Source organism: Pelodiscus sinensis, chromosome 20, assembly GCF_052426305.1.
Source record: "Pelodiscus sinensis isolate ZL-2025 chromosome 20, ASM5242630v1, whole genome shotgun sequence".
In the NCBI taxonomy this organism is placed as follows: domain Eukaryota; kingdom Metazoa; phylum Chordata; order Testudines; family Trionychidae; genus Pelodiscus; species Pelodiscus sinensis.
In genome coordinates this window covers 17,982,396-18,123,573 of record NC_143071.1, presented here as the reverse complement: position 1 = coordinate 18,123,573, position 141,178 = coordinate 17,982,396, and the positions used below count along the sequence as shown (strand labels likewise).

The 141,178-nt window shown below is 48.9% G+C and overlaps 3 protein-coding genes and 2 non-coding genes across 7 annotated transcripts; 2 read left to right on the top strand and 3 right to left on the bottom strand.

Annotated features, from left to right (window-relative positions):
* Positions 1 to 3,063: 3,063 nt before the first annotated feature.
* TRNAR-UCG (transfer RNA arginine (anticodon UCG)) lies at positions 3,064 to 3,136 on the bottom strand. The gene has a single exon. It is a non-coding gene; the product is annotated as a tRNA-Arg (tRNA).
* A 1,249-nt stretch (positions 3,137 to 4,385) lies between these two features.
* On the top strand, positions 4,386 to 4,458 carry TRNAR-CCU (transfer RNA arginine (anticodon CCU)). The gene has a single exon. It is a non-coding gene; the product is annotated as a tRNA-Arg (tRNA).
* A 7,055-nt stretch (positions 4,459 to 11,513) lies between these two features.
* Positions 11,514 to 18,122, bottom strand: MRPL58 (mitochondrial ribosomal protein L58). Of its 2 annotated transcripts, none has more exons than XM_075903703.2 (6): positions 17,877 to 18,122; positions 16,181 to 16,217; positions 14,980 to 15,039; positions 13,576 to 13,658; positions 12,520 to 12,769; positions 11,514 to 11,769 (listed from the first exon to the last, which is right to left on the bottom strand). In XM_075903703.2, the coding sequence occupies exons 1-6, from the start codon at positions 18,060 to 18,062 to the stop codon at positions 11,756 to 11,758; spliced, it is 630 nt and encodes a 209-aa protein (XP_075759818.1). In that variant the 5' UTR covers positions 18,063 to 18,122; the 3' UTR covers positions 11,514 to 11,755. The 2 variants fall into 2 exon arrangements, with proteins under 2 accessions (XP_075759818.1, XP_006136470.2); XM_006136408.5 differs by having other exon boundaries at positions 12,600 to 12,769; positions 17,877 to 18,108.
* A 13,768-nt stretch (positions 18,123 to 31,890) lies between these two features.
* CDR2L (cerebellar degeneration related protein 2 like) lies at positions 31,891 to 66,420 on the bottom strand. The gene is made up of 5 exons (XM_006136407.5): positions 65,808 to 66,420; positions 40,832 to 40,944; positions 39,722 to 39,870; positions 38,219 to 38,383; positions 31,891 to 35,199 (listed from the first exon to the last, which is right to left on the bottom strand). Exons 1-5 carry the CDS (start codon positions 65,884 to 65,886, stop codon positions 34,314 to 34,316), a joined length of 1,392 nt encoding a protein of 463 aa, XP_006136469.2. The 5' UTR covers positions 65,887 to 66,420; the 3' UTR covers positions 31,891 to 34,313.
* Positions 66,421 to 76,470: 10,050 nt separating this feature from the next.
* On the top strand, positions 76,471 to 140,895 carry HID1 (HID1 domain containing). 2 transcript variants are annotated; one of them, XM_075903704.2, is made up of 19 exons: positions 76,471 to 76,781; positions 91,873 to 92,022; positions 94,518 to 94,688; positions 99,545 to 99,658; positions 110,809 to 110,915; positions 112,502 to 112,618; positions 114,110 to 114,332; positions 115,063 to 115,119; positions 115,221 to 115,361; positions 116,359 to 116,449; positions 117,563 to 117,714; positions 119,375 to 119,453; positions 120,576 to 120,740; positions 124,425 to 124,652; positions 125,172 to 125,338; positions 132,286 to 132,366; positions 133,243 to 133,334; positions 133,807 to 133,965; positions 138,551 to 140,895. In XM_075903704.2, the coding sequence occupies exons 1-19, from the start codon at positions 76,716 to 76,718 to the stop codon at positions 138,612 to 138,614; spliced, it is 2,424 nt and encodes an 807-aa protein (XP_075759819.1). In that variant the 5' UTR covers positions 76,471 to 76,715; the 3' UTR covers positions 138,615 to 140,895. The 2 variants fall into 2 exon arrangements, with proteins under 2 accessions (XP_075759819.1, XP_075759820.1); XM_075903705.2 differs by having other exon boundaries at positions 76,472 to 76,781; positions 125,172 to 125,305.
* The last annotated feature ends 283 nt before the right edge of the window (positions 140,896 to 141,178 follow it).

Sequence of the window (141,178 nt, the reverse complement as noted above, 5' to 3'; positions counted from 1 at the left end):
TGTCAGAGGCTGGAGATGGATGGCATGAGACAAATCACTTGATCATTGTCTTTGGTCCACCCCCTCAGGGGCACCTGGTGCTGGCTACTGTCGGCAGATAGGCTACTGGGCTAGATGACCTTTGGTCTGACCCAGTACGGCCATTCTTATGTTCTTATTGGGGGGTAGTAATAGGGGCACACACAGCTGTGGGGAGCAGGGACACAACTCCTGGAGGCTGTAGAAAACTGAAGGATGCTGTTATAGGGGAGGAGAGTACACACACAATCCCTGCAAGGAGGGAATTGGGGGGCTACAGAAAACCCCTGAAATAGAAGGTGATAAGAGAGTAGTATATAGTGGTCCTGTGGGGGAAATGGAGGGATGTACAAGGGACTATGTGTGCAAAGAGCTCAGCCTATAGAAATGATAGACTCCCCCCAGTAATTGTGTGTGTATGTCTATATGTCAAACTCTTGCCTGTACATGGAACAAGTTCTGCTTTAAAAATGAGAAAGGATGTAACCTTCAGAAACCATGTAGAGTGCACTGAGAGCATTACAAGTCCTCATGACTGGGTCTCCAATCTCCCTTCAAGGAGAAGGCTAGTGGTTTGTTTCTGTGAAACACTCTTATTTAATTAATACAAAAGCAATGCCAATAAGAACAGAACATAGAGGAAAAAATAGAGAGTAGTTTATCCCTGTAAGGCATATGGGATAATTTGCTGACTATATCTACTACATCTTGGCATGTAGCGAATAAAAATATTCTGTTTTTTGTGTGTGCAAAATAATTACTTTTCCATATAGTTTTATTTATTGTTCCTGGAACCAATAAATTGGCTAAAGGATGCCTTAAATATATTTCATTTAGAATATGCTCCAATCTAATTAAACTGATAATATGAAGCAGTTTAAAGCACTGGGCTTTTACAATAATAAAACCAACATTTAGCCTAGAGATGAAATTTGAATCCATCATCCCTAGTTTAGGAAGCCAATGCCTATTAAATTAATCCACTACGAGATTATGTCCTTGTCTCTTGAGTCATCATATTTGATTGGTGGCTTTTTAGTTGCATGAAGACATTTCTCTTCTTCCAGAGAAGAGCAACGAGAATGATTAAAGGTCTAGAGAACATGATCTATGAGGGAAGGCTGAAGGAACTGGGTTTGTTTAGTTTAGAAAAGAGAAGATTGAGGGGGGACATGATAGCAGTTTTCAGGTATCTAAAAGTGTCAGAAGGAGGATGGAGAAAACTTGTTCATCTTGGCCTCTGAGGATAGAACAAGAAGCAATGGGCTTAAACTGCAGCAAGGGAGGTTTAGGTTGGACATTAGGAAAAAGTTCCTAATTGTCAGGGTGGTTAAACACTGGAATAAATTGCCCAGGGAGGTTGTGGAATCCCCATCTCCGGAGATATTTAAGAGTAGGTTAGATAAATGTCTATCAGGGATGGTCTAGACCCATGGTCCCCAACATGGTGCCCGCGGGCGCCATGGCGCCCGCGGGGGCATTTGTCTGCGCCCGCCAAGTGCTCAGGGCTGGCCTGGCCCCGGGCACATGGTGCATGCGCGGTGCCGGAACCGGTCCCGGGCGCGTGGCGCACGGTGAGCGCCGGCCCCGGGGGCGCCGCGGATTGATCCCCCACGGCGCATGGGGGAGGAGGGGGAGAGAGCGCCGGCCCCGGGCGCACGGCGCTTGGGGGAGAGAGCGCCAGCGCCGGCCCCGGGCGCGCGGTGCTTGGGGGAGAGGGGGGAGAGAGCGCCAGCGCCGGCCCCGGGAATGCAGCTATGGGGGGGGGGCCCCGCCCCCCCAGGCGCCCGGCGGGCAAACAGCCACGCCCCCTGGCGCCCGGCAACCCCAAATGGTTGGGGACCACTGGTCTAGACAGTATTTGGTCCTGCCATGAGGGCAGGGGACTGGACTCGATGACCTCTTGAGGTCCCTTCCAGTCCTAGTATTCTATGTTTCTATGATTTTATTCCCTCAAGTCCCTTTTCTGACTTACTGATAGTAAACCCTCTTAGGACATGTCTACACAGCAGGGCAATAGCCGAATCAAGCTACACAACTTCAGCTACATCAATTGTGTAGTTGAAGTCAAAATAGCTTCATTTGGCCTTGTGAAATGAGGATTACCAGAGTTGGACTAAGAAGTCTCCCAGCTCGCCATTATTTTGAAATAATGGCTTGTTGTGTAGATGTGCTCTTTGTTATTTTGGACTAACTGATGTTATTCTGAAATAACTGCTGTGTAGCCATACCCTTAGCGCCCTTCTGGCTCAAGTAGCCTTTTATCCTCTGCTTTGCCCTAATGCAGTTGCAAGAATCTTCTTTCCGTTCATTTTGGCGCCAGGCAGCTCATTTCATATCAGAGCACCAGTGACTCAAGAGCTAACTAGTTCATCATACCCACTTAGCTCAGGAGAACAATATCCCAGTGCTTTTCTCATCTGGACGCTTTCAGGATGGTTCACTTTCTATTGTGACAATAACAAGCTCATTTCTCTGTGCACATTTAACCACGAGTGGACAATTGAGTGCACACCCTTCTGTGAATGCATTCTGTCTTGTAACTTTATTTTTCATCACACCCACATCTGATGGCAAAATCTTCAAAGTCCAAAGACTGGGTTGTTTTCACATTACTTCCTTAGACATTGCCTTGCTACTACTCTGTGTATCATATTCATATCCAACTCTTCCACCCCCTACCCTACTCTCTGTTTTATAGAGATGCTGGGCTAACTCCATGCACTTGTCCCAAATGCATAAATAAAGGCTTTAATAACGTGATGAGGAGCTATTTCTCATGCATTGTAATAGCTCTCAATTCCAAATGGACGGAGAAGAGCAGGGTAGGGTGGTCATGTCTGTACAGAGGGGAAGATAAACTCTGCTTTCCATACTTTTCTGGAGAAGCTGCTTTCTCATTGTGGCATTAAGGGGAACAAATGTGCGCAACTGATTTCTAGAATATCACTCTTCAAAACAATCCCCATGGCCTTTTCCCCTTTAAGTAGGCTCTTACATCCGCTCTTCCTTATTTTCTCATTTATGCGTTAAAATTAAATTAATCGACCACGAAGGGACTCGAACCCTCAATCTTCTGATCCGAAGTCAGACGCCTTATCCATTAGGCCACGCGGTCACGTTGAGCACAGCAACAGTAGTAGTGAGGACATCATGTATTATAACCAGAAAGCAAGAGTTCGTGAGAAGTAGGAGCAGAGTGCTTTCACTTTCTAAGACTAATTGTAATGCTAGTTTCCCTCAGACTGTGCTGCGACTCCTGCGAGGAAAGCTGACAGTACCCTTTGCTTCAATTCCACATTTGTACTGCGTGTGGGAAAACGCTTCCTTGAGCCTTTTAAAACTGTATTGGCCATAATAATAATAATTAATTACATCCAAAATCAGGGGGGTTTGGTTTTATTTTATAGGCAAAACCGTCACTTTCTTTCAAATCGTATTTCAGCCATTTAACTTTCTAGTTAAAATGTCTATTTACATCCTAAAATAGACTACTTAAGGCTATGGTCACAATTTGTAAAACAGATTGGCTTTCATAAACTGCTGCATGCAAGCACTGGGGTATGACTACATATTTAAAGAGGGGGGAGAGTTCTATTTTAATTGGGCGGGGGAAATGAAACCCGACGTCAAATGCTTCAAGGACATTAGATGCCACTGTCCTTTTCCCAGGCTGGTTTGTACTGGTGCACGCAGCAAGCAGAGCTGCGTGATAAATCGTCACCCCAAACGGGATTCGAACATTGAACTCATTGCTCTAAGACACAAAGACCTTTCCTTCCAGCCACGGAACCTCATCGGCAGCATCTGCTGCGATCGTGCTACTAGTATGTGACGCAAAGAGCTGCCCGCTGCTCCTGTCAATCATTAGTGTGCCCCCCCCCCCCAAGGTATAAACCCCACTCTCCCCATGCTCTCGCCTCCCCTACCGCTTTGTTTGCAAAGGGAAGTCATGCTAGTGTGGCCGGAGTCTGCTCTTCCTGCCCCACCGCTCTCCTCTCTCGCGGCTGGCTCAGCGGTGCCTCCAAGGGACAGGGGGCTGCGAAGCAGTTTGACAGGCCAGGGTGTGCGAGGACAGCGAGCAGTGCGGGTGATTTCCATTCCTGTCCTAAGAGGCGCAGCGATAACTCTTAGCTAACAGTGCAGAGGAAGGAAAGGGAGCTTCTCTTTGCGCACGTTCCTGATTCAGGAGGCGCTGCGGCACGGGGAGCGCCAGACGAGATTAGTTCGGAGACTGAAGTGAGGGTTTAGGGAGGAAAAAACAATCTAATTTCATTTGGACGAGGGTATATATACAGAAAATATAGGAGAAATACATTCAGCCAGCAGAGAGTTAAGTAGGAGCGTGAAGCAATTGTTCTCACCAAGCCCCAGTGGCCTAATGGATAAGGCACTGGCCTCCTAAGCCAGGGATTGTGGGTTCGAGTCCCATCTGGGGTGGAATACTTTTACTTTTTTAAAAGCCAACCGTATCGCCAGGCAGCATCTAAATTCGGTGCCTGTCTGCAAATTTAAACCGCACCTCATTTATTGAGCTCCAGTTTTCTCAACAGATAAGAGACTGCGGATCTGTGTGATCAGTTCCTGGCTGGTTGATTGCCCAGCAAAATCTAGTGTGATGCCTTTAGAGTTTTTTGTTTGTTTGTTTGCTAATCCCATCTAGTGTGAATTTTTGCTCCTATTAGGGAAAGTAGATCTATTCAGCAGCAATCTACCAACTTACGCTCCTCAGTTGAGCTCTAATATTGGCTGTTGTTTTGTTTTTGTTTTTGTTTTGTTTTTATTCCCCACCTCCGTATTTTAATAAGCATTAAATACGTTTTGGTCTTCCTCATCTCCCTTTCCCACTTCTCTGTAATGGGGTCAAAGAGGGAACCAGATCCCCCCCTTCAAAGAGAGGTAGGGGAAAAGGATACCTGCTCTGCTTCATGGAGGCAGGGAAGATGCATGGAGTTGGGTGGCAGAGGCTGGCTGTGCCTTGAAGGTGTTCAGTGGTTCGAGTGTCATAGACAGGAATATGCATGCTGTTGAGATCCTATGGCAGGGGTGGGGAATTTAGGGCGGGGGACTTGCCTGGATTCATCCTCCCAGGCTCAGGGCTCTCCCCAACATTAGGGAGCCCGCACTGGCGCTGCAGCCCCTCTCCCCCACCATCCTCCCATGGGGCTGGAGCACACAAAATCTACTAGCCTGGTCCCCCTAGGTTCTGGTGTGTGTGGGGAGTGTCTTTCTACTTGTCAATTGGGGGCCATGTCGGTGAGGCCCCTGCTGTAGGGGCTCTGTGGCAGAAAAAGTTTGGGAAACCCTGGTCTAGATGGTGCTTGCTCCTGCCATAAGTGAGGGGGAGTGGAGGTCTCTTCCATGATTCTCTGGGATTCTCTGAGGGTTTGACCGTTTTTTTTTTTTTTTTTTTTTTTTTTTAAATTCTTGCTTGTTTTCTCCGGTGCTAATTTTTTTCTGTGGATTGGTGGACTCTGACCCAGAAAAGGTTCTCCACCCCTCTCTTACAGGAACCACAGCTGCCACACCACGTTGTACGTCAAGGAGGAACTGCCTGGGAGGCCACAAGCTGCCTTTCCAGCCTGCTCCTGCTGTCTCCAGATTGTGTGGTTTTCATCTATTACATCACTGATGCTTTGGCACTTGAGGTGGCAACTGCTTGAAAGGGATTAGAAGCAGGGATACTCCTTTGAAGGACAAACTGCCTCCAGAGAATAGCAGGTTGGGCCTGGCTAGTCACCACAATAATCTCAGTGCTATTCCACCACTGCCCCTCCTGGAGGCATCCTTGTAGCTCATCTGGTTATTTAGCTGGTGCATAAGGGCATCCTTACCCCTAACTGGGAGCAAACTATATATCTAAAACTATTGCTCAGTTCCCAGCAGCAGCTCCTTCCCATTTCTGAACTCAGGGCGCAATCATGTGGCTTTTTGATTCACTCCAGGGCTACGTCTACACTGCAGGCTTCTTGTGCAAAAATTGTTTTGCACAAGAGTTCTTGTGCAAAAGGTCTTCCACAAGAGCGTATCCACATTGCCGTGTGTTTTTGTGCAAGAGATGTGCTTTTGAGCAAGAGCATCCATGGCAGTGTGGACGCTCTCTTGTGCAAGAAAGCTGTGATGGCCATTTTAGCCATAGGGCTTTCTTGCGCAAGAAACCCCTGTTGCCTGTCTACACTGCCATCTTGTGGAAGAGCTCTTGCGCAAGAGGGCTTATTCCTCGTGAGGAGAGGAAAAGCTTCTGGATGAAGCCCTGTTTTCCAATGCTGTACTGTAAATTTACTTGCACAAGAACGTGCGTGCAGTGTAGACACCCAGCAAGTTTTTGTACAAGAGCAATTGTTCTTGTGCAAAAAACCTGCAGTGTAGACGTAGCCCAAGGGTTTTATGAAAACGCTATTCTCTGCTGTTGATTTTTCCTTTTCTGTTTTACTCAGACAGATTCACTGGCTGTTATTCAAATGTGTATCCCGAAATAGCATTGCAGTGTAGACATACTATAAGGGCAACTGAATCAATTTAGCTGGACACACTTTCCAGCTGAAGTTAACAGATTCTGCTAGCAAGACTCATCTTCTTTCTTTTGTCTTCACTATTTATTTTGACTCTGATCACACCCAGAGTGTGCTAGGGGTTTCCAGATTCATAAGGAAAAATTATGAGTTTGGCTTCCTAACACTTCTGTAGGTGCTTATTTATGAATCTTTGCTTCACCTTTTCAAGCTTTCCAACCATAATCATGAGGGATCTTAAGTTTATTTTTAAAGACAGTTGAAATTCTTATGGAATCACTAGCTTTCAAAAGCTGATAAAAACACCAAATGTCACTAGACTTGTGATAAATTTTGCCAGCTCTTGCAATTTTATCCATCTTTATATACCTTTCTTCCAGGAGTGGGGAACTTTTTTTGGATCGGGGGCTGCTGAGCCACAAACAAATCAGTTGGGGGCCACATACAAGTGTGAAGCAAAAAACAAACAAAAAAAACCCTCGCTGATGATGCCCCAAACTGAGGAGAGAGACACCCTACATTCCCCTGTATGTGTGAAAGACATTCCATACATTCACACCAGAACCTAGGGAGGCTCAGACTAGAAGATTCTGTGTGTTCCAGCCCCAACAGGGGGCAGTGGAGGGGGCTGGAGTGTCAGTGCAGACTCCCCAATGCTGGGGGGAGCCCCAAGGGCCGGATCCAGGCAAGCTGGGGAAAGGGGGAAGCCGCATCTGGCCCCTGGATCTTAGGTTCCCCACCCCTGTTTTATTTTATGTCATTTTTCATTCAAGGAAGGCAAACCCGGCCATTATGCTTTTCTAGCCCACAGATCTTCATTGTCCACTGCTAATTATGCTTCCCTTTCTTTAATTAGGCAAAACTTAGTTATACATCTTTGCTTAAAAGTTCATCAATATGCAAAAGTGTCAGCAAGAGAAGCAAGGCTTTATATTAACTGTTTGGGATTTAAGATATTTGCAAAGGCTTTAAATGGAAAAGCTCTGCCCTGAGAAAGCAAATTTGTCTGCAGGGAACATGTCTCTCCTAAAAGCACTTGAACTATGGTGAGCCCACAATCTCTGTTAGGAGGCCATTAGGTCACCAAGGGCGCATGCAAGTGCTTAGCTGCAGTATCTCTTAACCAAGTTTGCCATCCAAAGCTATGGGGAAAAGAGCCAGCTGCTAATTCATTAGACAATTCCCATAGAAGTGCTCTAGAAGGGTGCAGCTACACAGCAGCGTTATTTTGCAATAACAGCAATTATTCTGAAATAAGAATGTAAGCGTCTATGCAGCAATTCCGTTATTTCAAAATAAATTTGAAATAATGGATGGTTTATTCCGACTTCTGTAAACCTCTTTCCACGAGGAATAATGCCTCTTCCAAAACTGCTATTTCGAAATAGCTGTAGTGTGGAAGTTCCACTGCTGCTATTTCAAAATAGCTCCACCCCCCAGGGCATTCAAAGTAATAACTCCCTCGTGCTTCCTGAGGCTCTAAATTGAGGTGGCACATCCACATTAGGGGAGCCTGCTTCAGACTAATTTTGAGACTTCCCCGTAGTATTTCTTCCGGAATAGCTTATTCCAAAATAAGTGTGCAGTGTAGACGTATCCAAAGTGTGCAAGACCAGGCTCAGCAGCGTTTCACTGATCATCCTACATGTATTCCTCCCCATCACCTCTGTTCAGACAGTCACTTGCTTTTGTTGGACTTTCAATCGCTGTGGTGGCTCCATCAGTCGTTTTCCCTTTCATTGTTGCATGGCCTACACTAGAGGCATCTTTTACTGCTTGCCGAGTGGGTTATTTTTAGTGTTTGACTGGTCTGTGCATAACTTTCATTTCTGCCTTATGCTTAAATTTAATTCTTTGAGTAGTGAGTTCAAAATTGCCTAACCTGTCATGTCTGGAGTAATTATCCCTGTGATACAAGCCCACAACCCTGTGGTAATTGTGCTCCTGAGGGTGACTGGCATGTCCATGCAGCCCCTGAAGACATCAGAGCAGGGGGTCTCCACATGCTATCCTTGCCTGAAGACACCATTCCTGCAACTTCCAATGATCAGTAATGGAGAACAGTGGCCAGTAAAGGTGGGGGTTGATGCCTGTAGATGAGGGAAGGACATGGAGCCACTTCTGTACATGGAGTGGTACAGGCCAGGGCAAGAATAATCCTGCCTTAACTCCACCCATGGGGCAGCTGTCTGGCCACTCCCAGGGTGGGACTCAAGCCCACAACCCTATTTTCCCCAGGTAAATGCCCTATCCCACTCAAGAACCCACCCCACCTTCAGGGGGTCCCTTATTCTGCTTTCCTAATGCAGGAGCTAGATCCATCCCTGGGGCAACCTGTGTTGGCTGTCTAGCTGCTTCCTGAGTGGGATTGGGCCCACCACCCTGTTCTATCACCCTATCCCTGAGTTCACTGGAGATCCCACTCCACGCCCCTACCTTTGGCAGGTCCCTTATCCTGCCCTCTTAGTATGGGACCCAGCTCCATCCCTGGGGCAGCCTGTGCTGGTTGTCCGGCCGCTGCCTGAGTGGGGCTACATCTAGACTGCAAGCTTCTTTCGAAAGCAGCTTTTCTGGAAGAGATCTTCCAGAAAAACGTCTTTCAAAAGAGAGCGTCTACGCAGCAAAAGCACATCGAAAAAGCGTTCTGCTTTTTCGAAAGATAGCGTCCACATTGATTGGATGCTATGTCACATGTAAGGCCATCTGGTTCAGGCAGGGCATTAGGTCACCAGGTGCTTCCAAATGCTGTTGCCTAAATCTAGTTGACGTGGTTAAAGGGACCCCCTGGAGAAGCTGTTTCTCTGCTTCTGCTACATGCTTGCCTACCCTCCAAAGGACAGCAAAGCGTTAGCAGCGCATGCTCTAGTTGCCCAGCTTTTGGATGCCACATTTTTCTTTTTGCCATGGAGCTGGAGCTTCCTCTGAGCATACGATGGCCCCACTCTGCCATGCTGCAGCAGTTTGTGCAGGCTGCCTTCATGGCCCTCCACGAGCTCAACACCAAATTCATTCTAGAGGCTCTTTCCTTGAGCATGGAACCAAAACCTTTGCAACCGCACTCCACAGTGGAGAGTTTTGGAGGCTGGATACCGATTCCAACTGGTGGGACTGGCTGGTCATGGAGTAGTGGGACGACCAGCAGTGGCTCCAAAACTTTCGCATGAGGAAGGCCACCCTTTTGGAGCTGTGTACCTGGCTCACCCCTGCCCTCTGACAACTCAACACCCACCTGTGGCTTGCCATCCCCCTGGAGAAGCAAGTCGCAATTGCCATCTGGAAGCTTACCAGTCAATGGGCAACAGTCAGGCATGGGAAAGTCCTCCATCGGGGCCCTTCTCATGGAGGTAAGGTGCTTTTGGGCTGCAGTCCCTGTAGGGTGGGGGGGTCCTAGAAAAGGGGGACCCTAGGGAAACGGGTGGGGGGTTGTACCATACCATCCCATCCTCACACAGCCCTGCTGCTGGGGGAGCGGCATCATAGGGAGAGCTCCCGGGGCATTTTGGAGGGGGGGGGGGAGAAAAGGGGACAGGCACATCCTAAGGGCTGAGGCACTCCCTCTCATTCTCTGTTTTGTGTGTGTGTTTGTCTCCTCTTGCAGGTTGTGAGGGCCATCAATTCCATCCTGCTGCTCAGGGTCATCTGCCTGGAAGACCTGGAACCGATCATCGCAAGATTTGCCGCCCTGGGTTTCCTGAACTGCGGTGGAGCCACAGAAGGAACCCATACTCCAATCTGCACACCAAGTCATTGAGCAGCCCAGTATACCAACAGGAAGGGCTAATTCTCCATGGTGCTACAGGCCCTGGTTGACCGTGAACTGTGGACAGTTCACGGACATTTTTGTTGGGTGGTTGGGGAGGGCGCACAACACCCGCGTATTTCACAGCTTGAGCCTCTACAGGAAGCTAGAGGTGGGCACATTCTTCCCCCAGCATGACATTGCAGTTGGGGATGTGCAGAGGCCACTGTGCATTGTGGGGGAGGCAGCCTACCCCCTCATGCTGTGGCTGATTAAACTATACTCCAGCCAGCTGGACCCCAGCAGGGACCAATTAAGTCCCATCTCAGTCGGGCAAGTCAGATGGAGTGTGTCTTCGGCCACCTCAAGGCGTGGTTCAGATGCCTCCTTCTTAAAGTTGTATCCCTTGTCTGCATCACAAACTAAGTTGTGTAATTATTATCTTGTCTGAAACTGTACAATTGTTTGGAATGAGTGAAAGCCATCACAGACGCCCAGGTGATCAAGAAGTGGAAACTTTGAACATAACAAAACAGTCATTGTGTCTGAGGCTGAACTGAATTAGCAGCATTGACAAACCCTGGAGACAAGCAGAGACCCCACCAAGACTGAGACACAAGGATGGGAATCCTGACAATCACCATCAAAGGATAACATTGGTGAACGCAGATTAACACCTCGTAAGAGTGGATGACTGCAGCATGACACTGCAATATCCATAGACCCAAATGGGAACTTACAAGTATAAGGAGAGCTCTTGCCATGGAACTCTGGGTTCCATCCTGCAAACCAAGCCAAGCCTCGCAGGAGCCTTGAATCACGATCAAAAGACCCCGACTCCTCACTCAGTGAGCCTTGCCTGGCCAGTAAGACTGACTTGAGCCACGACAGACTGGTAATTATGCACCATCTGTAGGACGTCTGTGTCATTATAAAGCATATGCTAACTGCTTCTCGACTGTATTCTCAATAAATGCAGCATATTGCCTTTTCTCCTGAAAAAATCCCATGTGCTTCTTATAAGCATAACAGCCTAAACTTGCTAAAGCATCTTTGTTTAAATCTCTTGGTGCACAATTCTGCTCCAAAGCTAACCTGCTTGCTTTTTCAGAAACAGGGGTTACTCTCATACATCAATACACAAGGGTGTACAGTTGGGGCACGAGGAAAAAAAAAGTCATGGCAGAAGAAAGCCTAAGCTTTTGGCTTTCTTTTAAAACATGGAAAAATATATGCAATATTAATATTGTTCATGAAAACCCACTTTATTATATACAAGAAAGCACATGTTAAATTACATTTTACATGTTTAAGCAAAGTTTTTTTGTAATTTGAGTTTGTAATTTGAATATCCTCTTCATTTTCCAGATGAATGTGTTTAAAAGTAAGCTATCCAGGGAATTTCTTTTTTATCTTCAATCAACATCTATCCTCCTGCTTTGTTTTATAGCAGAATGAATTTTTTTCTGTCGCAGTCGTTCACGATTCATTTTTTGTACCCTAAAAACAGAGAATGAGAACCTTAATCAGCCTACCCCTAAAATATTTAAAAACAACTATTATTATTCAACACTTGTCTGATGATACACACACAATGTGTTACCAGGTGCCATACAGGGAGATAATCCCTGCCCTTTGGATTTAAATAAACTGCTGAACTATACTAAAATTATTCATGCTAGGACAAGAGTAGAAAAAAAATCTCATGTCTCAGGATGCAAGTTGATTATCGCCAAGGCCAGGAAGGAATTCCAGCCCTTCTCACCCCAAAACAGCACTACTCGGTTCCCCATAGGGAACTTTCACCTCCCTCTAGCAGTGGTTCTCAACCTGTGGGCTGTTCATGGCTCAACCAGCACACTGCTGCAGCCCATTTACATCTTCTGTGCTATGCAGATAATATATGGGCCACATCCACACAGTATATATAACACACAGAAAACCATATACATGGCCTGAAGTGGTAAATAGGTTGAGAATCACTGTTCAAGAACCTCACGTATTGGTCATTTGAAAGAATGTGAATAAAATTTCATGGACCAGTGGTTTGATCAGGTATGAAAAAAGACTACTACACTGGCTAACACAATATAAAGTTATATTAAAACACTCCAGAACTGATAGAACAGTGCAAGTTATTTAGAACGGTCTAACTAGAGCAGCTGACCCATTGTCACCTTGTTGTAGCTCTGCTACAGTCCCTTCTGGCATCATGATAGCCCTGCCCAGGGAGACCTGTGTTTAACTCACCTACAAATTCCAACTGGACTGTGGATTTTTTCTGTCTAATCCAAATCTGTCTGAAGTTGAGCCCTATGTTTGATTTATACCTGGCTATGAGGAGCTGAGTAGTCTCCTTGGATACCACGTTGGGTTTCTGCGTGGCCTCCTTAATCATGTCTCTGATTTTTTGCAAACAGTCTGCTAGATTCTTCATTTGGTGGCGACTCACTTCAGAATTTATGATCAGCTCACCACTTTTGTTTATTTTATTCTTGTGCTAGGAAGGAAAAGAGAAAATATTTGATCATGAACACGGTTACAAATGTATCATTTCCTGGCATCAAAGCCGAGACAGAGCTGATAATTTTCCACAACATCTTTGGGATATCTATTGTCTTAAGTTTAAATAGCTTTGAAATCTATTGCATTAGACATGCAAAATTTATGTACCGGTATTGTAGGATTATATAAATCATCTTTGGGGGACAGATGAGACCAACATCAGGAAGTGTTATGCGCTTCAAAGAACTATTTTAAACAATGTGCCAGACAAGAAAGAACTTTTGGGACAAACATAGTTAAATGGGTTTTCCAGGATGTACTTGTGCAGGAGAGAATGCAAGTTCTAAGTCTGGACCCAACCTTTTGAAACAGAGTCCTGAGGAGAAAACCATAATCTGACACATTAACTATGCATGGTCTCTGAAGATCGAAGACACTACCTGTATAAAGGAACAACTAATCTATGCATATGGGTGCTTATGTTGAACTATGACAGACAACCTTCTTGGTGGGATTTGAAAGTCTGATCACTGCCAGGTATTGTCCAGTTTAGGCACCCTGACTTGCTGGGGAAATCACAGTGCAGGCAGAGAACTGTGAAGCCTGGAAAAACTGAGGTCTGGAGAAAAAAAGATACAGGTCTCCATCCAAATAAGGTGATAGCTGAGGAGCCACAAGCCTAGATCAGGTTCCTTGCTGGACCATGAGCTGAAACTGCAGATGCAGTTGCCCTAAACTGTGACAGAAGGCTGTAACATTAAACAAAATAGTTGGAAGGGGAAGGAAAAAGCTTATAGTTACCATCACTGCCATTTTCTCCCTCACATCTTCTGCAATCCAATCCGCTGATGCCAAATGGAATCTAACTTCTGCCTTACTATTGACTGTAAGTAGAAGAAAAAGAGAAGGAAATGTTTACTTTATCATGCAATTCACATTCAAAAGCAGCTGGTAATTAGTTTGCCATGTTGATTCTAATCTGTGTGCAGTAGGATCACATCCTTTTTCTGCTCTTCTCGGTGCCACAGTTAAAGAAAAATGTTACCTAGGTGTTTATATGGACCTCATCATGCTTTACAAATACTACAGCGTTATCAATTGGAAGGTAACTGCTACTTCCAATTACAAAGAATAAATTGCTTAATACTTATTTAAAACAATATCTTATCCTTATATTTATCTTTAAAAAAATCTTCCAGTTAACTATAAGGATGTTAAATATCGACTAACTGACTAATCAAATAGTTGATTCATTTTGCATCAACTATTCGATTAGTCGATAGGACATCTCTGCCTTTGAAGTGTAGCAACAACTACAAAAGCAAAAGCGCTGCATGGAGCCCAGGTTAGCTGACTCCCCAGCTGATCCCAGGTTCCACATGGCATTGCTGCTTTGAAATGTTGCAAGAAACCTGATGCCAGACTCCTCACGACATTTTAAAGTGTCACACGGAGCCCAGGACTGCGGGGGAGTCCTCAGCTGATCCCAGGCTCCACAGTCTGTGTGCAGTCTGAGGACATCCCAGCTGGCCCAAGGCTGTACATGGTGTTTCAAAGCGCCAGCCCCACGTGGATCCCAGGTTCTGGCCCCAAGCTTCAAGTGATGCTGCTACTTTGAAGTATCCTCTCTTCTTTCTCCCCCTTGCTGCCTCTTTCTGATAGAGGCAGCAAGGAGAGGGGAAGCACCTCGTCGACTATCCTGTAGACTATCCGATAAGCATTTGCTTATTGGATAGTCAACTAGTTCTTCACATCCCATGGTAACTAAGGAGTTACCATGGAGGGAATTTTTTTTAAATCTGATTTTAAATATCTGATTATTTTTGTGCATTTTTCTCAGCTTGTATCATGCAAACAGATTAGTCAGTTTCATTTTCAGCTTCTCACATATTGCAGTGCTGAAAAGTTCAAAATGTGAATGCTGCAGAGAATTGTTTTTGTTTAAATAAAATGTAATAAAAATAACAATCATTTCTACTGGTCTTAAGTTTTGCGATTACTTTTTTTTCCTTTTTTTAACACCACCTATTTTGGGTTAAGTTTGATGGGCCTGAATGTCCTTTTAAATTTTTTAACTATAATGAAAAAGGAACAACAAGAAGGCCACTCAAATTTGATTAGGCTTTCCAATGTTTTTTAAAAGTCCAAGTTTTCACCTTGTTGTACAGTCTATATATTTTTGAATCCACAAAATATTTTTTGTACCTTTATTAACATTCTGGCCTCCAGGTCCACTGCTCCGGCAATAGGATATGGAAAGGCAATCTGGAAGACAAGAATGCAGGAGAACTTAACCCCTCAGCTAGATCTATAACTAATCACACGGGAGCAGAGAAAAGAAATAATCTGAATCTGTGTGTGTCAATCTTTCCAGACTACTGTATCCCTTGCAGATGTCTGATTTGTCTTGCGTTCCCTCAGTTTTGTCTTATTTAAACTGCTTGCTTACAAAATCAGACATAAAAATACAGAAGTACCCCAGCACAGTTACTGGAAAACTGCTCACTTTTCTCATTTTTACTATGTAATTACAAAATACATAACACATAAATATTGTACTTTACATATCAGCATTTAGCCAACAGAGCAGTATAAAGAAATCACTGTATGACATTTTAGTTTGCACTTACTTCATTAGTGCTTTCTATCTGGCATATTGTAAACCAAGGCAAATATCTAGAGGAATTGAGTACCCCTCGAAGACATCTGTATATCCCCGGGGTGCATGTACCACTAGTTGAGAACCAGTTAAATGTGGGGATGGGGAAAGAGAGGGCAAGTTTAAAGTGAGATGGTGGCTGTAAACAAACTTTATGGAACCACGGGAAACTTGGCCAGACCCATGATAAGTGGACATACAGCAAACTAAAATAGTGCCAGACCACCAATGTTGGACCAGAGAGTGCCAGACTAGAGAGATATCACCTGTATTGAGAATTCCACCTTATCCTGCCCCACCAAAATATTTTTCTTGCTCAGGTTCTAAAAGCCTATAACCATTTTAGGTAAGATTTTCAGGCTCATTGCTTTATATCCAAGTCATTCTATACTTTAATTGCCCTTCTACATTACATTTACTCCACCAATCCCATTTTCTAAAATATTATAATAATCATATAGCCCCTCTCGTGTAGAAAATAAACTCAGGATTATTACAATTTCTTATCACGTTCTTCCACCCTCTCCTTCTGGTCACCAACACATCTTATGAACAAAACTTATTTTATGATCAATTCCTTATGTTTATGGGTAACTTTGCAATGCTAATGGGAATTTGTTGCTTTTTATTGTTTCTGTACAGGTAAGTGAAATTTCTTAAAATAATCTAATTGACTTACTGGCAATAAAATCCCACTGAAAGCAATTTGGACAACAGAAGAGCATTTCTCCTATATTCTAGACTTACCAACAGGAATGTCAGGAGAGATTTGTTTTGTCCCAGCCTGCAAAATACACACATGTAAGGAAGCAACTGATGTTTGATGCTACAGGAAGCATTTGTGCTATAAAATCAGTCCCAGAGCACAATTTGAAAGAAAATATAACTACAGCAGCTATTGCTACATATCTACTCTATTTTTATAAAGTGGTATATTCAAAATTGACTTGTGAGAACATCCCTGTAATCAGTCGTCTAACCTGGACCTAGAATTACTCTTTCATCTAGTGTAGGTCTCTGAGAGTGGTTTACTGCCGAGGCCTGGTTTATAATTCTCTTCTTTGTACTTTTCACTTACGGTGTCCAAGCTGGATATTGTCTTTCCTTTTGTAAACAGACTAGCTCATTTGTTCTGTCCTACACAATTCTGCTCTACGGGCTCTTTCCACACAAGTTGCTTTTATTGTCTGTGTTAGGCATTTGAAATATACCATCCTGTGACATAGTGGGGACTGGATTCACTGTTTGGGGACTGGATTCACTGTTTGCTTTGTTATGCTGTACGTGATTCTGATTGTGCTGTGCTGTTCTGTAGTGTGTGCAGTGCCCAGAAGGGGATGGGATCTTGAGGTGAGAACTCCTAATAGAAGGCACATATGACCCAGACCAGCCTGTCACTTGACCTTACGGGGAGGATGCAAACAGTGATACTCAGATAATACCTGGGACCCTGGAAGCTGGACAAAAGAGGAGGTGGGACTGTCTAGATGGCTGGGACCTGCTGCTAGGTGTGTGGGTTAGTTTTTGGCTGGCTTGGGGAGAAGGGAGTCTAGCTGGCTCAGGGGGCCAGGCTCTGGGTTCCAGTATCCCCAAGATGGACTGTACTAAATGCTTCTGATTCCTGTAACAAGTCTGTGTTACGCTGTGTCCCTGTCAATGAATAAACCTGTTCTACTTGCTTGCTGAGAGTCACAACTGACTGTGGATAAGGGTGCAGGGCCCGGTGACTTCTCCACACTCCGTGACACATGCAGACATTCCATAACTGTTGATCTAGTACAGCTTAACCTTGTCCCTCTCCACTGCTCCCTTTCTTCATAATTAAGTGACACGCCACATGACTTTTTTTCAGCTTCTCCCAGACATTTACATCTTTACCATGACAGACATCACAACAAAACTACCGTTATCAACGATGCTGTTATTCTTTTTTTTTTTTAAATCTAAGAGTCTCCACTTTTGTTGCTGTTGAGGTTCGGCTCCCTGTAAAGTCCAGCACCCAGGACCAAAACAGATCCTCACAGTAATTTCTGTGGCCAAGAGCCATCATGTGAAGATCTGCTGCAAGGCTGTTTCTCCAGCACAGGATAGTGTTATAGTGCAATGGCCCACAGGGAGCTTTCTGAAATCAGCTACATGCAGCCTGCAGCTAGTAAAAGGGGGTTTGTTTTGAATGAAGCACAACAGCCCCATATAACTTGCCATCAGCTAGTACAGGTACTTACTGTTTCTGGGCCCCACCCACTATACTCAGGCTATGCCCCCTTCTGTCCCCTCCCATTTCTACCAGGCCACACCCATTGCACTCAGGCCAGGTCTGTCATCTCCGAGTCCTATCAGACCCCGCCCACTGCAATCAAGCCCCGCCCCTCACGATCTGGCCCCGCCCCTACCCTGACGTTCTGCCTTTTGCCCCCTCCCATGACAGCCCCGCCCCACGCACTTGGGCTCCCTCCGCGGCGTCGCTTCCGCGCTGCTCAGGATAGAGCCTGTCCAGGGCGTATTCGCTCCGGAACTCCGAGCTGGGGGCGGCTCCGGTGGCGGCTCGGAGTAGGATACCGCGGGGGGGCCGGGCGGGGAGCGGCGCCGGCCTCGCCCGCCACAGGCCGCGCAGCACGCGCGCCGCCATCTTGGGTCCTCTGCGTGTGTCCCCTCGAGAGTCCGGCCGGGAAACCGCGGGTGCGCTGGAGGTTCCGGGGCAATTCCTCCCGGCTCGTGCGGCTGTGAGGGCGGGGCTGCGCTTTGCGTGGGGCGGGGGGGGCTGATGCGGACACTAGGGGCGCCCACGTCGCGTGGCGCCGGCAGGATGACGTGAGTGGCCCGCGCGCTCCCGGGCATTGGCCGCCTACCCCCGTCTGGCCTCGCTCAGATTTGCCCCCCCTCCCCCATTCCCAGTCAGGGTGGCCGGGCCACAGCGTGACCCCAGGGGCCAGTTTGCAACGATGCAGCCAAGTCCTGCCCCCATTGCCGGCGAGTGCAGTAGCGATGTGAAGGGTCACGCGGGAAGCATCCCCCTTACCAGGTGAGCGCTTAACCAGCGGGGCCAGAGCAGCTCCCCTCCCAGCTTCAGCGGGCTGTGAGCAGCCCCCAGGCACACTGGTTTGGCTGGTACAGCGCCCCCCCCCCCCCCACGTTGTGGGAGGGTGCTCCAGCCTGCCAGTGCCCAAGTACCTTGGGCGGGGGGGCTGCTCCAGCTGGGCCCACTGCTCACAGGATCCCAGTTAAACTTACTGCTTAGCCAGTTAACTTTTAAATGGGAGTTTACATCTATAGAGTGCCATGCTCTGTAACCATCCCTGCTTCCCCCCCAGACCTCCCATTTTTGGGGGGCAGGACTCAGCCCTCCAGGCTCCCAACCTCGGGGGACAGGATTGATCCAGCTTGACACCAAGAAGGCTAATGGCATATTAGGTTGCATGAAGAGGAGCATTGCCAGCAGATCCAGAGATGTCATCATTCCCCTTTATTCGGCTTTGGTGAGGCCACATCTGGAGTATTGTGTCCAGTTCTGGGCCCCCCACTACAAAAAGGATGTGAACACATTGGAGAGGGTCCAGCGGAGGGCAACCAAAATGATTAGGGGGCTGGAGCATATGACGTATGAGGAGAGGCTGAGGGAGTTGGGTCTGTTTAGTCTGCAGAAGCGAAGAGTGAGGGGGGATTTGATAGCAGCCTTCAACTTCCTGAAGGGAGGTTCCAAAGAGGATGGAGAGAGGCTGTTCTCAGTAGTGACAGATGGCAGAACAAGGAGCAATGGTCTCAAGTTGTGGTGGGAGAGGTCTAAGTTGGATATTAGTGAAATAGTTTTTCCTAGGAGGGTGGTGAAGCACTGGAATGGGTTACCTAGGGAAGTAGTGGAGTCTCCATTCCTAGAGGTGTTTAAGTCTCGGCTTGAAAAAGCCCTGGCCGGGTTGATTTAGTTAGAATTGGTCCTGCCTAGAGCAGGGGGCTGGACTTGATGACCTTCTGAGGTCTCTTCCACTTCTATGGGACTGCAGAGGATGTGCAATAGTTTTGTGGCTGAGCAGTGTCATGGATTCCAAGGTGAGAAGGGACCACTGTGATCATCAAGTCCAGTGTTTCCCAATTTTATTTGGCCATGGAACCCATTTAAACTCAAAAGAATTTTGTGGAACCCCTAATAACAGTATTATATATGGAACTGAAAAAGTAGACCACAAATAAGTAAGGATAATAATAAACAAATGCTAACTCCAAGGTCATGAGATCGACACAAATGAAAATTGTTTTCAATAAAATTCATAAATGCTTAATACTAATTATTATTTTTTAATAATAACATGTTATTGTAATGGAATTTTCTCGCTGAATCCTTATTTTCACTTTCCGGAACCCCGGAGTTCCCCGGAACACCATTTGGGAAACACTGATCTAGTCAGACTTCATACACATAACACAAGCCAGAGAATGCTCCCTAATTTCTTTTGGTTTGTGCAATGATGCAGGGGGGTGGTGTGTCATCTGTGATGATGTTGTCTATTGTGCACATGGGGGTGTACGTAGAAGTGAAAATAAGCTGGTGTGCATTGATGTGTCACTCTGGAAGGAAACCAGCTGGCTGGGGCACTCAGCTGCAGTGGGAGGGGTGGCATGCTCTCAGGGCTTCCAGCAGGCTGCAGTGCTCAGCTGCAAGCAGGCAGGTTAGAGGCTAGCTGGGGGTTTGCTCCTCCACTTCCAGGACTGCCTATGCCCTGAGCCAGCTCCCCTGGCATCATTTCAGGTGAGTGTGGTCCTGCAGCTGCACATACTGGTTTACTGCTGCTCTTCTTCCTCTTCCCCTGACTATCAGGGAGACTGGGAGTGAGGGGAAATTGTACTCCCTGCATGCATCCCTCTCCCTCCAGTTGCCCAGGGAAGGGGCACAGAAGGAATGTACGCAGGATGTGCACTTTCCCCTCTGTCCCTGATGGTCAGGAAAAGGAAAGAAGAGCAGCAACAATCTGGTATGTGGGGCTGCAGCCCCCATGGTGCCCTTGACCCTTCTGCACTTCACTCAACACACACCCAGTCCTGAGCTCCCTTCCCTGATGCCTGTATCCCCCAGCTTCCCCTACAGCTTCCCCTGTATCCCCCTGATCCCCCTACACTCCCAGCCCCTTGCCCTGACTCCTGAACCACCCACACCCCAATTCCTGACTTCTGGACTCCCACACTGTGACGGCGCGTTGGGGATCCCCCGTCTCCTGCACCCCGAAATGGCACAAACAGACTGCACCAGCCGGTGGAATAGAGGAAGTTTATTGCCTCTCCAGGATACAGCGCAGCACAGATGGAGTCTGGTCACAGAGCTGGGCTAGGATGCCTCAGGCCCCCTTGAGATGGGGGGGACTGGGCCCCTAAACTCCAGCTCCTCTCCCTAGGCCCTCCTCCATGCTCCCAGACAGCCAGCAACCAACTAACTCACTTCCAGTCCTGCCCCCCAGCCAGGGCAGCATTCCACCTTCCTTTGTTCCTCTCCATGGGGGGTGTCTGGCCACTGGTTCAACAAGTTTGACACTACCTTGGCCTAGTGAGGTTTCCCCTGCTGGGTCTTGCTCCAGACAGCAGGGGTCACCACAGCCCAGCAAGTACCCCCACTATGTCACAGTTCTCCCCCCTCCGAGAGCGAACTGAGCAGGGTCACTCCGCTCGTGACCTAGGGAAGTTCGGGTCCTCTGTGTGGGAACCCGCCCTGGGGACATGGGTGCTCCCCTTGACTCGGGCCGGCCGTGGCGAGGACCCACATGAGTTGGCTTCCCTCTGTCCACTCGCCACCCCACTCCAGGGCGACTGGCACAGGCCTGTCCTCGGGGGTCACACCCACCCTTCCACTGGCCTTGATCCTTGGCCAGGGTCTCTCGGGCCGGGGCCATGAGCCCAGTGAGCCTTCTCTGGACAGCCAGGGCGGCTTCCACCCCCGATGCTCCATCCAGGGAGGTCTTCCCCTCCCATAACTTTCTCAGCAAGCCCAGAGGGTCCTCTATCTGGGGTAGAGACCCCCAAGCTGCTTTCCTACTGTCTTGGGCCTTCCCGCCCCTCTGGCAGGAGTTACAGGACCGGCAGTACCGCTGCACGGCTGTAAAGATTCCCGGCCAATGGAAGTGCTGGAGCAGCCTCAGCCGGGTGCTCCGGATCCCCCGGTGGCCCCCAACGGGGACGTCGTGGGCCAAATACAGCAGCTTGAGGCGATACTTTTGGGGGACGACCAGCTGCCGCTGGACCCTCCATGCCCCCACCTTCCTGGGGGGAAGCCATTCACGGAACAGGAGTCCACGCTCCCGCAGGAATCTCTCCTGGCCACCTCTCCCCCGGGGCTGAGCTGCACGGAGGCCAGCCTGGTCCCTCAGCCTCTGCAAGGAGGGGTCTGCCTGCACCTCAGCCTGGAATTCAGCTGCTGAGGCAGGGATCGGGACCTGTTCCCCACCTTTGCCTAGGTCCGGAGACCCAGCCTGGCTGGACCCCGTGTCCGCTGGGATGGGACCCTGAGGACCCTGCCGGGAGTCCTTCCCTGGATCCAGGTTGTCAGCCCCCCGCTGGCTCTGGGTAGGGACTAGAGCCCGCTGGGATTCATGGGGCCACTCCTCTAGGTCATTCCCCATCAGCACCTCGGTGGGCAAGTGCGGGTGCACCCCCACTTCCTTGAGGCCTTCCTTCGCCCCCCATTTCAGGTGCACCCTGGCTACAGGCACCTTAAACGGGGACCCGTCTATGCCCTTCAGGGTCAGCTGGGTGTGGGGTAGTATCCGCTCTGGGGCCACTATGTCGGATCGGGCCAGAGTCACCTCCGCCCCCGTAGTTGACTCCCTCCGTCGCTCAGCTGAGATCCGGTCTCTGCGCGGTTCCCTTTCTCTCCGGGACTCCGGTTCACACCCGGACCGGCTCTCCATGAACTCATCCGCCAGCCTCCCGGCCTCCTGGGGGTTCTCTGGTCTCCGGTCCTTGAACCACAGCCTCAGTTTGGGTGTGCACGCTTCATAGAACTGCTCCATCATGACCAGCTTGAGCAGCTCCTCTGCAGTCTGGGCTCCGACTCCAGACACCCACTTGCGGCAGTATTGCGCCAGGCGGGAGGCCAGGTCCACATAGGTCTCCCGTGGCCCTTTCTGTACCCCCCGGAACTTCTTCCTGTACATCTCGGGGGTCAGCCCGAACTTGTGCAGCAGGGCCTCCTTGACTCGGTTGTAATCCCCTGGCTGTAGGTCCTCCAGCTGACTGAGCACTCCGGCCGCCTCCTGGCTTAGTGCGGGGATGAGCTCCTGCAGCCAGTCAGCTGGGGGAACCCGTTGCAGTCCACAGGCCCTCTCAAAGGAGCTGAGGAACCAGTCTATGTCGCCCACGTCCTTCAATTGGGCCACCACGGGCCTCTCCAAGCGTCTGGCAGTCCTGGGACCCTGGGGCCCATCCGCACTTGGCCGGTTCTCCGCTCTGCCATGGCCAGCTCATGCTGCCGCTGCCTCTCTCGATCTTGGCGCTCCCTCTCTCGGTCCTCTACTTCCAATTCCTTGATCCGCAGCTGGATCTCTAGCCGCCGCAGCTCCGCTGGGCTGGCCCCTTCCCTAGGGCTATGACTTGCAGGCCTCCCGGGAGACGCTGTCTCATCTCTCCGGTGGGTTCCAGCGCTCCTCCCCCTCTCTGAGCCTGACACACTCTCGGGGGGGTCTGGCTGCTTCCCCTGGGGACAAGATCCTGGCCCTGTGGCTGGTCATTCTCTTCCAGCTGGGCAATCAGCTGGGCCTTGGTTGCTTTCTGCACAGGCAAGCCCCTCTCTCTGCACAGCCCCACCAGCTCTGCCTTCAAGAGTCGGGCGTAGGCCATCTGCCCGCTGGGCCCCTCGGTGCAGACTCACCAGTCTAGTGCTGCAGCGCCCCACGATTCCCAGGAACCGCTTCACTCTGCCTCTAGCACGCCTGGCTCCAGGGCTCTTGCTTCTACTGCGCCTTGTTGCTTGCCGCTGGGAGCTTCATCCACGGGGTGCAGTGCATCCCACTCCTGACACCAGTGTGACGGCGCGTTGGGGGTCCCCCGTCTCCTGCACCCCGAAATGGCACAAACAGACTGCACCAGCCGGTGGAATAGAGGAAGTTTATTGCCTCTCCAGGATACAGCGCAGCACAGATGGAGTCTGGTCACAGAGCTGGGCTAGGATGCCTCAGGCCCCCTTGAGATGGGGGGGACTGGGCCCCTAAACTCCAGCTCCTCTCCCTACGCCCTCCTCCATGCTCCCAGACAGCCAGCAACCAACTAACTCACTTCCAGCCCTGCCCCCCAGCCAGGGCAGCATTCCACCTTCCTTTGTTCCTCTCCATGGGGGGTGTCTGGCCACTGGTTCAACAAGTTTGACACTACCTTGGCCTAGTGAGGTTTCCCCTGCTGGGTCTTGCTCCAGACAGCAGGGGTCACCACAGCCCAGCAAGTACCCCCACTATGTCACAGTTCTCCCCCCTCCGAGAGCGAACTGAGCAGGGTCACTCCGCTCGTGACCTAGGGAAGTTCGGGTCCTCTGTGTGGGAACCCGCCCTGGGGACATGGGTGCTCCCCTTGACTCGGGCCGGCCGTGGCGAGGACCCACATGAGTTGGCTTCCCTCTGTCCACTCGCCACCCCACTCCAGGGCGACTGGCACAGGCCTGTCCTCGGGGGTCACACCCACCCTTCCACTGGCCTTGATCCTTGGCCAGGGTCTCTCGGGCCGGGGCCATGAGCCCAGTGAGCCTTCTCTGGACAGCCAGGGCGGCTTCCACCCCCGATGCTCCATCCAGGGAGGTCTTCCCCTCCCATAACTCTCTCAGCAAGCCCAGAGGGTCCTCTATCTGGGGTAGAGACCCCCAAGCTGCTTTCCTACTGTCTTGGGCCTTCCCGCCCCTCTGGCAGGAGTCACAGGACCGGCAGTACCGCTGCACAGCTGTAAAGATTCCCGGCCAATGGAAGTGCTGGAGCAGCCTCAGCCGGGTGCTCCGGATCCCCCGGTGGCCCCCAACGGGGACGTCGTGGGCCAAATACAGCAGCTTGAGGCGATACTTTTGGGGGACGACCAGCTGCCGCTGGACCCTCCATGCCCCCACCTTCCTGGGGGGAAGCCATTCACGGAACAGGAGTCCACGCTCCCGCAGGAATCTCTCCTGGCCACCTCTCCCCCGGGGCTGAGCTGCACGGAGGCCAGCCTGGTCCCTCAGCCTCTGCAAGGAGGGGTCTGCCTGCACCTCAGCCTGGAATTCAGCTGCTGAGGCAGGGATCGGGACCTGTTCCCCACCTTTGCCTAGGTCCGGAGTCCCAGCCTGGCTGGACCCCGTGTCCGCTGGGATGGGACCCTGAGGACCCTGCCGGGAGTCCTTCCCTGGATCCAGGTTGTCAGCCCCCCGCTGGCTCTGGGTAGGGACTAGAGCCCGCTGGGATTCATGGGGCCACTCCTCTAGGTCATTCCCCATCAGCACCTCGGTGGGCAAGTGCGGGTGCACCCCCACTTCCTTGAGGCCTTCCTTCGCCCCCCATTTCAGGTGCACCCTGGCTACAGGCACCTTAAACGGGGACCCGTCTATGCCCTTCAGGGTCAGCTGGGTGTGGGGTAGTATCCGCTCTGGGGCCACTATGTCGGATCGGGCCAGAGTCACCTCCGCCCCCGTAGTTGACTCCCTCCGTCGCTCAGCTGAGATCCGGTCTCTGCGCGGTTCCCTTTCTCTCCGGGACTCCGGTTCACACCCGGACCGGCTCTCCATGAACTCATCCGCCAGCCTCCCGGCCTCCTGGGGGTTCTCTGGTCTCCGGTCCTTGAACCACAGCCTCAGTTTGGGTGTGCACGCTTCATAGAACTGCTCCATCATGACCAGCTTGAGCAGCTCCTCTGCAGTCTGGGCTCCGACTCCAGACACCCACTTGCGGCAGTATTGCGCCAGGCGGGAGGCCAGGTCCACATAGGTCTCCCGTGGCCCTTTCTGTACCCCCCGGAACTTCTTCCTGTAAATCTCGGGGGTCAGCCCGAACTTGTGCAGCAGGGCCTCCTTGACTCGGTTGTAATCCCCTGGCTGTAGGTCCTCCAGCTGACTGAGCACTCCGGCCGTCTCCTGGCTTAGTGCGGGGATGAGCTCCTGCAGCCAGTCAGCTGGGGGAACCCGTTGCAGTCCACAGGCCCTCTCAAAGGAGCTGAGGAACCCGTCTATGTCGCCCACGTCCTTCAATTGGGCCACCACGGGCCTCTCCAAGCGTCTGGCAGTCCTGGGACCCTGGGGCCCATCCGCACTTGGCCGGTTCTCCGCTCTGCCATGGCCAGCTCATGCTGCCGCTGCCTCTCTCGATCTTGGCGCTCCCTCTCTCGGTCCTCTACTTCCAATTCCTTGATCCGCAGCTGGATCTCCAGCCGCCGCAGCTCCGCTGGGCTGGCCCCTTCCCTAGGGCTATGACTTGCAGGCCTCCCGGGAGACGCTGTCTCATCTCTCCGGTGGGTTCCAGCGCTCCTCCCCCTCTCTGAGCCTGACACACTCTCGGGGGGGTCTGGCTGCTTCCCCTGGGGACAAGATCCTGGCCCTGTGGCTGGTCATTCTCTTCCAGCTGGGCAATCAGCTGGGCCTTGGTTGCTTTCTGCACAGGCAAGCCCCTCTCTCTGCACAGCCCCACCAGCTCTGCCTTCAAGAGTCGGGCGTAGGCCATCTGCCCGCTGGGCCCCTCGGTGCAGACTCACCAGTCTAGTGCTGCAGCGCCCCACGATTCCCAGGAACCGCTTCACTCTGCCTCTAGCACGCCTGGCTCCAGGGCTCTTGCTTCTACTGCGCCTTGTTGCTTGCCGCTGGGAGCTTCATCCACGGGGTGCAGTGCATCCCACTCCTGACACCAGTGTGACGGCGCGTTGGGGGTCCCCCGTCTCCTGCACCCCGAAATGGCACAAACAGACTGCACCAGCCGGTGGAATAGAGGAAGTTTATTGCCTCTCCAGGATACAGCGCAGCACAGATGGAGTCTGGTCACAGAGCTGGGCTAGGATGCCTCAGGCCCCCTTGAGATGGGGGGGACTGGGCCCCTAAACTCCAGCTCCTCTCCCTAGGCCCTCCTCCATGCTCCCAGACAGCCAGCAACCAACTAACTCACTTCCAGCCCTGCCCCCCAGCCAGGGCAGCATTCCACCTTCCTTTGTTCCTCTCCATGGGGGGTGTCTGGCCACTGGTTCAACAAGTTTGACACTACCTTGGCCTAGTGAGGTTTCCCCTGCTGGGTCTTGCTCCAGACAGCAGGGGTCACCACAGCCCAGCAAGTACCCCCACTATGTCACACACACACCCCCAACCAACTGTCCTGAGCTCCTCCTTATCCCCAAGTTCCTGCCCTGACTCCTGCTACCTCCCCCACATCCCCAGCCCTGAGCCCTCCACACTTAAATGTCTTATAGATACTGTCCCACCACACCTCACCATCCGCCTGCCCTGAGCCCCCCTCCTGAGGAGTGCAACACAACAGTACCTATAAGAAATGCAAATTACTCTCACCCCTAGGGGGTGTACCAATGTGTTTGTGTGCAGATTTTGGCTAGCCACACATTGTACATTGAGCAATGTTTGTTTTGGCAATCCCAAGTGTTCAGATATCTTGCTCTGGGGCCTTCTCTGGTCATCTGAAAAAGTGGGCTGTGCCCCGAAAGCTCATTATACCATCTATATGTTTTATTCATCTATAAAGTGCCACCAGACCACTTGTTTTTTTTTCTGTAACAGTGTTTTCTATGTATGCAAACTTTTCACATAGACCAGGCCTAGTTCTGTAAGATTTAAGAGCCTCATGCAAAGTGGTGAGCATCCTCCATGTCCCTTGAAATAGGCACTGAATTCCTTGGAAGACTGGAGGAGTCACTGCTTTGGGCAGTAGAAAATGAGTAGAATGGTGACAGCACTGCCCAAGCCTCCCACATTTTGGCAGGAGTAGAAATGGTATCAGAGACCATTAAAAGAACCCTTAGTTTAACCTGCTGAATGAAGTCAAAACTGTTGATTAAAAAGTTGGTGCTGAGGCTGCTGAGGTAGGAACAGTGTAACAGGGATCTGAGTTTGGGTCTCTCTTTGGTAATCCCTGTGGAGGCAGCATGCTCTTTTCCTTGGGAAAGGAGTTAAGTGTCTTTTATCATTGTCAAGCAGCCTGTTACAGCTTACATTAAGCAACGCTGATGCGTCATGGAGGACACAGCATTTTGTTTTAATCTAATGTGTATAGTACTACCAGAACACAGGTTGTTTGGGAATGGTAATCCTGGGGACTTCTTCAAGCAAGCAGAATGTTAGAAATAGTTAAAAAGGGGAAACAAAATACAGGACTATGTAGCACTTTAAAGACTAACAAGATAGTTTATTAGGTGATGAGCTTTCGTGGGCCAGACCCACTTCCTCAGATCAAATAGTGGAAGAAAATTGTCACAACCATATATACCAAAGGATATTGTATCAAAGGATCCATTGTATCCTTTGGTATATATGGTTGTGACAGTTTTCTTCCACTATTTGATCTGAGGAAGTGGGTCTGGCCCACGAAAGCTCATCACCTAATAAACCATCTTGTTAGTCTTTAAAGTTCCACATAGTCCTGTATTTTGTTTCAGCTGCACCAGACTAACACGGCTACATTTCTATCACTATTAAAAAGGGGACAGAGAGTAGGACAGAGAATATCTTATTGCCACTATATAAAACCGTGGTACACCCACATCTTGAATACTGCGTACAAATGTGGTCCCTTCATCTCAAAAAAGATATATTGGCATTGGAAAAGGTTCAGAAAAGGGCAACACAAATGATGAGGGGTTTGGAATGAGTCCCATATGAAGAGAAATTAAAAAGACTGGGACTTTTCATCTTAGAAAAGAGACTAAGGGAGGATATGACTGGTGTGGAAAAAGTGAATAAGGAACCATTATTTACTTGTTCCCATAATGTAAAAACTAGGGGTCACCAAATGAAATTAATAGGTAGCAGGTTTAAAACAAACAAAAGGAAGTTTTTCTTCATGCAGCGCACAGTGAACCTGTGGAACTCCTTGCCAGAGGATGTTGTGAAGACCATGACTTTAACAGAGTTCAAAAAAGAAATAGATAAATTTATGGAGGTTTGGCCCATCAATGACTATTAGCCAGGATGGGTAGGAATGGTGTCCCTAGCCTCTGTCAGAAGCTGGGAATGAGTGAGAGGAGAAGGATTGCTTGGAGATTCCTTGTTCTGTTCACTCCCTCTGGGGCATCTGGCATTGGCCACAGGATACTGGACCTTTGGTCTGACCCAGTATGGCCGTTCTTATGATAACTGAATGCTTTGAGAATAAAATCAGACTCCTTGCATGCCATCTGGTGACCTTAATTTCAAGCAACAAGCAGGTACGTGTTTATGATTTGTAGCCAAAGGGATGGAGAAGAAATAGCTATAGCAGGATGACTCACTTTGCCGACTGTTAACCCTGGCAACATTATTGTTTCACTGGTAATATGTATTCTCAGAGGTCATTATTCTGCAGCCTGCTGTGGGGCTTCAGTTAGCAGAACAAAGGTGACTGAGTTGACACAATTGAACCCAATCCTTAAATTGAAGACACCTTTCCTCTTCTTTCATCCTGTGTTATTTGAAAGTTCTGCCACAAAACTCCTATGTGAAGCAAAGAGTATATTGAGTTAAAATCATTGCCCTTTTGCCTTTCTTTTGCTTAGGGGCATGATATGGATGAGAGCTATGCATGTAGAGGGGATTTGGTTAAGACCTGATTAGAGCTGTAAAGGATTACTGGTTAACCAGTTACCCGGGAAGTGTCACTTGGTTAACCGGTGGCCCAGAGCAGTTCCCCACCCAATATGGGCAGGGAGCTGCTCCAGCTTGGCTGGAGTTCACTGTGCCAGGGGCCCGCTCCAGGTTGCAGGATCCCAGTTAACTGGTTAAACTTAATGTTTAACTTTTTAAACAAGGTTTTACATCCCTAGACCTGACTTTGATGTAATTCAAACAGAAGCAGGCTTTTAAGGCTTAAGGAAGCATGGAGAATTAAACCGACCACTATTGGAGCTTGTTTTAAAAATAGATTCATCCCATCTGGTGACATGTGAATGGGGACTGGGGGCTGTACAAAACCCTTCCATAATTTGTGAGATGGTGGGCTCAGGTGCCTAAGGATGCAATCACAGTTTGCACAATGATCTGAGTCGTAAATAGTTGTGGGTGAGAACAAAGTCGCAGAGCTCTGTAATCAAGTGTGCAGTGGTGTCAATCTGTTCACTTCCTGTTCTAAGCTGTTTCAAGGTGTTTCTGTGTGCTGTTAAATGCCACCTTCCTTCCATAAGACAGGTGGTTACATTTCCACAGTGAGTAAAATGATTGTTCAGTCTTTTTGGCCTACTTCCTAATAGTGTTGGGACCCTTAATTCCTATTTGTAAAGCACTTTGAGTTCCTTTAAACACAAGATTTTGTAGAAATGCAAAGGATGCTCATTTTGTCCTTTCGGTGGAGGTGCAGTTCACTGGAACCCTCTTTTAAAACAAACAACTGTCTCCCCCAACTGACTGTGCATCACAAGTCTCTGTGTGTATGGCCACTAATATTTTTGGACCCAGAAAGGATGTTCTCAGCTCTTTGCTGCACAAACTACTGATATACTGCAGCTGTTCCTTTGTTAAAACAAAATGATAATCTCTTATCACTTGCATGAATCATTTTTTCTGGAGCCTATTTTTAATTTTTTTTAAATCAGCATTTGGGTGATAAGTGTTCAGAATTGTGCATGTTAATGGTCTTTGAGAACTGAGAAGCAGTGCATTTTCATGCTGTGGTTGGTGCTGCAAACCCAAATACACAAAATTATGTTACACTTGAAGATATACCTGGTGTTGCTCGGGTCCTTAACTCAATTTTTGTTTTTTGGAAGATAAAATGAAAATGTCCATGCTTCATCTGAATAATTGCTCTGAGGTAGGGCCGGGGATGAAGAGGGGTTCAGTACGAAGGCAGCTTCGAGAAAAGAGAACTACTCCAGCATTCTCTCATCGCAGCAGCTTGAGGTCAGGTGATACGTGCCTCTCCATGGCTCCTGCAGCTCCAATTGGCACAATGGGGGAAGGGTGCATGTCCCCCCGCTGGGGCAGATCCAGGTTTATCTGCCTCCTGCATTCCCCAGCCAGGGTGAGGAATGCAGCAAACTGTGCACTTTCCACTCACTTCCTGAGAAAGGGGAACAGCCAGCAGTAAAGGGAACAGCCAACGGTGTTCCTGTATGAATCAGGGGAGGTGGAGTTTTAGCTCCCCTGCTGAAAGGGCACCTGGTGGGGATGCCAACCATTCCCTTTCACCTGACTAATGATTCTGTGTCTTTTCTGAATGGTTTTGAGAAGCAATCCCATTCTAGGCACATCCCATTTTCCTGGCACAACCAAACCCTTACTTTGTTTTAAGTTATGATAAGAGGAATCTATATACCACTTTTGGTAGTCCTAGCTCTTACTGCTTAAGAGGAGTTCTTGGATAAACAGATTCTCAAATACATAGTAAACACATAACCATAGTAAACACATAAACACTGCTGCCTTTCCTCCAATTTCTCTCAAGGAGCCTAAAGCATTTTCTTGCTCTAAATCAGGCCTGGGCAAAATACAGCCCACAGGCCACATGTGGCCTGCCAAGCCACCAGATCCAGCTCGCGGAGGCAGTGAAGAGCCCTAGGCAGGCTCCCCTGCTTACCCCGCATGCCACTCAAATGCGGCTGTCAGGCCCCATTTCTGTTTCAAAACTGGAAGGGGATGGGGAAGCTTCAGGAGCTGCCCTCTCCCCTATCACAATCCCATTGGTCAGTTTCTGGCCAGAAACTGGCCAGTGGGAGCTGCCTGTTTGAATAGCAGGCAGCCAAGAAAAACCATGCCCCTTCTCCTTAGTTCAGTTATTCACACAAGCATATGGCCTGGTGGGCTGGCTGGGAAACGTTTTAAGAGCTGCAAGCCTTAGTTCGGCAGGCAGGCAGGCAGGCTGGTTTGGCTGCTGGCTGGTAAGTCTCCTGGCCAGAACCTGCCTCTGGCACCTCAACCCCGCCCTTCCCCAACCCTCTGCCCTCTAATCAACATACCCAAACCCTCTGCCCCCCCCTTTCTCCCATATCCCTTCCCAGGTCTGGCACCTCAATCTCCTGCCCCAGATCACGATCCCTTCCTACCCTAGGTCATATCCCAAACCCCTGCATTCTAGTCTCCTGCCCTAGGTCACAACTGCCTCCTTTACCCAAGCTCCCTCCCAGACTCCATTCTTTCTCCTGCACCCCACTCCCTTACCCCAATTCCCCTTCTGCACACAACCTCCATCCCAGACCCCGCATCTCCTCCATTAATATCATGGAAGAGTGCGACCTTCAACCACTTTCCAAAATCTTGGAGTGTCCCCTTCTAAAAAATTATTGCCCACCCCTGCTCTAAATCGTGCCAGAAATTTTAAAAAAATCAGAATGATTGGATTATTCTTGGAATAAAAAACAATCACAAAAAAGTTTCAGCTTTCAGAATACTGTGGCTTCTTTTTATTTAGGACGAGAATAAAGCATTTTTAAATATATTTATCTCATGTACACTCAAACGGAGATGCTGGTTCATACTTTACAGTGTTTGAAACCGAAAGTGAAAGTGATCCCCTTCACACTGATGCAACAAACAGATGACTTTAGAACAGACATAGGTTCAAAAGTCCCCTAGTATAAAGATTTAAATAAAGTAACATTTAATAATCAACACACCAAGTATCGTGACTGTGGTAACAAAGAGCACAGTGAATTCTCTGAGAAATCTACTTGCTGCTTACTTTTTGTTTTTAAACAACTGCTTTCCATTATAAATAAATAAGGCATGAAGGTTCTCCGTACGGTTACCAGAGTGGTAACCACAATCATGTGTATGGCTGCTAATACTTCTGAGTTTGGGGCCACTGACCATCTGAAAATGTCAAGGGTGAAAGAAAGAAGCTTTTGGCATTGGAAGGGGAAAGGAGAGGGTATCTGCAGGACTGGGCATCTCTGGCATGCCAATCTAAGAGGCAGCAGGGGTGATGGTTTGGCGGCCACACCTTTGCGAACTGCACGATGGCAACCTTTAGAAAAGAAAGGCCAGCGGGGGACTAATCCTGCAAAGCACCAAGCACCCTCAATCCTCACTGATTTTAGTGGGAGGGTAGGACAGTTGGCTCCTTGTAGGGTTAGATCCTGAATATGGAAAATCAAATGTGGGAGGAGAAAAAAATTAGATAAATTATGCTAAAAACTAACCAAAAGCCAGATTCTGACCTCGTTTATGCCAATGTAACTCACAATCTGACTTTGTGATTTAAGCTAGTGTAAGTGAAAAGAGAGTCCAGCCCAATCTTTCTTTAAGTGCATGTTGAACACTGTTGTAACTTATAACATCAGTAACTTATATCAATTGCCAGGGTCATCCCCTGCAGCTGAGCGCTCTGGATCTGTATCCGAAGCTCTCTAGTGACATGCTCTTTACCTGCCTCTATTCATGAGTCCTGCAAGATTCTATTAGGTCTGATCAAACAAGGCCCACTTGATGAGATATGGATACTGGTGATCCCTGAGATTGGGGAGGCTTTTTTGTGTGTGCCTGCCTGCCTCTCTCGGTGGGTGGGTGGGTGGGTGTGTGTGTGTGTGTGGAGAGAGAGAGATTCTGATGCTAGTATTAAACACCAGTGGCAGATGGTGACCACTGTTCGAGAGGGCAGCTCACTCAGTCAAGTTGGATTATTGTCAGCAGAAAACTCTGTCAGCTCAGTCAGGAAAGTTGATGGTAAAGGTGTGGGACAGTGTGATAAATACTGTTGTTAATAATCACTGCTCTTAATACCTTAAGAATGTGGTGCTTTGTTGTTATACCTGTAGGTGTGAGTCACTGCTAACCTTTTATTGCAAACCCAGACAAAGTCATATCTCAAGAGCTTGCTAGAAAGGGCAATGATGATCTCTTGAATAGCAAGGCACAGAGGACCAATACCCAAACCTAAAGATAAGGAGTATCTCTCTGAACCAGGAACAGCACTTCTTGTTTGGCTTCTGGGAAAACCCCAGTCGTCAGTTTCAACCATTATATGAATTTAACCAGGCTGTGATTCACCCGGAGTGTCAAAGAAGGATTTCTTGTACATGTAAAGTCCTAAGACTACTGACTGACTCCTCGGAGAGGCTGATGAAGACATTACAGTAACCAGTTCTACATTTCTCTTCAAGTTTTTCCAGTTGCAATGAGTTGCATTGTAAATCTCTGAAAAACCTGACTGATAAGAGAATGGCTTAAATAGGAAGAACATAAGGCCCAATAGGGAATGGAAAGGTACAATTACAGTGTCTTGGGTATGCTTGTGGGGTCCTTTGCAGTAAACCACAGAGAAAGAGAAGGGCTGGGTGTTCTGAAGCAGTCTCTGGAAGTGCTGATGACTTCTGTATAACATTGCATCCAGGGCATTCCAGGACATTGCAGGAGGTCCAAGCTTTTGCCTGCAGATAATCAAACACAGTAGCTGGAGGAGAAGCTGAAATGGGGGAGAGGGGTTGTTGGTTGAGTTCCAGAGTTTGTGATTTCTGGCTGCTGTAGCAACACATGCAGGAATTCATTGTAAAATTTCTGAAACAATCTAGAACTACAATATACAGCTTTTCCAATAGGTTCGGAAACCCTGTGGCAGCTGGGTTCGCTTGGAGCACTAAATTTAAAAAGTGACGTAAGTCTCCATGGCACTTTCTTGCCCTTGAGCCATTGTAGGCCCCCTTCCCATACAAGAAAACAAAATGAGGGACCTCAAGGTGGGGGTAGGGAGGAGAATAGCTACACAATATTTCCTGGACAAAAGAGAAGAGATGGCCGTTGAGGTTGCATGTGGGAGCAAAAGAAACACAGTGATGGTGGGATTCATTTGCTAGACTTGTTTTTCACCTTGGTGGCATTGATATCAGCTTTTGTCTTCTGGATGCGTGAGAAGATCTCCTTGAAAAGGGCCTTGTACTCTGGCTGACTCTGCTCCAGCCGCTTGTCCACAGCCTCCACGTGTTTGCTAAGACTCTTCTCTATTGTCTTCCGCTCTTCCAGCTCGTGACCCTCTCCCCGGAAGTCCCTGAAGGAGCTGTCACGAGAAATAGGGCGGGAGGTCTGCACTCCGGTGTGGCGCACACTGTCCTTGTGCTGTCGGCACTTACTGAGGAGCTCTTCGTACTTCTCCAACAGGGCATGGTACTGCTCATCCACCTCCCTCAGGATCGACATGCCCCGCTTGCGCACATTGTTGGCGTGAAGGGTGTAGTTGCCTTCGTGCCGGCTTACAGCGTCCTTGGCCACGATGGCGTTAAGGGCCGTGTCGCTGCAGCTTTTCCGGACGGGGTGATTTGGGGAAGCTGTCATGGATGTACTGTGAGTTTTACTCCCATCTTCCTCTGAAAGGTCAATGTAGTCGGCTTCGGGGGCATTGTTTAAGGGCTCCAGAAGAGCTTCAGACAGGTTATCCTCTCTGCTAAGAAGATACTTCTTGACTTGCTTCATCTGTTGCAGTTCCAGGAGCTCGGCCTCCAGTTCCTTGATGCGTAGTTTGCAGCTCTCCATTTCACACACCCGTTGCTCGAGGTCTGAGTACTCTTGGATAACAGCAGTGTATTCACGCTCCACCCTCTCCTTTCGTTGCTTCTCCTGGTTGACTTGGGACCTAAGAGAATTCACCATGGCCTGGAGACGCTCATTCTCCCTCTCCATTGGATTTTGGTTGAGTTCCATTGAAGAGCTGTGAACCTGGAATGCATCCTCATACCTGTGGCAGAGGGATAGTGTAGTTAGTTATTGACAAAATAATGGGCCCTCAAGGAAATTGAAGCTAAATTCTCCTGTCAATTATACCAGTAATTTCACTAAAGTTCATGGAGGAACTACCCCGGACACACACTGGTGTAACCAAGTAAGATTTGGCTTGTGTGTGCGTTGTTATTATTTGTGTTACTGTTGTGCCTAAAGGCCACACTCAACATTGGGGGTGCACTATGCCAGACACTGTACATACACACAAGACAATCCCTGCCCCACAGAGTTTACAATCTAATTATACTAGAAGAGACAAAACAGTGGGAAGGGGAATGGGAGAGACACAAAGGAATTAACTTCTGCAAGGTCACATACAGGTCAGTAATAGGATTGGGAATAGAACCCAAGATTTCTGATTCCCACTCCAGTGCTTCATACCCTCACTGCTTTACATGGAAACCAGCTGGCAGCTTCTCATTGTGTTACTCTGCAAAGGTCTGAGTTTTATACAGATCTGTTGAAATGCTACCTGACCAAGAGCCCTGAAGATGGAACCTGTCTCTGTATACAGACTAGGCATAGTTTAGGTATTAGCTTCTGCCACATGGCTCCACTTGGTCCTGGAGAGCCATTAGTTCCGGTGAGAGGACTGTTTAGCCTCCATGACCCATATTCAATCATGAGTTCCTTTGCTGTCGGATTGCAGTCGGGGCTGCACTTTTGTGACTTGGACCTTGTCTACATGAGAGTTATAACGGGCTTTGAGACTGATTCCTACCCCTGCGCCTGTGAAACTAAATCACTCTGTTAGTTAAACCAGTGCAACCTTCTTGCACAGAGATGGCCTTCGCTTCTGGCAATGTGAGTGTTAGCTGCCACATTCATTTCCCACAAACCCTTTCGGAGGCATTTCATAGAAATATCTTCAAGGCACTAGCAAGTTGGGCTGCAAATACAGGACTTGAGATTTTTTTCCACCTTGGGCTAGTAGGGATTCATTATCATCAACTTTCTGACAGGGGGAAGGAAGGTGATGTGAGCTAAATGCTAGTCACTTGGCTTCTGAAGTTTTTGTTCACTCTCCAGCAGTGACTGAACAACACTGGCCCTATAGCAAATGGGTCCCACCCATTCTGTTTGAAAGGAAGGCTAAGCATTGGCAGCACCTAAGACTGAAAGGAGAGGAGGAATGAGCAAGCATGGGAATAAAGTATTCACAAATGTGGTGCACCAGGAGCCTGTTACCCATCTCCCCTTTCTCCTGTGCCAGAGGCTGCCACTGTAGGAATCTGCTCCTCAGGAATTTGACTTTACCCACCAAGAGAGGACAAAAGTGAGAGAACCCCCTTGGAAAAACTGTATTTTCCCAACCTAAATCAACAAAGTAATAAAACTGTGGAGTGTGTATTGCAGCATCTAGGCTTAACCCCGCCCTAAAAAACAAACAAACAAAACATGACTGTGCTGGTCTGTGTCCAGGAAGTGCTCCAGAAAGAATAGATGCAGGTTTATAAATTGAGGGGTGGATGGAAAAAGATTCTTGTGGGAGTAGCTCCTCTTTCAGTGCTTCTGTAACAGGGATAAAATACCAGCCTTTTCTCTCGAGGGCTTGGGTGAGGCGAGGGAATGGGTATTGAACAGATTCCCTACTCTCTGTAGGTCAGAGTGACCTGCAAATCCCAAATGCAAATTTCAAAGCCAAACGGTGCAGCAAGGCAATGTGGGTAAAGCACTACAGGGGCATGGTGGGAAAACAACCACATCGATTTTGCCTCGGGATAGATTATACCCTTGTGATGTCCCCTGCATTGCTCTACTACAATGCTGTGCATTTGTATCCCCTGGCAGCGCAATGCTTTCTATAGGATAGCAGGTTGATTGATTGTCTGTCTATTTAGAGAAGAGTCCATCATATAGGAAGCTGAGCAAGAAATGTCTTCAGGAGGTCAGTGAATTAATGCAGTGGCTGGATTTCAGATATGATGGGCTGAACGATAACATCATATGTGTTTGTACAGCACCTAGCATAGCAGGGACCTGGTTCGTGACTGCGGCTTCTCAGTGCTTCAGTACAAATAGTAATGCGTGTGCAAAAAATACGGCTGCTCTACTGTAGCTGCACCAGAAGGAGATGTAGTATTTCACACTCCTCTACAACATCTGTCTGGGTGCAAGTGGTAGGGAGGGACTGCCTGCAATGGTCCCTCCAATCTTTTCTGTCCACGCATGGAATACATTTTGTATGTGCAGAGGCATGTGTGAGTGTGCACCACCAGTAGAAACCAAAAACCTCACTGTGGACGCTCTGCTAATCGGCGGGACGGCATTTGAATCTCTCCTGAGTGGCTGCGCACATGCACAGCTTACAGGGACCACTGTCTGCCTGTGCTAGCTGCCCCATCCAAGGAGCTGTCAGGGTCAAAACCTTGTCTCTGTATGCTCTAGATGGTGATGAGAGAATCGTACTGGGGGAACACTGGCTACAGCTCTTTAAATGTAGCTCAAGCCCTGCTGCTTAAGATGTGTTTCCCTACAGCACTCGGGAAGCAGCGTGCATGAGAAAGGCAGAGCCACATGGGCCGGGCACCTCCTTTCCTTGCCCCAGTGCAGCTCTACTTCCTAAGATGTCATAGGAGCCCTTCCACAAAATCTCATGATTCAAGGCATCTGCTGATAGAGTGACCAGGAAGGAACCCAAGAGCTGAACAGCTGTGTGCATTGCCTAGGGGTGGGGCTCACCTTCCTCTCAAGCTCTGCTTATGGGGCTCTGCTGCAGAGGTGAGAAGCTAACCTGGCAAATCCTGAGTTTCTATTGCTCCCCTTTTTAGAGCCCTCCCCACTGTGTTCTCTGACTTGTGCTGCTTTAATGAACTGGGGCAGTGAGGAATAAAATTTGCGTCCCTCTCATGCTGCTGGTTTTCCCCTTCTCAGCAGAAATGCCAGTTTTAAGGCCCAAGTATTTGCTGGTTCTCAGAACCTTGCTGATATCATCTCAGCACCTGTCTTTACCTCTCCCTGCTTTAGGGTGATACCTGGGGCTTGAGCACAGCTCCTTAAGGCAGGGGAAGGTATGGATGGTTCGGCGCCGCTCCCTTTTCTCCCGCCTTATGCGCAGCTGCTCTAAGCTCCGCAGCTCTTCCACCTGCTTCTGCAGCTCCTCCACCTGGTTCTGCAGCCCTTCGATGGTCTCCGTCAGGCTGCAGTTAAGGTTAGGGAAAGAGAGAAAGAGAGAGAAAAGTAAGGGGAGGCAATAAGGAAGTTCAGTGTTACTTAGTCCTTCTCACAATACAAGAACTAGAGGTCACCTGATGAAATTAATAGACAGCAGGTTTAAAATAAACCAAAGGAAGTACTTCACACAATGCACAGACAACCTGTGGAACTCCCTGCCAAAGGATATTGTAAAGGCCAAGACTATAAGAGGGTTAAAAAAAGAACTAGATATGTTTACAGAGTATAGGTTCATCAGTGGCTATTAGCCAGGATGGGTAGGAATGGTGTCCCTAACCTCAGTTTGCCTGATGCTGGGAATGGGTGCCAGGGGATGGATCATTTGATGATTGCCTCTTCTGTTCATTCCCTCTGGGGCACCTGGCATTGGTCACTGTCAGAAGACAGGATACTGGGCTAGATGGACTTTTGGTCTAATCTAATATGGCCATTCTTAGGTAGGTGCCTATCTGCTAAAGGTCTTGCTTAACAATGCCCTCCTACTGTAGGGGAAGGCTGAGGAAGAGTGCACTTGAGGGCAGATCCTGCATTCCTTATATATACCAAAGCCCTGGATGGAGATATGGGGGGGATTTGGGGTGCACTGGGAGTACGCTTCTACCTGTGATGAATCCTGCCTGAGTGTTTTCTCTCTTGGGGCATATATGTGTGGCGGGGGCAGGTGGATGAGGAGGTGGCAGAGGAGTGCAATAATTTGGGATTCTATTCTTGAAGCAGTTGGTTAGAACAATAGCCTCCTGGGATTTGCACAATCCTAGACTATCTCAGCATTTAATTGATTAAAATGAGATTGATGCCAAGTTTATTCATTCTTCTCTTCCTGCCATAGAAATAAAATGCAGAAACTGGCCAGGAATCAGTTGTGAGTACCATTTGTAAAACAGTGTGTAGAGCCGAGACACTAAAGTTTTGTGCTTGTACAGCCTTTTAAAAAGACATGTTGTACAAGACACAGTAGAACCATCTGGTGCTCACAAGGACTGACCTTGGTCAGGGTCTCCTTTTAGAAGGGAAAATATTATTGATACGATGGTGTTAGTTGGCAGGGAATATCCTACTCTGGGCTACCCTAGAGGTGGAACTAGCATCCAAGTAACGACTGATTGGCATTATTCTCCTCCAGAGCTTCTTGACATGCTTCTGTTCCTGTAGTTCAGGGAATGGGTATTTTTCAAATAGACCCTTCTGTTCTTGTTCAGGACTGGCAGCCATCTGCCCCTACAGGGCAAAGCATCTTACCCCATCCTGGTCCCCCAGCTATCAGTCAGATTGCTGACCTAAGCACGAGCAGTGGGGAGCATTACCATTGTATCTTCTGCTGGGATGTCTTGCTCTCCAGCACAAGCTTCTGATTGGCCAGCTCCAGGTCCCGTGCTGTGAGGTCCAGCTGCTCATAGACCTTGGCGTGCTGTTCATTCATCTGACGCAACATCTCCAGCTGCTTCGTCAGGTACTGCAAAAAATTCAGGAGTCTGTGAAACGTGAGGAGACTGAAGACCCGTGTTTGTGCATAGAGCCTGTTCCTGAACAGCCTGTCTTTTCGCTTTGTCATCAGGGGACCCAACCCTGGAAGGTACTGAGATCCCTCAATGTCCACTGACTTCTGGGGAAGCTCAGGGTAGTCAGTTGGATTTATCTGCCTAAAGGAACAGTTACCTGTGCTCTTCCCCAGCCTTCCTAACGCTATTTGGTGAGTGTCACCCTTGCTGTGATGTGCGGCCAGCCCTACAATAGTGCTTCCTCTCTGGCTGTGAGAGAACTCAGCAGTGGGGTAGGGGTGAGGGACTGTCGAATCTGTTCACTTATTTCCCACAAACTCAGCCAATGTGACATTGTTCGTGCTTGTGTGTCCTCCTCTCCCTTTCCGCTGCCCTGCGTCTGTCTTGTCTATTTAGACTAGCTCTTTGGGACAAGGCTAGTCTGCTTCAGTGCAGCACATAGCACGAGGGAGCGCTGTGCTTAGATGGCTACTAAACAGGATCACTAATAGCTGGAACCAGGCCGGGAGGCACCAGAATGATCGCACCCTTTCCTACAGCGTTCTCACCAAAAGCCGTGTGGGGTGTGGCTTAGGAACAGAATACGACTGAACATGACCAATGAGCCAGCCAAAAAGGGGCTCCCAAAGCTGCAGGCAGAGGGCACGTGATGAAAAAATACAACTGGGGGGTGGAGGGACCCTCAGAGCGTGGAGCCCAGACTGGCTGATCTGCTTTATTAGGACTTAATCCTCCAGTGATTCATTCCATTCCATATGTGGCTTTAACTCCCCTCCCCCTACAGCACAGCTCTTAACAGCCTAGCAGCTCCCATTGGCTGCAAGGTGGCTGAAATGTCCCCCGTTTTCGTATAACTAAGCTCTTCAGAGAGCAGCAGCAGCAGGGAGCTATCCTGGCCTCCAGCAGCATCTATACCTCTATCTCTTGCACTTGCTCCTCATTGGTTGCGTACATCTGTTGCAGTGAATCCTCCAGCTCTTTATTACGCTCCAGCAACGTCTTCCCCAGTTCGGCAGCCAAGTGCAGGTCTGAAAAGTAAAAGGGACAGATTGCTGAGAGCGACGTTCCCTGGAATCGCCAACCTAAATACCAGCAGGGTGGCTACAGCCCTTTATTTAAGGTAGCAGCTGAACACCATGCAGCATGTGGGTTGTTTGGACAAGAACTTGGAAACCTGTCTTCTCTGCCTGGACCCTCTGGCACTTTTTGTAATAGAGGTGGTTTGTGTGAGTCCCTCCTGAGACCATACTTTTGCCCCATCTCTGTGGGTCCATGCACTGTTGCTTGGTTGTCTGCTGTTTTCCACTTTCTAACGTTTGCTGCATTTCAGGGGGCCAGTCCTAGAAACCATGGTCAGGGCTCAATTTTCTGTGCACCCAAATGCAAAGGGGACAGCTCAGCTCCTGATTTAATACAGAACGACCTCTAGGCTGTTCTAAACTGCCTCCTGGAATGACCCCTAAGGGACCTATCTGCCAGCGGGGGAGAACTGGAGGATAGGAGACTCTGACCTGTTTCCTAATCTTAATGTAAGAGTGTTGTGCCCTGCCAGCTACATAGGCTTTGTTCGACTCCTGGGCTATGTCTACACTCGCAGCTTCTTGCAGGAGAAATATGCAAATGAGACTAAGCGTGGAATATCGCTGAGCCTCATTTGCATACCTAATGAGCCACCGTTTTTGCATAAGAGGCTCTTGTACTAGAAGGAGCTGTCTACACTGCCCCTTCTTGCGCAAGAAAAACCCTCTTGCACAATGCCATTCTTCCTGAAAATAATCGATGTAACGGCCTCTTATGCAAAAACGGCAGCTCATTAGGTATGCAAATGAGGCTCAGTGATATTCCACACTTAGCCTCATTTGCATATTTATCCCGCAAGAAGCCGTGAGTGCAAGCATAGCCCTGGAGACCCCCATATATCAAGGCTACATCTACACTACGGGCTTCTTGCGCAAGAACTTGCGGAGCGTCTACACTGCACGCACGTTCTTGCGCAAGTAAATATACAGTAAAGTGTGGGAACAGAGGGCTTCCTGTGCAAGAGTTATTCCTCTCCCCATGAGGAATAAGCCCTCTTGCCAGTTTTCTTCCACATATTGATCTGAGGAAGTGGGTCTGGCCCACGAAAGCTCATCACCTAATAAACCATCTTGTTAGTCTTTAAAAGTGCTGCATAGTCCTGTCTTTTGTTTCTTGCACAAGAAGGCAGTGTGGATGGGCAACGGGTTTCTTGCGCAAGAAACCGCTATGGCTAAAATGGCCATCAGAGCTTTCTTGTGCAAGAGAGGGTCCACACTGCCATGGATGCTCTTGCGCAAAAGCACATCTCTTGCAGAAAAGCACATGGCAGTTTGGATGCGCTCTTGCGCAAGACCTTTTGTGCAAGAACTCTTTTGCAAAACAGTTCTTGTGCAAGAAGCCTGCAGTGTAGACGTAGCCCAAGGGTCTCCCCAGTTAGCTATTTAAGCCAACTTTGTGGCTTCTTTGCACCCTGAAAGGGCTGTAGCAGGGCTCAGGATGGTGGATGGAGCACGTAAGGGCTGATCCTGCAAGACGCTGTGTGCCTTCAACTCCCATTGTTGAGGTCAATGAGACTTGGAGTGCTCAGCACTTTTTCGGGTTGGACCCATAGTGTGTAAAGCACCTGGAAGTGCTAGGAGGAATCCTCAGGAAATGTTTTCTCTGTTTAAGGGAGCAGTTCACCCTCCCCCAGCATCCATTGCCCACGAACAGTCTGATACGAGAACTAAAAGCTGCATGCATCCCGGGCGAATCAATGGTCCCTCCCCATCAGTTTCCTCCCTGCTGGCTCTGTCACTGGCTGTTATGGCACCTTATGTCTGTCTATGAGCATCAGTGGTGGCACAAGTGACGTGGCTGCCCGGAGGGCAAATAGACATTTGACCACTGAACTGGCTTCCAGGTTCTATGGGCGTGCAAAGATCTTGGCTAGCTCCTGAGCCTGCATTTCTTCCCAGGGGAGACTCTTGTCTCCTAGTCATGGGAGGGCAGCAGGGGTAGCTATCTCAATTATCCCTCCCTGGCGGGATACAGAGGGGGGCAGTGCTGGCACAGAAGTGCTAATTGAATCCCTCCCTCTCTGCTTGCTGTCACTGCGCTTTAATGAGAAGTCCCTCTGGGCAATCAGTGCTTGGGAGTCTGTTACCATGGCAGGAGGGAGAGGATCAGAGCCCCCCTAGCTCTCCCAACCCCCACTCTTAGGCCTCAGCTTTCACAGTGGAATTAGCGAGTTTCTGTTCAAAATGCCTTTCCTATGATTAGCTCTTGTAGAGCTGCACCCAGCAGCCCTGGGAGTTAGATCTTGTGCTGAAGGGGCTGCGTCTCTTATGGTACAATCAGGCCAGTGAATTTACTCTCAGGCATCTACTGATTCCCCCAAAATAGGGTTAATAGCTTTGCAGTGTCTGCAGGTCACCCACATGCTCGCTGTTCTTCCCCCTGCCCTCCCGCCGCCTCGTGGCAAAAACAAACAAGCCCTTTGCTCTGAGCCTGGTAACAGCTTCACAAACTCTCACCATATTATTGTGAATCTCACTAGAATTGGTATTCTCCTTAAAGCCTCCACTCCTGGAGCCGTGGGATTACAGGCAGTCCCCGGGTTACGTACAAGATAGGGACTGTAGGTTTGTTCTTAAATTGAATCTGTATGTAAGTCGGAACTGGCGTCCAGATTCAGCCACTGCTGAAACTGATCAGTTTCAACAGCGACTGAATCTGGACGCCAGTTCTGACTTACATACAGATTCAACTTAAGAACCCCAGGCATCCCCAAGTAAGCTGCTGCTGAAACTGATCAGCGGCTGATTCCAGGAAGCCCGGGGCAGGGGCTTCCTGTAGTCAGCCACTGGTCAGTTTCAGCAGCGGCTGACTTGGGGACGCCTGGGGCAGAGCAGCTGGGGTGCTGCTGGGTTGGTCCAGTAGTGCCGCCGCTCTTCGGCGCTACTGGACCAACCCAGCAGCCCCCAAGCTGCTCTGCCCCAGGCGTCCTGATTCAGCTGCTGCTGAATCTGACCAGCAGTGGCTGAATCAGGACGCCTGGGGCAGAACAGCTGGGGTGCTGCCCGGTTGGTCCAGTAGCGCCCAGAGCGGCGCTACGGGACCAACTGGCAGCGCCCCAGCTGCTGTACCACAGGTGTCTGGAGCAAAGCCACGGAGCACGGGGACAGCCCAGACGCGCCGTGGCTGTCCGCTGCCCGTGTGCTCCGTGGCTTTGCTCTGCTTTGTCCCCCCCTCCCCCTCCTCCTGGTCTGCAGACCAGGGGGATGGGGGGGGGCAAAGCAGAGCCAAGCCGCGGAGCGCGCTGCCAGCTGCCAGCCCAGACGCGTCTGGGCTGTCAGCTGACTGGGCGCTCCGCGGCTTGGCTCTGCTTGGCTTTGCTTTGCCTCCCCCCCTCCCCCTGGTCTGCAGACCAGGGGGACGGGGGGGGCAAAGCAGAGCCAAGCCTCGGAGCGCGTGGGCAGCGGACAGCCCTGTCCGCTGCCCACGTGTTCCGCCGCTTTGCTTCCTCTCCCTGGTCTGTTGGAGACCAGGGAGAGGAACTCCGTTCGTAACTGCGGATCCGACATAAGTCGGATCCGCGTAATTCGGGGACTGCCTGTATATGAGACTCTCAGCTTCACTTTAAAAAAGGTGAATCGCTAACCCTTATGTTTGGAGAGATTACCTTGCAAATGTAGCCCCGTCAGTCTCTAGCACCAGAAAGTAAATACAAAGAACCTCAACAATGTATTGTTTATAAAGTCTCGTGATTTTTTGAAGGGATCTGGCTCATGTAGAATGGTGGGCGTTGGTGAATATGGGAAGCTGGGCCTGATACACTAATATTCCCCAGTACATTATAACACCCACTGTGGCCCCTAAAAAAAATAGGACGAATTTCAGGATAAGTGCTGTGGCCTAAAACATTTTCAGCTTCTTCCAGAAGTAATTTGACTTGGCAGGTGATTAGGAGGCAGTGACATTTAATCGTTAGGGCAGGAGGTGGAGGCCTGCTCTGCACTAGTGGATTGGGTCAATGTAAGCTGCCATGTGTCAACTAGGGTGGCCATTTGTCCTCTTGTATAGAGGACAGTCCTGGTTTTTGCTACTCTGTCTCTGTTGATACGAAACAGGACACCTGTGTGTCTATTTTTCTCTTGAGACCAGAGGTGAAAGTAAGCTGGTGCACACCGATGTGGCACTCTGGTGAGAAGAAGCCGGCTTGCTGGGGTGCTGAACTGCTGCTGCTCCAAGCCAGGCTGGGTTCCCGGGGCTCTCCTGCAGGTCGCCTTGCTAAGCGACAGGTAGCCAGGCAGGTGAAAGGGACTGGTGGGGGGGCTGCCCCAGTCCCAAGACCCCTCCTTCTCCCGGCACAGCAGAGGTACCAGGTCTTGTTTCTCTTTCCCTGGCTATCAGGGGACAAGGGGAAAGTGCTCAGCTTGTGCCTTCCCCTTGCTCCCAGTTGCCAATGGGAGGACAGAGGAGGAATGCAGCAGGCTGTGAACTTTCCCCTCACTCTCTGATTGTCAGAAGAGCAGCAGTGACCCAGTATGTGCAGCTGCAGCCCCCCCCCCCATGGCACCCTTATCCCTCCCCACCCGTATGTATCCCTGGGCCCCCACACTCCCCTGCCCTACTCCCCCCCCCCATCCTCCTGCCCTGGGCCCCCATGCACTAAGGATGTTAAGCAGCAAGTAAATGACTAATTGTGTACTCAATACAATTTGTATCGAGTACATGATTAGTTGATAAACGGCCGCTGCGGCTCTGCAGTTTAAATGTAATAGGAGCCGGGCGTGCAGGCGGCCTGACTCCTACTATATTTAAACTGCAGAGGTAGGTTCGGGGCCTGGCGCGAGCCACGACTGAAGCAGTCCCGGCTTGTGCCAGGTCCAGACGGCTGCGGCTCTGCCTTTTAAATGTAGTAAGAGCTGCCTGGCTCGCTCTACATTTAAAAGGCAGAGCCACAGTATCGCTGTGCCTCTGCTGACCCTGCCTCCCTCCCCTGCACCGTGGAGACAGTGCTGGGGGGAACCAGCTTTTAAGCTGGCTCCCCCCAGCACTGGCTCCTGCTCCTCCCCTGCTGCCTCTGATATAGAGGCAGTAAGGGGGGGGGGGAGAATGCGAGTAGTCGACTCAACTACCAGATAGGCCTAGGCTTATCGGGTAGTCAGCTAATTGACTCTCTTTTACATCCCTACCATGCACTAAATGCAACTATCCTCTATTCTTGAGGGACCTTGTTGGCCACCCTAGTGTCAACCTAGTTGTGGAAGCTCATTCACTTAAATTTGGCTTCTGTTGAAGTAAGTGCCTCTCTGTGCTGATTTAGTAACACCACCTCCCTGAATAGTGTAGAGACACAGTCAATGTAATGAAGTCACTGCAGGGTCAATATAGACACTGCATCGCTTATGGGGACTGTTCCTGGCTTTCAGGATCCATCCCACAATGCCCCTCACTGACAATATCGTCCATCCCAGCGCTCCTGGTGCGGGATGTGCACTGCCAACACAAGAAGCCCAGTGTGTGCATACACAGGCAGTTTAAAAATGGTGGTGGCTGTGTGCCAGTGTAAGGTTGACATAATTTTGTGGGGCAGACATGGCCTGGAAGACAGGGTGCCTGGGGTGTCTTCCCAGCTTTGCCCCGAAGTGGCCATGTGACTTAGGGAAAGTCATGTTACTTCTCAGTGCTTCAGATTCCCCATTTGCATATCTACTGCTTGCTAGGGGATCTTCAGAGGAATAATACTTCACTGATAGTGCAAGGCATTATTATATTACTCCTTACTTCTGACACTTTCTGGTTGTATCTGTCGACATAATGGCGCCTACAGGGGAAGAGTGTTTGTGTGTCTGTGGCAAATGACGATGAACCTTGGCTGGTTGTGCTGGCAGACCTCAAATGAGAGACAAGGCTAACTCTCTGGCTCTTGTCCTGTTCTGGTCGGTTAGCAGTCACATCTACTCCCTTTTCCCTGAGAATCTGCTTTCCAGCACTGAACTGTATGGTGGGGGTTAGTCTGAGCACTGACCTTTTAATTACAGTCATCAGCACGGTACAGAGTGACCAGGTCTGAGGGCTGCAATTACTGGAATGAATGTAATCAAGATAGAGGCACAGGTACATGTACAAAGACCTTTTCACCTTCCTTTAGCCACAGAACAGACTCTGCTTTCCAATTGCCCTCAGAGGACGGGGGGAGAGGGGGAATGGTATGTTATATTCCAGCTGGGGTAAAGAAAGTTGCTTCTTCAGTTGCATGGGATGTGGTTATCTGTATTTTCCACTGGCAATCCCCCATCTTTCTCCATATCATGTATTTTTGATGGTGCAAATCTGTCCAGCCTGAACTGGTTGGCAAGGAAGGCACCCCCAGCACATTGAAACCTAGAGAGAAGAATCCATGCTGCACTCCAGGTAATGAGGCAGGAGACTCCCCCTCTGTGCAGATTACATCAGTGCTTTCCCACCATATGGCATCCAATTTAATCAGCTCGGGTTGAGTTAAGTGGATTAGGCAGAAGAGTATCCTGCATCATAATTTAAAGGACTCTGTCAGCAATAATTGAACTAGAAAACAGGCAGCGTCTGGGGAGAGTTGTAAAGAGATTCTACAGCTCAGAAGCAGAAAATGACACCCCGCCCCCCTTTTGAAAGAGCATGGATAAGGAGCCAAGAGACGCAAGGCAAGACAGAAAAGAGGATCATCTGCACTGATACTTGTAACCTGTCTCAACCCTATAGTCCTCCATTCGTCCAGACGTGTAGCCCACCAGCCGCAGTGTCACTAACCATACTGCTTCAGCTTTAGTTCTTCCCTCATCTATGGCTCCTCTCATCCACTTTAGTTGGCCTCTAGATATGCTCTTACCTCCTGCCAAGAGCTATTGTAGACACATGGGCTGTGTCTAGACTGGCCAGTTTTTCCGGAAAATCAGCCGCTTTTCCAGAAAAACTTGCCAGCTGTCTACACTGGCTGCTTGAATTTCTGCAAAAGCACTGACTTCCTACTGTAAGAAATCAGTGCTTTTTGCGGAAATACTATGCTGCTCCCATTTGGGCAAAAGTCCCTTTTGCGCCAAACTTTTGCACAAAGGGCCAGTGTGGACAGCTGAGATTTGTTTTGCACAAAAAAGCTCCGATCGTGAAAATGGCGATTGGGTTTTTTTTGCGCAAAAGCACGTCTAGATTGGCCACGGACGCTTTTCCGCAAAAAGTGCTTTTGCGGAAAAGTGTCTGTGCCAATCTAGACGCTCTTTTCCGAAAATGCTTTTAACTGAAAACTTTTCCGTTAAAAGCATTTCCGGAAAATCATGCCAGTCTAGACGTAGCCATGGACGTGGGTAGGTAGGCAGGCAGGGAGCTGGAGGCAACTCCCTAAAATCTTACTTCTCATCGCTCCCTGCTAGAACAACCTTGATTCCTGTTCAGTGGGACTCAGATGCCCCATTGCTTTATTCTTAGCTGCTGAGACCTTGAAAACTCGCTGCCTGTTGTATTTTTGTCCACAGGTCCTTCAGGGGGTGGTTAGAATATGATGTAAGGATTTAGTAGAACTGTTGTGTACATCTCCTTGAGTTAGCTGTTACACTCAAACAACTCTACACAGAGTGCAAGATAACTCACCCCTTCAGCAAGTGTGCATTATGTCGCAACAATCCAGATACAAACTAGTGCTATGTCTACTAGGGATGTAAAATTTCGATTAACTGGCTAATCGCATAGTCGATGCAATTTGCATTGACTATTCAATTAGTCGATAAGGGCGCCTCTGCCTTTGGCTAGTCGTGCACATCCCTAATTACTACACTACAAAGATAAGTCAACCTGCACAGGCAGTCTGATTGGCTGCCTTGCTCCTGGCAGGAAACCGGGAGCCAGAACTCCAGTGGGTATCAGGGCTCCCAATGGGGAGCCCAGGAAGAGCTCAAGCCAGGAGCCTGGGTGGCAGCCCCACTTGGAGCAGAGACCAGGAGCTGGCTTTCTTGTCAGGTGGCAGGAATGACAGCCAACTGCGTCATCCTAACTATGCCGACATCAGCCCTAAGCCTCCTGTTGAGCTCGTTTTATTACATTAGCCTAGCAGGCAGTTACATAGGCGGGAGGAGCATTTCTTGTCTAGTGCAGACAAGGGCTAAGGCTCTCTCGCCTTTTGCCTGGGTAAAGGGCTCTGACATGGCTGTTGCAGTTCGGGCAGCACAGTTTAAATCTGCAGGGCCTCCTTTGGCCCATTCCAGAGAACTCAGTGATACAGCTACAGAGTTCAATAGGAGTTCAGAGTCGAGGCTATTCTACAGAGATGAGAGCCGCAGGAGGAAAGGTATGCCTTGCGCTGGGGCTAAGAGAGGTAGGGAGGTTACTGCAGATGCCACTGATTGCAGAGGAGAAGGCTAACCCATGAGCAATAAGGGTGTGTGAAGTGGCAGCAAGAAGGCCAAGGCTGGATGAGTGGAGGGACTGGGCAGGGAAGAGGGGCCCTGATGCTGCGGGACTGCTAAGTGAACTCAGTGCAGGTAAGAGAGGTAGCTCACTGCTGCCTCTTTAGTCTGCACTCCCTTGAATTCAGGAGGCAAGCGGGGGACATTCCAGTCTCCGGGATAAGTTAAAACTGCTCCGAGGCTATTGCAGCAGCCCAGGACAGCTCTAGCCACATGCTCAATGTTCCCCTACACGGATCTGAAAGAGGACAGTGAAGGAGTATTGTGCTGGCTTTACCCCTTAGGGGGAAAATCCCCCTTTATGTCTTCTGCAGGCATTGGGAGTCTTTCCACTGACTTCAATGGGTGGTGGATCAGGCCGCATGTCAGGGGTGTTCTGGGTGGCTCTTTCTGACAGGTATGCTGGTGTAGCCTAAGACACATGAGAGCTGGTACACAGAGGCACCGTGGAATAGAAATCAAGCATCTCTTGGTTGCTCTGCTTTTCACTAACTGCACTGGCCTGCACAGCAACTGCTGGTAGGGAGAGCACAAGGATGGCTTAAAATAACCATTGCTCCCCCTTGCCCTTCTGGGCTGAGTCTCTGGAGAAAAAAAGGCTCCCAAGCAGAGGCCAACCCCAAAGGGCTATTTTCCATCAACATCTAACAGACATTGGTTTGGTTGGGGGATTTGGGTCTGATGCTGTACAGAGATGTTTTGCCTGCTCCCTGATGCTAGGTTCCTTATAAATAAGGCCTTACACAGGAGGATTTGATCCTGTCATACGGAACAGACAGCTGTGGTTTTATTCTCTCATTACAGTTAGATAATTGAGCTATTTAGGGTATAAAAATCAGCCTCTGCATAAAAAGTGGCTGATTTTCATAGAATTGGAAGGAGCCTCGAGAGGTCATCAAGACTAGTCCCTTGCACTCATGGCAGGACCAAGCACCATCTAGATCAGAGTGGCCAACTCGTGGCTCGTGAGCCGCATGCCTCTTCTCCCCCCTTAAAGTGCAGCTCGCGAAGCCTCCTCCGCAGCTCAGGAAGCTGCCCTTGCACCCCTAGAAATGGCCCGTGGCTTCCTGTGCTCACCGGGGCAGGGGAGCCGTCTGGTGTGGCGATTCAAAATGGCATCTTTTAAACAAAAATTGCTGCTCAAAAAACAAATTCTGGTGTGTCTCTTTGAATTTTTTCCGCCGCTGTTACGGCTCTCTTCATTTAATGGGTTAGCCACCCCTGATCTAGGCCATACCTGACATATGTCTGCCTAACCTGCTCTTAAAAATCTCCAATGACAGACACTCCACAACCTCCCAAGGCCATTTATTCCAATGCTTAACCACCCTGATAGTTAGAAAGTTTTCCCCAATGTCCAACCTACACCTCCCTTGTAGTGATTTGCTTCTTGTCCTATCATCAGAGGTTCTGAATATTTTTTCTCCCTCCTTCTTGTAAAACCTTTTTTGGTACTTTCAGAAGGGCTAGTCCCCTGCAATTCTAAAGGAAGACAAAGGGACATGCAGGTGCTTGGCAGCTTTAATCACCTCTTACCTGGTTCCTCCACTGCTTATTGTAATGAGCCAGATTTACCCACCTTGGAATTAGGTTGAAGATTAGCAATTTACAACAGGGATCAAAGGCCCAGATCCTCAGCTGGTGTAAACTGGGATTACTTCTCTGATATTAAGTTCACTTATTGGTCTCCAGGTGAAGCATAGAGTCCTAAATAGCCTGGTATTGGCTTTCTCCTCGTGCCATGTGGCCACAGCTGTGGTCAAATGGGGGCACTTGAGCTGATACTCTTGTTATAAGGATGAGGGGATTCTGGAATTTGTTCTCCTCCTCAGTGTGAAATAAGCCAAATTTAGTAATTCCCTGTCCAAGTCACACTGCAAAAAACCTTGAACATCTCTGGAGAAGGCTGAGGGTCTGCAATCTAGCTGAAAAAGGTGGTAAGTGGCATAGATCATTTGAATGCTGTTGAGAATTAAGTGCTAATTACACAGTAAATACAATATTAGAGCACGAACAGCCTTGGATAAATGTTATCATTTTAAATCTAAATAAGCAGAACTACCCTAATTTACAGCAACTGGGGATCTGCCCCAATGATTTTAGTGGGGGGTTGTGTATTTGGGGCCCACTGCAATGAGGATAAGCTCCAGTGACGCTTTGCATATTGTATTAGCATGGTTGCTGCACCACTACAGGCAATACAGTGAGTCTGTACATTAAGAGCTTGGCAATCTTAAGGAACCTTAACAATGGAATTCACCAATGTACAGAAAGAACAAGCTCCAGCTGTCAGCAACCTGCAAGATGCTGAATAATTTGCAGCGTGTGCATTGGGGTAGATAAAGCTCTTGCAAAGGGAGGGTGATTCAGGTATGCTTTCCCTGGGGAATTGCTCCTTAAATTACATTTGGTGCTTTCTGATGCCTTTCAAAGACAAAATAACTGCCCTGCAGAAATATCTTTTTATGAGGCAGGGACAGGTGGAGTAACAGCCAGAGAGGGGCATGACAATTCTGTGCCATAACAACTTTGGAGGCTTTGAGATTTGGATGAGTTTTTTGCATTGGAATGACACCAACACCTTTGGTGTCTGAAAAATGAAATGTCTGGGGTGTGGCTTGAACGCCAAGCTTTCTAATTTGGGAAAGGGTTTGTATGTCTCCTGGACTAGGCTGTGTTCAATTCAGGATGAAGTCCTTGCTTTACCTACTTCAGAACAGTTTTTCATCCCAGATCACTGTAACCACCAGGCTATGTCCAGAGTTTTTTCTCTTCCTTCTCCCTCTTCTCTCCCTCCCCCCCCCAACAAAAACCTCATAGGAACTGATAAGTCTTTGCACAGTGGAAGGGTTCTGACCAGCTCTAGTCATGAAATCCACTGGGGAGACCGAGCCAACTCCCCATAACATCCCTCCATCTCAAATGGGTTATAATAACAACAAACAAGCGTGATGTGTATGGATGTTATTGCAAATCTAATGAGATTTGCTGGGATTTCTTTCTTTTGTCATTTCCTTTCTTTCCATTGCATCACTTCTCTTTCTGCCCCCTGCCTGTTATGTAGCCTCCAGGTTGGATTCCATTATCTCTCAGTCGCCATGGCGGAGGCTGCTGGCAGTTGAATATCCGCGGAGGAGCAGGCTACAACCTCCACTTTGCCAGGAGTGGGAGCCAGGGCAGCCCACAAAGAGCAGCTGATGGCAGTTGGAGAGCGGCTTGGGCAGCTGGGACCTGTGCTGAACGTAACGGTCTGACCCAGTATGGCCAACAGTCCATCTAGACCAGTTTCCTCTCTTCCAACAACGGACAATGCAAGGTGCTTCAAGCTTGTGTGTGACAGGCTACCATGAAGTCTCCACCACAGTCTGAGGCTTGTGTCCAGTTCTGGGTGCCACATCTCATGAAAGATGTGGACAAACTGGAGAAAAGTCTAAAGAGCAACAAAAGTGATTAAAGGGCTAGAAACATGACCTATGAGGGAAGACTGAAAGAACTGGGTTTGTCTCTCTATAAACATTTTTTTTCCCCCCTGCAGGATGACATCCCCCCTCCCCCCCCCCCACCTCTGCAGAGTCAGAAGCAGTAGCCATGGCTCATGGTGCCCCCAGCTGCTTCATGGGGGGCGGGAGAGGTGGCATCCTGGGCTCCCTGCTGGCCCCTGGCTCCCAGGAGATCCAGGGAATGACGGTGTCAGCCACCTCCAGCCCTGCTTCTACTTCCGGGTCTGGGGAACAGCTGCTGTCACTTGCCTCAGGCTGTCACCTGCCTGGTGCTCCAGCCTCATGGGGGCCCCCTCTCCCTCACAAGATTAGAGTGTCAGCACAAGCTTCTTGCAAGGGTGAGGGAAGAGGAGAAAGCCCAGAGGTTCCATGCCGGATCTGGCTTGTGGTAAAGTGTGCGCACTGCGCAAGCTGGATTTGGCATGTAGCCTCAGCGCTTTTCCCCCCTCCCCCTCTGGAACCGGTGCTGGAGCTCTGATCTTGCGGGGGGTGGGGGTCTTCCCACAAGCTGGATCTGGCATGGAGCCTCAGGACTTTCTCCTCCATTCCTGACCATGCAGAAAGCCGGTGGCATAATCTTGGAGGGGGTGGGGGGATGAGGCTGGAGCGCCAGGCAGGCACTGGCCCGAGGCAGGTAGCAGTTTCCCACTGGGTTGTGGAGCATCTGGGCCCTGGACCTGGACGTAGAAGCAGGGCTGAAGGCGGCTTCCCTATTGGAGCAGCGAAGAAAACATCTGGTGTCTGAGAGCAGTGCGCAGCACGAAAAAAGTGCCCCCTCATGCCCAGACCCTGCACCGCCAATACCTCACACACCCCCAGCCTGCTCCTGACCCATCCCCCGGCCAGACACCCTACCCAACTGGGGCCTAGTCCCCATCTGGCACAGTGTCCTGGCCCCACCCCTGATCCTGGGGCAGGAGCTGCAGTCTAGCTCCCATCCGGCCGCAGGAAGGGCTGGTGGCAGCCTCCCTCCTGCTGCTGCACGGGTAGGAGGGGAGGCTACAATCCAGCTGTGGCAGACTGATGGGGAGCGGGGGGAGTCTAGAAAAGAGAAGACTGAGGGAACATGATGGCAATTTCCAAATACTTAAAAGGCTATGTCTAGACTGGCATGATTTTCCGCAGATGCTTTTAACGGAAAAGTTTTCAGTTAAAAGCATTTGCGGAACCGAGCATCTAGATTGGCACAAGCTTTTCCGCAAAAAAAGCCCCGATCGACATTTTCGCGATCAGGGCTTTTTTGCGCAAAACAAATCTCAGCTGTCTACACTGGCCCTTTTGCCCGAACAGGAGCAGCATAGTATTTCTGCAAGAAGCACTGATTTCAGACAGTAGGAAGTCAGTGTTCTTTGCAGAAATTCAAGCGGCCAGTGTTGACAGCTGGGAAGTTTTCCCGCAAAAGCAGCTGCTTTTGTGGAAAAAGCTTGCCAGTCTAGACGCAGCCAAAAGGGTGTTACAAGGAGGAGAAAAATTGTTCTCCTTAACCTCTGATGACAGGAGAAGAAGCAATGGGCTTAAATTGCAGCAAGGGAGTTTTAGGTTGGACACTGGGGGAAAAAACTTCCAGTCAGGGTGATTAAGCACTGGGATAAATTGCCAAGAGAGGTTGTGGAATCTCACTGGTGATATTTAAGAGCAGGTTGGACAAACACCTGTCAGGGAGGGTCTGAGATGGTGCTTGGTCTTGCCAGGAATGCAGGGGACTGGACTTGACCTCTCAAGGTTCCTTCCAATTCTAGGATTCTACTAGGGATTTAGAAATGTAACTGCTAAAAATCATAGCGGTTACACAAGCTATGGGCTCTGTGGCATAAAGCTTAAATAAGCTTTATACTGCAGCACCAGCAGCGAAGCCACTGTGGGAGTGGAGCCAGCTGGCCCTGCTCCCGGGGAACCAGCATGTAACCTGCAACGGGGTTGGGGGCTGGCCAAGCCCATCATGGACAGGAGCTGCTCTAGCAGGCCCCGTGGGGCTGGAACAGCCTCCTGCCCCGGGGTAGGTGGGGAGCTCCTCCAGCTGTTACTGGTTAACTGGAACTGGTAAGCCTCACTCATTAAGAGTGAGACTTACCAGTTAAGCATTTACATCCCTCGATTCTATGATAAAATAGGGGTTGACCTAGCTCAGGGATGGCCAACCAGTTAGACACAAAGAGCCAAAGAGCTGTGGATAGTAGTGCAAAGAGCCACACATCCCTCCCCCAGAGCCAGGCACCCCCAGATTCCCCCCCAACCCAATGTTTCCCCCTACCCGTTCTAACCCAATGCCTGGGTCTCACCGGAGTTGCCACAGCCATGCCCTTCTCCCTCCAGGAAGTGGGGCGTGTGCACAAAGTGGGCATGCGGCTCCAAACAAGCTGTAACCCTGAGAGCTGCATTTCTGTGAGTAAAGACCCACATGTGGCTCGAATCACAGGTTGGCTACCCCTGACCTAGCTCTTTTGCTCAGGCTGGGAACAGCTCACAACCCTGTGAGATGTTGTTAAGCTGCCCTATGCCCCAGGTAACTGCTGCTAGGCCAATGGAAAAATTCTTCTCTCGATCCAGTATTGCCTCCGGAGGGGTGGGATTTACTACAGCAAGAGGGAAACCCTTTCTGTCTGGCATAGCTGCTGTAGTTCAGGCAGCTCCTAAGATGCCATGCTCCACCCATGGAAAACGGCAATCTTCCCCCTCCTCCCCCCAGGCACAGGGGCAAGGCTGCTGGGGAATTACAATTTACACATCACAGTGGCAGCTTGGTGCCCCCTCCAACTCTTCTAGCATCTGTTCACTCCCTTGCAATCTAACATTCCTTCCCCATAATTTATCCTTCTTTATATTACTTCCCTATCTCTCTCCTTTTGCTAAGGGCGAAGAGAAATAGATTCTTCCTCCTCTCCATTAGTGTCTCTTTCTTCTCTTCTACCTATATTCCCTCCATGCACTCTCTGCCCAATGCAGAAATCCCCCTTCAAGGTCACAGGTGACTTTCCATCAGCTAACCTATCATAAGGCTCTTCTCTATCTCTCCTTGTGAGTGCCTGTGTAAACACCTGTATATAAACTTAGTAGGCCAAATTCTGCTCTCAGAGTAGGCACCCTGTGTTGCCACTGATTCTAATGGGAGCATGACTGGACCCAGTGTGTTTCCGTGCCATGCTCCACCTCTTATCTAAACAGCTTCTTTGTCACAGCCTCTCGCCTGTGTTTGTCTTTTAGGCACAGTGGTTTCAAAAGGGCTCAGGAATTGGTCACTGTGTGTCTCCATTATCAGGCACCTACCATAAAATGTTTCATAGATAAATAAAAGCCTAAGCTGCCCCAGAGATAAGAGGAGACAAGGATGCTGAAACTTTCTTGCGCAGTCCCCTCCTCCAGGAAGCTCTGCAGTGAAAGGGGAAGAATGACAAATTCTCCAGGGAGATGCCTTCAGTGTAAATTACTAAGGATCTGTGTGAAAAGGTGGCCTGGCTTGGAGCATCTTGCTGTGTGATCAGCTGCCATGTGACAAGGGCACCTGCCTCACTGTCCCCAGAAACAGTCCATTTGTCTTATCTGCCTCCTGTGCGTATAAATCATAACAAAAGCCCTACAAGCACAGTCCTGTATTTTCCCCAGCAGCAAATATGGCCCTGGGGTCCCTCACCACACTGCTGCTCTTCAGCACAGCCTGTTGTCGCTCCCCAGACTGTCAGACTTTTCCTGTCCCTAGACCTGCTCAGCCACCTCAGACCTTCAAACTGGAATACAATACTGCTCTTCCCAGTGGGAACCACCACAGCTGCTCTGCTGGGAGCCTCCTCGCTCCCCTGGGCCTGTGTCCAGCTGCCTGGGTGTGCAGATGACAGTGGGCAAGCACCTCTGCTGCTCTTCCACCTTCAGATCTCTGTGGCCGTTGGCTCCCACTTAAAGCCCACAGGCAACTCTTATTGCTGCCTTCTGCTCTCTCCAGCCCCGGCTCGTAGGCTGGCAGATGCCACCCACGAACCAGCTCTCACCTGCCCTTCCTGACTGAACCAGTCTCCTCAGAGCCCCTTGCAACTCCCCGGCTTTCTAGTGCCCCCAGTGCTGCCCCACCCTCTTAACTCGCCAAATGGAACCCCTTGTCCTGGCAGAGGGATCAGCTTCATTTACTGGGACCAGCTGCCCAATGACAATCTGATTCTCCCGTCCCTTACACTGGTGAAAGCAGGCAGACAATGGTGTTGCACTGGTTTTAAAGGAGAGTCATGCCTATACTGTACTTATGCCTCTTGCCGGCTACACAAGCATTTTGCACATTCTTCCTTCCCTCCTACTTCATAGATTTGAGGCCTTCCAGTGCTTCCTGATCTCCCCGGCCATCGCCACCATCCCTATTGTCATTGCCATCCATTTAATCCACAAGAGTTGGCTCCATGCCTCTGAGCAGCATCCTTGCGGAAGGGGGCAATGGATACAGAGCAGTCAGTGGCTGGCCTCTTGAGGAGTGACCACACTGACACCCACGCCACTCCAGCTGCAGCCCTTCCGATGTAGTCTGTTAATGCCAAACCTAAACTGTAACAGAAGAAAACAGAATTATCCCTACTTTACCATCACTCTGTGGTGTAGTAGAGAGAAATCTGCCTGGAATTGCCCCTCGTGCCTGGCTTCTTGCATTACTTTTAAAGAAACAGTACACACGTCTTGGTCATGTTGTTGCCTGTAATTTATTTCCTTTGTTCTCTGTCTTTTCACAGCCCCATAGCCAGTGTCTAGAAGTCCCATTCGTCCAAAGCTACAGTCAATGGCCAGCAGAGGAAAAAAGACTATATGGGGGGGGGGGGTATATGGGCCAGAATCTTTTCCTCTTTTCTGGACTGGAGGGTCCTTACCCCCATCGAACCTGTGCCTCCCAATTCAGGCCACGGACAATTTTCCTAGCATAGGTTGTTCTGGGGTAGGGAATAGATTCTAAAGCCATTTGTATTTACAGCAACTTTTTTTTTCAGACTCCTAAACAATTTCAAATGGAGGTGCAGACCCCTTACACATATCTGCGAACCCCCAGGAGCCCATCAACCACAAGTTGAAAAACACCACAATAGATAGTTGAAACGCAGCCTAGCAATTAGTATCAGAAAGTCATCATCAGCTGGAGGCTATTGAGTGACCTATATGAAATGAATTAGTGCTCTCAACCCAGTTCCTGGTGGACATGCTGTGATGGAGCTGCCAGTAATAACATGAATGCTGTATGTTTGTCAGATTGTTGTTTGCAGCCTTCTTGTAGCCACGTCAGTCCCAGGATATTGGGAGACCAGGTGCGTGAGGTTATCTTTTATTGGAACAACTTCTGTTGGCGAGACAGGCAAGCTTTTGAGCTATGCAGAATTTTTCCTCGGGCTGAGTCTGGCTGTTGTTAAGAAGGGATTATTGTGTGAGTACAAGGAGTTAATTCAAGAAGAGGTTGACAGCGTGTACACAGGAAAGAGGACAATGGTTTCAAATAGCTACCCATTTCCACCCTGAGGGACAGTGCTATAGCCAGTTTCTTTTTGCAGTGCTACCTTGGACACCCCACTGAGCTCACTGGACCTGTTCATCAAGAGTGCAGGCAGGGGGTTGCACAAGGAGGATACAAGTGCAGGAAAATTCGGACAAAGGACTGTTTAGCCTGCCCAAGACTCTGGATGAGAGAGGTGTTTAGAGATCTTTGGTTGCTTTAAAAACCCTTTTCCCTTGTATTGGGCTGTGTTTCTACAGTTCAGATTGAACAATACATTGTTTTGCAACCAGAAGTGCCAAGTCCAGCCAGGAGTACATAATTGGTACATACATTGCTGTCATTCAGCACCAGTCTAGAAGCAGGAGCATCATGGGATTTCACCCTGAGAGAGATGAAAGCAAAAGACCAGAGACCTAAGTGGGTGCCCTAAACCAAAGAAAGGATATTAAGTGCAATTTGCCCTTTCACTGCGAGACTGGCATCCACATAAGGAAAACATGGTCAGCCCTTCCAATACTATTGTCCCTTATGATGACAGATGTCTGTGCCTTGCTCTTTGGTTTCCCAGATGCAGAGAGTGGGCACATTCTCAGGGCAACTTGTTTTATTTTCACACACATACCAGTCTTGGAACAGAGGTGGACAGAAACAACATGCAGGGCAACACCTTCTTTCAGGAGTCTCTGTCCAACATCAGTGTTCAGGGAGTAGGGCTGCCTCAGGAACAGACTAACTAGAGCCCAAGGCAGAGAGCAAATTCTTCTGCTGCTTGCACGAGCTCTACCTCCATGGACCACTGCATTTCCATAGACCCTTGCAACATCAAGATAACAACAACTCCGCATGTCTTGCCAAGACTGGACATTTGCTGGCATACTTAGAAAAAGAACTTGTCAGACTAAGTGTAACTGCACCACATGGTGACATCTACTCTTAACAATATTGCTGTAACTGGCACAGAGGTCAGAGACAACGGAATGGGCTGGGAGACTGAACCCTCTCATTCCTAGATCGAGGCACAATTCTAGGACTGTTCAGAGGAAGCTGGTACTGTTATTGGCCCTCCTGGACCCTGCAGGTCAGATCCCTGACTGGGGCAAATTGATAAAGTCAGTGGTTTGGGAACAATTTTTTAGGGTTACATCCCCTCCCTTGCATCTATCTCATTCCCCTCTGATGGTTGCCAGCTCTTCCTGACTGGATGACATTAGTGGCAACAGTATATGGACTGTATGGTCCAGGAAGCTTGGCAACTCTACCCTCTGGTTGGAGCCCCAGCTGGGGGTAACCGCTGAGCCCTGGGCTGAGGCCAGGAGCAGAGTCCTGGACCAGTGGCAGGACTCCAGGTGGCTGCAGAGCTTCCAGAACCAGTGGCCTGGACACCAGGGCTGGCAGGCTGCAGAGCCTGTGGTGGTGGGGCCAGTGGACAAGGGGACCCTGAGAGCTGGTGGGTAGTGGCAAAGTCAGTGGGGCCGGGAGTAGTGCCCCCTATAAGCTGTGTGCTTGTGCAGTTGCTCCGAGATTCAAATGCTGCTCAGCTGATTAGCAGAGCACTCACAGCTTGATTTGTGTTTCTCCTGGTGGTGCACTGCCGTGTATGCCTTGGTGCACCTACAAAAATGTATTCATGGAAGGAAAAGATTAGAGGGGACCCTAGAGACCTGGCAGGGCTGCCTGGAGGCTGGGATCCGTGGCTGACAAAGCTGTTGGCCGGTCAGCAGGAGGGCCCCTTTAGTGTGGAGAAGGCGGGTGCAAAACTTGGGAGTGCTGCAGAATTCCCTGTACCTATGGATACCTGACGTCAGAGGAGGTGTGCTGATGTACACCATTAGAGGATATGGCCTATTGCATAGATACAGAGGTATTCGGTCTCTTCTACAAAAACTAAATTTGCTTAAAAAAACCTGGGGTAGGGCAAGGATCAGAAATGTGAGGCCCTGAGCTCTTTCTCCTCCAGGACCTTTTCCAAAGTGCATGGATGAAAGAGCAAATGTAATACCAGAATCTGCAGCTAAGCCCAAGAGACTGCTTGGGTTTGAGAAGAGAAGGCACATTGTTACAGCACTTCACCTTACAGCCCTGGGCGGTGTAGATTTTCTGTGTGTGTCTAACTGGCAGTGCAGCTCTAGCAGAAAGCTGCTTTCCTTGCAGTCACAAAGCTGCATTAAGTCCCACGAGTCAGAAATAAATGTATGCTGAGGGGCTTCCAAATGGAGATGAGGGGGTGAGGGAAGAGATCTTGCTTCCCCCACCCTTCCTCATTTAAAACTCTGGCAGCAATGGAGGCGGCTGAACTCTGAACGTGAACAAGTGAGGTGTACACATGGTAAATATCTGTCCCATTCAGTGTAAAGGATCTGATCACTAATGAGAACTTAGCAGGATTCAACCCACATTTTCATTGTAATATTTGTTTAAATATTAATTAAATGTTGTAATTAGAATTAGTTTTTTTTTCTTGGCCAGCTTGCCTTGTTTCTAACTTGGGGCCTGATCCCCACCTCAAGTAGAAAGTCAACCTGGAACCTCTCTTCTTAGTGGGAGCAAGATTAGGCTTTTTGCCTTCTGTCTGGCTTCCCCCTCAGCCTGCCACATTGGATAAAATGCATCCCCCTGTCACTGGCCAACTCTGGTACCGAGACAAGCATGAAGAACTAAAGTCATGTCTGTGGGAAAACGGTGCATCAGATTGATTGGGCTGTTGCTAAATAGTTGGTTGTTCTTAGGCTCTGACTTTCCTAGACCCAGCAGTAATATAGCCTGCTATGGCTGGAATGTCCTTTGGAGTTTATACAGCAAATCCTCCAGACACAGCTTAGCCAAGAAGAAATACCTCTGGTCAGCTGGGCTGGAGATGTAGAGAATCCATCTGGTTTTCTTCTCCTATTCCACTGCCTCCCACATCTGGAAATATGTGCCTGAGTTTAAGCAGATGGTGTGGGATTATGAAAGGAGATTCCTAAGCAAATTCTATGTGAGGTCCTTCTTCTCCCCAGTGTCCTGCCTTTTACAGCTGACTTGAGGGTTTTAATTCGGGGAACTTTTCAGGTTTGGAGAATCTCAATTGTGCCCAGCAGAGATGCAGAGCTACATGTACTCTCTTTTCCACATCTTAGCTGGCCTTCCTGTGTGCTGTGCTTATTTTTTTTTTTTTTAAGCATCTGATTTCCGAGTGGCTCAGCAATTAGTCACTGAAAATGTTCCATTACCCAAAGACACGCTCAGTGTCATACTTATAAATAAATAAAAGCCTCAGATACTGCAGAGTGATCTTGGGTCCTTCCAACCGTGTGGCTTTGGGGGAAACAACCACTGCAGTCCAGGGTATCAGGTGATCACAGTGCCACTTCTCTCCAAAGCTGTGCAGCCAGGGGTGTTGCATCAGGAGGGGTGGAACGTGGGAATGGCCTGTGCATCACAGTACAGTGATTAGTTCGTGCCTGAATGAACTGATTGCTAGTTGCAGCTTTATGGCCCTCCAAATTTTAATGCAGACTATGACAGAAAACTGAGGGTGGGGTCTCCTAGGCACAGCAGGAGCTATGTTTGTTAGTTAATGCAGACTCTGATCTAAGGGTGTGTCTAGACTACTGAGTTTTGTCGACAAAAGTGGACTTTTGTGACAAAACTATACCTGCGTCTACACTACCGCTGAGTTCTGTCGACATAACGTCGACAGAACTCAGCAGTTTTGTCGACGCTGGTAAACCTCATTTTACGAGGCATAACACCTTCTGTCGAGAGAGTTCTGTCGACAGAAGGTGTTATTGCCTGTAGGGTTGCGTCTAGACTACAGGGCTTTGTCGACAAAGCAGCTTGCTTTGTCGACAAAACTGAATGTGTCTAGACGCTCTATGTCGACAAGTTTTGTCGACAGTATCTGTCGACAAAACTTCCCTCGACAAAACCCTGTAGTCTAGACGTACCCTCAGACTCTGATCTGTTCTGGAGTGGCCTAGTGGATAAGGCATTTGGGTGTGGGGTATTCAAGTTCCATCCTCCCTCCCCCGGCGCCCACTCAGGTAGTCACTGGGGGGGGCCAACACCAGTTCCCCAGGGATGGAGCAGGCTCTGGCATTAGGAAGGCAGGATAAGGCATGCCCTGAAAGGAGGGAGGTGGGATGGGGTCTGGATAAGGGATGTCTGGGTCCACAGCAATATATAGGGCAGTGATAGGCAACATCAGCTAATGAATGGGCCATGCGAGTGGCCCTTCATGTCAGTGGGCCTCTCTCTGGGAAAAGGGAAGCTGGGAGAGAATGACCAGGGAGTCCACTGGGGGAGCTGCAGGTCTCTAAGGAGCAGGGAGAGCAAAAAGGGAGTTTGGGAGGTGAAGGAACCCTACACGGCAAGTAGAAAGAGCGGGTGGATCCAGTGTCAATTTAGTTTGAATTCAATTTATTTTGAGTGTGTGTGTTGTTTTTTAATGCAAATGCTATTTTAATGAATGGAAAAAGGCTCCCTTTATTCTCTCCAGGTTGCATTTCCTAATTCCAGCTGATCCTTATGCGCTGGAGCTCTCTCAGCCCGGACATTCCATGGAGCACGAGGTCACTTCAACCACATCATTTTTCCAGCTGCTGGGGAAAGGCTCATAGTTCTCTGGGACTTAATTATCCATACACTCTTGTGTTATCAATTTCTTAGTCACAAAAACACCTGTCCTAATATGCCTTTCCCCAGCCCATCTAAAATGATGCTGTATCTAAATTGAGCTCATACTATGTGTATCCTTTTATGGAATATTGTTTGTGTTAAGACCATTTTAAAGGAAAAATTGCTGGAATTGGAGAGGCACAATCCAGAAATCAGTAGCATTGTTTTGTCAGCATTGCTCTTTTCTTTTAAAAAAACAAACAAACACTAAGGCATCTCCAGAAACATAGGAATGAAACAGTCCAATTAGATCCTCTGATCCATCTCACTTCTGGTGTTGGACTTTACAAGTTGTCAGGTTTCATGGCTGGAAATTGAAGCTATACCTCTGGGGGGGACGGTGACTTTAGCACAGCACCTTAGACCATCCTGCAAGGAAACCAGCTAAATGCATCAGATCTATTTTGTCTGTGTGTGAAGTACACACGTGCTACAAGCTCCATTGGGGTAGAGACTGAATCTTCTGATACATTGGCATCCCATGGCACCTGGTTGATAATTAGAGTGGTTCAGAAAGAAAATGATCTATTTTTGACAGAAAATCCCCCCATCATTTCAGTCACATTTGTAAAGTACTGAGGGCATCAGAGGCCATGGAGGAAAAGAAGAAGGTAGCTAGAACAGCAATGGTTTACACTACATGCTTATTGGCACAGAAGTAGTTAATAAACATAAGCATCACAGAGCTCCTAGTTAAGCTGCCCGTTGCTTAGCAAACAGTTTTGGGTATAAATTTAATAAATATTTGATGACATTGCTAAATCGTGATGAAATCCCAGCAACCAACTGGTTCATCCAGCTTCCTCCTCACGCTTTAGCCCTCCCAGACCTTGCCCAAATAACTGGGTCTCCTAGAATATCCCTTTATAATCTCACTCTCTGCCAAGCACTGCCTTTTCTTCTGGACCCTTGGGCAGTTAGCATTCTGATCCTATTAGTAATGCATAACACCTAATATTCCCCCCCCATCCTGTCACTTCCTAAAAACTAACAGCACCATGATCAGCACATTGTCATTGAAGATTTTACCATATGTTATTAGGCTGTAGCATAAAGGCTGTAATAGCAGCGTCCTTATTGAAGAGCTTTGTGCATCATGCAGATTAATTACTGTTGTAATTACCCTGCAGTACCATTTCATTGATTTCAATTAAAGGCCTCTCTGATTCCCCTTCAGAGTTAGTTTACGTCTAAATATTGTGTCTAGCCCTCACTTTCATGGGAGACTACAAACCCTTCAAATGAACATTGATTTCTTCCATCCCATAAAAACCGAAGGCTGGATTCTGATCTCAGTTAAGTGGATGTAAACCTGGCATCAGTGAAGTTACTTTAGGATTTACACCAGCACGATGGAGATGTGAATCTGGCCTGCTTTAGAAATGCTGACTCATGAAACTGAGGCCAATTACAAGGCTAAAGTAAACAAACTCCTCATTGTTCTAAGCTTTTTATATTAATTCTTTAATTTGCATCACTGTTCCATAGCAGGGCCTCCATCCCTTAAGTGCTATGGGAAGAAATCTCCAATAAAGGAAATCTTGGATATTCAATAACCCATAGTGTTTATTCAGTTGTTTAGTCTGGGCCATCCCTGTCCCAGTTTAGTTCACTCATCATACTTTGTGAAACAGGGTCTGCTTTCCAGCAATATTTCTCTTCCATCAGCTGAGAAAGCAGAGTTGGAAACTGACTGGGAATGCTCCCTATCTTCTTCGTTGTTAATTCTTCAGCCCCTACCCTTCAGCTCAAGTTGTGAAAACTTTAGTTTACAACACAACCTACAGAAGTTATGGCTGACAGTAGCAATACAGATGCATCTGGACAATCCTATCACCTATTTATTTGCAGTTAACTATTAAACACCGAAATCTATGCATAGAATATAAACAATTACATAGGTGACTTTATTTTAGTTTAATTGGTTTTCATCAATAATAGCTTGCCAGTTAAGTTCACTGGATCTATGCTATGAAATGGAGAGCAGTTTTCCCAGATATTTATTTACTGAAGTTTGACCCAGCATACGAAGATAAGAGAAAAAAAAAAGCCCTGAAACACTAAATGCCACTAACCATATTCACCCCAGTCTTTAGGAGGAACACTGCATGTAATAAATGCAAATATCCAGGTGGAATTATGAACACAGACTATTGTTTAAAACAAAATTACAGAACTGAAGTTAGATTTCTCTTAAAAAAATAAAACAAAACCGTTTGCAGTTTCTTCCCCTCCCAGTCCTCTCCTGCCTATGAAGCAGATAAGTAAAATCTTCAAAAGCCTCTGCATGGCTAAGGAGCCCAAGTCCCATTGTATGTAGGCTCCTAAATCTTGCAGGAACTTTTGGAAAATTTGCCATATGTCCTCAATTTACTGCATGTCATTTCTGATTTTTGTTTGAACTGCCTTTCCTGCCTCTCTCTAAATTAGACTGTTTAAGCCTTAGATTAGATACTCCAAGTTTTATAACTTTCTGGTCTGGATTCAGCCCTTGCCAGGTTGAGACCAGTATAACTCCACTGTAGTGTATGGAGTTCCACTAGATTTGACATCCCTGCCTACTGAGCAGTATTTGACTCACTTTAGCCAAGGTTTGAACTTTACATTGGCTCTTCTCATGAGCTATTAAGCAACCCAGCTATGATTACATTTAGCGTTCCTAACAGAGCCTGGTATCTTACAGGCACCAGAGTTGATGAGAGATCAAAACAAGAGCAGACCATTTTTTCCTATAGAACGAGGGTTTGCTTCCCCCCTCCTTCCCCTCTCTGCAGCATGTCCGCAGGCTGCACTTCACAAAGGTCCCCCCGGCTCGGGTGTGGGTTCACACCTTTCCTTACCCTGCTCCAGGTCCTGCTGATCGTACCAGGGCTCCTCTTCCTCACTTGGAAACTCCTCCATCCTGTCAGCGCTCAGCATTTAGCACCCGCCGCCCAGAAGGACACGCAGCATTCAAAACCAGCCAAGCAAACAAAAAACTCCACAGCCGGGAGCCCACGAGAGGCTGGGGGCACGGAGGGGCTACTGCTGCAGCGGGAGCGTTAAGGACTAACGGGAGAGGGGGGTGCACTCTAGTGGATCAAGGCTCCGCTTGCAGAGGCGGGCCGGGGCCGGGGGCCAGGCTGCAGGGCTGAGATTGGCCAGTACTGTCCGCTGATGCAGAACTGAGGCTGGGACAATGCAGCTGTCCTGGGGACTGTGCGGCTACTGCTGGTACCAGGCTCCAAGTGCGCGCTCCGCTCTTGCATCACCTCGCTCTGTCTCCATCTGCCCTTGGAAGGGGGGGGACCAAAGGGGGCGGGGGGTTGAGACGTGGCAGGCGTCCCTTTCCTTCCCCCTCTGCTCCCGGTCCGACTGTCCGGAGGGGCGGCTCTGGATGGATTAACTAGGAGCCTGGAGACTGCAGGGGTGGTGGGTGGCTTTTTTTTTTTTTTTTTTTGACCGGGATATCTGAGTGATGCACAAAAGAAAGAGGAACCTTCCCAGGCAGCTAGTTCCTGTTCCTGCAGCTCGGTGGAGACCTCTAGCCTGGTACTGCTGCATGAAAACCAGGCGAAAAGCGGAGAGGAGGGGAGGGGGGGGGGGGGTGTCTCTTCCAATTCCACCCCAAGCCCCGCACGTTCATCAGAGGAATTTCAGCTGCAGTGTAGCGAGGCGGATCTGAGGCGTGCCAAGCCCCCCCGCCTGCGAGATACCCGGAGCAGGGGCCGAGCCCGGAATCGTGCCAAGCAGGCGACGCGGGACTATGCCCATTAGGGACAGGGGGGTTGGCTCCAGCTGGCGGTGTGTTTTGCAGGCAGTGGGACGCGTGTGCTGCAAGGGAAGGGAAAGCGCCGGGCTCTCTTGGGCTGCGGGGCTTCTCCCCAGCGGAGGGAAGGGCGTTTGACTCGACACGCCGCCAACCAGGCTCCTGCCCGGGACAGACCGGGCCACTGGCAGCAGCTGTGGTGGCTGCAAGACGTGGCACGAGGAAGAGGCGTGCTACGGGTTGCTGCCGGCCGGGCGCTTCCCGGCGGAGGCAGCACCCGTTAGCCAGCAAGTAGGTCACAGCTGACATCCAAGTCAATAGGCAAACGCCTCCCCGTGGGCCAGGGACCTGGGGCTCTGCAAAGCGGCTCTAGAGCGGAGGAGCGCGCACCCCGGTGGGGGTGCAAACCCAGGGCAGCGCGCACCCCTAGCAGGCAGGCAGGGAAAGGGGAAAGCTGGTGGCCGCAAGGCACCGAGCTGGCACTTAGGAGCCTTAAGAAACAACACACAGTCCTGCAGCACCTCAGAGGCCAGCAAACCATGTGGTGTAGGGGTCTCCAACCTTTTAAAGCACAAGACCACTTGTTCAATTTAAGCCCATCCAGGAGCCACCTCAAACCTAAATACCCTTGGCCCACCGCCTCTCCCACCCCTTTTTCAAGGCCCTGCTCCACTCTTCCCCTTCTCCAAGGCCTCACCCTGCTCACTCTCTGGAAACTGGGCAGAAGAGTGGAGGGAAGATGACATCTTGACATCAGCACTCCCCTCTTCTGCTTCCCCTCCCATGCATAGCAAGCAGGAGGCTCTTGGGGGCAGCTCCAAGGCAAAGAGCAGGAGGTGCACAGCAGTGGGAGAGGAGGCAGCTGAAGTGCTGGCACTTAATGGCCTCTTGGCCAGACCAGTCTGGATCACCTGTCAAAGGCTCCAAGATCTAGCAATAGATTCAGATCTACTGATTGATGACCACTGATGCAGGTGGTATCACGAGCTTTTCTTGGGCACAATCCACTTCTAGACTGGGATTCAGTTCCCAGCTGTTCACAGACTTCCTGGTTGACTTTAGGCAGAGCCCTGCAAATCTGCAGATACCCACCCTGTATTTGTGGATGTGGATAAATATCCACGGGCCATGTCTGCAGATCAGCTGCAGATGCAGATACAGACTTGATATCTGCACAGGGCTGTAACTTTGGGCAAGTCATTTGGTGCCACTTTCCTCCCAGTAAATTGGGTAGACTCCTACTTCCTTCCTTCCACCCTTTGTCTATTTAGACAAATTGTGTGCTCTATGGTCAGGGACACTCTCCTAATGTGTGTATTACAAAACACCTCTCAGGGGTGGTCTAGAGATAATACTTGGCTCTGCCATGAGTGCCTGGGATAGGGCTAGGTGACCTCTAAAGGTCCCTTCCAGTCCGATGTTTCTATGATTCTATGTACAGTGCCTAATAAATGGGACTCCAGTCACTGGCAGAGCCTCTAGGTTATTCTAAATAATTAATTACTGAGGGCACACATTTTGTAAATGTGTCCCCATTCCCCACTTTCCTCCATATCCCTTTTGTTCCCTTATGGCTCATATTTCCCCTTCCCACCCCATTCTCACCCTGTCATCCCCGTATTTTTCCATATACCAGAAGTTCTCTGTGCCCCCATTCCCTCCATTTTAGAGATCCCCATTATCCCCCATGCTGTGTGATTCTGTGTGTTCCCCCATTCCCCAATGCTCTCCTTCTCCCCATAGCAGGGTTCCCATATTCTCAATATGTCTGTATCCCCTTCTCCCTACCTCCCCATATCAGGGCCCTCCATTCCCTGCCACCCCCATGCCAGGGTATCTGTGTGCCCCCCCCCATTCCATCACCATTATTATTTCTCTTCTTTCTGGGGGATAAATCATTCAGGGTGTCAACATGTTTAACTCTTTTGGGAGGATGGGCAAAGATGAGATGCAGTCCTGTTATCCTGAAAAGTGTTAATTGGGGCCATCAACCCATTCTTTAATCTACAGACAATTACAGAGGTGCTTGAAACTGTGGCTTGGCTAAGCAGATGGCAGGGGCATTATGTGTCCCCTGTCATGCCTACCACTTTTCTGATTTTACCCCAAATCAGTAGGATTCTGTCCAACAATGCCAGAACATTCCCTGCAATTATGGAATTGATTGGGTGCAGTATCCAAAGGTTATTAGGATGTTACATCTAGGGAGAAATGCTGTCAAGTTGAGTGAGCCCCCAATCCTTCCCCAACATTAACTATTAATTAATTATTAATTATTATTATTGTATTAACAGCAAGCCAGAAGTTGTAAACTAGCCCTTACCCTCAACTCCACACACCCCAGACTTTCTTACATTCCCCCATTAGTTAGTTTTCCAGCTCTTCGCCTTGTCTACCACCTCAGTGTGAGTGACCCTCCTCTTGCACATCCTCTGCATGAGAAATCCATGTAAATTATACTTCTTTATCACTTACACACATTATATGATAAGCTTCCACCCAAACTCATTCAAACCATCACATATGGCTTTGCTGTATTTGGCTTGGTGACTTTTATTGGAGTTGCACCCACTTCCCTCAGGCTTTTTATTTTCTGTGGGTGTCTGTTGCTTTCTGTTTTCTCTCTGAAGTGTGTGCAGACCTCTGAGAAGTGGGCCTGGCACTGCTCACCTGGCCTGCTTGAGTCTGGATCAGTTGCTTCTGGAAAGAACAAATAGGCTGTGTCTAGACTGGCCAGTTTTTCCGGAAAATCAGCCGCTTTTCTGGAAAAACTTGCCAGCTGTCTACACTGGCCACTTGAATTTCCGCAAAAGCACTGACTTCCTACTGTAAGAAATCAGTGCTTTTTGCGGAAATACTATGCTGCTCCCATTCGGGCAAAAGTCTTTTTCCAAAAGACTTTTGCGCAAAAGGACCAGTGTAGACAGCAGAGATTTCTTTTCCGCAAAAAAGCCCCGATTGCGAAAATGGCGATCGGGGCTTTTTTGCGGAAAAGCGCGTCTAGATTGGCCACGGACGCTTTTCCGCAAAAAGTACTTTTGCGGAAAAGCGTCCTGCCAATCTAGACGCTCTTTTCTGAAAATGCTTTTAACGGAAAACTTTTCCGTTAAAAGCATTTCCAGAAAATCATGCCAGTCTAGATGTAGCCATGTACTACAGCCAGGGATAGCGTTCTCCATTCTGTCTTACAGTCTTCATAGAATCATGACATGGGGCAACTAGTGAGAGAGGACGTGGGGGGGCGGAGAAGAGGGACCAGCTTGGCCACATGACTGCCTCCCCCCCCAGCCTGGGGTAGGACCAGGGAAATGCCTCTCTTCTCCGACTCTGATCCCTACCAGCCCCACTCTGCCTTCTCCCTTCCTCTTTCCCTTGTACCATCAGTAGGAGCCCAACCCCCACCCCCACACTCTCTGGCAGAGGCAGAGAAAGCAGAGCAATGCAGTCCCAGCTGCGGGCGTGCTCCAAGGCTTTGCTCCCCGTCTCTCTGGTCTGCAGGGAGACGGGGAGCAAAGCTGCGGAGCACGCCCGCAGCAGGACAGCCCGGGCGCGCCTGCAGCTCCGCGGCTTTTCTCCCGGTCTCCCTGCAGACCAGAGTGACCGGGAGCAGCTTTTCTCGCCCCGGAGGACGGGGGCGGCGGGACTGCAGCGCATCTAGGCATCCCGCTGCTCCAGTCCTCCGGGGCGAGAAAAGCCCCGTTCGTAACTGCGGATCCGACATAAGTCGGATCCGCGTAATTCGGGGACTGCCTGTACTGAAGGAGAGGAAGGAGGGAAATTGTGGAGAGTCACCTCCTCCCTTGGATACATTGAATAGACGAGGAAGAGAAGTTGCCTAGGACGTTGCTAAGTCTGCAAAGAGCCCCCCAAAGCAATCCACTGCTTGTGCTTACCACCTGCCCTTATAAGTTATAGGAGGTTCAGGGGGTAGCCGAGTTAGTCTATTACAGAAAAAAACAACAAATGGTCTGGTAGCACTTTATAGATTAACAAAACATGTAGCTAGTATCATGAGCTTTTGTGGGCACAGCCCACTCTGGTCATCTGAAGAAGCGGGCTGTGCCCACAAAAGCTCATGATCCCATCTATATGTTTTGTTAATCTATAAAGCGCTATCAGACCATTTGTTGTTTTTTTCTTATAAGTTATAGGAGATCTGGGTTCAAATGACTGGAAGCACTTTGGCTTGGGACCATCTTTTTGTTCTGTGTCTAGCACCTGACACAAAGGGGTCCTGGTCCATGACTGGAGCTCATAGATGCTAAAATAACAATGATAATTAGCAACACCAGTCACTGAGCCAGGAGTTAGGGTCAGCCAGATCAGTAACTAAGGTGAGGAAGTGCCTTGTCCTTCTCCAGGTCAGTCCTTTTTAAAGATAGTAGAAAGCGGGTGGGAAGGCATAAGGGGCCACATGCCCCAAAAGCCATAGGCAGGAGGGACAAGGCGCCGGCCACAAGGTTAGTAGGGGGCTGGGGGCTGTCACCTGCAGCACAGATCCGACCGTCTTCCCCCACATTCACTGGCAATGGCGGCAGAATTGGAGCAACATGGCTCCCAACTTGTTCTGTTCCTCCAGCCGCGTTGTTTGGAGGAGGGATGGGACTGCCTCCTCACTCACCTGTGGGAAGCAGAGTGAGCTGGGGGAGCTCTGCTTTCCCTGCCACTGCCTGTGAGTGCAGGGCAGGGGCAGCCCTTGCTGCTGGCATTGGCCCTGTGACCCTGTTAGTCTCCTGGGCCACCTTGGTTGGGGTGGTACAGGAACAGGGAGAGGGGGGTTATTCCAGCCCTTCCCAGGCTGGGGGGAGTCATGTGGCCAGTGGCCTCCTCCAGGACTCCCCCCTCACCAGTCACTTCTGAAAGAACAGTGGACATTGTGCACTCCTAGGCTATGTCTACACTGCAGGCTTTTGCCCGCAGAGAGTATGCTAATGAAGTGCTCATTAGCATTTGTTACACTGTCACTTGCATATTCTCTACCAATGCTTTTTGGGCAAGAGGTTTTTGCGCAAAACCAAGCAGTGTAGATGCATCTGTTTTGCGCAAAAACTCCCCTTTGCCCAAGATCCTTATCCCTCAGAAAAGGGATCTTGCACAAAAGGGTTTTTTTGCACAAAACAGACCCGTCTACACTGCTTGTTTTTGCGCAAAAACCTCTTGTGCAAAAAGCATCAGCAGAGAATATGCAAATGACAGTGCGACAAATGCTAACGTGAGCACTTCATTAGCATACTCTCTGCTAGCAAAAGCCTGCAGTGTAGACATAGCCTAGATGCTGTGATGCGATTATGTATCCGAAAACTGCAGTCAATCCAAGAGTTTGCACTGATTGGCTCCAGAGAGGCTCTCAACCAGAAAATGGCGGCGGGGGAGGAGGGAGCTCATAATTCAGAGGGACTTGTGGGCAGTAATGGAAAAGGCAAAGAAAAGGAGAAAGGGATAAAAACTTTCAAGGTTACTTCCCTATTTCCTCCCAGGCTGTGTCTAGACTGGCAAGTTTTTCTGCAAAATCATCTGCTTTTGTGGAAAAACTTGCCATCTGTCTACACTGGCCACTTGAATTTCCGCAAGAACACTGACGATCTCATGTAAGATCATCAGTGTTCTTGCAGAAATACTGTGCTGCTCCCGTTCGGGCAGAAGCCCTCTTGTGCAAATCATGTGTAGACAGCACAGTGCTGTTTTGTGCAAAAAAGCCCCGATGGCTAAAATGGCGATCGGGGCTTTTTTGCGCAAAAGTGCGTCTAGATTGGCACGGATGCTTTTCCGCAAAAAGTGCTTTTGAGGAAAAGCGTCCGTGCCAATCTAGATGCTCTTTTCCAAACATGCTTTGAACGGAAAACTTTTCCATTAAAAGCATTTCCGGAAAATCATGCCAGTGTAGACGTAGCCCCCCAGTCTCAAAAAATCAGTAGCCAATTTGTAAGTCACCTTTCCTTTACTCAAGCTTCAGAAGATCAAGGAGTATCTTTCAGTCCTGGGTCCTGTTACAGTATCCTGCATTGCTGAGTTAATGTAGTAGTTCTGACATCTCTGCTTGGGATTCAGGTGATGCTGCAGTCCAGCTCCTTTCCATGGGCAATTTAATGAATAAATGTTTAAAAAACCCCTATCTATGAAAAATACTCACATGTGGAAAAAGATTGTGCTCCCAGCTACAAATCGTCCTCATCTATCTATATACACTGTTGCCATTCTGAATGTTTGAATGATTGGCTGCAACTCCTACATCATTAGGTGGTGATGGTCATGCTATGTGACTGCAGGAATGTAATTTCATCTTGATTTCCACTGAGGTCTCAGATCTGACCTATGTCCTTGATGTCACAAATAGTGAGAATTTCTATACAAGTAATATGCAGGCAAAAGGGCCATAGCTTTACACCAGCTGAGGATCTGATCCACTATTTTGTTCTGTAAGTTTGGTAAACTTTTTTTATTTTACAAGAATTAACTTGTTTAATTGATCCACATGTTTAAAATATAATTTACTTCCACCAGAGAGATGGACTTCTAGTCTAAAGAGGACTAGAAAGTACAAAACTTGTTGACAATAGAAGATGTAAAAACAAACTCCCCTTTGCCAGCTTAAAGACTTGGGCTGTCCTCTGGTTAGCCACCTTAAAAGAACAGGTGCTTGGTACCTCAGTTCAGATCACATTTTGAACTGCTCAGTATTGGCCATATCCTAACTGGGAAAGACCCATGCACTTGCATGCACAACCAGTGGCTTCAGTGGTGCTCCACGTGCATTGAGCTCATTGCAAGACAGCCCTTTACTTTACCAAAACTTTCTCTGAAATCAATGGAGTAAAAGCCAAGTGAGGCCCTTAGGATTTGGGTCTCAGTTAAGGTGGGAGAATAGCAAGTTCTCTTTTTTTTCCTGCCAAACCTGCCTCCCCTTCCATCTCTCTGCTGGATCTTCTGTACCATACACAATCCTATTCCACACAAATATCATTGCCTCTTTGATGTAAAGGTTTTCATGAATGGTGGCCAGATAGTACTGTTAATAAAGTTTGGGCCTGAGACCAGCATGGGGCATGAAGTGAGAGACAAAAAGACACAGGGAAATGAGAGAGCTATGAAAACAGCTATAGGATGGCTAGGTGAGCTATGGGTGCAAAGGAAATGGATGGAGAACAGGCTACTGTGAATGTGAAGGAGTGCTGCCCTACCAGAAGAATGAGGAAGAGCAAGGACATAAGAGATTCAGGCTATTTCCTGTTAGCATAGAAAGATGTCTGGAGATGAAAGCAAAAGAAGAAGGAAGAGGGGATACCAAACACAACTAAGGGAGAGGGAGGAATAAGAAAGGCAGATAAAGCAGGTGAAAGCAAAGGAGGAACAATAGGAAAAAGCAGGAAAGGGGAAAACAAGAAAGCTGGAAAAGATGCAGGGGATCAAATGAAGCAGGAAAAATTACAGGCCAGAAAGAAGGTGGGAGAGGGAAGGGGTGTAACAGCGAAGAGGAAGGTAACGCAGGGAGATGGAAAGGAAGTGATATAATAAAGAAAGGAGAAGGAAAGGGGGAAATGGACAGGAAGAGATAAAAAGGGAAGGAGGGAACAAAAGAAGTGGGGAAGAGATTGTGAGAGGAACGAATGAAAGGGAGGGAGAAGGAGGAAGGATTCTGAAGGAGGAAGAGAGGCTGGAGGTGGACAGGGAAGGATGATTACAGACAGGCGGCTCAGTTAGAAGTAAAAAGGAGATGAGAGGAGGATGAGTAAAATAGGGACTTTGAGGGTGCATGTAAGAGAGGAGACTCAAGGGTTGTGAGAAGATTGGGCTGTGGAGCAGAGGAGGTGAAAAAGCTAATTGGAATGGAGAAGATTGGATAGCACCAGATACAGAAGTGAAGGTCTGTATGCAGGGGAGAAAGGGACTGGGGGGAACCTAACAGGGATGAAAGGAAGGGAAGGGGAGGGTAGGGATGGGAGAGAGGGAGAAAGGGAGGGAAGAGGAAGAGGGACTGTGTGGGGCAGGAGGGATGGAGAAGGAGGAGGGGCTGTATGCGGAGGGAGGAAGGGAGACAAGGAAGAGCTGTGTGTGGCCAGGAGGGAGGAAGTGAGGGGGAGGAGAAGGAGAAGGGACTGTATGTTTGTGGCAAAGCTGGAAAGGGGAGAGGGGCTGTGTGGGGCAAGGATGGGAGAGGAAGAGGGGCTGTGTGGGACAGGGAGAACAGGAGGGATGAAAGGAGGGGGAGGAGGGAAGGAATGAGAAAGGGCTGTGTGGAGTGGGGAAGGGGGATAAGGGCAGAGATGAAGAGGGGCTGTGTGTGAACGGAGTAGGGAGAATGGGCTGTGTTTCTGGAGGGGGAAAAGAGAAGGGCAGGGCTTTGGATAGGGCTGGGAGAGGTTGTGTATGGAGAAGGGAAGGGCTGGGAGAAAAGAGAGGAGGGCCTGTGTGGGGCAGGGAGGGAAAGAGGGATGAAATGAAGGGAGATGGGGCTGTGGGGGAGGGGAGTTGTGTGGGGCAAGGAGAGATGAAGGGAAGGGAGGAGGGGTTATGTGTGGGAGGGGGAAAAGGGGAGAGAAGTTGTGTGGAGCAGGACTGGGAAGGGAGGAGGAGCTATGGGAGGAAGGGGAGGCAGGTTGTGTGAGACAGGACTGGGAAGGGAAAAGGGGCTGTGTGGGCCAGAAAGGGAAGAGAGATGAAGGGAAGGGAGGAGGGAATGTGTGTGCAGCAGAGAAAGGGGAGGAAGGGCTGTGTATGGAGGGGAGTTGTGTGGGAAGAGAGGAAGTGGGAGGAGGGGTTGTGTGGGGCAGGGAGAGAAGGAGGGATGAAGGGAAGGGATGGGGCTGTGTGGGAAAGGACTGGGAAGGGACAAAGGGCAGTGTGGGGAAGGAGGGCTATGTATGGAGGGTGGCTGTGGGGCAGGGCTGGGAAGGGGAGAGGGGGAGGTTGTGAGGGGCTCGGGAGGGAGGAGGGGCAGTGTGGGGAAGGAGGGCAGGGAAGGGACAGGGCTGTGCATAGAGTGGGCTGTGGTGCAGGGTTGAGACGGGACAAGGGGCTGTATGGGGCAGATGAAAGAGGGCAGGGAAGAGAGGGATTATGTGGGGGCAAAACTGGGAAGGGATGATGGGCTGTTATGTGGAAGGGTGTTGTGTGGGGGCAGGGCTTGAAAGGGAAGAGTGGGAGGAGGAAGGAGGTTGTGTGGGGCAGGGCTAGGGAGGGAGGAAGGGCAGTGTGGGGAAGCAAGGCAGGGAAGGGAGGGGCTGTGTGGACAGAGAAGAGGAGGGGCAGAGGAGGGAGTGGGGCAGGGCAAGGGGGGGGCTGGAGGGGCTGAGGGGTGTGGGGGAAGGAGGGCAGGGAAAAGGGCTGAGGGGCTATGTGGTTAAGGTAAGGGGCTGTGGGGCAGGGCTGGGAGGGAGGAGGCGCTGTGCATGGAGAGGGCTGAGGAGCCGTGTGGGGAAGGGGGCTGTGGGGCAGGGCTGGGAGGGAGGAGGCGCTGTGCATGGAGGGGGCTGAGGAGCCGTGTGGGGAAGGGGGCTGTGGGGCAGGGCTGGGAGGGAGGAGGCGCTGTGCATGGAGGGGGCTGAGGAGCCGTGTGGGGAAGGGGGCTGTGGGGCAGGGCTGGGAGGGAGGAGGCGCTGTGCATGGAGGGGGCTGAGGAGCCGTGTGGGGGAGGGGGCTGTGGGGCAGGGCTGGGAGGGAGGAGGCGCTGTGGGGCAGGGCGGGGAGGGCTGGGGGGGGAGGGGCTGGAGGGGGCTGTGGGGCAGGGCGGGAGGGGCAGGGCGGGGGGAGGGGCGGGGCGGGCCGGCGGGATGACGGGCGGGGAGGTCCGGCAGGAGCATCCGCGAGCCCGGCTTTGACAGGAGGGGCTGGCGCGGCGCGGCGCGGCGGCAGGTGCGGGCCGGGGATGGAGGCCGCGTAGGCGGAGGGCGCTGGGCGCGGATCGCGCGGGCGGCGGGGCGGAGCCGGCCCTGCCCGCCGCAGGGACTCGCCGGCAGGAGGGGAGCGGAGCCGGATCCGCGCTCGGGCAGGTCCGGCCGGGAGGATGGGCAACGCCGACTCCAAGCTCAACTTCAGGAAGGCGGTGATCCAGCTCACCACCAAGACCCAGGTGAGCGGCCGGGCCGGGCCGGGCCGGGGCGGCCGCAGCGATCTCCCTGTCAGCGGGGGAATCCGGGTCCAGGTCCGCCATGATCGGGGGGAGCCGTTTGGCGAGGGGACCATTGGGGGCGGCCCCTGCGAGGTGGTTTTGGGGACCCCTTCTGGGGAGTTGAATGGGACCCGTGAGGCTCGGGGGCAGGCGTGTTGGGGTGCCAGTGGCTGCACCCCTGGCGGGTGGTGATTTGGGGGGAGACTCTTGGGGGTCCTCTGGGCATTTCCAGGATCCCCTGCAATGAGATTACCCTGCCCCTTAAGAACAGCTGCTCCGTTCCCTCACAGCCCTGCATGGTGGCACCCCCCCCCCCCCGGCTTTTAATTGCACCCACGGGAAGGAGTGCCAGTTGGATGTTCCCTGTTGCCAAAGCTGCCCCCCTTTGGGGCTTGACTGGCAAGGGTTGGTGAAGGCAGCATCCTTGGGACTGGGCCTTGCAGGTAGAGAAGGCCTGGCTGGAGTAGCGGATGGGAGGGGGCAGTGCCAAGGAAGGAGACATTCCCATCACGGGCCTTTCATAATATTCCTACAGCTGCACAACTCTGCCCTGCAGCCTGGATAAATAATATGAATTGTATAACCTCCCCTAGTGCTTCTCCCCATAAGAACTGCCTCCCAGGCACAGGTGAGAGTGAGGGTAGGTGTAACAGCTGTTGGCTGTCAGCAGGATCCCACACAGAGCCATTAGTGCTGGTTAGCTTGCAGTGCTGTTTATGGACAGAGGTGGAGAGTTGTAGTGCCATTGGGATGTTTAATTTGGACCTGGGCAAGCATGAAAAACCTGGATGAGGGGATATTCTCTGTGGGAGAAAGTTATGTTCACCAATACACTGCTCCTTGTTCTGCTGTATCGTTAGAGCTTCTCCATTTTCTGCAGATTAGGATTGGAATTTGGGACCTGTGGTTTTAAAGCATTGTGACTAATCTACAGACCTGCTGCTTCATATCTGCCGATTTGTAACAGCTGGAGAATTCTAGATTTGTGGAAAGTCACGACTTAGTAACCATTGAATCAGGCTGTACACGTTTCCCTGTACTGCTCTGTCACTGTATTTCAGACCTCACCACCGACAGTGCATACTGTTCCACTACTGAGCCTTCCGTTTGGAGATTGGCAGTTCTGTAGTAATTTGTGTGATGACTTCGTAACATGGATTAACAGTCACTCAGGATTCTTTAGCTGTAGATGAATGCATATCTTTATATCTTAGATGTATTTATTAAAATAAGGGAAATTGATGCTAATCAAATCTTATGCCTCAAGGACCAGCTCATCAGGTCAGTGAGGATTTTCACCCTATATGCAACATTGCCTAATTACCTAGGTGCATTAAGTTTTTTTTCATTGTTCTCTGATGAGGCTACCTGAGGCAGGGTTACTAAGATTGGTGGACCAATTTTCTGATCTGGTAATGCAGGGTCTGTCCTCTTAATGCATTCAACTGATCAAGAGCGTAAATCAGTAGTGGATCCCCATTTTTTTTCTTGTATCTATGCATTTTCTTGTAGCCCCTTCAGAAGAATCCTGTCAGTTGTACAGGAGGTAGCTGAATGAAACTGGCGTAGCTCGTGTGATTATTGTTAGTTTTACACACTGATATGCTGCTGAGGAAGAGCTAAGAGCCACTTGTATCAGAAGAGGATCACACCTGTGTTGCTTCAAGTTGGTGCTGTATCTCTGCAGGCTTAAGGAGGAGAAGGAAGTAAAACAAAAATCAGAAGTGTATATTAGAGGGCAGGAAGCTCCCCTGGTGAGGTAGCAGCTGTGGATCTTAGTTTGGGACCAATATGAAGTCTTTTCTTAGGGAAGCAGATAATGGGAATTGAATGGAACCAGCATGTTATTCTTTGGACTCTAAAAGGGAATTATATTTAAGTATTTCTGATCTACAAAGGAGGGCTGCCATCCTCAAGGATCTCTGGGGAGGGAGGGAAAGGGCTGAGGATCCTCTAAAAGATCCTCTTTTAGAGTTGGGGGCCACTGACCCACAGAAAAATCAGTTAGGGGCCACACAAAAGTGAGAAGCAACAAAAAAAGTCACTGACATGGCCCCCAACTGAGAAGCAGAAAGATACCCCTCACATTCTCCTCATACACCAGAGCCTGGGGACCCTGGCTAGTAGATTTTATGGCCCCACAGGATGTGGGATGGGGTAAAAAATGAGGGGTTCAGCGTGGGAGGGGGTGGCCGAGAAACAGGCTTTGGGTGTGAGTCTGGGCAGAAGGGAGAGTGAAGGAGCCTCAGTCCCCAGGTGGTATGTTCTCTGCCCCTGTTCCAAGACTATTGGAAGTATAGAGGACTGGTGGAGGAAGAGACTGATTTTTAATAGAGTGGTGTAGGGTAAAGGGAAATATTTATGAACATGTGGGCTTGGGACAAAAGTTTGGTTTGGTGAATGACTAACAGAGAGAGAAAAGCTCCAGGGGGTCACTGAGTTAGTCTGTACAGGATAAACTTAAAAAACAAAACCAGTTTTGTCAGTCTATATAAAGTGCGACAAGATCAGTTTTTGTTTTAAGTTTAAATAGCTAAATTTGGTGGGGAGTATTAATTCCGTTCTAGAGGCCAAATCCCTGCAATTTTGGATTCTCCATCCACTGTTTGAAAGTGTGTTTGTAGAAGGAGAGATTGCAGAATGAATGATCCTCCACCTTCCGTCACCTAAATCATCTTGTCGTGTCTGGAGCTTACAAAAAGAGCTCTGAGCAGGGCGATCACATGTATTATAGGCCCAGAAGGCTGCGTGGCTTCTCTGGTTTGTTGACATATGTAGCGAGATAAAGTTCACCGTGGCACTGAATAAAGAAAAGGCAATCTATGTTCTTGGCTGGATTTGTTACAGGCATCTGTAGAAAGGCAGGTAAGATTTATGCCATTTGGGAAAGAGGGTGGGGTAGTGAAACACCCATATTTACATACCTGAAAAGGGCACTGCTGCTTAACCATACAGTTCTCAATGCTGGTCTTTCTTGCACATTTCTGACTTTAAGGAGGTAACTGAGTCTCAGTCCATTAGGTTCCTGTAATTAAAAACAAAATACTGCTCTCATTTGAACAGTTTCCCCACAGGTGTTTACCAAAACTAAGCAATGTTCCCTAAGCAGCATATCTACCCTTTCTTCTTTCTCTTAACACCTGAGGACAGGACAAATGGAAGTTTACATTTTATTAAATCATTGCTTACTTTTGCTGAGTAAGCAGGAAAGCACAATTGTGGTTGTCTAAGGCTTCGATAGCAGGAAATAGTCCAGCTAAGAACAATGTTCAGTCACTGGTTAAAAAGAGTTCAGATTTGGCCCAAGTTTAGCTTTTTGTAAAAAACAAGCTCTTGTAAACTGGAAACATTTCCATAATTAAAATAAACTTCCCATGGAGTTGTTTTTTTTTTTTTTTAAATCAACAAACATTTCCTTTCAACCCAAACAGTGCAGGATCCAGAATGTGAAAGTAAAACTGACTGTAAATAAATATGAAATTGACTTAATTTTAAAGGCAAGAAAAATGACAGAAGCCAATAAAGGGTGAAAAGCATATAGGATTTTCAAAGTACTTTCCCTTCTGGTTATATAATCACATAGAAAATATATTTGTTTATCATGGTGACCTACCTTCATTATAATCAGATGTGTCTCCTGAGCTGTTTGAATAACTGGAATTTATCTAGACCTGTTTTTTAAATAGTTAATGCCCATTTGATAATATTATTACTTGTGCCTTTCACCTGAGGATCTCGGGTTGCTTTACCATCATGAATGAACTAACCTTCTTCTACCTTCCCTCATCACTCATGTTACTTAGATGGTATCTCTTGGATGGATAATGTGAATAAAAATAGGTTTTGGCCTGCTAGGGTAGCACAATAAGTTAGTTGTAGAGATGGGAATCAGACCTAGGAGTGCTTTAATCATGAGGCAATTTAATTCTCTTTTTCCCTAAACAGGTTGTGTTTCAGGAAGTGACCAATCTATAATATGAAATTCATGATCTTCTGATATTTTCTTGTTACATTTTAATGCCAGCCATAGAACTTTTTTAAAGAGATGAGTAGGAGCAAGAGAACAAACATTTGGGTCTTAGCTTCTGTTCTTTCTCACACTATTGTGCATCTGCCATATGGGGTATTAGACGTTCATTTGAGCCTGATAAGAGAATGTGTTGCGTCTAAGAGAGATCAGTTTAGTAATCTATTAACCTGGTTTTGAAAATTTCCAAGCAGCTTAGTCTTGGCTTCAACAAAAGAAAACCTTGACTGCAGGGGTTAGCCTTTCATCTGTCAGGTGCAGCTGTGCTTTTAGGAGTACGTTTTTATTTAGCACATGTATATCCTGCAGTTTCTCCATGGCCCAAAAGTTCCATGCTACCCCTTTGCTCTTTCTCAAGAGCCTATATGTATTATGGCCTGAAGAAGTGGGCTGTGCCCATGAAAGCTCATGATACCATCTACATGTTTTGTTAGTCTATAAAGTGCTATCAGACCATTTGTTTTTTAAGTTTATCCTGTACAGACTCACTCGGCTACCCCCTGAAGCTTCTTCTGGCAGTGGAGGTACGGGGTTGCTATAGAATCTCTCTAGGCTGTTCCATTGTTGCCTGCAAGCTAAAATCAAACTGGAGCTCTGTCTTTTGGGAGTATAAGCACTGGGTCCATCCAGAGAACTGCTTTAACCTTGTGCCCAAGAGCAGAAGCAGGAACATGCCTGTCAATGCAAATTCATTGTCACACACTAGCAATTAGGCTGTACTCAGACTACAGCAGGTGGGGATGGGGCCATTTTTCATTGATATTACTTAGGTTCTGCAAGCGGACTTTAATAGACTTCACACTCTGAAGTTCTCCTTCATTTAATCTCTATCATCTTCATATCCTCTCTCCAGTGGTTTTGTGGTTGTGAGTAGAGGGGGCAGTATGTGGCATGAACGTAAATAAGGAGAGTTACTCCTTGGGATCCTGGATTTTTTTATGGCCCCTGTATCCCTATCATGCCATGTCTAATCTATCTTTCTGACTGTTGGTTTGATGGGGCAGACTGCTCATGTCCTAATTCCGTTCAACCCACCTCTGGACTAGAGAAGGGTGGTCAATGATTATGATTTATTTTATGATTTATGTTGCTGTTGCACGTAAGAGCCCCTGTCATGGGTGAGGACCCCAGGGTGCTAGGTGCTGGACAAACACAGAACAAAACTATGTTCCCTGTCCCAAAAGCATGATCTAAATAGACTGAATGTTTGTGGGCATCAGAGGGGACACCGGAGACAGAGACAACCATTGGACTTTGAAGTAAGGCAAGTGGCTGATTGTGCTGTTAGAGTACTCTCCGTAAGGGCTTGTGTGCCCAGGAATATACTGCAAAATAAATCTGAACTGAGTTTAAAGTGCAGTAGTTAAACTGCATTAAACCCTTGTGTGAACATTCACATTTAGAATTACATTTATGAATTAAACTAAACTAGATGAAGGCCACTTTAATTCTGAATGGTTCCATACAAAGGGCAGTTTAATGACTCTATGTCAAATATACACCTTTAGTTAGGAAGCCCTACATTTCTGCTTTACTTCTTGCAAATTGTAAGGTCAGGGCTCTTGAGCACAAACCTTTTATTTAAAGGAATAACCCACCAGCAGTACTGAATACTGGCAATTGGGATAAGATGGTAAATGTTGACTGTGACTCTGATTATGTATTATGGTGTCAAAGTGACAGCGAATTAGTATTTTAGCAAGCTTAGAACAATGATGACAATAACAGATAAGTGGGACAGTATCCCATGGCCTTTTCCTGTTTATAAGCCATTATCTGCATAGCTCTCTTCTGTTTCCTGTGAAATGTCCTGTTTGCACAGCTCAGGGATCCTTTTCAGGGCTGTGATTCTATATTTTTATAACTGGCAAGATCACTGAAATCCAAGCTACTTCCTTTTGAATTCCTGCAATACCCGCCCCCCCCCCCCCCCCCGAAACTGTTAATGCAAAATGAAGACTGAGAAACAAGGCACAAAACATCTAGGAAATTTTTGCTTAAGATACTCCAATCAAATACATTAATTTCCTCTTTTCCTCTTACCACACCTTTCATAGCCATGTTTATCCTTTGTGTCTGGGTTGGAGAAAGCAGTCCCCTCCACTTTGCCATCATATGCCGTAACAGCCTTAACTCTGCCCACTGTACCCTCAACAGCCACTTCAGGCTCCAACAACCCTTTCTTCAACAGTTTAATTGGAAAGCTCTGCTCGGACAGCTGCATTTATTTGGTTGGCTATCTTTTAGAGTATTTCACAGCAGGCCTGGCGGGGGCAATCTGTGACTTCAGGCCTTTTCTGTCCAGATGTCCCAAGGCTATGCTCCCAGAGGATAGAACTGATAGTCTTGTAATACTGGGTTACTGCTGCAATGTGACCTCACTTATAATATAGTCTTCTGCTCTTTCTCTCCCAGGAGCAACACAACTCATTTGCAAAGTGTTGGAGGCAAATCTGTCTTTCTGTGTTTGGTGCACACTACAATGCTGTATTTAAGTTTGGGACCAAGAATGGTTTAATTGTTTTGAGATTTGTGCTCGTCCTGAAGAGTAGCAGCTGCTAACATTTATAGCAGCACCAATGGGGACGGTGTTGAGCCTTGTGAAGCAGGACTGCCCAAACATCCTTTTATGAAGGTCCCGTGTGCACACATGGGGCCACCTTTGGGAGCTTAGCTGCAGTGGTATTTGTTAATACGTTCTATGCCTAAATTATGATGATCAGGGTTTCAGATTTAAGATGCTCATGATGGGTGAGGGAAGCTTTCTGATCCTCCTCACCTCCCTTTAGAAACCAGACAGTGGAACACTTGGTGATTCAGTCACCGTTTGAGCCAATTGCTCTTCTTTTCTGAGACTGTGTGAGAAAACCAAAGTCTTTGTGAAGATCCAAGAAGAAGATCTGTCAAGGGAATGAACATACATATATTGAGCAGTGTTTGGTGGGAAGGCCCCTAATAAACCCAGGGTGTTGGTGACTCAGTAAAGTGAACTCTTTCTTCTGAAAAACTTAAACAACAAATAGTCTGGTAGCACTTTAAAGATTAACAAAACATGTAGATGGTATCATGAGCTTTCGTGGGCACAGCCCACTTCAGATTAAACCTGTGCCTCAGGATCATACTGGTGTATGCTGTGGTGCTGGTGCCGCCTGTTAAATTGACCTTTTGTGATCTTAGAGGAACTAGGAAATGGTGTGTTAATGTAACCCACTGGGCAGCTGTCGCATTATTACTAGTGCTTTGATCCAAATTCCAGCTACTAGTCCACCCCCTGAAGTTTCCTATGTAGTTTCAATGGAGTGTTATTTTTCATTTCCTGTCTTAAACTGATCTGCAATATTGTTGTGCACTATTGTGCATGTTCCACCCCAGAAGTGGCTGCATTTTTGCATAAGATTAAGTGATTAGATATAGCTTGGGAAAGCTTTGGGATGGAGAGAGCTACATAATTATAAAGTTTTATAGATGTTATACAATTAGGGCTAGACATCCAAAAATTCAAGGCCAGAATTTCAAGTGGTCAGTTCTTTTTATGTATGTAAACCAAATTCAGATTTGCTCAGTGCTCCATCTCCAGCAGTTCCTCCTGGGACAGTGGGAGCGAAACTTTCAAAACAGTGCAGCACGCACTGCACGTAATGAGCCGAGTTCTTTTGCAGATCCAGTCCCAAACACACAAGCATTTACAGCATTCTCCTTTGGAAGGCAGCCTGTTGGATTCCTTGAAAAAATCCCTTGAAAGGGGTCTATGTGGGCAGCTCACTTAGTAAATGAAAAAGGTTTCCATACTAGAGCAGTCAGTCACCTGTGTCTAAGCACCTTCTTTCCTAGGCTGGAGAGAGCCTAGGGATTCATTTCATGTCTGGAAGGAGCAAGACCAGGACATTGGTAATAAGAAAGTTCTTGACATTGAAGGATTAAGGGGGAAAAAAACCACAATGAAAGGAACCTGCTCTACCAGTTTGGGCTCTGCCTGCTTGCTCCTCTTGCTTTCTGGCTTTTGGGTTTCAGTGACACATCACCTGCTCAGAGCTCGGAAGTGCCTCTGGAGTTCGGGCTGCTAGTTCAAAAGGTGCTGTCTTCTCACATCCAGTTAGAGGAGTGTGAATCCAAGTACTTCCCTGTGTCTGTGTTGGAGCTGGGAAGAAGGCAGCCTCTAATTGAGGATCCTTGCATGCACTTAAAAGCTTGTTGCAAAATTGGACAAATTAACAGCAACATTACCACAGATGCTTGGAAAATGTTTTAATTTAAACATGTTAATCTCCATCCCCCCTTGCAATCCAAGACAATGGAACCATCCACTGCATGTAATAACCACTGTTAGGCAAGAGCTGTTGTTTGTCTTTGTGTTGTTATTACGTCAATTGCAGGAGGCACCAGGCACCCTCTGTTTCTAACTTAAGAGTCAGGAATGTTTAGCCAGCTGGGATTTCTGATAGACTGAGCACTCCTTAGTGTGTTTTAATGCTGGAAATTCCCCTTTGCTCCTGGTGATCCAGTAATAGTGCATCCTTGTGTAGCATCCCCTGATCCAGGAGCTCCCACTGCTTACAAGCTCACAACCCTTTCTTGGCCAGCGAGGGGCAGAAAAACTTGCATGATCTTAATCTGACAAATGGGGAAACTGAAGACCTTTGGCTAAGCGTATTGGTGCAGGTCACACCGTAATTTGGTAGCAAAGCCAGGCATGGAATCAGAAATGTATATCTCGAGCAGGATATAGATTCCAGGAGTCCTGACTTCCAGGCACCTAGTCTCTTGGTTGCAGCCACTCACATCTCTTATGGCTGGCTTTGGGGGCACCTTTAGAGGAGATGTTCCCAGTTCTTTTTCATAGTATACATCCATATCTTGATAGGGACAGTGTCTCATGGTGCCACTGTTCCCATCTCCAATCCCACTTGTCCTCACATAGCATTTTTGGGAAGGCAATGGCAGTTGCTTACATGAAAGAATAACATTTTAGCAAAAGAGTTGGTGTAATTTCAGCTTCTCTAATGTGACTTGGAAGCTGCGGGCAAGAACAAAAGTGAGTACCACAGACCATTTCCCTCTCCACGGGCCTCAGCAAGTGCTCTGCTGGCCACTAGTGGTCCAAGGAGCAGTTTGACAACCAGACAGAAATGTGCTTCCCCAGATGGAGATTCAGAGAAAAACGTAGGTTCTGATTGTGGAATTGGAGTCATGTGGACAATTCTAGGCACCTTTGAGGTGCCTGATAGACTTTGGTGGATTTCCACAGGAGTTCAAAGATCCACACATGTGGTTCAGTTGTAGGATCCAGGGCCATTGTATGCACTGATCACCACTGTTTTATCAGAGACTAACCTTGAGAAGGAGCAGGATTGGGGACACACACACACACAGAGCCTCAAAATAACAGTGATAGTACCATGGCATGCAACAAGTACAACTGACTTACGTTTTGGCTCATTTGTTAGAATATTTCTTTTGGAGAGAGGAGAAATGGATTTAAAAATATATATATATTTTAGCCAAATATACCCTTGACCAGCCTCATTCACAGTGTAAATGTTCAAATTGATGAACATCGCACCTGTATTTAGACCTTGGAAGCTTTGTTGAATTGGGTGATCGCTCCCAGGCCATGGGTTAGGTAAGGATGTTTTCACTTGTGGTGAGGCTTCTCTGTGGTGAGTGGCAGGGTTTCTGTGGCGTGAGCGATGTTTGGGTTTGAGGTGAATGACATGTTGAGCCCTTGCTGAGCTCTTCAAAGAATCAGGAGCAAGTGAGCACAGAACTTAGAAGAGTCCTGTGTAACAATGGCACCTTCTTGCTCTATATACAGTGGTGTTTGCTTCCACGCAGGTTCCACAGTTTGGTGAGTTCCCACTCAAAGAGGTCCTTGCATCGATTGCAAAGGGAAGGGTTGTACAGCTGGGCCCTATGTCTCTCCAGTTCACACCATGAAAAACGTGGCATTTGTTTCACTGTTGACAGTTACCTCTGTTAGTCTTGTTGATCCAGTACAGCTGCAAGAGAGCGAAGTGGAGTCTAACCTGCTTTGTTCATCATCACTGAAACTGACCTGTAAGTTCTCATTTTAGCACCTCTCTTAGAGGTAATGATGCAAGCGGCAGAGAGGACACAACTCAAAGGATCATTGTTCTGATGTAAAAAATTGAGGACACTTGGTCTGTAAGTGGGAATAAAATTGGAACTCAACACTATCAGTTGCCAAGAGTAATATTTCAGAGTATAGATGGACATTAAGAAGAAACCTGGCAAACTGCTCTCATTTCCAAGGAAGCTAACCCCTATTCTAATCTCTGTGAAAGGACTTGGAGAAAAATATGTGTACCCACCTTCTGAAAGGGAGACAGCAGTGTTGGGAACATAGAAATGTCTTCCCCCCTCCCCCCTCCCAGAGAGCCTGCAGACTGAATAAAGAGAAGTGCGTTTCCTGATGTGGAACAGGCATGTTCTTTTGGGGCAGGGAGTCATCAGATTGGGAAAACTGATTGCATTGTACAGTAGTTTTATCCACTTGACTGTTGCCTTATCATTCTCTGTTCAGCCCCAGAGTCTCATCCACTCTTTGCACCTTGGTGTGACAGATTTTAAGTCCTTTGGACTCTCTTTTTACCTGGTGTCTCTAACCCAAGAGGCCCTGCGACCTTACTGCAGTACAGACAAGAGCTTACTCTGTACATCCAGTACCTGGCAAAGTGCAAAGAGGCAGCTCAGCCCCCATGCTGTGAAAGTCATGGAACTTGCCATGGGCATCGGATGATGCAGACACGCCGTTCTGTTCATGGACTCATGCTTGTGTCTGGTTTCTTCTGGTTTTCATTAGCACTAGCCCCTTATAAGACTCAGAGTTCTACACTGGTACTCTTGAGGGAATTCTGCACCACTGCGCATGTGCAGAATTCATGGTTTGCACAGATTTCTTTACTTCCCTACAGAAAAGCGACTTCTGATGGGGAATGTCATGAGGTAGACTCACCACCATAACACTTCCAGCGGGCAGTCCTGGGAATTAGCTTGTTTGGCTCGCTGGATGCCTCTGTTTAGCTGGTGTCTCCCCATGTTTCTCTTTGACCACAGCGTCTTCTTCAGGACACTGCCCTCCAGCAGTGCCTACTCCAGTCTCTCTGCGCCCCCTTCCAGGGGGTGTTGTTATTTACTCCACTGCTCCCTCCAGGGTCCTCCCCTCCTCAGGGGTCCCCAGTTCTTCTCCCAGGGAACACTCAGTTCCCCTGTACCCACCTTGGCTCAGTAACCCACTGCGAGTCTTCATCTAGTCCCTGCCTCAGGGAAAATTGCAGTCTGTAATGGCCACCCATCATTGGTAAAGGGTTGTGGACCTGCTGCCCCTGCCTACCATGGCTGCCCCTTGTAGCCCCAGTAGCTTTAGGCCTTGCTTCAGGCCCTGCAGCCTGGGAGTTTGGTTGGCCAGAGCCTCTCCAGCCCTGCCTTCCTTCCCCAGCACTGCTCTATCTCCAGGAAGCCTCCTGCTTCCCTGGCAGTCAGGTCCCTACTGCTCTCTCCAGAGCGGCAGTCAGTTCTCCCTCTTCCTTCAGGAGACTTCCTTTATATAGCCTGCAGCTGGGCCCTCATTAACAAGAACTGCCTCAGCTGGGGCTTTGCTCTCAGCCCTCACTCAGGGCTGGGGTTTTGCCCTTAAAGGGCCGGTACAGGGCAAATGGGAAGTAAAGGTGACCACTCTTGTGGCTTCCAAGCAGGGCCGGACTAATGGGTGGGCTAGCCGGGCAGCTGCCCAGGGTGCCAACCTATGGGGGGTGCCCGGCTCCCGGCGGGCTGCAGCGGCCACCCGGGGCAGGGGCCGTGTTAACCCCTGCAGCACCGGCCAGCAACTCCCTCCCCCCTGTGGCTGCAGGGCCTTGCACGGCCAGGCGCAACCCGCCCCAGGCGGCTCCAGGCTGCGCACCATTGGTGGTGGCCGGGCCGACTGGGCAGTGCATGCACCGTGCGTGCAGTGGCGGGGCCGTGCATCCCAGGGGAGGGCCCGCGCATGCGTCATGTGCCTGGAGGCGGGGCCATGAGCCCCAGGGGCGGCACCGTGCGCCCAGGGCCCGGGGCGCCAAAATGGCTCTGACCGGCCCTGCTTCCAAGTACCTCCCCAGCAGTGCAGCCTGGTCAATTTGGGCACCCAGAGCAGATGGTAGAGATGTAAAATCACTGCCAGAGAGGAGGGGTCTTGATAGTTAGGCGTGAGAGAGACTCTGTGTTTGCAGCACACTCAGCTTTGGAGTGTTTCTGAGCAATCACTGTAGGGCAGTCACTGTAGGGCAACTGTGCCTCGGGCTTCCTGTAGTCAGCGCTGGTCAGTTTCAGCAACGGCTGACTTGGGGATGTCTGGGGCAGAGCAGCTGGGGTGCTGCCGGGTTGGTCCAGTAGCACCGCTCCTCGGCGCTACTGGACCAACCCAGCAGCACCCCAGCTGCTCTGCCCCAGGAGTCCTGATTCAGCCGCTGCTGAAACTGACCAGCAGCGGCTGAATCAGGACACCTGGGGCAGAGCAGTTGGGGTGCTGCCGGGTTGGTCCAGTAGTGCCCAGAGCGGCACTGTGGGACCAATCGGCAGCGCCCCAGCTGCTCTGCCCCAGGGTCCACAACAAAAGCCTGGTCTGCTGGGGGGGGGCGCACTAGTTGCGCCCCCCCCCAGCAGACCAGGGACACAGGGAGCAAAGCGGCAGCGGGGGGTGCCTCGCCTCTGAGGCTTTGCTCTGGCGCCGGATCGCTTTGCTCCCGGTGCCCCTGGTTTGCTGGAGACGGTCCCCAGCAGACCAGGGGCACCGGGAGCAAACCCGCAGCCACGGCGGGGTCCCCGCGCTTCTGAGGCTTTGCCAGAGCAAAGCCTCAGAAGCACGGGACCCCCCGCTGCTGCGGGTTCGCTCGCGGTGTCCCTGGTCTGCTGGAGACGGTCCCCAGCAGACCAGGGGCACCGGGAGCAGCTTTTCTCGCCCTGGAGCTCGAGGTGGCTGACCGCTGCCTGTGAGCTCCGGGGCGAGAAAGCCCCGTTCATAAGTGCGGATCCGACATAAGTCGGATCCGCGTAAGTCGGGGACTGCCTGTAATGTAACCCTGAGCATATGGCTGCGTAGATTTGTTCACTTATAACCAGAAGAGTCAATACTAGACATATTACTATATGTGGTCAAATATTGGAATAAATTGCCAAGGGAGGTGGTGGAATCTCCCTCTCTGGAGATATTTAAGAACAGGTTAGATAGACATCTGTCAGGGATGGTGTAGACGGAGCTTGGTCCTGCCTTGAGGGCGGGGGGCTGGACTCGATGACCTCTCGAGGTCCCTTCCAGTCCTATTATTCTATGATTCTATGATTCTACTATTAGATGGGGCGTTTGGGAATTGCCTCCAGTATGCCCCAATCTCATTCTCCATCCATTCTACTGCAGTTTAAATAAATTACCAAAGTAATTGAAACCAGCATGGTTATATTATGTTATTTTAATAAATAAAATATGCACAATTTTAAAATATTATGTGCAGAATTTTTAATTGTTTGGCACAGAATTACCCCAGGGCTATGTCTACACTGCCCCCGTTTTGCGCAAAAAAAAAGCAAATGAGGTGAAGGGTGGAATATTGTGCTCCTCATTTGCATAATTAATGAAGCCCCGTTTTTCCGCAAGAGGCTTTTGCACAAAAAAGAGCCGCCTACACGGCTACTTTTTGTGCAAACCCCCCTCTTGCGCAAGAGCTATTCTTCTGCATTTTTTTCAGGAAGAATGGCTCGTGTGCAAGAGCGGTTTTTTGTGCAACAAGGAGCCATATACACAGCTCCTTTTTGCACAAAAGCCTCTTGCTCAAAAACGGAGCCTCATTAATTATGCAAATGAGGCACAGCGATATTCCACGCTTTGCCTCATTTGCATATTTTTTCACAAAACGGGGGCAGTGTAGGCATAGCCCAGGAATAATTGGAGCAAATAATACAAATACACCATACTAGAATACTTACCCAGCATTGCCTGGGTTCCCAGCCCAGGGCAGCAGAGGCTGCACTGCCCACCTTCTGGCTTTTCCATGAGGCCAGCCCAGGGCAGGTGGGAGGGGCTTCGGTGGCTGCTCACAGCGGGCAGCCCAACACAGTGGCCCAGGGGCAATGGGAGCCACGTGATGGCTGGTAGCTGCTCCCTGGGACAGGCCAGAGAAGTGGGGGCTGTGCTGCTCGCCAGCAGCTGTTCCTCGGGGCTGGGACGCTTGCTGACCCCTGTGGTTATTTAGTGATAGAGATGTAGCCGTATTAGTCTGGGGTAGCTGAAGCAAAATGCAGGACAATGTAGCACTTTAAAGACTAACAAGATGGTTTATTAGATGATGAGCTTTCGTGGGCCAGACCCACTTCCTCAGATCAAAGGAAGTGGGTCTGGCCCACGAAAGCTCATCATCTAATAAACCATCTTGTTAGTCTTTAAAGTGCTACATCGTCCTGCATTTTGCTGTGGTTATTTGTGAGTATAGCTGTTCCTGCTATCATGCCCCTCCTTTTCTGTTTTATGTGAAACAATCACATTCCACAGACATCCCATTGTCCTAGCACAACCAAGGTCTGATCTTACTTTAAGTTATGATAAGAGGAACCTGCAAACAACATTTGGTGGTCTTAGCTCTTATTGTTTAGTAGGAGTTCTTGAACAACTTGGCTCACAGATGGACAGACACACAGACGCACAAACTTTCTAAAATATAAAGTAGATGAACAGTTTATTGGTGCCCATTGGACCTCACCAATGTCAACATAAGGTATATTCAGTTCAGTAGTTCTGAGTCCAACAGCAGCTATGTGTTATAATAATAGCTAAGGCTTTGGTACCAAGAGATGCCATAATATAGAACTGATGAACTGATATGGGTGCATATTCCTTCCTTCTTGCTCTTGAGCACTGAGGTCGAGCTTGACTCTGTCACTGAGCAAGTCAGAATGCCTTGTGTTTGGCTCCAATAGAGTGATCTTTTCCTCTTTTTTCTTGTTACTCATATGTGTAACTCTGGGTTTGTCTCTTCACAGCCAGTGGAGGCAACAGATGATGCCTTCTGGGACCAGTTCTGGGCAGACACTGCAACTTCAGTGCAGGATGTTTTTGCCCTGGTACCAGCTGCAGAAATCCGAGCAGTGAGGGAAGAATCTCCTTCAAACTTGGCCACTCTGTGTTATAAGGTAAGGTGCCTTCTTCCCCTCGCCTGGAATTAGTGAGAGCAGCAGGTCTTGCTTGAGTTCCAATACTGAAGTGCTTCATAGGCTGCGAGTTGATCTGCACAGGGATGTGTTTCACTCATGGGCACTTCTTGATGGTATTACCACGGTGCCTAGGAGTCACATCCTGGAACCCCATTGTGCTGAGCATTGTGCAAACAGGACAAAAAGATGGTCCTTGGGGCTGCTTTCTGTGATTAGCAACTCTGCATATGCTTGGATTTGTCACTATCAGCCATATGCACAAGTAAATGGTTGCAACAGAAATGCATGTTGATTTTTGGAGTAGATACCAAAATGACCCAAGCCCTTGCAAATTCCATTACTTACCCTACTTGCTGTGATCCTTTTCAGGGCTTCTTGCCTCTGTTTCCTCTTGAGACTTAACTGCAGCGCCCCTTTTTGCCCTGCCGGGCATGAGTGGTTTGTTCACATTTCCTCTTTTGGTTTACCACTAACCACAGCTGGCATTTGATCAGTTCACTCATTACCCACTACTTCCCTAACTATTGGTATAAGCATTGGCTGCTGTATACTTAAGAATCCTGCCCAGTAACATGCAAGAGTTATGTATCCTTGATGGAGCCAGTGCTCCTGCTTCCTTGTCAAAGCATCTGATTGCTCCTCAAGGTTCAACAACAACCTCAGTTAATGGAACACAAAGTTCTCAAGGGCCTGAGCCAACTGCGGTCTCCGTAGAAATGCCAGAGACAGATAGAAATGGGAAAATCTTAAGTCTGTTTGCTCATTTCACTGCTCTGTCTCACTTCGGCATTTGCACTAAAGTTGGAATGTTTTTTCATTGGAAAATGTTAATTAGTCAAAATTGAAACAATTCACGAGAAAGGGTCTATTTAAATGAATCTCCTGTTTCCAAAACCAAGTTTAGTTTTGCATTTTACAGATTCTAAGGCCAGAGGAGACCACTGGGATCCTGTTGTTTGACTTCCTGCATAACACAGACCAGAGAGGCCTTCCTGTTTGAATGAGAGCAGATCTTTTACAGAACATCCCATCTGGATTTGAAAATTGTCTGCTTCCATTTCAAATGACTGGTTGTTTGTTTAGAAATTTCAGTTTAATTTACACTACAATTTCAAAAGTAATACATTTTGATTGACCCAGAGTGAATTTTGTTATTCCTCTTCCCGCCCCTCCCACTCCCCTCCCAATATTTTGACTTTTCCCTTCCCAAAGCAGGAGGACAAATTTTGAAATATCGAACTCTTGTTGGACAGAAAAAACATTTCACCCCCAGCCCGCCACTTAGCACTTTGGTTGATGCTTTTCTGTCAACCTTGCCCTCTCGGGTGTGCAACATGAGAGACATCTATTTGTATTGCCTATAATTCCAGAGCTTGCAAATTGTCAAGCCAGTAGGATGTGGTTGGCTGCTTCTGCTTAGGGAACATTTTGGTCAGCAAGATTTAAGCTCCTACTGCACTATAGTTTGCACCATGCAAACAGCAACTGTGTTCAGTAATAATTAAATGCAGATCTATCAGACCAGTGCTCGACATCTGTTTCCCACCATGGCTGTTGCTATCATGACTTCTTTTTCCAGTGTAGCTAGAATTAGCCCAGCCCATGCTGGGCTTTAGAACCCATAAAGCAACTCTAGCCTCTGCTGGGTAGAACAGACCGTAATGTGGAAGGAGGCCTGGTTCCTTGTCTCTCCAGATGGTTAAAAGATGGTTAGCTCTTGTGATGTAAATGAGACCCAAGTGCATTGGTCACACTAAGCTGCAGCGATGGCTGTTTGGCAAGACAAGCGTCCCCATCCCAGAAAACCAGTGATGTGACTGACCACAATTGCCCCCCTTATTGATGGCCTCAGCAGAGCAGCCAAACACTGGATGGCTTTGGGGACGGAGCCCCCCTCTCAGCGTAGAGCTCCCCGGGGGTAACGGACACAGAGGTGGTTGGGGGAACTTGGGCTGCTGGGCCACTGCCCAGGCTGCCTTGTCCCATAGATATGGGAGGAAATTCGGTATCCTAGAGTTTAATCCAATACCATCTACCAGCATTAAATTCACTTCTTCTGGGAAGGGGGGAGAGGTTGTGGGAGGGGGCGTTTTGGCAATTGACACTTTCCAATTGTTTTCTAAGAAAGTGAATTCTTTGCCTCCAAGCTTGTTGGGGCTAGCACAGCGCTGCTGTGGTCCATGGCAGAGGCTCCCAGGTGCTGTGTCAATGCATATAATCAATAACAGGCATTCTCTTGGCTTCCATATCCCGCTCCTGGAGAGATGCCTGCTGTGATCACAGCAGCTTTAAAATAATCATACGTTTCAGCTGCTTGGTTCTAACTTCAACACAGAGAGTGATTTTCCCCATAGAGACTATAGCAAGCCCTTGGGAAGTGGAGCCAAATGCTGTTTGTAATTCTGTGGCAGCAGGGCCTGTGTGTCTGTAAACCATGTAACTCATGATTAATGCTTCTGTTTTGTTGCCATCAGGCTGTAGAGAAGCTGGTTCAGGGAGCAGAGAGTGGCTGCCACTCGGAGAAGGAGAAGCAAACCGTTCTGAACTGCAGCCGGCTCCTCACTCGCATCCTGCCCTACATATTTGAGGACCCTGACTGGAGAGGCTTTTTCTGGTCGACTGTCCCTGGGGCTGGACGTGGAGCGGTTGGTATCTGCTGAGTTAGACTCTTCCTCTTTGGGAGAAGCTGCAGGAGGCAGAGACAGCATAGGCCCAACATTAATCAGTTGGGAACAGCCTTTTTACAGTGGGTTCAAACATTGTGGGAGGACTTGTACTGGAGTGATGGATAGGATGTGGCATTGAAACATAAACATGCTGATGGGAAAGACCCATCCATCAGCAAGCTTCCATACTGAGTAGAATGTAAGTGACTAATCGCTTTCCCCCACCAAGGGAGGGGGCGCAGGAGTTATGGTTGCGGGGAGCTGGCTTAAAAGCCGGTTCCCCCAGCGCTGTCTCCACGGGGACCAGCGGGTAGCGGGGGCTGGGCGCGAGCTGGGAATCAGTTGATTCCTGGCTCATGTCTAGTTCCAGAATGCTGCGCCTCTGCTTTTAAAATGTATTAAGAGCTGGCACACAGCTGGGGGAGGGAGATTGGGGAAGTGGGGTTTGGCACGAGCCGGGAATCAGATGTCCTGGCTCTTAATACACCTTTTCATAGAATCATAGGACTGGAAGGGACCTCGAGAGGTCATCGAGTCCAGCCCCCCGCCCTCAAGGCAGGACCAAGCTCCGTCTACACCATCCCTGACAGATGTCTATCTAACCTGTTCTTAAATATCTCCAGAAAGGGAGATTCCACCACCTCCCTTGGCAATTCATTCCAATATTTGACCACCCTGACAGTTAGGAATTTTTTCCTAATGTCCAATCTAAACCTCCCCTGCTGCACTTTAAGCCCATTACTCCTTGTCCTGTCCTCAGAAACCAAGAGGAACAAATTTTCTCCTTCCTCCTTGTGACACCCTTTTAGATATTTGAAAACAGCTATCATGTCCCCCCTTAATCTTCTTTTTTCCAAACTAAACAAGCCCAGTTCATGAAGCCTGGCTTCATAGGTCATGTTCTCTAGACCTTTAATCATTCTTGTCGCTCTTCTCTGTACCCTTTCCAATTTCTCTACATCTTTCTTGAAATGTGGCGCCCAGAACTGGACACAGTACTCCAGCTGAGGCCTAACTAGTGCAGAGTAGAGCGGCAGAATGACTTCACGAGTTTTGCTTACAACACACCTGTTGATACAACCTAGAACCATATTTGCTTTTTTTGCAACAGCATCACACTGTTGACTCATATTCAACTTGTGGTCCACTATGACCCCTAGATCCCTTTCTGCCATGCTCCTTCCTAGAGAGTCGCTTCTCATCTTGTATGTATGGAACTGATTGTTCCTTCCTAAGTGGAGCACTTTGCATTTCTCTTTATTAAACTTCATCCTGTTTACCTCTGACCATTTCTCTAACTTGCTAAGGTCATTTTGAATTATGTCCCAAAGAAGTTGCAACCCCACCCAGTTTGGTATCATCTGCAAACTTAATAAGCGTACTCTCTATCCCAATATCTACATCATTGATGAAGATATTGAACAGTACGGGTCCCAAAACAGACCCTTGTGGAACTCCACTTGTTATCCCTTTCCAGCAGGATTTAGCACCGTTAACAACAACTCTCTGACTACGGTTTTTTTGGTAGAGCTGCAGCAGGGTTAGCTCCCAGAGCCGGGAGCTAACCCCGCTGCAGCTCCCCTGCTTATTGACTAGTTGATGGAAATTCCATCGACTAGTCAATTAGTTGATTAAACTAAATTTAACATCCCTAATACTGAGCACGAGGGGATAGACTGAAATTAACTACATAGTCCACGTGTAGCGCCAGCTTTATTGCCTTTTTCCTCTCATCTGCTGTTTGTTTAGTGCGGGTTGATATGTTTATTGGAGCATTTCTGTCACTTGGGCGTAGCTCTGGTTATGGGCTTGTTCAGGCAGGAAAGTTGCCCTGGTGTGACTTAAGTTGTCAGTTTAAAGTGATAAAGCTACGCAGATGCAAAAAGGCTGTGTGGACCTTCTTACTTCACCTGAAGAGAGACTTTGTTGGTTGAGCTTAAGCTGATGGAAACAGGTTGAATTAAAATGGACATACGCCAATCTGAAATCAAAATAAGAGTGTCCGGTGCGGCTTTTTGCAGTGGCTTAACTCTGTTGCTTTAAAAGCAGATTCCAGTTCTGCTAGTGCAACTTAGTTGTGTAGAAAAGCCATGAGAGTCATGGCCAGTGGCTCGTTCATGAATTGAGCTTTAAAGTTTTAAGATGGGAGCATGGTCCAGTGGTTGAAACCAAGTACTTACAATTGGGTCCTAACTTCTATTTCTGTCTCTGCAATTGACTTTGTATGAAGCCTTGGGTGAGTCTTTTAACATCCTGGTGTCCTTGTTTTTCCCTCTCTGTGAAAGAGGAATAACAACATTTCCCTTCTTCACAAGGGGAGTCAAGGTGGGGTGTTTATGAAGCATTTGGGGTCCTTGGCTGAAGTGCAAATTGACAAGTCAGGAGGGGAGTAGTTACTGTTCCTTGCCCACTTGCTAGTTTAGCAGCCAGTTCTTAACATGCCAGCAGTACTGTCCTTGCAGACTCTGCGTCGCAAATGGAGCCTTTTGGGTCTGGACTCTGTGCTGATTTGTTCAGTTGCTCCCACTGGAAGCTGTGTGTTCTGCTGTGCTTGTTACTGAAATTTAACAAAGATTGGCAAGGATGAGAAAGTGTTGGTGCAGCCAGAACCTAGCGCTTTCTGAGCCTGTCCTTTCTAATCTGCTTTGCTTATGGGCTCTTCGGTGGGAAGCTCTGGGCAGTAGGAGGAGTCCAGTTTGAAGCCCTTTTTCTCTGTTGTGGGTTTGAGCAGGTGTCTGGGACTCCAGTCTCCCCTATAGGGAGCTGAACTTGTGTGACCTGGCTGTTGGGCTTGCTTTGGGAAGGACATCACAGCGTGCTCTGTGTGAGAGTGCGGGATACAGCGAGGCCATTGTTAGGAACTGAATTTTCACCTTACTCAGCAGCTGCTTGGGCCCTAGGCATTCTGGCTTTTTGGGGGAGGGAGAAGGAGTATGGCAAGGACTGATTGTGCAGTCAGCCTTCTCCTGACCCATTCACCTTGTGCTCATGCCTCATGCGTACAGCATTTGGGCCCCACCAAGGAGTCAAGGTCCCTCAATGGTGGATGAGCTGACGCTGTAGTTTTAGCAGTTCAAACAGATCTAATCTAACCCTGCAGTGCCTGAATAAGGCTGGCCCCAGCGTGAGGCAAGAGATTCATGTTGAAGGCTGGGATGCCATGGGGGAGCCACAACTCGATCCAGTAGTCTGATGTCATCCCCACCAATTCGGTAGCTGTCATGGTGCACGTCAAAGGACAGCTCCACCCTCTCAAGTTTGGGAAGGAAATTGCTGGGATGCTTGGCTTGTTATCAGAGAGGAGAGAAATGAGCATGTCTTCCACCTTTTCTTTGAAGTGAAGGTCCTCAGCATGTGGTGGAAAAAGCCCCTTTGACTAGGCCCTGGGTATTGCCACCTAGAAGGCTGTGCTATGTGTGGCAAATATCGGTTTTGGATGTAGGGAGTGGATGGTAGCTCCTGGTTCCTTGGGGCTGTGATCGGAAGTAGGGAAGATTCTGGGGGTGAGAGTGGGGGTTGGATGACAGAGATGAATTCTGGGGGTCTGTGAGAGGGGAGGGGATGGGGAAGAAAGCAGACCACAGTTTTGTGGAGGTGATAAAAGATTCCTGGAGAGCCCTTTCAGAACCAGGGACCATCCCCACTTCCATGGTGGGAGGGAACAACCGGCTTGTTCTGTTTTGTCTGCATCGCCGCTGCCTGGAGGGCAGATACCCCAGCGGGGAGGTGATTTGTCTGGAAGATGGTGCCCATCATTTTCTTTATATCCCTTTTGACCTCAAGGCTCCTCTGTTTCCTCTCTGATTTCAAAGCCAGAATAGAAGCGTGTCTGCTGATTGCTGGCTCTCCACCCCTGGCCTTGTTCCTGTGTCTGAGATCCTGTTATTGGCCTCCCCAATGTCGCATTAAAAGACGTCAATGCAGTGCAGGCTTTTATCTCCCTTTGGCCTGCCTGCTGATATTTAAGGGCTTTGTGTCATCTGCGTGCTGACGGGTCCTGGCTGTCACAGATAAGCTGCCATTGCACCTCGCCCCCTCCTGGCAGAAGCCTGGATTTAGCTGTACTGGGGAAGAGATGACATCCAGGATGTTCTTTGAATGGCAGGGTTGGAGGCTTACTGGAGACGTTCCCTTGGAAACGGCTGCAGAGGAGTAACCACGTGTGATGCTAGCTGCCGTCTCTGGCTAGGCTGGGGTTTGCTTTGAATGCCAGAGAGAGTGTTCCACGCTGCAGTCAGCTGATCAGTCTGCAATGGCTGATGCCTGCCTAGCTGAGTGTTATGGCCCCTGTCTCCGTAGCAGCCCCTCAGTTCTGGACTGGACACTCAGCTCTGAAAGGCTTTATACAGTTGTACTCAGGTTGCCTGCTAGGCGACTCCAGTCCCTGCACCCCACTGTACATGATCTGAATCATCCACCTAGTCATGATGGGTTGACTCTTTGTTCCCCTAGCAGCTGCAGTCCCTCTACATGGTAAATGATTCCCTTTCCTCTAGCATCTGTATTAACTGGAGTGTCCCAAGGAGACTCTCTGATGGCTTCTTGTAACTCCCAGTAAAGCAACTCCCTATTCCCAGTATATCTGTGGGCCTTGAGGATTCTCCTCCCTGAAACTGCTCCCTCTCTGACTACATCTGCCACCTGCCTGCTCTGGGGGATGGTTTTTCATTTCTCCATACCCTCACCTCCCAACAGATGGGTTTCCTGCCCCTCACTGTTTTCTTCTCCCTCTCCCCTTCTCTTTCCTGCCTGTTTGTGGAGAAAGTGCTGCTTCCCCTGCTGTCTCATTACATTAGCTTGAGCTGAGAATATTCTGTCATCTTTGTCATTTTCAGGGTGATGAAGAGGATGAAAATGCCCGGCCCTTGGCTGAGTCGTTGCTCCTGGCAATTGCAGATCTGCTCTTCTGTCCAGATTTCACTGTCCAGAGCCACCGGAAGAGCACAGTGGTAAGCTGGGGAATCTGCTATTTAACTCCAGGAGGTGGCTGAGCAGGGGGCCTGGCTTTGGATAAGTTTCTAGACTGGCAGCCATCTTTCCTATGTACCAATGCGGGTTACGTTTCCCTTCTGTTTGCCTGGGTAAAGCTGGGCAGCCCATCTTTTGCACGCGGTAGGTATGGGCTGAGGGAATGCAGAGGGAAGGTGCCATCCTGAAGACAGCCCAGTTAAAACTGAGACAGAAGGGATCCTAAGAACTGAGGAAATGGTTCTTAATCACGTGTATATCCTCCCAGTGAGCGAGGCAGGACAGAATGCCAATACGCTAGTACCTGACAGGAGGAATTGTGAAACATGCTGCTCTAAGGACACCCTACCTGGTTTACTGCCCGCTGGTTAGTGATGTACTGGTTTCAAATAAGTCTACTCTCAGCAGCATTGCACCGTTAAACAAGAAGTGCTCACCCATGACATTTGTAGGAGCCATAACTTAGATCCCAGAGCAGCAGCAACCACTGCATAAAAATGCATGGTGCAATTGAGTCAGGCCTGAAGGTGTGGCCTCTTCCACTGAAATCCACAGAAAGTTGGTAGTGGTCTCCAGTCTGGAGCTAAGGTGGAACTATTCTACAAAATGCGAGTAGACTTGGATAAGGAGTTCCTGATTCCGCCAAGCTAAAAGGAGAGGTGCAACATGCTGGGTGTAAAATGTCGTCTTGTCTCTGTGACTTGGGAACAAAAATCCTTCTGACAGCAGCAAAAAAGTAAAAGGCAATTCCTGGGCTTCCCTGGCTGAGATCTAGTGAGCAGCACCACATTTCTTGAAAGTCAAAACCTGATTTCCAAAGCGGCTCTCTCCTTAACTTAGTATTTCCTGGGTTTCCAATATTTGAAGAGTTATTGGAACCATAACATTCTTGAAAGGCCACTGAGTAGTGCCTGCAACCTTCATGCCACCTCCGCAATGTGTTCTGCGTGACAGTAATGCTTCTGACCTTCGCTGTGAAGCACATTGACATCTAAAGCTGAAGAGCTCTATGTAAGAGCTCAGGGTTATTATGATGATGTTGCCCAGCTGAGGCCATTCAGACCTTGCCCCATTGATGTCTGCATTGTTACCTTGTCAGAGCCAAACGAATGGGGCAAATTGCAGATGCTGCTATCTTTGATACAGACGAGGGAGCCTGTGGAGATGACTAATTACAGTGAAAGCTTTGTTATCCCAGCCAAAATATTGCCATGTCTTCAGGCACATGCACCTGACTCCTGCTATCCAGCTGGCCTTTGTGGGGCTTCTGACAGCTGGCATGTCCTCCTCAGCCTACCTTGAGCTGCTGGGAGCTGAAACTGCTGGTAGGGGGCAGGAGCAGAGCAATAAACTTTGTTATCCGGCACATTCAATTAATTGGCAACCCCCATTCCCCATGAGTGCTAGATAACAAAGCTTTCTCGGTAATTTACTAATGTTTGTACAGCACCTTGAAAACATAAAGCACTTCCTAAGCACGGTGCATTGCAAATCTGGCCATGCAGCGTGCAGTCATGAAGCAAGCAACCTTCATAAATCATAGGTAATGCTCCATTCTAATTCCACAATCTCTACCATTAAGATGGAGTCTTACAGCCTGGACCCGTAGTATCCATGCACCCTACTGCCACGTTAAAGAAGGGTGCAGATGTGGCTGGGAATTCAGAGCTACTTATGAAGTAAGGATGTTAAGAGGCAGGCAATCCACTCATTGTGTACTTGATAAAATTTTTCTCAACTACACGATTAGTCGATAAGGGAAGGCTTCCTCAGTCTTGGCTTGAACCGGATCTAGGAGCTACCCCACACTGTGGCTCTGCAGTTTAAATACAGTAAGCTGCAGAGGCACAGCAGAGGTAGCTTCCAGACCCAGCACGAGCCAGGACTGAGCCAGGATTGCTCAGTCCTGGCTTATGCTGGGTCCAACAGCCTCTTCCCGCAGCGGCCAGTGCTGGCCGCAAATAGGGGCTGCTTCCTGGCAGCCTCTCTTGCCCCTGTCCCCTGCACTGCTGCGAGCAGGCAGCACTGCAGAGATGGTGCTGGGGGAAACTGGCATTTACACCAGCTACCCCCAGCAATGGCTCCTGTTTTCCCCCTCTCCTTGTTGCCTCTGGTATAGCAGCAACAAGTGGGGAGAAGCGAGTAGTTGTAGTTGACTCAACTACCTGATAAGCCTGGGCTTATCAGATAGTTGACTACTCGCTTACATCTCTACTCTGAAATAGGGATGTTAAATATTGGTTAGTTGAATAGTCGATTAACCTCACGAATTCTTATCGGTTACTTGACTATTCTATAGTCCCCAGGGGTGGAAGTGGCAGCCAGTGCACTGTGGCCCTGCTCCCGAGGAGCCCCCTGCCACTCTGCACTGTTGCCTTTGTATCAGAGGCAGCAGTGTGGGGCGCCAGGCAGGAGCTGGTCTGTGAGGGGAACCAGTTTAAAAACCAGCTCCTCTCATGGACTGGCTGCCTGTTGTCCCACACTGCTGTCTCTGATACAGAGGCAGCAGAACAGGGGTGGGGTCTGAGCTCCCGGACCTGGCACGAGCCAGAACTGAGCTAGACTACCTGCCCACCTGGCTCCTAATACACTTTCAATGCAGAGCCGCAGTGGGGTAGGTCCCGGACCCGGCACAAGCTGGGACTATTCGGGATTGCTGGCCAGCCTGCTAAAAAAATTACTGGTGGGGGGAGGCAGAATGCGTGTAGTCTGTAGCATTAACTGATAAGTTTTTGCTTATCAGTTAATCAGTTAATCCACTATATTATTACATCCCTACTTTGAAGTAGGTTAACAAGGAAAACTGAGACCAAATCTGTATGAAATGTGCTGGGACGAAAGTGCTCATATGTCACTTGCTAAGTCATCCTGAAGGGTCTCAGGGCTATTCTGTACAAGTGTAGGCAGCAGAATGGTGCATCGCTGTGATATGAACTTGCTGTGACTAATGGTGGAGCTGTCTACCCATCTGCAGTGTTCAGCGCTCATTCCATGTTGTTCATGTGTTGTAAATGGGGCATAGATTAAAACAACCCATCATGGTCTCTTAAAATATCAACATTGTGTAGTCCCATAGTAGGAGTTAGCTAGAAGCTGCTGCTAAGCTACTGTGGCCCAGAGATGGGCTCTAGAATGAGTGGAACTGTATACCCCACCCACATGGACAACTTACAGTGCTGGGGAGGGGGTTCTGTCCTTTGGCATTTTTTTAATTTTTTTTTTTTTTTGTAATCTCATTCTCATGGTTCAACTTTTAAATTCAAACTAATCTCTGACATTCCAAGTGATCCTGCCAGGCTCCTCTGGAACTGGAGGTAAATATGAGTGTCGTTCCCTTACTAAAGGTGCCTCTGCTTATTTTCTGGGAAGACCGTGTGTGCTGCAATCTAGCCCCACAGACTACAATTCCCATGAGCCCTGGAGGAAAACAGGAAGAAAGTGACGTTTGTTTTGGAGATTGGAGGCTCTCCACATGTGTGGGGAAGACTCAGCAGCCGAAGGATTCTTCCCTTTGTTTTTTGGAACAAAAGGGAGCCAGGCTGCTGTGGAGGAGTTTTTATCCAGTTCAGGAGCTGTTATGTTGCAGTTACAGACTGGGACAGAGAGCCTTTGGAACTGGGATCTAGCAGGCTGCTTCTGATTGCCCTAGAGGGGTGGCCCTTTGGCTGTACTTGTGGCTAGAAGCTACTCTGCATCCAGCACATAGAAGGAGACTGTGAGTAACTGGGCATCTTTGGGAAAATGCTGCCTGGGACAGACCTCAGAGATTCAGACTAACTCTGGGTTAAGAGAGAGGCAGAGAGGCCAACCCAGTGAACCACAGCTGCTGCATAGCTTGGACCCATATACACACTACTTACAGAGAATCTCCATTACAGCTGCAGTTCTTCGAGTGTGCCCACGCAAGCAAGAGTCTGGGACTCCGAGTCCAGAGGTGTGCACACTCTGGGGTGGGATAAATATTGGCAGTGCAAATGGCAGCTAGATAGGTTTCTTTTACTTCTGTGTACTTTGTTAATTGATGTTATTCACTCTTAATTGGTTAAATCCTGTTTCTTTAAGTTAGGTAAAGGTTGTTCATCCTAATGCAGTCTATTAGATGTATATTATTTATGATTTGTAATTGTTGTTCTGGAGTTAGATCCAATTTATTGCTGGAATAAGTTTAATCCTGGAGGTTCCCAAGGCACACCAGTAAGTGTGTACAGGGCCAGCCAGGTGGAGGCACCGCCATTGTACATTCTTTATGAGCAAGGGACTGCAGCAACTGGGTGGATAGGTTCTCCCCAACCAAACAACATCACCACTGGGGTACGTAGGATCATCTTTTATGTCAAGACAGTCAGGCGTGCAGGCACACCTGTGAGTGTGACCTGCTCCTGAGTAACCCGGGGAGGAAAAAGGGGGTTACATTGGGCAACAATGTCTGTGGCATGAAGGAGATAGACATCGAGCTGCAGGCTGGATAATGCAGGAAGTTTCTCTCCTACATAACTGGCCTGTGATGTCATCACTGAGAGGAGAGCTGAGTTGCCTGGTACAGGCTGGATGAAGAGTAGCTATAGCCGAGTGGTCTAGTATGGCCGGGTGAATGCCAGTTACAATGGCTGACACTGCTCATTATCACAGATCATCCGCCCCAGAAAATACAGTCGTCCTGGCAAACACTCTTCCATTGTTCCCTCAAGAGTGGAGAACTTTCGTGTCTTGTTCCTGTCACTGGCGTGTGTTACAAACTGGGGACAGAATTAACCCAGTGTTAGTTCAATGCTGGGGATTGTAACTCAAGTGGGTGTGTCTAGACTGGCAAGATTTTGCGCAAAAGTGACTGCTTTTACGCAAAAACCTGCCAGCTGTCTACACTGGCCGCTTGAATTTGTGCAAGAGCACTGACTTTGTAATGTACAAAATCAGTACTTCTTGCACAAATACTTTCCCGCTCCCGCTCAGGAATAAGCTCTCTTGAGCAAGAATACTTGCGCAAGAGGGCCAGTGTAGACAGGCACCTTAATTTTTTGTGCAAGAAAGCCCAATGGCTAAAATGGCCATCGGAGCTTTCTTGCGCAAACGTGCATCTAGATTGGCATGGATGCTTTTGCGCAAAAGCACTTTTTGCGCAAAATCACTTTTTGCGCAAAAGCATCCTTGCCAATCTAGATGCTCTTTTATGGAAATACTTTTAACGGAAAAACTTTTCCGTTAAAAGTATTTCCGCAAAATCATGCCAGTCTAGATGTAGCCAAGTGAGTAGAAGTCTGTCAAATCTCAGCTCCCTCTTCAGAAAGTTGTATTGTCACAGCAACTGCACCACAAACCTGATGTCTTGATCTTCAGCGCACGTGCAGCTTCCATGAACTTCAGAAAAGCATACAGGTGCCCTTCACCTTTGGAAGTCGTACCTTAGGCTTTTTGGAGCTTTTTTTTAGTCTCTATCATGTTGGGTTTTTTTCCGAAAAACTGCAGTATTTATTCCGGACCATGCCTGAAAACACAGAAGTGTGGAACCCTCCTTTATAAATATACGTATGAAAGAGCATCAACATCACATCAAACTAGGGTGTATTTACTTACTGCAAAGATCATTGAAAGATGGGTTTCTAAAAAAACCTCATGAATTGCATTTTGCGCTCTCTCTTGTTATAAAAACAATCGTAATGGGGCAATAATATCACTTAACACATCCCAAAAATGTGCAACAGCAAACCGTGTAGCATGGACTCAGATGAACAGGCAGAGGCCTGAAATAACCCCAGGTTTATATCCCTATGCAGCCCAAGTGGGAGGTGGGGGTTGACTTCTTTGTCTGTCTGCCTGTCTGTCTGGTGTCTCTCACAGTATATGGCTCCTGTGCTTGACTCCCTAACTTACTGCAGTTTACTCCTCAGAGGTCAGGGATGGAATTCTCTCTCTCTCTCTCTCTCTCTCTCTCACGACTGTATATGCAATGGATCATAGGGTTGCTCATGCCTGTTGCAGTCCCAGCAGGAGGTGTTGTGAGGGGCCATGCAGGAATTCTGGCAGCAGGTGCGTTCCAGTCTCTGTCACAGGAGGCGCTGAAAGGGGAGCTACAGGAACACTGTTCCAACCCAGCAGCAGTGGGTGCACTAGCTTTGTGGGAGCTCAAGGCTGAGAATGTAGGCATGTTGGTGTGATTGCACACACACCTCTCTGTCTGAAGAAACAAGACAATGTGGAGTCCTGTGGTACCTTAAAGACTAACCAATTTACGTGGGCATAAGCTTTTGTGGGCAGGGGCCCACTTTGGCAGATGCATGAAGTGGAAACTACAGTTTGGCAGGGATATATTCACAGACAAAGATGGGAATGTTACTTTATTATGCGGAGGACCAGTGCTGAGAAGGCCAATTTAATCAGGGTGGATGTGACCCACTCCCAGCTCTTGAGGAGAAGGTGAGAAGAGCGCAAGGGTTCCCACTCTCGATTCAGAACCAGTTTGCATATGAATTCCAGCTCTGCGGTTTCACGCTGCAGTCTGGTTTGGAAGGTTTTTTGCTGAGGATTGGCAACTTTCAACACTGTTACTGCATGATACCATTTTTTATGTCTGATTTGTGTCCAGTTGTTCTTTTGTGCAGACTCAGGGTACATCTAGACTACATGCCTCTGTCGCCAGAGGCATGTAGATTAGGCTACCAGACATAGGAAAATGAAGCGGCGATTTAAAAAATCGCCGCTTCATTTAAATTTACATGGCTGCCGCGCTGAGCCAACAAACAGCTGATCAGCTGTTTGTCGGCTTAGCGCGATAGTCTGGACGCGCTGGTAGCGACATTAAAGGTATTTGTCGACCACCCAGGTATACCTCATCCCAGGAGGCTTACCTGGGTGGTCGACAAATACCTTTGATGTTGACACCCGCGTGTCCAGACTATCGCGCTGAGCCGACAAACAGCTGATGAGCTGTTTGTCGGCTCAGCGCGGCAGCCATGAAAATTTAAATGAAGCGGCGATTATTTAAATCGCCGCTTCATTTTCCTATGTCTGGTAGCCTAATCTACATGCCTCTGGCGACAGAGGCATGTAGTCTAGACGTACCTTCAGTCTGGTTTGGCCAGTGTTCATGGCAGAGGGGCATTGCTGGCACATGATGGCAAATATCAGATTAGTAGATGTGCAGATGAATGAGAGCCCCCGATTAGAGATGTACTAGTGTAGCCAATTAACCAATAAGCAAAAGCTTATCAGTTAGACTACACGCATTCCCCTCCCCCGCCCCCACTTGCCAGTACATTTTTTAGCAGGCTGGCCAGCAGCCCGGTTCAGTCCTGGCTTATGATGGGTCCAGGACCTACCCTCGCTGAAGCTCTGCATTGAAAGTGTATTAGGAGCTAGGCAGGCAAGCAGCCCGGCTCAGTTCCAGCCTGCACCAGATCCAGGAGCACAGACCCTCCTCCCTCCCCCAGACAGGGGCTGCTGCCATCCCAGAGGCAGCAGCAAAGGGCAACAGGCAGCTGGTCCACAAGGGGAGCTGTTTTTTAAACTGCCTCCCTTCATGGACCAGCTCCCGCCTGCCACCCTGCACTGCTGCCTCTGATACAGAAGTAGCAGTGCGGAGTGGCAGCGGGTTCCTTGGGAGTGGAGTCAGAGTGCACTGGCTGCTGGCCCTGCCCCCAGGGACTATAGTATAGTTGAATAACCGATCAGAATTCATGAGGTAACTCAACTATTCATTTCACTGATATTTAACATCCCGACCCCTGATGGCATGGCTGATGTGGTTAGGTCTTCTGATGGTGTCACTTGGTTAGATCTGTGGACAGAGTTGTCAAAGGGATTTGTTGCAGGGATTGGTTCCTGGGTTAGTGCTTCTATTGTGTGGTGAGTATTTGCTTCAGGTTAGGGTCTGTCTAGGGATGTGAATGAGTAGTCAGCTATCTGCTAAGCAAGTGCTTATTGGATAGTCAACACACTAGTCAACTAGTCGTTTCCCCTACCTTGCTGTCTCTATCAGAAGGAGGCAGCAAGGGGGGTGGGAGGCAGAAGAGAGGATGCTTCAAAGAGGCAGCACCATGTGGAGCCCAGGGAGAGACCATGTGGCACTGACGCTTTGAAACACTGTGTGCAGCCTGGGGCCATCTGGGGAGTCCCCAGGCTCCCCGTGGCATTTCAAAGCGGCAGTGCTGCATGGAGCTTGGGATCAGTTGTGGGGAATCCCCAATTAATTTAGGGCTCCATGCGGCGCTGCCGCTTTGAAGCGCCATGGGGAGCACAGAGCCAATGGGGAACTGCCATGCTGGCCCTGTGCTCCCTGGAGCGCTTTTGCCTTTAAAGTGTAGCAACAACCCTGGGGCTGTTCCTACACTTCAGAGGTGGAGATGCCCTATCAACTAATTGAATAGTCAGTGCAAATTGCATTGGCTGTTCGATTAGTTAGTTAATCGAAATTGAACATCCTTAGGTCTGTCTGTAAGTTAGGACTGGCCTGCCTCCCAATGTCTATGAGAGTGAGAGATTGTCATCTAGGATAGCTTGTAGATCAGCGATGGGCTACTTAGGCTAGTGTGTGGGACACAAGATTGTTGACCAAGATGGTCTCCTGGGCTAGAGTAGTTTTGCTAACTGTGCTTGCATGCCTAGAGTTAGCGGGTTGTGCCGACATAGCCATAGCTGCATCTTGATTGGATGCAGTGGGAGCACTCCTCCCTTACAGTCCACATTGTGTGCAATCAGCACGCACTTCACTGCACATGCCCTTGCTTTATGTCAGGGATGGGGAACCCCCACGCTGGCTTCCGCCCGCAGCTTGCCTTGGTCCATCCTGCGAGGCTCAGGGCTCCCCCACCTTCCTCCCACCCAGACCCTGCACCTCTGCCCTCAGCCCGCTCTCCAGCTGGCACTCCAGCTATGTAGGGGCACCATGGCTGGAGTGCCAGCTCCAGCTCCCCGTTGTGGAGGGGGGAGCCCCGAGCCTCAAAGGCTGGATCAAGGCAAACTGCAGGTCAGGTCTGGTCCACAGGCTCTGCCTGGCAGGAGGGAGGAAGCAGCTCTGTGCGCTGCAGGGAAATGCTCACTTCCCTCAAGCTCCAGCCCCACTATGGGGTGGGGGGCCGAAGGCACTGAGAATTGCAGCCAGTGGGTGTGGGGGAGAGGGGTGGTGCCTGGAGAGAGTACTTTCCTGCTGCCTTCAGAGCCATACGGAGCCCCCTGTGCCTCCCTGGGAGCTATGCAACTGCATGTCCCAATCGCCTGCCCTGCTTTGGGTTTTTTTGCTTCTCACTTGTACATGCTCCCTGTGGCCTCTGACTCAAAAAAGGTTTCCCACCCCTGCTTTGTGTGCATGTCACTTCACTAATATCAGTAGGAAAAAAGCTACTTGGATGGAAACCAGGAGAATCTGGCAACCCTGTGCACGGGCAGCTGTAAACAAAATGTGGTCCACACGTAAAACCCCGATTGGCCGCAGGTTGCCCATCGCTGTTGTCGATCCTTGATGAAGTGCTGGTTGATGTGCTGGGGGCTGTTGCTTTCTTTGTTGGGCCTATCCTGTAGTAGGTAACTTCTGGGTTCCCGTCTGGCTCTGTCAATCTGTTTCTTCATATCCCCAGGTGGGAATTGTAGTTTTAAGTAGGGATGTGAACTGGAAACCTTACCGGGTGATAGTTACAGCCCTCCTGTGTGGGGGCCCGGGAGCAGAAGTCGACTGCCCTGCGTGCGTGGGGGCGGGGGGCACAGGAGCAGGATCCTGTTTCATCAGTAAACCATTTAACTGATGAACTGGGATTTTACATTCTAGTTTTAAGCTCGTCTGTAGACAGTAGATTGTGTGATGTTATGGATAAAACCTGGAGGCGTGTAGGCAAGTATAGCGGTTGTAGGTTTCCAGTGTAGAGTGGTGTTTATGTGACCATCATTTATTTGCACGGTAAATAATTATGCTGTACTAAGAGCAGTCCTGGGTGAGTGAGAGAGAATGTTGTGTAATGGAACACTTTGTGATTGTTTGTTCCGTTCATTTCCTTTGGGGTACCTGGCATTGGCCACTGCCAGAAGGCAGGATACAGGGCTAGATGGATCTTTGATCTGACTTAGTATGGCTGTTCTTATGGGAATCCAGGGTAATTAGCAAGAGTTGTCCTGTGAACTCCTTCTGATTGCACCAGGAAAGAGGCAGCACAGAGAATATACTTAATTAAAGCGCTGAAAGGGACAGCTTATATGTGCCAAAAGCACTTCATGTAAATGCATTCATCTGGGTCCTTTTACTCCGGCTGCTCCAGAGAAATAAACATGCTGCTTTCAATGGCTGTTTTGTCTCCACAAAGTGTCTGTGAGGGGGGTCCAGTTCTGAACAGGCAACTGACTCAGTAAAGAAACACAGGTCTCGGCTGCCAGAGGGCTTGGAGTGCAAATGTGTGTGGGTTGGGTGGGAGGGTAGGAGTTCTAGATCCATGCTGTGAACAGTGCTCGGAGCTGTCCGCGGAGTGATGGGAAGAAGTTGCTTGGATAACTGTGATGTCATTTGTATTGAGGTAGGACCTATAAGATCCAAGCAGGGACCCGTTGTGCTAGGCGCTGTACATACACATAGGGTGTGTCTAGACTACAGGGTTTTTTAAGAAAAAAATGACCTTTTTTCAAAAAACGTCACCTGCGTCTAAATCGAAAGAACGCGGCAATTTTTTCGACAGCGGTAAACCTCATTTTATGAGGAAGAACGCCTTTTTTTTTAAAGTTATCTTTTGAAAAAAGGCATTCTTGAATGCAAATAGGGCTTTTTTGAAAGAGAGCATCCAGACTCCCTGGGTGCTCTCTTTCGAAAAAGTGAGCCGCTTTTTTGAAAGAAGTAGTTGCAGTCTAGACGCTGTCTTTCGAAAGAGGCTTTTTCAAAAGATTCTTTCAACAAAGGCTAGTAGTCTCGATGTAGCCATAATGAAAAGACGCTCCCTACCCCACGGGGGCTGGACTGCATTGTGCGCTGGGTTTTTTGGGGGAGAAGGGCAAGAGGGTATTGGGGAGAGAAGGGGATAATACTTCCAACAATTAAGAGTAAAGTATGTTTTGACTTGTTAGCACCTTGGCTTCCCCAGTGCAGGCATCGTACAGCATTGCCTAGCGGGCTGTTAACTCAAGCCTCTGCATGCCAAAGCTCTGACCTCTCTCCTCTCCACAGGACTCGGCAGAGGACATCCACTCTATTGACAGCTGTGAATACATTTGGGAGGCTGGGGTTGGCTTTGCTCACTCCCCCCAGCCCAACTACAACCATGATTTAAACCGGTAAGACAGTCGAGAGGTGCAGGGCGATGCACTAAGGCTGTGCGCAGTGGGGCTCAGGTGGTCCAGAGCCCTCAAGGAGATTTTCTTGGAGCTAGGATCTGCTTATCCGCTTCCCTAGGTGTTCAGGGTAGGGATGTGAATAACTAGTCGAGTGTCCAATAAGCAAATGCTTATCGGATAGTCGGGTCGACTAGTCGCTTCTCCACCCTTGCTGCCTCTGTCAGAAAGAGGCAGCAAAGGGGGGAAGTGAAGGGGGTGCTTCAAAGTGGCAGTGCTGCATGGAGCCTGGGGGTAGACCCTGGGCTCCACGCAGCGCTGCCGCTTTGAAACAACACGTGCAGCCTGGGGTCAACTGGGTGTTCCCACACTGCACGCTGCATTTCAAAGCAGCAGCACCCAGTGGAGCCCGGGATCAGCTGGGGACTCCCCTGCTGACCTCGGGCTCCATGCGGTGCTGCTGCTTTGAAACGCCAGGGGAAGCATGGGGCCAGCGGGGGACTGCCCCATTGGACCCATGCTCCTCACAGCACTTTCGCCTTTGAAATGTGGCAACAGTCCTAAGGCTGTTGCTACACTTCAAAGATGGAAGTGCCCCATCGACTAATCAAATAGTCAATGATAATTGCATTGACTATTCGATTAGTCAGTTACTTGAAATTTAACATCCCTAGTCCGGGGTTGTCATTTGTTAGGGGCTGGGGAGCAGTTGTCCCACCAGGCCTCAGTTTGCCAGGCTCTAGACTTTTTGTACGTTTGTCTTCCCAGGACTTCCAATGGGGGAGGAGCATATGTGGGGGGAAGGGGCAGTTGTCCTGGGTCCTGGTGATTCAAAGGGGCCTAGAGGCCTGGACCCCTTTGAAGCACCATCAAAGTGCTGCTCCGCACAGCTCTGAAGGCTGGGCGAGGGGATGGTGTGCCCTGTGTATGGGCAGCGCTGAGGGCTGGCTGACCCAGGTCCCAACCCCTCTGCCCAAAACCCCATCCCTGCTGGGGGATGTGGAGCTGGAGCCCCCATGTCTTGCTCTCGGACCTCTATAGTATCAGTGACTCTCCAAATACCCCGTTGCAGTAGGTGTTGAGATTGACACAGGTAATGCATCTGCTTCCTTGTTCTGGGGGAGGCAGCAGAGGATCGTATTGTATCACACTGGTTTCCCATTCAGCCCCCTACTTCCCACACCCTGGGTAGCACGGCTCGGGTCGGCTTTGTTAGGCCCTGCAGGGAGCCACTTTCAGCCTTTGCAGACAGGAGCATGAGACCTTTGCAGGGAGGGGCTGCTGAGTGGTCTAAAGTTGGTGAGGGGCGTTTGCTGGCCTGCATGGAGAGCTTCTGTTCTGTGCAGTGGAGGTGGTTACGGGGATTCCAGTGTGTCAGCAGATGGATGGCCCAATTCACCACAGATCCACTGAGGAGCAGTCTGTGTTGCTGAAGATGGGATTTCCTTAAGTGTCCGTTGCTGGTGAGAACTATGGCTGTGTGTCTGGGGTCTTAAAAGGGTGTTTCCAGCTGGCTTGAAAATAGATGCAACTGAGGACTCTCTACGCAAAGGACTCCAGGACTCCTCCTCCTGCTTTTTGTCTTTCAGGACAGAGCTGCTGAAACTCCTGCTGACATGTTTCTCGGAGGCCATGTATCTCCCCCCCTCCTCGGACAGCAGCAATGCCAACCCCTGGGTGCAGTTCTTTTGCTCCACAGAGAACAGGTGAGAGGGAGTGAGGGCAGGTGGCAGATGCTTTGGGGTGGGGGACATAGGTGAGTTCTGCTCCCAGCTCTTCTCCCCAGTACACAGGATAGTTTATGCAGCTGAGGAGGTTTAGAATTTCCTCCCCCAGGCTAGACAGATGGTGGCTGTTTTCATGGCACATCATGTGACTCAGCCCTCTCCCTCCTGATCTGTAGTTGGCCCACTTCATCTACTTTGCAAATGATGGCTGCCCAGCACCCTGTGGGACAGGTCAATATGATCCCTGTGTTACAATGGAGAAACTGAGGCACAGAAAGGTGCTGTGCCTTGCCTCCGACCCTGGAAAAAGTCGGTTGCAGAGCTGAGGGTGTAGTATTCCAGAATCCTTGGTTCTCTAGCCTGTTCTCCAATGGCTGTTATTTCCTGCCTTTGCTCCCCTCCTCCTTAAAGTGGGCACCCTTGTTACAGTACCTGGTGCACTGTATTTGGCTGTAGGGGAATGCTGCCCCCTACTGGCGCATCTCTTGCATGACTTTCAAGCTGCAAAATGAGTGTTCATAGAATCTAGGGCTGGCAGAGACCTCAGGAGGTCATCAAGTCCAGCCTCCTGCCCAAAGCAGGACCAACCCTAACTAAATCATCCCAGCCAGGGCTTTGTCAAGTCCAGCCTTAAAAACCTCTAGGGATGGAGATTCCATCACCTTCCTAGGTAACCCATCCCAGTGCTTCACCACCCTCCTAGTGAAATAGTTTTTCCTAATATCCAACCCAGACCTTCCCCACTGTAACTTGAGACCATTGCTCCTTGTTCTTCCATTGGCTGTTCTGCGTTGGCTGTTTCTTTTGAGGCTACATTTCACAAGCTGGAGGAGGACAGCTGCATCCCTGTGTCTGGAGTGCTTCAAGGGTCCTGCCATCTTTCTTATGCTTTTTGTGTGTTGCTTTAATTGGAGAAGGGTGCTTCATTGACAGCGCAGGAGGCTGAAGGCCTTTACTTGGCCATAGAACACGTGCCCCCCATTCCCTTAGACAAGAGCACAGCAAATGTCCACCAAACAACACCATAGTCCTGACCTGGGCAGCCATTTACGAACCAGACTGGAGATTGGTTTCCATAGCACATTCAATCCTCTGCGTCTGCTGAAACTGACAGTCCAGTTGTCAAATGAGGGCTGATTTTTGTGACATAGACACTTGTCTCTGGGAACTAGACTGAGACCCCCAAACTCACTTCACCAGTAACACCTTTTTATTTGTGGTGGATTTGACCTGGATTTGAACCAATATCCTGCTGTAGAGGTGAAAGGCTCAATAGCCCATTGCCAGAGCTCTGAGCCAGAAAGTCCCCATGTCCTGAATGCAATGGGAGAGGGTCTCCTGCTGACACAGGGCTGCCCACACCTGCACTGGGGTCAGTGCAACATATGTTGCTCAGGGGTGTGGCTGGTAAGTTACACTGCAGAAATGTGTAGTGTAGACAGAGTCTAAATCTCTGGCATTCTCTTGCAGGCATGCCCTGCCGCTCTTCACCTCGCTCCTGAATATCGTCTGTGCCTATGACCCAGTGGGCTACGGGATCCCCTACAACCACCTGCTCTTCTCCGACTACCGGGAACCACTCGTGGAGGAGGCAGCCCAGGTGCTAATAGTCACTTTGGACTATGACACCTCCACCAGCTCAAGCCCTACAGTGGATGGCACCACTACCAGCACTGCCATGGATGATGTGGATGTAAGTTACACCAGGTTCCTCTTTCACCTTGCACTGCACCCCCCCATCTCTTTAATGTCTTTGCAGCTGGGTCTTTCTGCTGCTGCCTCCTATCTACCAAGGGCTTCTCTAGACTCATGCTTGTGTCTTGTCCCGGCTAGGGCACTCTTCCTACAGTGTGTGGATGGGTCATGCTGGTGAATGATGCCAATATCCTCAAGTCCCTGAAGGCAGCAGTTCTCTCTTTATAAACAGCACAGGCAGTAGCAGCACAGGTCTCCCATGCTGACCTGAAGTGGCCCTCTTTAAGGCTACAGCAAAGTTCACTCCTCATAGTCCCATTTGGCCTTTCTGCTTCTCTCAGAGGCTAATTGAGGTGGATTTTATGCCATGGACAATGTGTCTACTAGGGCCCAGTCTGGCACAGTCTAACCTACTTCTCATGAGCAGCTGAAGAGCCATCAGGTGGTAGTGACTTTGGTCACAGTGGCTTGTAGTTTAAGGGCCCTTATTCCATTCCCAATCCCTTAAGCCATTCAGTCCCCTGGCATTTAGAAATGGGAGCATTTGGGCCACTCAGAGAAGCCGACTGTCAGAGAGCTGATGCAATTGTCACTAGCCCATGGCTCCAGTTAACGGGGGTGGTTTGGCTGGTGGCGATGGTGAGCATCCCCTCGCTGTGTCCTAAGACTTGGCTTCTCAAGGAAGTTCTGTTACTAATACGGGGTTCTTACATTGTCTTTTAATGCAGCCTCCAGGGCCAGAAAACCTGTTTGTGAATTATTTGTCTAGGATACACCGAGAGGAGGTAAGGTGTTCCTTCATTAAGACCCTTCCTGATTGATTTCTTATGCTAACCTGGGCCACCACATGCTCGTGTTTCTTTACCCTCTCGGTTGTGTGTCCCAGGACTTCCAGTTCATCCTCAAAGGAGTGGCACGTCTGCTTTCGAACCCACTGGTCCAGACCTACCTGCCAAACTCAGCCAAGAAGATCCAGTTCCATCAGGAGCTCCTTGTTCTCTTCTGGAAACTCTGCGACTTCAATAAGGTGCAGATGAGCTAGCCCGGCATGAGGAAAGAGCCAGATGGCAAGAGTTGGTGTTGGTACTAGGGATAGGAATGGGACAGGAGCCTGGGGACCTTGTAATTCAGAGGCTGTCTGGGGAGTTCTCAGGTTGTGCCCAAAGATGGGTCTTTTTAGACAAGTGGAATTTCAGGCATTTAGGGGGTAATCCTGGGATGCACAACATTGGTTGGGCTGGCCCCTGCTGAGAGGCGATCCTGTGACACAAGGAGTTAAGGCAGTGCTGGCTTCTGGAGAGTGGCTAGGGGAGATTACATGACGTGTGACCTCTCTTGGCATTGGCTGCTGCCCAGCCATTACTGGTGGCCATATAAACCATGGAGCTCTGGCTGCAGTGGTCCCTGAGGAGGCGAACATGGACTTGTTGATGTTCTGGCTGTGCTGGTCCCTCTGAGGGGTTAAGGGTGATCACTTGACAGATGGGCTCTGACTCCTCTGGCCAAGGATCAGGGTCAAACCCAAATGCCAGCAGGATTTAAAAGTAAAAGGATTAAATCTGTACAAGATGGAAAGGCTGAATTGCATCCCTAGAAGCAGGGCACATGCAGGCCTGGATGGTTAGGCCCAGCAGAGACGCTGCCCTGTTTATTATCTTGCCTTTTTTTCTCATCTTGTCTATCGTTTTGTCTCTTCTCATTACCTGGTGGTTGGGATCAGCAACTAAACATTCATAGCCACGTTTTAAAAAGCAGCCACTGAGGCTTCAGGTTTTGGGTGCTCAGCTTGAGGGACATTGAGCCTCCCAAAGGGAGCTACAGATTCTCAGCCCCTCTGAAAACCAGGCTCTAGCTAACTCAAGTCAGGCACCCCAAGCTAACAGCCGCTTCTGGAAAATGCCGGTCGGGGTGTGCCTCTTCTAGGATTTGAACGCACCTTTGACTGACTTGTCAGGGCTGATGCCCAGTGCTGGAGAAAGACCCAACCTGTCTGAGATCATCTTACGTCCTTCCCTCTCTTTCAGAAATTCCTCTTCTTTGTGCTGAAGAGCAGCGATGTCCTTGACATCCTGGTTCCGATCCTCTACTTTCTCAACGATGCCAGAGCAGACCAGTGTAAGTTCCGTATCTGCTGCTCCAAAGCCTTGGGCTGCAACGTCAACTCTCTCGAAGGGTGTCCCTGATCCAGTGTGTGTGGGGAGAGACAGTGGGCCCCACGTCTGCTCTCACGCACCACTAAATCAGGACTTACTCCACTGAAATTACTCCAGGTAGCTTGGTGTAAGTGAGTGGAGGACAAGCAGAGGCAACATGTGAGAGTGGCAGGAGGGGGGATGTGCCCCCCTACACCATGGATAGGAAGGGGAAGGGTCCAGAGCCAGCAGGTGAAGAGGAGTGACATAACCCTACCCAACTGTGCTCCCCCGGCTCCTTGCTGCATCACTTGAGGGAACAGGCAAGACCACCCCACTCCTACTCATCAGCAGGAAGTGGAGTGAGACAGCCAGGAGCTGGGGGAGTAGAGAGGGCTAGGGCCATACTGCTCTGCTTTCCCTCTCTGCTACCGGTGAGTGCAGGGGGCCTGACTCCTGCTGCCAGTGCCAGTCCCCTGATGGTCCCCTGGGCCGTGTCACTCGGGGGAGGGGACTTGGAGAGTAGGGGATGAGGCGGAGAGTTGTCCCAGCCCTCCCCTGGGCTAGGGGTGGTGGGGGAAGAAGTCATGTGGAGGGCATTCACATGCCTGGTATCCCCTCCCGTGTGTCTCCCACCTCCTCCGTGTCCCTCCTCAGCAGTAGCATCTCCCACCCCCTCCATGTCCCTCCTTAGCTGTCACCCCTGAGGACAAGAGTAGGTGTCTCCAATTTAGAGACTTGAGGCCTCACAAAGGACTTTCATGGGTTAAAAATGAGTCCAAGAAAATCCTTCCCTACAGTGGGGTTGACTTCAGGAATATTCTGGAGCCCACAGTGCTGGAAGCAGAAGACATGCGTTACCTTCCTCTTCCAGCTCCTTCCTGGATGCAGCAGGAGTTTCTGACAGTAGCATGTCTCCTTGCCCTCCTGTCCTGCTGCTGAAGATGGAGATAGGGTTCTCCCATACAGAGCCCATGTGTGGGCAGTTTAGTTATGTTCTGTCTTCTCCGTTAGTCCCACTCTGTAGCTTTTCTCTCCTCTTTGCCCTTCCTCCTTCATTGGCCAACCGGCTTCAGCATTGTGCTTCATTTGGCAGCTCGAGTGGGACTGATGCACATCGGCGTCTTCATCCTACTGCTGCTCAGCGGGGAGCGAAACTTTGGTGTCCGCCTGAACAAGCCTTACTCTGTGCGTGTGCCCATGGACATCCCTGTCTTCACAGGGACGCACGCGGACCTTCTCATCATAGTGAGTATGGCTCTAGCTGGCTTCTTTCCCCTGCCAGCCCCTGCTTCATCCAGCTACACTTCGCTGCTCCCTTTTCTGCCTTTACACTCAAATGCTGGCACACCGTAGGCCAGAGGTCCCCAAACTCTGGGGAAGCCCATTGGAACACAACTGGGGCTTGGGCCAGCCCCCATGAGGAGCAGGGAGGGAGCATCACCAAACTCTACACCTGGCTCTGGCTGCTGGCTCCGTGCACGGAGCCCTGTTCCTGGCCTTGGCACTAGACTAAGGCTCCACTTCCATTCTCACCCTAGTTATGGCGCCAGCCTCGGCCTCCTTACCCTGTCTGTGTTTCCCCCCTCCCCCAGCTCGCGGGGGAGTAAGAAGGGACATGAGGTAAAATGTTTGGGGACCACTGCCCAAGGCTGTCAACCATTGAGGAGCCAAAAAGACCTTAGTGCTGTTTTTTGGAGTTTCTGAGCATTAATGGGGTCCTTGCATCTTACTAAGGGAGATGCTCTTGCAAGGAGCATGAGAGGAATGGTTTTGCTAGAGGATGATTATTCCAAAGAACAGGGAACTGGTGAGGAGATGGACAGGTATCCCAAAGGAGGGGCGGGGAGTTGTGGGGTTACTTCCACTGGGGCAGAACTGATCCTTAGGCGACAGAAGGATGGTTTTGTGTTTAAAAATGATCTGAGAAAGTCATTTCGCTGCTCCGTGCCTCAGTTTCCCCAGCTATGAAAATGGGAACAATAATACTTACCTCCCCTCCCCCACCTTAGAGGGCTGTTATGAGGTTAAAGTCACTCATTGATATATACAAGCAGCTGGAGTACCGTGGTGCTGAGCACTGCAGAAATGCCCATAACCAAAGCCCAATGTCCTCTGGCAGCTGGGGCTGAAACTGCTGCATGCTCCATGGTTTCTGTTGTGTTGTAGTACAGCAGGGTGGAGCTTGGGCAGCAGCTTCGGGTAGAATTAGAAAATGGAACCATGTACTAATTGTAAACGAATAGTCTAGTCAGTAACGTGTCCCCTCTGCAATTTATTGTATATTAAATGTAATATAGCTTATATTGCACCTAAATTGTCAGCGGGCCGCAGACTCTTATGTTGACAATGTATTACTGTAATGGAGGGAGAAGAGGGCAAAATGAAGTTTCAGCTGATTAGGGGGCAGTTGGGGCTTTTGGCACCTGAGGTATCATCGACGTCAGTTTGAGAGTGTGGAGTAAGTGCCTTAGCAGAGGTTGCTGCTAAAATTGGCACTGAAATTGTTACCGCATATTATTATTTAAATGACCATCACTAGGTTTCAGAGTTAACACCTGGTGTCACCTGCCTTATTCAGTTCAATCCCTCTTATTTCAGGTTGTCTGCAGTCATCAGGAAGATGGCACTGTATCAGCTTGTGCCCAAGCTTGGTTTTTAATGGGGCCTTACCCATAAGGGCTGGAAAGGATCCTGTATAAATGAAGTCTTAGACTCCTGGCGTACTAGTCCATGGCAAGGCTGCATTCCATGCCTGTGTAATTGCATAGTACAGGGGCCCAGCCTAGGAATGAATGTTGTCAGAAAGCTATTAGTGTAAGGGTGGGACTGGTATTCATGTGGATAGTTGTTTCAGTAGTGCAGCTGTGCTGGGTTTTTCCATTGCTTAAGTCTTTCCTTGCTGTAGGTCTTTCACAAGATCATAACCAGTGGGCACCAGCGGCTGCAGCCCCTCTTTGACTGCCTGCTCACCATCATCGTGAATGGTAAGCAGCAACTAGTAAAGCAGCCTTCAGCAGGAGGAGTTGGGTTTTCCTGGTAATTTGAGTATTGGAGGAACTCAACAGTTGTCTAGGTTTGGTAGCCTGGGCTGGTCTAGTTAAACATGTAGGCAGCATAGAAGGTGGCAGTGGTGGTCGGGGTGGGCAGGTGCTGCAGGGGGATTAGCCTGCACAGCTTTTGGGGTGAAGGAGATCTGGAAGTGGCCACCTTAGTTCCCTGCTACACAGGGGAGGTACCTGTGGACAGTGGAGCAGACAGCCACCCCGGGCAAAGTGGGGGTGGGGTGGCTTCACACTCCCAGAAGGGGTGATGCTGGGCTAAGGGCAGAAGGGACATGCCCCCCAGCCCTTAGTATTGTACTCTGACAGCAATGCAAAGGCCCTGGGGAGCCAGCTGCCACCTCTGCTACTGTATCACTGGGCTCCAAGGCTGCCCTCCGTCAGCAGGCCTGCTGTGGAAATGGGGCTGTGTGGGGTGAGTGCTGGCTGGAGTTAGGTTGCTCTTGAATTGGGCCTCTCCCCAGGAGCTGGGAACAAGCAGTGGCTCTGGAACAATGTATAAAGTGGGGGGTACTGCGCTGTTGAACTAAACTGTATGCCCTGTATGTCATGGAAACCATATCAAACCAGTGGGTGCTGCTGCACCCCCAAACCCCTAGTTCAAGCATGCCTGGGAACAAGGTGTCCCAGCACTGCAGAGCGGTAACCTGAGTAAGGGCAAAAAGAGCAAAATGAAGCTTTTGCAACAGGACTGAAGGGGTGTAACACTAACTCTGCTTCAGCAGGGGGCGCCAGTAGCTTTCCACGGAAGGTAGCTGGATCTAATTGTAGCCAACCTTGTCTCTTCTATAGGATGATTGATTATTTATTTATTTTTAAAGAAAACCTATAGAGAGAATCTCTCTGTTCAAGTCTGTGGGGTTTTAGAGAGATTTCTATATAGGACCCTGTTGGATTCATCCCTCTTAGATCCCAAGAATCTTGTCCATAAGGGGCATGTGGGCAGCCCATTGAGGGCTCACAGTTGGACTTTCTCACCGATTAACCTACTGACACTGATACTGCCTTTCTCCACTCTGCCCATTCCTCCTCCTGCCCTTCCCACAGTGTCTCCCTACTTGAAGTCTCTTTCCATGGTTGCTGCCAACAAGCTGCTGCACCTCCTGGAGGCCTTTTCCACCACCTGGTTCCTCTTCTCCACAGTCCAGAACCATCATCTCGTGTTCTTCCTGCTGGAAGTTTTCAATAACATCATCCAGTACCAGTTTGATGGTAAGTGGCTAAAAGTGAACTGATCCTGATTTTGTTCTGCTGTGTCAGCCCATGGCGCACGAGGAGGAATGTCAGAGAAAATGTGACTCAGCGATACAAAGTTGACTCTCCTTTGCCCAAGAAAGATGGCGCAGAAGCCAAGTAGCGGTACGCTTGTCTAGATTAGAGAAGTTTGCACTGATAGAGCTACTCTGGTGCCAAACCCTAATGTAGACGCACCATGCTGGTTCAAAATGGGGCTTGTGCTATTTACCAGTACAAAGAAAACACAGGTGTAGACAGGGCCAGAGATGGATGATAGGGTGAGGCAGGGGCCTTCCCTTGAAGTGTAAGATGGGTACAGTGAGTGGGGCTGTGTGGGAATACCCAGAAACATGCGAGTGTTGGAATCAAACTGCTTGAATTGTTCAGCTTTGTAGACAAGGGAAGAAAACAGCCTCATATTTTTTGTTGATTTTTTTTTTTTTTAATGTGCCTACTACTTCTGCAGGCCCAGGTGTCTGGAATGTTCCTCACGTGGAGGAGAAACTCCTGATTGCTTGGAGGAGGTTGAATATTTACTGAATGAGTTCCAGTCCCTTCCACATGTCTCTAGATATCTTGTCCCCAGAGTATGATGGAATCATGCTGAAATGGAGTAGAATCTAATATCCTAGGGACTCCTGGACTTTCGTATTCAGAGCCAGTGCATTGATTTAAAAGATTTTTAAAAAATCTGGAAAAGAGAGCTCCATTTTTCTTAAAGGTGGCCTACAAGTGACTATTTTAACTGATGGAGTTGTGCCCTTGTGATGGGTAAAAACAGTCCAAAATGGGGGTGGGGTTGTAAGTATGTGGTTTTTTTTAAAGTCATATTTTATTTTACCCTTAGAAATATCAGGCATCTTGATTCTGGTCTTCCCTGGTGTTGTGGATTGTTTTTGGAGGTTACATGTTGTGAGTGCTTAATCGAAGAGGGAGGGATGAGGAGTCATGAACATAGACAACCGTTCTCCAGAATGTTAACTAGGCACTTGAATTAAATGGGTGTTAGCACAAAATAATTTTCAACAGTTTGACTTAAAATCCCTTCTTCTCTCAGGCTATGTCTAGATTGCAAGCCTCTTTCGAAAGAGAGTGTCTAGACTGCACGTGGAACTTTCGAAAAAGCAAGCCGCTTTTTCGAAAGAAAGCACCCAGTGAGTCTAGATGCTCTCTTTCGAAGAAGCCCTATTTACATTCAAGAACGCCTTCTTTCGAAAGAGCACTTTCGAAAGAAGGCGTTCTTCCTCGTGAAATGAGGTTTACTGCCGTCGAAAGAAAAGCCGCGTTCTTTCGATTTAATTTCGAAAGAACGCGGCTGCAGTCTAGACGCAGGTGAAGTTTTTTCGGAAAAAGGCTACTTTTTCCAAAAAAAACCCTGAGTCTGGACATAGCCTCAGAGTATGTATACACTGCATGCTTATTTCGAAATAAACTATTCTGGAATAATTATTCCAAAATAGCTTATTTTGAAATATCACGTCTACATTGCAGGGAAGCCTCAAAATTAGTTTGAGGCAGGCTTCCCTAATGTAGATGTGCTATCTCAATTTAGAACCTTGAGGCCCTGGGTAGGAATAACTTAGAATGGCCCTGGTAAGGGGCTATTTTGAAATAGCAGAAGTGGAGTATCTACATATGCCTTATTACAAAATAGCTGTTTTGGAGCAGGCATTATTCCTCGTAGAATGAGGTTTACAAATTTCAGAATAAGCTGTTCATTATTTCGAAATTATTTCAAAATAACGGAATGGCTGTATAGATGCTCACGGTGTTATTTCAAAATAACGCTAGTTATCTCGAAATAACAGTACAGTGTAGACGCACCCTCAGTTACTGAAATGTCCTTCCTTGGCTCTCCTGATGTCATCATTTCACTGGTTCTCCAATCTCCATAGTGAAGGTAAAGATTATATCAGGGTTATTTTTAGTAAAAGTCATAGACATGTCGCAGACAGTAAATAAAAATTCACAGAAACCTGTCTGTGACCTCTACTAAAAATAATGGAAAGGAGTCTGGGGAGAAAACTGAAGCCTGAGTCCCAGAGGGGAAGAGAACCTGAGCCGCACCACGGTAGTGTGGGTCCAGCACCCACTGCTACAGCTGCTGATGGCTCTAAGGTCTTTGCTGCAGCACCAGCAGCTGATAGCTCCGGGGTCCTCAAAGCGGCTCCAGCAGTTGATGGCTCTGGGGTCCCTGGTGCCTGCAGTGGCTCAGAACTCTGGGACTGATGGCTTGGAACTCCAGATGCTCCCCAGCCTGTAGTGGCTGGAAGCTGCAGATGCCCTCTACCAGCCGATAGCTCTGACTTCACCACCCCAGGGCTGAAGTGGAAAATACCATGGAGGTTTCTGGAAGTCATGGTATCTATGAACTTCATGATCTAATCATATTCTTAAACATATCTCAGGCCCTTTTTATCCACTATTTATTTTACAGAGTTTGTTTGTTTGATCAAGAACTCCTCCTAAATTATAAGAGCTAGAGCCTTCAAATGTGATATATGTCTTCCTCTTACTATAACTTAGAGCAATGTAAGGGTTTGGCTGTGCCAGGAAAACAGGATGTGCCTGGGATTGCTTCTCATAAAACCAGAAAAGAGACAGAATCATCAAATCAAGTACAGTCCTCAAAATTGACATAACTGAACAAATGTTGAAAGCAACTGAACCAAGTTCCACCTATGTTTTTCTCAATGAACTTTACAGGAAAGAGATACAATGGAGATATTTGCAGTATTGCTGTTTTGGCACAGCTAAATCAGTGCTTAAGATTTGAAAACTAGAAGAAAATGTTATCGCAAAACACATTGTCTATAGCCCTTTTTTGGTAAAACATAGCAAATGAGAAGAGTTTATAGGGATGAAGTAAAAAAAAATACCTGATGGAATTCCCATTTAAAACATAAACTAAAATAAAATGGGCAAAGTTTAACAATCCTTTTTAAAAGAAATAAATATTAACTGAAATAAAAATTAACTTCATAAAAGTAACACTGTATTTTTGAAAAATACAACCATTTAAATAAACATTTCCTTTTATTTTCCAAATATACCCCAACTTTTAATTGAGTTAAGGATCTGAGCAACACAACGTAAATGTACTAGTCTGTCATAAAGAGCACAAGTCCAGTTTCCACTTTGTCCCCTTTATTGGTGGAGGTGAGGCTTTCTGAACTGCGAGGTTCCCTGTTAATACATGTTGGGTGCATCTAGACTGGAAAGATTTTGCGCAAAAGCAACCGATTTTGCGCAAAACTTGCCAGCTGTCAACACTGGCCGCTTGAATTTGCGCAAGAGCACTGACTTTGTAATGTACAAAATCAGTGCTTCTTGTGCAAATACTTTCACACTCCCGCTCAGGAAAAAGCCCTCTTGCGCAAGAATCGGAGCTTTCTTGCGCAAAATCTTGTCTAGACTGGCCACGGATGCTTTTGCGCAAAAGCACTTTTTGTGCAAAAGCATCCGTGCCAATTTAGACGTGCTTTTGCGGAAATACTTTTAACGGAAAAGTTTTTCTGTTATTTCCACAAAGTCATGCCAGTCTAGACGCAGCCGTTGGGTTAATGTGTTCCCACTGGGATGCCCAGCTTCCTGGTGGTAGATCATGTTAGAGATCTGAGAACCTTCCTTCTCCACTCATTTTGTTTCTGTGATTCCTAGGGAATTCCAACCTGGTCTATGCCATTATCCGTAAGCGGAACGTGTTCCATCAGCTGGCCAACTTGCCCACGGATGCTCAGACTATCCAGAAAGCTCTGCAGCGCAAGAAGAAGACTCCAGAGCCCATTTCTCGCACCAACTCCCAGGATGGGCTCTCCATGGAAGGGTCCCGCCCTGCTGCTCCCGCTGAGCCAGGGACACTGAAGACCAGTTTGGTGGCAACTCCAGGTCAGCCTTAGTTTACCTTCAGAATGGGGTTGGGTGAGGAGGGAGCCTTCTCTACAAGATGTGTCCAGGACTCAGCCTTCTCCTGGCTTTTGGAAAAGTCTATGGGTTAGTCTATGGGAGTGAGATGCACCCGTGTAACAATATTGGTTTAAAAATAATTAATGTTAAACTGGCACAGAAAGCGGTGGGCACTCTTAGGATCAGAGTGGCTTGATGCAATTTAGTCTAAATCAGTTAGGAACTGGTTTAGCTCAACTGAAATGAGCCACTCTGAGTGAAGAGCCTCCCACGTAGCCTTTTGCCCCAGTTTATCTGTTTGGATTCAAGCCTGCTATTATGCCAGTGACTGTTGTTCCTATAGACATGATCATTCCTTGCTCTGTGGGGAGCAGGGTGGGAGTGGGGGTTATGGCAAAGGGAGAGAATTTCAGATGGAAACACAGGTGCAGGGAATTTGTTTCTGTAGGTCAGGCCACTTTAAAGCTCTTGCTTAGACTTTCTAACTCCCTCTGAATTCAGGCATTGACAAGCTTACAGAGAAATCACAGGTGTCGGAAGATGGGACCATGCGCTCCCTAGAGCCAGAGTCTTCCCAGTCTCCTTCAGAGGGTAGCCCGGCTGCTGTCGTTAGTGATACAGAGTCCTGGAGCGGGGTAAGGCCCTATGCTCCTCTCCTGCATGGAAAGGTCTGTAAAATGAAACCAAATGAGTGAAAGTCTATGAACCCCAAAGAATAGACCCTGATAAAGTCCATACAAGGATGGCCTTCATCCCGGGGTAAAGTGTATGGTCTGAAGGTGGGTTGAAAGGCAGTAGAATATAAAAGCTGCTAGCCTTGCCTTCTTTCCCCACAGGGCTTAACTGGGACTAGTTCCACTGTTTGTGCTAAGGAGATGCTTCATGCTCTGTGAATCACCCTCGTGCCGGACTCCCAGGCCTTTGTGACAGTGTCAGCCAGCTCCTTTCCCATCTAGAACCACCAAGCAGTACTATTCCAGTTCCAGCAGAGCCAGTCTGCTCTTTTATTGTATGCCATTAAATCTTTAGTTAGCCCTTTCTGTGAAGCACTCCAAACCCTGAGGCGCTTTCTCAGGGCACACCTCATGTGGTCATACGGGGTTTGTCCCTGATAGGGAAGGAAAGGCATGTTTATAGACTTGGCTCTACTCAAGCACTCATTCCTAGTGCCCCAGGAAAATCTCCTAATTTTTGGTACAAAATTTCATTTTATTTTTGGGGAATTTCTTGCTATTTCATTTTATCCCAGGGCTCTGCCCCCTGGCAGTGAGGTGCTGTGGGGGTATGGGTTGCTGAGCAAAGCATCCCGCACCCAGGTTGTAGTGGCAATTCCTCTCCTATGGGGCTGGGGCTGGCTCTCTACTCTCGGCGAGACCTCATAATGCCACATTACAGTGCCCAGAGCAGGGAGCTGGGCCCCTCCCAGCCCCATGAACAGGAGCGACAGGGTCCACTGCTGTGTAGCCTTTGTTTTATGCCATTTCAGTCATTTTTCATTTTATTTTTGGTGGTTTGCATTTGAGAAAAGCATGATGTTCCTATCCTTTATTCACCACTGTGTTTTGCTTCCCTATGAACATTGCACCTCCAGCCACTAGAGGGCAAAACTATCTTTGCACAATGTGTGACTTTTTCCCAGCAACTGGGTTCCCTCAGCCTTGTTTAGTCAAGCCCATCTGTATAAGCTCAACCCATGTAGAACAGAAGTGGGCAGGGGGCAGTGGGTTGGCATATGCTAGAACCTGCCTAGAGTGAACCTGGGTAAAGTAAAACTCCATCCACAGTGAAAGTAGATTTTCATACCTAGGAGCCCTAGTCACAAACCAGTAGCCCTGGATTGCCTTGGGGCATTGTGATACGCAGATTATTTCACACACAGGCAACCTCTGCTTACAGCTGTCCTGGAAAAACTGACTTCACTATAAGAATCTTAGACTGCTTTCAGTAACATTTGAGATGAACCAGAGTTGCAGAATTTGCATCCAGGTTTCAGCCTCCTCCTTGAAAGCTGGCAGAGATTCCAAGAGCTGGTCCCTGAAGAACTTTTCTGGGGAGACCCAGGCTGATCTCCGCTCTCCTTTAAAACAAATCCAGTTTCTTCCCTTTTCCCTTGGGAAGATGTCTGGGAAATGTAAACTGCTTTCTCGGTCTGAAAGTTTGTTCCTGATTTTCCTTCATGATCCCTGGTTATTCATGGCCTATGTCCCCTCATCCCCATGGCTGCCTAGGACAGGATTTTGAGACATGTGAAACCTTCCAACATGGGCTCCTTGCTAGTTGCACAGGATCGAGTCCAATATGTGACCATCATGGGGTGCTGTGGCTAGGCTGCTTCTTATGTGCACTTGGGCTGCTGCAAAATCCGTTTCTATTGCTTGCTGGCTGCCTGCAGCTGAACAACTGCTATAGCACTGTAGATTTAGCAGTTCAAAGACACTGTGGTGGGCTAATGTGCTGAGCAAGGGACCCCCCCATCTCCTCTAATGACCGTGTCTGTGGCATTAGCTATATACATGCTTCGAGTCTGAGCACGTGGCTCAAAGGCAGGATTGGGGCATGAAGCCCAATCCTGAAGCCATCTACAGAGGCAAGCAACTACGTGCATGAGTCCAACAGGGCTATTTGCATCCTTAAGTGTTTGTAGAACTGGGGCAAATAGTAGACTTGATGGGATGAGCAGCCAAACCTAGGGAGTGGTGGGGTGAGAAAGGGTCGGAATTATAATAGTGTAGTCACATGGTGACTCAGTTTAGGCATGTTCCCCCTCCATGAATCCACGTTGATCCAGTTGGTTCAAACCATCTAAACAAAGTCAGCAGGGAACGCTTGAGTGCATCATGTCCTTTTTCTAAACTGGCTGTTTCCACACTCTTCCCGCTCGTAAGACCCTTAGCCCAGTAGCATGATGTTCAGTCTCCTTCCCACGCTGAGTTAAAATGCTCTGCAGAGCCAATTGCAGTGATTCCTTATCAGTGGGAACCATCTCGAAAGCATCTTTGTTTAACATATTGCAGCATAATTCCATCCAATGTCCCCTAAATATGTCAGCAGTGAGCCTGACGCAAAGTGGTGGCGGGGAGGGGGAAGGGCTATAGGGGAAAGAGGAGGAGGAAGGGGGCCAGGGCTGGTCTGCTAAAGCAAGTATTTTTAGGAATGTATTTTTAGAAGCTTGATTGAAAGAGGGTGCTGACACTGAGCCATAAAGATGTTCTAACTGCAAACATTGTGAAACCACCTTATCATTCAGATGTTAAATAGACCAGAATAAATACATTTCTGAGAACTGAGATCCCCACCTTGTTTTCCTGATCCTCCCCATGCTCTCATAATGCTGGCTTTGGCCCTGGGTCACCAGGTTAGTTAAATACCTGTCTTTAAGCACAGGACTAGCTCCATCAAAGACAGCTTAAGTAGCTTGCAGAATCAAGGCCTTCATTCTCTAGGGTTCTGAGGAATTAGCTGCGCGCATAGTCAGACTTAACTGGAGGATCAGTGACATTCCAATGCCCGGCTGACCTGCCTGTCAACTCATGCAGGGATGGCTGATGCCTCTGTGAGCAGAGAGGGAGACAGTGACCTCAGGAATTGAGAACTGGTCCCAATAAACTCGTTGAGGGGGTGTTTATGCTAACCCCTAGAAATGACAATATAAAAGTGATTTGCAAAAGAAAATCAGACTCCTTTTTACCCTGTCCAAAGAAGGCCTGAAATAATTTTATAAAAAGGGTATTTGTCCAGCATTTTGCAATAGATATTCAAATCTAGTCTTCTAGGAAAACATGGCAGATGCGGAGTGACTAGAGAACTGGGAGGATTATGATAGCATTAGTCTCAAGGGAGTAAAACCAGTGTAGTTGAGAGGGGAAGAGGTTTGTTTAAGAACTATTTAAGAACATAAGACTATTTAAGCGATGAGGAGTCCTGTGGCACCTTATAGACTAACTGAAGTGTAGGAGCATAAGCTTTCGTGGGCAAAGACCCACTTCGTCAGATGCATGTAGTGGAAATTTCCAGAGGCAGGAATAAATATGCAGGCCAGGATCAGGCTGGAGATGACCAGGTGGATCCAATCAAGGAGGATGAGGCCCACTTCTAGCAGCTGATCTGGAGGTGTGAATTCCAAGAGAATAGAAGCTGCTTTTGTAGTTAGCAAGCCATTCACAGTCTTTGTTTAATCCAGAGTTGATTGTGTCAAACTTAAAGATGAACTGTAGCTCAGCAGTTTCTCTTTGAAGTCTGGTCCTGAAGTTTTTTTGCTGCAGGATAGCTACTTTTAGATCTGCAATTGTGTGTCCAGGAAGATTGAAGTGTTCCCCTACAGGTTTTTGTATGTTGCCATTCCTAATATCAGATTTGTGTCCATTGATTCTTTTACGTAGGGACTGTCCTGTTTGGCCGATGTATATAGCAGTGGGGCATTGTTGGCACATGATGGCATATATTACGTTGGTGGATGTGCAGGAGAATGTACCAGTGACAGTATGGCTGATCTGGTTAGGTCCTGTGATGGTGTTGCTGGTGTATATATGTGGGCAGAGTTGGCACCGAGGTTTGTTGCAAGGATTGGTTCCTGAGTTCGAGTTATTATGGTGCGGTGTGTAGTTGCTGGTGAGAATATGCTTCAGGTTGGCGGGTTGTCTGTGGGCAAGGACCGGCCTACCTCCCAAGGCCTGTGAGAGCGAGGGATCATTGTCCAGGATGGGCTGAAGATCACTAATGATGCGTTGGAGAGGTTTTAGCTGGGGACTGTAGGTGATGGCCAGTGGTGTTCTGTTGGTTTCTTTCTTGGGCTTGTCCCGTAGCAGGAGGCTTCTGGGTACACGTCTGGCTCTGTCAATCTGTCTCCTCACTTCCTCGTGTGGGTATCGCAGTTTACAGAATGCTTGTTGAAGGTCTTGTAGGTGTAGGTCTCTGTCTGAGGGGTTGGAGCATATGCGGTTGTACCTCAGTGCTTGGCTGTAAACAATGGATCGTGTGGTGTGTCCGGGATGGAAACTGGAGGCATGCAGGTAAGTATAGCGGTCGGTAGGTTTTCTGTATAGGGTGGTATTGATATGACCGTCACTTATTTGTATCGTGGTGTCCAGGAAATGGACCTCCCGTGTAGATTGGTCCATGCTGAGGTTGATGGTGGGGTGGAAGCTGTTGAAATCATGGTGAAATTCTTCCAGAGTCTCCTTCCCATGGGTCCAGATGATGAAGATGTCATCGATGTAGCGTAGGTAGAGAAGGGGTGTAAGTGGACGAGAGCTGAGGAAGCGTTGTTCCAGGTCAGCCATAAAAATGTTGGCGTATTGTGGGGCCATGCGGGTGCCCATAGCAGTGCCACTGGTCTGGAGGCATTGGTCTCCAGACCAGTGGCACTGCTATGGGCACCCGCATGGCCCCACAATACGCCAACATTTTTATGGCTGACCTGGAACAACGCTTCCTCAGCTCTCGTCCACTTACACCCCTTCTCTACCTACGCTACATCGATGACATCTTCATCATCTGGACCCATGGGAAGGAGACTCTGGAAGAATTTCACCATGATTTCAACAGCTTCCACCCCACCATCAACCTCAGCATGGACCAATCTACACGGGAGGTCCATTTCCTGGACACCACGATACAAATAAGTGACGGTCATATCAATACCACCCTATACAGAAAACCTACCGACCGCTATACTTACCTGCATGCCTCCAGTTTCCATCCCGGACACACCACACGATCCATTGTTTACAGCCAAGCACTGAGGTACAACCGCATATGCTCCAACCCCTCAGACAGAGACCTACACCTACAAGACCTTCAACAAGCATTCTGTAAACTGCGATACCCACACGAGGAAGTGAGGAGACAGATTGACAGAGCCAGACGTGTACCCAGAAGCCTCCTGCTACGGGACAAGCCCAAGAAAGAAACCAACAGAACACCACTGGCCATCACCTACAGTCCCCAGCTAAAACCTCTCCAACGCATCATTAGTGATCTTCAGCCCATCCTGGACAATGATCCCTCGCTCTCACAGGCCTTGGGAGGTAGGCCGGTCCTTGCCCACAGACAACCCGCCAACCTGAAGCATATTCTCACCAGCAACTACACACCGCACCATAATAACTCGAACTCAGGAACCAATCCTTGCAACAAACCTCGGTGCCAACTCTGCCCACATATATACACCAGCAACACCATCACAGGACCTAACCAGATCAGCCATACTGTCACTGGTACATTCTCCTGCACATCCACCAACGTAATATATGCCATCATGTGCCAACAATGCCCCACTGCTATATACGTCGGCCAAACAGGACAGTCCCTACGTAAAAGAATCAATGGACACAAATCTGATATTAGGAATGGCAACATACAAAAACCTGTAGGGGAACACTTCAATCTTCCTGGACACACAATTGCAGATCTAAAAGTAGCTATCCTGCAGCAAAAAAACTTCAGGACCAGACTTCAAAGAGAAACTGCTGAGCTACAGTTCATCTTTAAGTTTGACACAATCAACTCTGGATTAAACAAAGACTGTGAATGGCTTGCTAACTACAAAAGCAGCTTCTATTCTCTTGGAATTCACACCTCCAGATCAGCTGCTAGAAGTGGGCCTCATCCTCCTTGATTGGATCCACCTGGTCATCTCCAGCCTGATCCTGGCCTGCATATTTATTCCTGCCTCTGGAAATTTCCACTACATGCATCTGACGAAGTGGGTCTTTGCCCACGAAAGCTTATGCTCCTACACTTCAGTTAGTCTATAAGGTGCCACAGGACTCCTCATCGCTTCTGCAGATTCAGACTAACACGGCTACCCCTCTGATACTTAAGACTATTTAAGAACATAAGAACGGCCATATGGGGTCAGACCAATGGTCCATCCAGCCCAATATCCTGTCTGCTGATAGTGGCCAATACCAGATGCCCCAGAGGGAGGGAACACAACAGGTAAACTTCACGTGATCCCTCCCCTGTCTCCCACTTCCAGGAAAACAGAGGCTAAGGCCACCATTCTTACCCTTCCTGACTCATAGCCATTGATAGACCTAACCTCCATGAACCTTTCTAGCTCCTTTTTTAACTCTGTTAAAGCCCTAGCCTTCACCGCATCCTCTGGCCAAGAGTTCCAGAGGTTGACTGTGACTTGGCCAAGGCTCTCAAAAGAGACCAGTGATTTTGAATCTGTATTTTGGTTTCTCTCCTAAGACACCCAGTCTCAGAAAAATGGATCCTGTTAAGGTGTCGCAAGTTGGTCACCAAAAATGGCGTCATCCCTCTTTTTTGTTTTAATCCATGTGTGACTCAAACCTTCTTTCCATATCAGAGAGAAGCAAAAACCAGGCCCATACTCATTTTCCCCCCTCATGTAAGTTCCCTTAACTAGTTGCCACTTCCTCACACAGTTTGACCCCTACTAAACCCAGGCCATTTCGCAGTTAAAGGCTAGTGCATTAGACCCAACAGTGGGCAATGAAATGCTAGTGTTGATACCTTTTCTCTGGGGACCTGGCCAGCTGCTTTGCATAGTGATTCCCAGGGTGGCCAGAAGGAAGAGAGAGGGTTCAGCAGAAAAAATACAGCTGACTATTCCATGCTTGTACTGACTTGGAGTGTATTTTAATAGGAGGTATCGCAGCCCAAACGGGACCGAAGGCGTCTGTCCAGTGCATCCTTGAGTGGGCAGTGGACGCCGACTCCTGACTGGGTGAGAGGAACAGGAATGGGGAAACGTCCAAGGAAGGGAACTGGGTAGAACTGCTGTTTGCAAAACTGGGATTTCCCAGCTGCGCCGAGATATTGCTGCAGACAGGTCTCTCTGCAGAGATTGCCACTGACTTGGGGCCTGATCCAAAGCTAAGAGATTGATTCCCATAGACTCAGCGCGTTTTGGGTCAGGCCTTGGGTCCGCATCCAGGCTTCTCTACTAATGTGATAGGCCTTACAAAGAGACCTTAGTCTGGATATATCCCTCTTCAGGGCTTCCCACTGTCAGGCTGTTTGTCCCACTAGATACACATCCCTCTTCAGGGATTTCCAAATCTGAATATTCAGCATATTGTGAGTAGAGATACTTGAGTTGCTAAACATTAAGGCTGTGTCTACACTGGGCCACTTATTCCGGAAAAGCAGCCGCTTTTCCGGAATAATTTGCCAGCTGGCTACACTGGCTGCCTGCTTTTCCGGAAAAGCAATGACAATCTACTGTAAAATTGTCAGTGTTTTTCCGGAAAAACTATGCTGCTCCTGTTCGGGCAAAAGTCCTTTTCCGGAAAAACTGTTCCGGAAAAGGGCCAGTATAGACAGCACAGTAGTCTTTTCTGCAAAAAAGCCCCGATCGCGAAAATGATGATTGGGGCTTTTTTGCGGAAAAGCGCGACTACATTGGCCACGGATGCTTTTCCGGAAAAGCATCCTGCCAATGTAGACGTACTTTTTCCGGAAATACTTATAACGGAAAACTGTTCTGTTTTAAGCATTTCCGGAAAAGGGTGCCAGTGTAGACGTAGCCTAACACAAACTGTGAGCTAGTTATACCATCTTCTTGGGGCACCAATCTCATTGGGGGGCTTTTCACCCACAGGTGCTGTCTTGGAAATCAAAGCTGCCTCTGCAGACAATCATGCGGCTCTTACAGGTGCTGGTCCCCCAGGTGGAGAAGATCTGCATTGATAAGTAAGTGTGGGGTGTTACCTAAGAGGAGACTAGGGGTTGATTGGAGGCTGCCTGTGAGCAGCTAACGGATAGGAAGTGATCTGGGAGACTATCCAGGATTTTATTAGGGATGTACTTGAGTGTGTGCTGAATGTCCAGGAAATCAGGGTACTAATTAAAATTCATCTCTTTTTTGTTTGTTTTTTTACTCTTGTACTTTCAGCTGTATTTACAACCTCAGCAGCTACCAGGTGCTAGAGCTCTCCCCAGACTTGCTGTTTATTTCATCCCTTATATAATCTCCTCTTTTCAGCAGGAGCAGCTCAGGAGTCTCGTCCAGAGGCTCCTTGTGTGTGTGTATCTGTCCATGCTCAGTTTGTATGTGTGTGTTTGGATCAGTCCTTTCTGCGGCAGCTGATCCCACAAATCACATCCGAAGATGTCATAGATGCTCACGTGTTCTCTCTCTCTCTCTCTCTCTCTCTGCTTGCAGGGGCCTCACAGATGAATCTGAAATCCTCAAGTTCTTGCAGCATGGCACTCTAGTGGGATTGTTACCTGTCCCTCACCCCATCCTGATCCGCAAGTACCAGGCTAACTCGGGCACTGCCATGTGGTTCCGAACCTACATGTGGGGAGTTATTTATTTAAGGTAAACCAGCTAGATGCCCATCTAAGCCCATCTTTTCCTGGTAATAGAAAAGATTCTGTGCAAATTCATATCCTGTAAATCAAACTGCTCACAGCTTGGCTTTTTCTAGCCTCTCCCTCCCTCAGTTGGTGTAGAACACTGGGAGAACATATAGCTACGTTAGGTCATGTCTTTTCCAGCAGCAGATGCTATAAGGAACGGTGTAGAAAAGCTGGCAGTGGGAGAGCACAATTGCTCCTGTGCCTACATCTCCAAGCAGGAGGGGTTGCAGGGAAATAATGGAGGAGCACTGCACTGCCTGCGTGGGCTCTTGCAAATCCTCCTGTCTCTGCCTTTATTCACAGGAGACACCACACGGCACTGGGGCGGAGCTCACAGCCAGTGTTTCCTCTAAGTTTTTCCAACTATGAGCAGAGGGAGTTTTGGCTTGTGCACCAATACTGAGGTCACGTGCGCTGGTTTGGATGTGTGCTGCCGTGGCACCCAATTTTATTTATTTATTTAAATATTTTTACCCCGCCTTTCTATTTAAAATATTCAAAGTGGCTTACAAAAAACCACAATACAAATATATATATATATATATATATATATATAAATTTAAAATATGAGACCCCAGAGGGACATAACCAGCTAAAAACATATAGAGAGGAGGAACACGCACATCCAAACTCAACCATTAATAAAAGCACGAATAAAAAGGGCGGCTTTAGCCTGACACCGAAACAACGCTAGCATTGGTGCCATGCGAATATCCCGAGGAAGAGAATTCCACAGCCTGGGAGCAAAAGCTGAGAATGCCTTGTTCCGCGTAGATGTTAAACTTATCTCCACAAGTGGGGGAAAACGAAGCAAAGCCTCCCCAGCTGACCTCAATCCCCAGGAAGGTTCATATGGGAGAAGACGGTCCTTCAGATACCCGGGACCCAACTCGTTTAAGGCTTTATAGGTCATAACTAAAACCTTAAATTGTGCCCGGAAACATACCAGAAGCCAGTGCAGCTGCCGAAGCACTGGCATAATGTGCTCCGTATAACTAGTGTTAGTTAAAACTCGAGCAGCCGCATTCTGGACCAGTTGAAGTTTCCGAAGGCTCTTTAGAGACAGCCCCACATAAAGCACATTACAGTAATCCAGTTGGGATGTAACAAGAACATGGATCACTGTGGCCAAGTCATGCTTGTTCAGTAAGGGTCGCAGCTGGTGGATCAAACGAAGTTGCCCAAAGGCACTCCTGGCCACCGAAAAAATCTGATTTTCAAATGTTAAAAAAGGGTCTAGGACAGTGGTCCGCAACATGGTGTCCGCGGACGCCATGGTGTCCGCGGACGCCATGGCGCCCACCGGGGGATTTCTGTGCGCCTGCTGAAACATCTGGGCTGGCCCCGCTCCTGGCGTGTGGCACATGCATGGTGCCGGCTCCAGGCACGGAACGCATGGGCGGCCCCTCTCCTGGGCGCAGGGCTGGCCCGGGGCACGTGGGTGGCCCCGGCCCCAGGACACATGTGTGGTGCCGGCCTAGAGCGCGTGGCTCGTGGACGGCCCTGGGCGCGCGACCCATGCGCGGTGCCGGCCCGGGGTGTGTTGCCGGCCCCTGCCCCCGGCGCGCGGCACATGCGCAGTGCCGACCTCGGGCGCATGGCTCGTGGGTGGCCCCGCCCCCGGGTGCGTGGCACATGCGTGGCCCCGCCCCCTGTGCCTGGCACGTGAGTGGCTCTGCCCCCAGGTACCCGGCAGCCACGCAACGTTGGGGACCACTGGTCTAGGAGGACTCTCAAGCTGCGTACTTGTTCTTTCAGGGGGAGAGTAACCCCATCTAGAACAGGTGCTATGCCACATTCCCGAACAGATCCCTCCTGATCCACAGGACCTCAGTCTTATCTGGGTTCAACTTCAGCTTATTTGACTTCATCCAAACCATCACTGCCTCCAGACACCGATTTAGATCAGTCACCACCACACCTGGTTCTAATGTCACAGGGAAATAGAGTTGGGTGTCATCTGCATATTAATGGCACTGTCCTCCAAAACTCCTTATGATCTCTCCTAGCGGCTTCATGTAGATATTAAACAGTATAGGAGACAAGATGGAACCTTGTGGGACTCCATAGCACAATCGCCACGGGGTCAAATAGCAGCCCCCCAGCTCCGTATAACTAGTGTTAGTTAAAACTCAAGCAGCTGCATTCTGGACCAGTTGAAGTCCTTCTGAAAGTGTCCTGACAGGTAGGGCCGGAACCACCTCAAAACAGTGCTTCCAATACCCAGCTCTGCCAAGCGCCCCAGAAGAATATCATGGTCAATGGTATCAAAAGCCGCTGAGAGGTCTAAGAGAATCAACAGAGATGCACTCCCCCTGTCTATCTCCTGGCGTAAATCGTCTATCAGGGCAACCACGGCTGTTTCAGTTCCAAAACCAGGCCTAAAGCCAGACTGAAATGGATCGAAGTAGTCTGTTTCTTCCAAGAAAGCTTGGAGTTGCAATGCCACCACTCACTCGAGTACCTTGCCCAAGAAGGGAATATTAGCAATTGGGCGATAGTTATTTAAGTCATGTGGGTCCAGGGTTCTTCTTGAGTAACGGTTTTATCACTGCCTCTTTCAAGGCAGCAGGAACCATACCAGATCTAAAAGACACATTAATAATCCCCTGGACCCAGCCAGTCATCCCTTCCCAGCTAGATTTAATAAGCCATGGAAGGGCAGGGGTCAAGTGAGCACATGGTCGGTCGCACTCCTCCAAGCACCTTGTCCACATCCTCAGTATGCAGTAGCTGAAATTGATCCAGAGAAAAAAGACTGAGTGGTGCATTCAACACATTCTGTGCCCCACTTAGATAGCAACCAGAGTCCAAATCCAACCGGATGCGGGTGATCTTGTTTGCAAAATGCTTTGCAAACAGATCACAGCGGAGGGGCCAAAGGCTCCTCTGTTTCGATATGAGTGCCAGACTGCAACAGGCACTACTCAAAACAATTCCGCTGGACGACATTGTGCGGATGCGATACGGATGGGGAAATAGCTTTTCTTTTCTGTCAGCACTGCCACAGAGTAAGCTCGCAGTTCAGCTCTAACCCGCAGTCGATCAGACTCAGCTCTAGTTCTCCTCCAGCGGCGTTCTAGCCGTCGCACAGACTGTTTTGCTGCCATCAGCTCCCCAGAAAACCAGGGAGCAAACTTGGCTCATCTGGTCTAAAGAGGGTGCTTAGAAGCAATCATATCAACTGCCCGGGCTACTTCTATGTTCCATATATTGACTAGGGCATCTACAGGACCATTTGCCATAATGGCTGAACAATCCCTCAGGGACCTCTGGAAACCCTCCGGATCCATCAGCCTCCGAGGGCGGATCTTAATTGGTCCTCCGCCTCTGTGGAGGGGAAGGTCAGCAGATAGTCTAAACTTGACCAGGTAGTGACCAGTCCATGACAAAGGGAGTGTAGCCACATCCTTTATCCCAAAAAGTCTATCACCCTTAGTCCAAAAAACCAAATCGAGTGTATAACCTGCAACATGTGTTGGGTCAGTTATTTCTTGGGATAGTCCTAGGGTGGTCATGGTATCCATAAAATCTCGGGCCGGACCAGAAAGACCAGCCTCAGCGTGGATATTAAAGTCCCCCAAGACCAAAAGCCCTCGGCATCCTCAATGCCACGTCCGAGACCACGTCGGCCAGCTCGAGCAGAGCATCTGCCGTATAGCGAGGTGGGCGGTACACAAGCAGCATATCCAATCTATCCTGGCCACCCAACATCAAGTACAGACACTCGAATCTGACACTTTGTTGGACCAAAACTCTAGCCAGTGAGATAGTATCTTGATAGACAATTGCCACCCAGCCGGGCACAATTGGGAAAAGTCAACATCTCCTCCACTCTCAGCCAGGTCTCTGTTACAAGCCAGGTCAGTCCCTTCATTCAGAATTAAATCGTGGATGACAGCTGTCTTCTGGGATACTGACCTGGCATTCAGCAACAGCACCCTCAGGGCTGATGGCCAGGTATAAAAGTTCCCAAAATTGTTAAGGCTGGGAACAGGACCGGAAAAAGGAATAGCACATAACTATCTAAACCTCATTCTAGTTTATTAACACACACACATTCCCAGCCAACAGAGCAGACCCTGCCCCCTCTGGCCATGAGGCATGTCCCATTCCCAGCTGCCAGAGCAGAACCCCCCGCCCCCCTCCGCCATGCGGCAGGTCCTGTCCTGGCTCCATCCACCAGAACAGGCCCCAGTTCCCCACCACGTGGCAGCCCTGACCACCGGAGCAGGCCTCCCCCTCCCGCCACATGGCAGCGGCAGGTCCCCGCTCCCTCCTCATGCTGTCTCAGCCGGCCCCGCTCCTGCTGGAGCAGCCACCTGCTGCACAGCTCTCCAGAGGAAGTGGATGGGGGAAGAATTTTTTGTGCGTGGCCAAGCAGGTGCACACCTTAGTGCAAAGCTATGCTCACAGCTACGGCATTCTTCTCTTTGCCAAGCGGCAAATGTCCTAATTCTTGTTATCCCCACTGACAAGATTTGAATGCCATCAACATTAATTTATTTCATGGAAAGTGATGCCACCGTCTCTTTCTCTTCCAGGAATGTGGATCCTCCCATCTGGTATGACACAGATGTGAAGCTGTTTGAAATTCAGCGAGTCTGAGATGGAGAAGGCACTTACTTCTGCTTCGAGAGAAACACTGGAAAGAAGGACCTTGCTGTGTGCTGCTTCATCACAGCTATTCCTGCATTTCATAGCCAGCTGAGAGACCAAATGGACAGTCGCTTCCATTTACCTACCTGTCATTTTAAGCTTTAATCAGGTTCAGCTCAGAGATACCAACCCGCCAGCCCACCTCCCTTCCTACCCCTCCCCCGGAATCCGGAGTGAGAGATGCCAAAGGAGTGCCCATTGTGGTTGTTGCACTAGAAGCCAGACCGTTCCTAGCTCTTCTGTCATTCTCTCACTCCTGGATTCTGTCTGGACACAAATCTGAATCTGACCAGCTGGGGGCTCTGATCTCCGCTCCCTCACCCCCGTCAGATTCACCATTTAAGAGACTCAGATGGTAAAGAGTTGAACTGGGTCTGTGAGGGAAACTGCTGCTGCTGCAGGATGTAGGTTTTTAAAATTATTTTAAAAATACATAATTTTTTTGTTGTTCTTTTCCAAAGAATTTATTCCAAGGCTCCGTAAGGTTGCAGGTCACCTTGCTGCTGCCTCTCCTCGCTGTACATGGCAGAGCGGGAGGATCTTTATTGAACAGCTATCTGAAAAGAGCATGCTAAAGGGAATCCTGTTTGTTAATCCACTTCATGTCTCTGTTTTGAGTCTCTCTTCCCTTCCCCTTGTATGGTTGCAGTAGCCAGGGCTTCCAGACAGTGTCCAAAGCTCTGCCCTTACCCCTTCTTCGCCACTTTGTCACTCCTTGCTGTAGACTTTTGCAGACCAAGAATAACGTTGTGCCCTTAGAAATGGGGTCTTTAAATGACCAGGGTATTTGTATCTAAAGCCACTTTGAATGGACTACTCAGCGGAAGGGGATCAGTGCAAAGGCTGGGAGGAAAGAGCTTGAGGTATCATCAAGCTCTTCCTTGCAAGGAGAAGGGAACAGTTTGTGTTGCTCTCAGTCAGCCTTCTCCAGCTGACTAAAAGGAGCATTGTCTGGCTTGGGAAGAAGCTATATCCCATCCCCCCTTTTTATGGAGCACATTGTCATGTCCTGTGGTGCAATGGTGAAAGGAATTGATTGTGTGCTGCTTTTTCAGGACAAGGAGTTAAAGGAAGGTCTTAGAGAAGTCTTATGAAGCATGTTGAAGGTAGCAGGAGAAAAGCAGCTAGGGACCAGTGGTCGGAGTGGCTGCTGTGGTAAAGTTGGATCCTTCAAGTAGATCTTGGTGGCTTCTGGGTTGACAAAGCAAGACTATTGGATCCCAGGCATGGCACAGCTAGGAACCTGTAGTTTGTAGGGAGGCCGCGAGATCACCTGCCTCAGTCATAAGAGATTGTGATGCTGAGCCTGATGCCGCAGTGGAGGGTTACAGTTCTGGAGAGGAGGGTGGGAGCCACAGGTGTTTCTGTTCCACTGGGAGGGTACTCCTGTTGTAGGCCAGCTGTCTTGGACCACACAATGAGAGGGATCCTCTCACGGACCAAGTCCTAATTCTCCTGCTGCTTAGTCGTTAGTGTTTTCTTTCTGCCGATGGCCCAGGACAGCCACTCATGAGCCTTAGCTTAGCACCACTGCTCTAGATAGCTCCATGTAAACTAGTCTCCCTACCTGTATGCAGGGGAAAGATGTGTAATGGGACAGCCACTTCGTAATTCTTCCTCTTGCAGGGAGGTCCATGGTGTGGTATGGGCAGCCACCATGTAGGAGTCTCTTTCTGGTTTAGTATGAGTAGCTCACTGATCTAGTTTCTAAGCAGTCTCACCTTCTGTGGGGCTGGTACTGGACTAAAGCCCCCAGCCCAATTCAGTATGATGAATAGCCTGGTGTATCCTCGAAGGACAAGGAGTAGATGAAGGGAGCCTTTTTTCTCTCCACCCCCAATGCATCTTGTCACCCCCCTCTCTGCCATCTGTATAAAGATAGTTCAGATTGAAGTCTATATTTTGCTTGGACTATCTCTCGACTGAAGAATGTGATTGGTGAAGCCCTGAGGGTGGGCCAACCTTTGATTGTTTCGCACTTGCACCTCACAGCTGGAGAAGGGGCTTCTAGTGTCCCAGATGCTTGCTTCTCCCCTCCCCGCCATGCACACTGGTTTTGTGGTATCTTCCATCCTTTCATTTTGCTTTGTGTATCTTATGTTCCTTTGTGAGTTCCTCTGCATTTTTATGTTCCTTGGTGTTTCAAGTCCAGTCTGTGTCCCCCGAAAATCAAATTGCACTGTAAACTATTTGCTTACCTACAGAGAGATAAAAATTATCTTAAACATGGCACCTGTTTGACTCTCTCTGTCCTATAGGGGGATTATGAACTTGTTTGTGTTACTTCTGTGGGCCTACTGCACGATTTATGTGACTGGAGAGTATGGTTTCTTGGTTTTCTTAGCAACAGGTGGCTTCCCACCTGATTATCTCTGGCAAACTTACCTGGCCTGTGCATTCCCAGTCTTTGATATGCCGTGGATAGAGTTTGTTAAAATGACTGAGGTCACGAGCTTCATAGGATTCGAACATAGGATTAGATACTTATATGAAAAGCTGGAAGATTTACCCAG

Excerpts from the sequence above, each read along its gene's own strand:
- MRPL58 (XM_075903703.2), bottom strand. The coding sequence starts at position 18,062 with ATGGCGGCGCGCGTGCTGCGCGGCCTGTGGCGGGCGAGGCCGGCGCCG. Across the intron at positions 16,218-17,876 it reads ACGCCGCGGAGGGAGCCCAA|GCTGGGACAAAACAAATCTC; the intron begins GTGCGTGGGGCG and ends TGTATTTTGCAG. Across the intron at positions 15,040-16,180 it reads CTCTCCTGACATTCCTGTTG|ATTGCCTTTCCATATCCTAT; the intron begins GTAAGTCTAGAA and ends CTTGTCTTCCAG.
- CDR2L (XM_006136407.5), bottom strand. The coding sequence starts at position 65,886 with ATGCTGAGCGCTGACAGGATGGAGGAGTTTCCAAGTGAGGAAGAGGAG. Across the intron at positions 40,945-65,807 it reads TCAGCAGGACCTGGAGCAGG|ACCTGCACTTGGCTGCCGAA; the intron begins GTAAGGAAAGGT and ends TTTACTTTTCAG. Across the intron at positions 35,200-38,218 it reads GAGCTGTGCTCAAGCCCCAG|GTATGAGGATGCATTCCAGG; the intron begins GTATCACCCTAA and ends CCTCTGCCACAG.
- HID1 (XM_075903704.2), top strand. The coding sequence starts at position 76,716 with ATGGGCAACGCCGACTCCAAGCTCAACTTCAGGAAGGCGGTGATCCAG. Across the intron at positions 94,689-99,544 it reads CTGGGGCTGGACGTGGAGCG|GGTGATGAAGAGGATGAAAA; the intron begins GTTGGTATCTGC and ends TGTCATTTTCAG. Across the intron at positions 133,335-133,806 it reads GAGAAGATCTGCATTGATAA|GGGCCTCACAGATGAATCTG; the intron begins GTAAGTGTGGGG and ends CTCTGCTTGCAG.